Source organism: Salvelinus fontinalis, chromosome 1 (assembly GCF_029448725.1).
Source record: "Salvelinus fontinalis isolate EN_2023a chromosome 1, ASM2944872v1, whole genome shotgun sequence".
Taxonomy (NCBI): Eukaryota; Metazoa; Chordata; class Actinopteri; order Salmoniformes; family Salmonidae; genus Salvelinus; species Salvelinus fontinalis.
This window is the reverse complement of record NC_074665.1, coordinates 49235882-49358230: the sequence shown is the minus strand read 5'-3', so window position 1 is coordinate 49358230 and position 122349 is coordinate 49235882. Positions and strand designations below refer to the sequence as shown.

At 43.9% G+C, this 122349-nt stretch overlaps 3 protein-coding genes and 2 pseudogenes across 6 annotated transcripts; 4 read left to right on the top strand and 1 right to left on the bottom strand.

Annotated features, from left to right (window-relative positions):
* Positions 1-1735: 1735 nt before the first annotated feature.
* dydc2 (DPY30 domain containing 2) lies at positions 1736-14968 on the top strand. 3 transcript variants are annotated; one of them, XM_055924771.1, is made up of 9 exons: positions 1746-1808; positions 1973-2018; positions 2117-2267; positions 2628-2759; positions 7356-7460; positions 8296-8439; positions 8907-9050; positions 14356-14532; positions 14693-14968. In XM_055924771.1, the coding sequence occupies exons 3-9, from the start codon at positions 2121-2123 to the stop codon at positions 14720-14722; spliced, it is 879 nt and encodes a 292-aa protein (XP_055780746.1). In that variant the 5' UTR covers positions 1746-1808; positions 1973-2018; positions 2117-2120; the 3' UTR covers positions 14723-14968. The 3 variants fall into 3 exon arrangements, with proteins under 3 accessions (XP_055780738.1, XP_055780746.1, XP_055780728.1); XM_055924753.1 differs by lacking the exon at positions 14693-14968 and having other exon boundaries at positions 14356-14686; XM_055924763.1 differs by lacking the exons at positions 1973-2018; positions 14693-14968 and having other exon boundaries at positions 1736-1808; positions 14356-14686.
* Positions 14969-15409: 441 nt separating this feature from the next.
* On the top strand, positions 15410-18215 carry LOC129856946 (peroxiredoxin-like 2A; annotated as a pseudogene).
* Positions 18216-18555: 340 nt separating this feature from the next.
* LOC129856939 (peroxiredoxin-like 2A) lies at positions 18556-30659 on the top strand (annotated as a pseudogene).
* A 90-nt stretch (positions 30660-30749) lies between these two features.
* LOC129856919 (PDZ domain-containing protein 7-like) lies at positions 30750-49049 on the top strand. Its single transcript, XM_055924696.1, has 16 exons — positions 30750-32049; positions 32198-32435; positions 32780-32917; positions 41540-41714; positions 42478-42660; positions 42843-42990; positions 43755-43815; positions 44002-44415; positions 44558-44722; positions 44925-45046; positions 45147-45238; positions 45423-45514; positions 46116-46187; positions 46411-47037; positions 47273-47373; positions 47898-49049. Exons 2-16 carry the CDS (start codon positions 32276-32278, stop codon positions 48039-48041), a joined length of 2694 nt encoding a protein of 897 aa, XP_055780671.1. The 5' UTR covers positions 30750-32049; positions 32198-32275; the 3' UTR covers positions 48042-49049.
* A 229-nt stretch (positions 49050-49278) lies between these two features.
* LOC129856927 (leucine zipper putative tumor suppressor 2 homolog) lies at positions 49279-90171 on the bottom strand. 2 transcript variants are annotated; one of them, XM_055924708.1, is made up of 6 exons: positions 89549-90171; positions 69358-69478; positions 55809-56402; positions 55038-55643; positions 54484-54753; positions 49279-51800 (listed from the first exon to the last, which is right to left on the bottom strand). In XM_055924708.1, exons 3-6 carry the CDS (start codon positions 56367-56369, stop codon positions 51060-51062), a joined length of 2178 nt encoding a protein of 725 aa, XP_055780683.1. In that variant the 5' UTR covers positions 56370-56402; positions 69358-69478; positions 89549-90171; the 3' UTR covers positions 49279-51059. The 2 variants fall into 2 exon arrangements, with proteins under 2 accessions (XP_055780683.1, XP_055780692.1); XM_055924717.1 differs by lacking the exons at positions 69358-69478; positions 89549-90171 and adding an exon at positions 63240-63460.
* Positions 90172-122349: the final 32178 nt, after the last annotated feature.

Genomic DNA, 122349 nt, shown 5'->3' with positions numbered 1-122349 from the left:
CATAGAAAGTCACCACATGAAGTGGTGTATTATATTACTGTGAAAATTTTATACTAATTTTATGGAGTGGCTTCTCCTGTATTTCCCCCCTATTCTCTCTCTTTTTGTCACAAGGGGCCCCTCACTTTCCTGGCGGGATCACTGTGCCTGTGTACACAGAGTCAGACCCGGTAGAGTTATAAGCCCAACCCTGGCAGTAGCTGCTGGAATCCATGCTTCTAATTTTGACATGCCTGATTGAAACTAGGCACTATACAGCATGATGCAATCCATTCAGTTGAGCATTAAACAATGAACCTTCAAATTATTTACAAGTATTATTTTTAGAATGGACAAGAAGTGTTAAGGATAAAGCATTGTGTGTTTCTTAAAAAATGTAACATATGTCTGAGTTTCATGTTTGAGTTGATTTTCTTGTCAACCCATCTGCTACAAGACATCGCTGACCCTGGCCCCATACTGTAACGACAACATAGAGTGGGGTCAGAGTTCAGACAGAGGTCAAACCAAAGGACAATGACTCTTGCTCTAGGTGTATATAATTAGATTTTCTGACAAGTTATCCAACAGCCCAATTAAAGTGGCATTTGATTTTACACTACACCGTGGACCTAAATGGTATAGGCCTATATGAATATTTGCACCTCCAAGAGCTTCCAAAGTGTGAAAAGTAAGACATACTTGAACATGAGCTTCTCAAATATGAACTGTCCCATGGTATCCATCCTGTATGGAGTACACTAGAAATATAGCCATGGATGCAACAGTCTAATTGAAGTGGTGTTGTAATATTAATAAAGTGTTCAATAGCCTACAATTTCCCATTACTAATGCTAACCTTTCCAATTCAAATGTCCTCATCCAGACGTGCTCTTTGGTATGTGGTGGTGCTTGGGGATCTGGGTCAGGTGTTGGTGAGATGATTGGTGAGACGGCAGCGTGCATAGGGCTGAGATCCCCTTTCCTCTTCAGCAATTATGGGGAATGTGGCAGCTGCCTGCAGGGTGTGTTGGTGGATCCCGGTATATCTCACCGATGTGTGTGACCCTGACAATCTCTGGTTTCATGAACCCTAAACCCTAAAATATGTCACAACCAAAACAAAAGCATTGGATCATTGATAAACATCACAAACCGTATCTCTGCTGAGTGCAGTGAAAAAGTTGTGTGTGTGTATGTGTGTGTGTGTGTGTGTGTGTGTGTGTGTGTGTGTGTGTGTGTGTGTGTGTGTGTGTGTGTGTGTGCGTGTGCGCGTGCGCGTGCGCGTGCGTGTGTGTGTGTGTGTGTGATTCAAACTTAATGACCCCAGACGAGCAACTGAAACCTCATAGCAACCCGAATCACTGACTCCCAGATCTTATTAAATGACTAATTACTAATAATTATATGGATTCCCTGCCCTAATGTAATGTATGGTCATAGATGACTAGGTAAATACTGTAGCATGCACCCTGACTACACATAGAACAAAAGGTATAAGATACCTAGCAAACCTTTTTCTATTTCAATTAGTAATGGAATTATTTAGTTCACACAGGCCTATAAAACCATTACTGAAGTGTAAATGGGTTGAAATACAAACGTAATATGTGGTATACCTTGTAATTGGTGACATTATATGTAATTTCAATGAAATTATAGTCTATATTTAAAAAATATAAATAAAATGCACGTGGTACATCTTTGCAAGCTCTACTTCTTACGACAAAACGGAACCTTCTCAACAAAACTGGAGGAAAGATGTATGAAGTAGCACCGTTACCATGGAGATAAAATACATATCCGGACGCTCTGAACGAAAAGGACAGGTGGGTCTGGTTTCAAAACAATTCTATTTGGAGTCAGTTTATCCTATTATAAAATAGTAACATTAAAGTAACAATGCTCTTTTGCGTCGACACATTTTGTTTAGAAAGTATTTACAAACAAATAGGAACGTTTTACACTGAAAACCTTGTTTTATTGTTCATAGGTTTGATAGCTAGCGTAACGACGCAACAATAACGCCTGAGCTAAAGGTAAAAAAAATTAAGTAGAACATATTTTGTACCCCTGTTGTCTTAGCTGACATTTATAGCTACTGTCTTCATACATTATGGCATTTTCTTGCATACAGGAAAATGGACTCAGAATACTTGAAAAAGGGTATGGGAAAATGTCTCATAGAAGGATTAGCCGAAGTGGCTGAGCTTCGCCCCATGGACCCGATCGAATTTCTTGCACAGTGGATTTACAAGTATAAAGAAAACATTGAGAATGAGGAGAGAGTGAGTAATGATGTTCAGACTATTGCCATTGTGGGGCAGCCTATACCCAAATGTTGTCTAGGCAATCTCATCCAGACGTGCTCTTTGGTATGCATTAGTTTATTTAGTAAATAGTTTTCTTAAAACTGCATTGTTGGTTAAGGGCTTGTAAGTAAGCATTTCATGGTAAGGTCTACCTACACCTGTTGTATTCGGCGCATTTGACAAATAAAATTTGATTTGATTAACTACGTCAATGTATACCTTTCTGAGCCTATACTGTCATTCAATGTTGGTAGATAACAGGAATATAAAAACGCTTGATTATAGAATTATTAAGCCAGTATTGTTATATTATTGGAATATCTCTGATCATTGCAGAAAAAGGCCCTCCAGCAGCAACTGGAGCAGGAGCAGCAGAAAGCCATAGATGAGGCAGTGCACATGAGGCAGATGAAGGAGGAAGAATATAAAATCACAGGGGAAGTCCCAGAAGAACCCAAAGAAACAAAAGTATGTATTGTGTGTGTGTGTGTGTGTGTGTGTGTGTGTGTGTGTGTGTGTGTGTGTGTGTGTGTGTGTGTGTGTGTGTGTGTGTGTGTGTGTGTGTGTGTGCTAAACTGACCAAGACGCACCTTCACATAAAACCTCACATAATTCTGCCCAAAGACAATGACAATTTCTCGAAACCAGTGGCATATGGGCTTTTTAGGTGAGTGTGATGCCACCCTGATAAGCAGTGCCCACAGGCTGGAGATAAAATGTATGACAATGTAATGAGACGGACACTTTTTACATCATGCAGGTTTCTCCGATAAAATAGCCTAACCTAAATGACGATAAATCAAATAAAAAATGTGCTGCCATGTTAACAAACAACATATCCTAAAAACAGGACAGGTCAAAGTAAAATGGACAATATGTAATGGACAATCACAACTGTTGTTGTAACGGTCCTGACCTGTTTTATGTTGTTTTTGTATGTGTTTAGGTCAGGGCATGTGTTTTGGGTGGGCAGTCTATGTTATCTGTTTCTATGTTGGTTGTGGTTGCCTGGTATGGCTCTTAATTAGAGGCAGGTGTTTTGCGTTCTCCTCTAATTAAGAGTCATATTTAGGTAGGGTGTTCTCACTGTTTGTTTGTGGGTGATTGTCTCCTGTGTCGTCGAATGTATGTACCATACGGGACTGTTTGGCTGTTCGTTTATTTTGATGTCGTCTGTTTCCTGTCCGTGAGTTTACGTTTAGTTATGTAAGTTTATGTTCAGGTTTCGTCAACGTCGTTTTCTTGTTTTGTATTTTTGAAAGTGTTTTGTTTTTTCGTGTTGCCATCATAGTTTTTTCAAATAAAGAGATGGCCTATTTCCCTACTGCTGCATTTTGGTCTGATGATCCTTCTCTCCTCTCCTCGTCCGAGGATGAGGAGAGAGACAGCCCTTACAGAATCACCCACCAAACTAGGACCAAGCGGCAAGGGAGTGCTCAACAGAGCAATAAGGACTCCTGGACTTGGGAGGAGATCCTGGACGGTAGAGGACCTTGGGCTCAGCCAGGGGAATATCGCCGTCCCAAGGAGGAGTTGGAAGCAGCGAAGGCTGAGAGGCGCTGGTATGAGGAGGCAGCGCGGCGACGCGGTTGGGAGCCCGTGAGTCAGACCCAAACATTTCTTGGGGGGGGGCACACGAGGAGTGTGGCAAAGCCGGGTAGGATACCCGAGCCAACTCCCCGTGCTTACCTTGGAGGTAGAAGGCGTCGTACTGGTAAGACACCGTGTTATGCGGTAAAGCGCACGGTGTCCCCAGTACGCGTGCTTAGCCCAGTGCGGGCTATTCCACCTTGCCGCACTGGGAGGGCTAAGTTGGGCATCGAGCTGGATGTCATGAAGCCGGCCCAACGCATCTGGCCACCAGTGTGTCTCCTCGGGCCGGCATACATGGCACCAGCCTTACGAGTGGTGTCCCCGGTTTGCCAGTATAGCCCAGTGCGGGCTATTCCACCTCGCCGCACTGGTAGGACTACGGGCACCATTCAACCTGGTAAGGTTGGGCAGGCTCGGTGCTCAAGAGCACGTGTCCTCCTTCACGGTCCGGTAGACCCGGTGCCACCTCCATGTACCAGTCCTCCGGTGGCAGCCCCCCGTACCAGGCTGTCTCTCCGGGTTCTCTCTCCAGCTGTTTCCTCCTCTCCAGCGCAGCCAGTGCCTAGACCACGCACCAGGCTGTCTCTCCTTCTCCTCCCTACAGAGCCGTCCTGCCATGACCAGCCAGAGCTGTCCTGCCATGATCAGCCAGAGCTGTCCTGCCATGATCAGCCAGAGCCATCCTGCCATGACCAGCCAGAGCCATCCTGCCATGACCAGCCAGAGCCGTCCTGCCATGACCAGCCAGAGCCGTCCTGCTATACATTTACATTACATTTAAGTCATTTAGCAGACGCTCTTATGCAGAGCGACTTACATTGAACCTTTATTTAACTAGGCAAGTCAGTTAAGAACAAACTCTTATTTTCAATGACGGCCTAGGAACAGTGGGTTAACTGCCTTGTTCAGGGGCAGAACGACAGATTTGTACCTTGTCAGCTCGGGGATTTGAACTTGCAACCTTTCGGTTACTAGCCCAACGCTCTAACCACTAGGCTACCCTGCCGCCCCAGGGTAGCCTAGTGGTTAGACTATGACCTGCCAGAGCCGTCCTGCTATGACCTGCCAGAGCCGTCCTGCTATGACCTGCCAGAGCCGTCCAGCCAGGACCTGCCAGAGCCGTCCAGCCAGGGCCTGCCAGAGCCGTCCAGCCAGGACCTGCTAGAGCCGTCCAGCCAGGACCTGCCAGAGCCGTCCAGCCAGGACCTGCCAGAGCCGTCCAGCCAGGACCTGCCAGAGCCGTCCAGCCAGGACCTGCCAGAGTCCCTCAGCCAGGACCTGCCAGAGTCCGTCCAGCCAGGACCTGCCAGAGTCCGTCCAGCCAGGACCTGCCAGAGTCCCTCAGCCAGGACCTGCCAGAGTCCCTCAGCCTGGACCTGCCAGAGTCCCTCAGCCAGGACCTGCCAGAGTCCCTCAGCCAGGATCTGCCAGAGTCCCTCAGCCAGGATCTGCCAGAGTCCCTCAGCCAGGATCTGCCAGAGTCCCTCAGCCAGGATCTGCCAGAGTCCCTCAGCCAGGATCTGCCAGAGTCCCTCAGCCAGGATCTGCCAGAGTCCCTCAGCCGGGACCTGCCCCTTGTCCCGGTGCTGCCCCTTATCCCGGTGCTGCCCCTTGTCCCGGTGCTGCTCCTTATCCCGGTGCTGCTCCTTATCCCGGTGCTGCCCCTTGTCCCGGTGCTGCCCCTTATCCCGGTGCTGCCCCTTATCCCGGTGCTGGTCCTTATCCCGGTGCTGCCCCTTATCCGGGTGCTGCCCCTTGTCCCGGTGCTGCCCCTTGTCCCGGTGCTGCCCCTTGTCCCGGTGTTGCCCCTTGTCCCGGTGCTGCCCCTTGTCCCGGTGCTGCCCCTTCTCCCGGTGCTGGCCGTTCATTTAGGGGATGTTAGTTTTAGGGTGGTCATTGGGAGGGGAAGACAGAAGCGGGGAGTGACTATGGTGGTGTGGGGACAGCGTCCAGAGCCGGAGCCACCACCGTGGTCAACTGCCCACCCAGACCCTCCCCTGGACTTTGTGCTGGTGCGCCCGGCGTTCGCACCTTGAGGGGGGGGTTCTGTAACGGTCCTGACCTGTTTTTATGTTGTTTTTGTATGTGTTTAGGTCAGGGCATGTGTTTTGGGTGGGCAGTCTATGTTATCTGTTTCTATGTTGGTTGTGGTTGCCTGGTATGGCTCTTAATTAGAGGCAGGTGTTTTGCGTTCTCCTCTAATTAAGAGTCATATTTAGGTAGGGTGTTCTCACTGTTTGTTTGTGGGTGATTGTCTCCTGTGTCGTCGAATGTATGTACCATACGGGACTGTTTGGCTGTTCGTTTATTTTGATGTCGTCTGTTTCCTGTCCGTGAGTTTACGTTTAGTTATGTAAGTTTATGTTCAGGTTTCGTCAACGTCGTTTTCTTGTTTTGTATTTTTGAAAGTGTTTTGTTTTTTCGTGTTGCCATCATAGTTTTTTCAAATAAAGAGATGGCCTATTTCCCTACTGCTGCATTTTGGTCTGATGATCCTTCTCTCCTCTCCTCGTCCGAGGATGAGGAGAGAGACAGCCCTTACAGTTGTCCAGGAGTTTCACCCCATTGTCATGATCAGTGGTTTCAAATGTGTATCCATACATTTTTGAAAAGCTGATCATAGGGAAAAATAAAATACTTCTGCATTTCCCACTGTGTAAACGCATTGCAAATAGGCTCACGATAACTCCTGATAAAGTTGGGTAGCTGATATTCAGAGATTAAGTATCCAAATTCATTAGTCACAGGAATCAGGAATGTTTTACCTCAAAGATGGGCATTCCTAAAATTCTATTTCAGGCAACACTGTAGGCTACCTCAGTAAGCACGGACCAATGCCGACGTCTTTTCAACGTCTTTTTTTCCATACAGTCCGGACTGGCCTTGATTTCCACATCCATAGACATTGGTTTTTGGTCCGGTCCGGACCAAATCTGAACCAATCATAGACATCTATGTTTGGCTCAGATTTGGTGCGGTCTGGACCAGCCTTGATTTGGCCCAAACATAGTATATAAATTACTTCTTTTCAACTTTCATTCAGAACGAAAACTTTGCCTGATTTCAACATCCGGAAAATACATATTTTCAACATCTGTAAAATACGTATTTTCAACTGTCATTCAGAACCAAAAATGAACCAGATTTCAACATCTGGAAAATACGTATCTTTCAACATCCAGAAAATATGCCTTTTCAACGTCCTGGGAAATATGTATTTTAAACATACGGAAAATACATTTTCACCTGTTATTCAGAATCTAAATTGAACCTAACTTCAACGTCTGGAAAATCCGTATTTTAGACGTCTTTTCAATGTAATTTTGCTTACTGGGACTATTTTAGTTTTGTAGGTGCGCCATCTTTGGATCTCGCCTAGGGCGGCAGCCCGGCGGGGACCTGCCCTGTGTGTGTGTTTGTGTGTACGGTTTAAAACCCATGAGGGTTGAAATTGTGTTGTTATCTTTTCAGGAAGTTGAGGAAATACCTGCGACGCCTCCGCCGGCTCCAGTTTCAGAAAGGCCCAAGAAAGTAAACCCTCCAACGCTTGCTGCAGTGGAGGAGGGCGATGATGGGGTATGGTTTTTGTAGAATTTTAAGACTTCCTCAGTTCCTCAGATATAACGTTTTCATGTGTTGTTTTCATTTTTTTTTTTTTTTTTATAGATTGTATGTTTTTGTGTATGCTTAATATCAGGGAATCTGTGATGTCTTATAAATGTTGGTAGTCTTAAATTAGATTTAACGTAATAAACCCAGTGTAATCTCAAAATGGTAAGAAAACAAACCAAATTAGTAATATCTGCTTAGAATGTCCATGTTTTGACTAGATGTTCACAAGAGAGCTTCAACTGCATTTTGAAATATAGATTAGGAACAGCCGCTGGAGAGAGAGTTGAGAATTTTATCGTCCAGGGTTTAATCTCATCAACACATCATCAGATATTTCAAGAGCACCCTACAGGGTCTTGTCAGAGTCAGACCACCAGGGTCATATCACCAGGTGTCGTTTAGAATGAGCCAAGGAAATCAGAAGTCTCCACCACCTCCACCTCTGAAAATGAGGAGGTCACTGAAGAAGTTCAAGACAAAGATCATCAGTCCCAGAGCTCAAGAATACTCCGCTAAAATCTGTGTGCCTTTGGTGGTTGCTATACTATCCTCTCTAGGTCACCATGTCTTTCGCACCTCTGTATCATCCGATGGCTTTTCCGGTTCTGTCCATTGGCTGATGATGACTGCTTCTGCACATTCTTTGCATGGCTTGCCCTCTCCCTGAGGTCAAGACATTTGATTCAGAAAGGCTAGACGTGCAGGCTAGAGCTGAGAGCAGGAGGACTAGAAATCTACAAATGTGGATGAATGGCTGCAATGATTCTAATATTGTTTTGTCTCACAAACTGGTCACCAGGTGACTGATCAACCTGAAACCAGTGAACCTGATGAATCTACACAAATAGAGGTAGAGTCAACCTCAGCACCAGAGAATGATGAGGGGGGACAAACTGAGGATCCACAAGACAAACACAAACCTCGCCATCAAGACCAAAAAAAGGTGATGGCTTATACCGAACAAAGACTGAAACGAGGGACATGAGAAATAACAAACTAGAAAAGAGATAGGAAAGAACGTGGATCAATGTGTGCCAGACAAAGAGAGGGAGGAATGTCTAGACAAGACAGAGGGGATACTTTGGACAAGTGTACTGTAAAGATCATAGATCACTGAAAAGGAGACAAGTCATTGGGTCTTGGGAGACAGTCAATGTAGTTTTCAGGACTGAAAGAGACGGTCAATGTTGATTTCAGGACTGCATGAATGAAAAGATAGTAGGAGCAAGAATAAAAGAATCAGGAAAGCTGAATAATCAACCTGAAAAAATATTTTCCTTTTGAGATGCAGTGAGGACATTTTTAGCCAGACAGTCACACTATTATTGAACAACACCAGAAGACGAGAGAGAATAAGTACATTCAGTGAACTGAACCCAGTCATTTTTCTTCCAAAAACATTTTCAACAGGTGACTGATGAACCTGCTAAACCTGAAACTAGTGAACATGCTGATTCTACACAAGTAGAGCCAACCTCAGGACCAGAGAATGATGATGTCAAACCAGATGAGACTATGTCTGAGGAGGGACAGGAACATCAGGATCAAGAGAAGGTGATGGCTTCATCGGACACACCCAAGACAGATTAAAATGGTTGATTATGTATTTGTATTTTTAGAGATATGCTGAGGATGTCTACCATCTGTTTTTACTCAAAGACCTAGCAATTGACAAAATAATATTCATTCAGGGAAGGAAAGACAAAATAAAGGGATGACAAACCAGGAGAAGAGAGAGGAAAGATCATGGTGAAATGAGTGCCAGAGAAGAAAAGAGTACCAGTACCTACTCATTCAAGTTTTTTTTTTTTACTTTTACAAATTGTTTGTACATTGTAGAATAATAGTGAAGACATCACAACTATGAAATATCACATATGGAATCAGGTAGTAACCAAAACTAAAAAAGTGTTAAACAAATCAAAATATATGTTATATTTGAGATTCTTCAAAGTAGCCACCCTTTGCCTTGATGACAGCTTTGCACACTCTTGGCATTCTCCCAACCAGCTTCACCTGGAATACTTTTCCAACAGTCTTGAAGGAGTTCCGACATATGCTGAACACTTGTTGGCTGCTTTTCCTTCACTCTGCGGTCCTAACTTCTCCCAAACCATCTCAATTGGGTTGAGGTCGGTTGACTGTAGAGGCCAGGTCATCTGATGCAGGACTCCGTCACACTCCTTATTTGTCAAATAGCTCTTACACAGCCGGGAGGTGTGTTGGGTCATTATACTATTGAAAAATAGATTATAGTCCCACTAAGTGCAAACCAGATGGGATGGCGTATCGCTGCAGAAAGCTGTGATGGCATGCTGGTTAAGTGTGCCTTGAATTCTAAATAAATCACTGACAGTGTCACCAGCAAAGCACCCCCACACATCACACCTCCTCCTCCATGCCTCATGGTTGGAACCACACATGTGGAAAACATCCGTTCACCTATTCTACGTCTCACAAAGACACGGCGGTTGGAACCAAAAATCTCAAATTTGGACTCATCAGACCAAAGGACAGATTTCCACTGGTCTAATGTCCATTGCTTGTGTTTCTTGGCACAAGCAAGTCTCTTCTTATTGGTGTCCTTTAGTAGTGGTTTCTTTGCAGCAATTCGACCATGAAGGCCTGATTCACGCAGTCTCCTCTGAACAGTGGATGTTGAGATGTGCCTGTTACTTGAACTCTGTGAAGCATTTATTTGGGCTGCAATTTCTGAGGCTGGTAACTCTAATGAACTTATCCTCTGCAGCAGAGGTACCTCTGGGGCTGCATTTTAAACACTTAAAAGACACACCCTATCCCATCAGCCCTCAAATTAGTGGACACTTCTGATGACGTATCATGACGTCTGACGAGGGTACACTTGCAGGGCAAAGGGCAAGGGAGGAAGGAATGATTTTTAAATGGACCGCCCTTGCCCGGAAATATGTCACTCGTTCATCCCGCGATGATTGTGCTTTCAGCCAGCTTGTGGGTGCTTTATATGTGCTTCAGTCAATTATGATTGCATGTCTACTTATATTAACTGTATCATTATTAATATATGCCTACTGTATGATAGCTAGCAAATTAATTTCCAAAAGCTAACCAAACAAAAACATCATTACTTTTACGAGACGTGTTTGTGCATTAGTAGCACAATTTCTAACTTTTTTACATTAGTTTTTACTTACACTTGTATGTTGACTCCATATTAACGTTGAGGTTTTAAGTTTGGGCTGACCTTTCTTAGCGGATGTACAAACATCGCAAATTGAATTGTGGGGTGTTTCAGGCACCGAAGTGAACATAATTGTACACTCGCAAACTCCATTAAAAACAAGGGCTTACGCTGCAAATTTCCCTTGCTTGGCTAATCATTTGGACCGACGACAAATATGTCCGCGCACGATATCTAAGGAAGTCTCGAGCTATTGCTCACCTGAGGAAGAGTATCTCATGATAAGATGCAGACATTTTTTACATTTACATTTTAGTCATTTAGCAGACGCTCTTATCCAGAGCGACTTACAGTAGAGTGCATACATTTTATTACATTTTTACATACTGAGACAAGGATATCCCTACCGGCCAAACCCTCCCTAACCCGGACGACGCTATGCCAATTGTACCTCGCCCCACGGACCTCCCGGTTGCGGCCGGCTGCGACAGAGCCTGGGCGCGAACCCAGAGACTCTGGTGGCGCAGCTAGCACTGCGATGCAGTGCCCTAGACCACACTACCTACCGAGAGAGTTTGCATCTATATTCTTTGTAGCTGTTTACATACCACCACAGTCAGAGGCTGGCACTAAAATAGCATTGAATGAGCTGTATTCCGCCATAAGCAAACAAGAAAATGCTCACCCAGAGGCGGCGCTCCTATTAGCCGGGGACTTTAATGCAGGGAAACTTAAATCAGTTTTACCAAATTTCTATCAGCATGTTAAATGTGCAACCAGAGGGAAAAGAACTCTGGACCATCTATACTCCACACACAGATATGCATACAAAGCTCTCCCTTGCCCTCCATTTGGCAAATCTGACCATAATTCCATCCTCCTGATTCCTGCTTACAAGCAAAAATTAAAGCAGGAAGCACCAGTGACTAGATCAATAAAAAAGCGGTCAGATGAAGCAGATGCTAAGCTACAGGACTGTTTTGCTAGCACAGACTGGAATATGTTCCGGAATTCCTCCAATGGCATTGAGGAGTACACCACATCTGTCATTGGCTTTATTAATAAGTGCGTCGATGACATCGTCCCCACAGTGACCGTACGTACATACCCCAACCAGAAGCCATGGATAACAGGCAGCATCCGCACTGAGCTAAAGGCTCGAGCTACCGCTTTCAAGGAGCGGGACTCTAACCCGGAAGCTTATAAGAAATCTTGCTATGCCTTCTGACGAACCATCAAACAGGCAAAGCTTCAATACAGGACTAAGATTGAGTCGTACTACACCGGCTCTGACGCTCGTCGGATGTGGCAGGGCCCGCAAACCATTACAGACTACAAAGGGAAGCACAGCCGAGTGCTGCCCAGTGACACGAGCTTGCCGGACGAGCTAAACTACTTCTATGCTCGCGTCGAGACAAATCACACTGAAACATGCATGAGACCACCAGCTGTACCCGAAGATTGTGTGATCACGCTCTCCGCAGCCGATATGAGTAAGACCTTTAGACAGGTCAACATTTACAAGGCTGCAGGGCCAGACAGATTACTAGGACGTGTACTGCGAGCATACGCTGACCAACTAGCAAGTGTCTTCACTGACATTTTCAACCTCTCCCTGTCCGAGTCTGCAATACCAACATGTTTTAAGCAGACCACTATAGTGCCTGTGCCGAAGAACACTAAGGTAACCTGCCTAAATGATTACCGACCCGTAGCACTCACGTCTGTAGCCATGAAGTGCTTTGAAAGGCTGGTTATGGCTCACATCAACACCATCATCCCAGAACCCCTAGACCCACTCCAATTTACATACCACCCCAACAGATCTACAGATGATGCCGTCTCTATTGCACTCCACACTGCCCTTTCGCACCTGGACAAAAGGAACACCTATGCGAGAATGCTATTCATTGACTACAGCTCAGCGTTCAACACCATAGTGCCCTCAAAGCTCATCAATAAGCTAAGGACCCTGGGACTAAACACCTCCCTCTGCAACTGGATCCTGGACTTCCTGATAGGTCGCCCCAGGTGGTAAGGGTAGGTAACAACACATCCGCCACGCTGATCCTCAACACAGGGGGCCCCTCAGGGGTGCGTGCTCAGCCCCCTCCTGTACTCCCTGTTCACTCATGACTGCACGGCCAGGCACAACTCCAACACCATCATTAAATTTGACGATGACACAGCAGTAGGCCTGATCACCGACAACAACGAGACAGCCTATAGGGAGGAGGTCAGAGACCTGGCCGTGTGGTGCCAGGACAACAACCTCTCCCTCAACGTGATCAAGACAAAAGAGATGATTGTGGACTATAGGAAAAAGAGGACCGAGTACACCTCTATTCTCATCGACGGGGCTGCAGTGGAGCAGGTTGAGAGCTTCAAGTTCCTTGGTGTCCACATCACCAACAAACTAACATGGTCCAAGCACACCATGACAGTTGTGAAGCAGGCACAACAAAACCTGTTCGCCCTCAGGAGACTGAAAAGATTTGGCATTGGTCCTCAGATCATCAAAAGGTTCTACAGCTGCACCTTCGAGAGCATCCTGACTGGTTGCATCACTGCCTGGTATGGCAACTGCTCGGCCTCCGACCGCAAGGCACTACAGAGGGTAGTGCGAACGGCCCAGTACATCACTGGGGCCAAGCTTCCTGCCATCCAGGACCTCTATACCAGGCGGTGCCAGAGGAAGGCCCTGAAAATTGTCAAAGACTCCAGCAACCCTAGTCATAGACTGTTCTCTCTGCTACCGCATGGCAAGCGGTACCGGAGCGCCAAGTCTAGGTTCAAGAGGCTTCTAAGCAGCTTCTACCTCTAAGCTATACGACTCCTGAACATCTAGTCAAATGGCTAACCAGACTATATGCATTTCCCCCCCTCTCCACACCACTGCCACTCTCTGTTGTCATCTATGCATAGTCACTTTAATTAACTCCACCTACATGTACATACTACCTCAACTAACCGGTGCCCCCACTCATTGACTCTGTACCGGCACCCCCCCCCCCCCCTGTATATATATTGTTTTTACTGCTCCTCTTTAATTACTTGTTACTTTTCTCTTATTCTTATCCGTATTTTTTTTTTTTTTTTTAACTGCACTGTTAGTTAGGGGCTCGTAAGTAAGCATTTCACTTTAAGATCTACACCTGTTGTATTCGACGCATGTGAGTAATAACATTTGATTTGATTTGAAATAGTGCTGTCTTCTGTATACCACCCCTACCTTGTCACAACACAATTGATTGGCTCAAACACATTAAGAAGGAAAGAAATTCCACAAATTGACTTTTAACAAGGCACACCTGTTAATTGAAATGCATTCTAGGTGACTACCTCATGAAGCTGGTTGAGAGAATGCATATTGTGCAAAGCTGTCATCAAGGCAAAGGGTGGCTACTTTGAAGAATCTCATATAAAATATATTTTGATTTGTTAAACACTTTTCTGGTTACTACATGAATCCATATGTGTTATTTCATAGTTTTGATGTAGAAAATAGTACAAATAAAGAAAAACCCTGGGATGAATAGGTGTGTTTAAACTGAGTGTTGTGAGGTTTTCAGTCAACCAAGAGTTAACAGACAGGGATCAGAATATCAGAGGAGAAGGCGATATTGCATGTGACGTCAGAGGCAAGCTTAAAACATGTTTTATTACTCAACCAGTTTCCCTCTGACAAACTCAACATAGGAGACCGATAACCCTGTCCCAAGTGACACTATTGATCGCACACAAGAAGGGGCAGCCTCAGAGAGTGATGATGTCAGACCCGATGTGACGCAATCTGAGGAGGGAGTGGAGGAGGGAGCGGAGATGTCACAGGGGGCATTTGAACATACAACTCCTGATGACCAAGCCAAGGAGAAGGTTAACACGGAGAAGGCTTTTGTTTCGAGAGACATTTACACTGTTCAACTACAATGATAGCATGCATAACATATAAGAAGATATACTCAAGAGTGAATGACTAAGGAAAACAGGTTTAAACAGTGTATCAGTTCCATCTAAACCCGGTTCTTTTTTTCAGGAGGAAGAGGAGGAAGAGGAGGACAACTAAGATGTGGAATGATAATTTTCCTACATTATCTGGACAAAGGTGTTAGTTCAAATGCAATGATAGCCTAAAGATCTATATGTTATAACATTCTACATCTTATAAATCAGTAGAGAAGCTCTACTGACGCTTAATGAAATGCATGATGTCTCCAAGAGGGAGATATATCTCAACTTGTGTAATATGTCAATTTAACAATATGTCTATTCAGTTTGCTTTGAATAAATTTGTGTAAAGTTGTGCTTACAATTGTATTTATTATGAATGACATTTTTTAAGCAGTCAAATGTTTAATTGATGTGGTGATTCTTTTTCTGGTTCTAGTAGTTAGAAAAACTATGGCAGTAGGCAGGACACTGCAGATATGATCAGCTTCGCATGTGCTCTTTGAACGCTACAGATGGATGTGCCACATGGTTGATGGTGATAGCGACACTCTGAGGCTGCATTTAAACAGGCAGCCCAATTCTAAAATGTTCCACTAATTGGTATGACCATTCACATCAGATCTTTTCACGTCAGTTATTTTTCATAACTCATCTGATTGGCCAAAAGACCAATAAGTGACAAAAATATCAGAATTGGGCTGCCTGTCTAATCGCATCTTTAACGCAGTGTAATTGGCCATGCCTGTGCGGCATCAATCCAATCACTTTGCTGGCGAGACAGGGACTGAATTGCTCACATAACATGTATCTATGTACTTTCGAAATCACTTGTGAAATATCAAAAGAATGTTTGGTCAACGATTGGGTTGGATTTAATTATTCGGGGATTTAAACCCAGCCTGCAACGTGTGAGTCATAAGGGGCCAATCTATGCCAAGGGTTGACCGCGTGCCTTCATTGTTGAGAGTGTTCATGGTCCAAGAGTGGTTTCGTGTTGAATTTCCTTTCCTATTTCGATACAAAGACAACTTTTGCGATGGATGTTGTGGTCCAGTCATTGGGCGCAGTTGTTGCCTTAATCGCTACTGGTTTGCGCTCTTTCAGCGACTTGTTTTTGACGCAGCCATCGAGGGCCACCCTCAAACATTTAGAGGAGACTGACCTCAAACCATTGACAGGAGGTATGTTTATGAAGTACTTTCTACATGTATTATGTTATCTGACGTATTGCTGTACAATGGATGGCTACAGAATGTATTGGTGACAATTGCAATTATCCGCATAGGACTATCTGAGCTTAAGTAGCCTTGCCTGAACCCGATTTTGACTCAAATCGGGCAGAAAATAGCGTTTTGAATCATGCCAGTTTCCCCTCATGACCTCGACAAGCTACAATATTTAATAAGCCTATTTGAACATACTTTACGGTTGGTTTGTCAGTGCATTTGGTCCTGTTGGCGGTTGACTTATTATACTTTCCTATGGATACCTTGTCTCCCCCATTCCTACCGCCAAAAGGACTAACTGCACGGACAACCGGTAAAGTATGTACAAATATAATTTTATTCAACATTCTCTTGTAGCGTTCTTGAGGTAACTGTCCTGATCGAAATGTTAAGTTATGCCCAACAACGTCGGGTTCCCAGGCAACCCGTGACATGAATTTGCTTAATTTTAACCTTGCAACTTGTTTCCCACTTAGACCGTGAGCCTTTGAAGGCCAAACGTTTATGGGAGAAGTCTGGAGCAGTTGTCGTGGTAGTAAGGCGGCCTGGATGATTTTTGTGCAGAGAGGTATAGTTTGATTCACTGTTTACCTTTGTGCTTGTAAACACTTTATTACAGAATTTATTTGATGTAACACTGAGGTGTGAAGCCTTATTTGCGTATTTATTTCCCAGGGTCTGTTCTGAGTGAATTTGAGGTACAAGTACCATGTTTGCTACTAACATGATTGTTGCATTTGATGGCTTTCATCAAACAGATTTGATTAGTTTAGACTTGTTTTAGATCTTAAGTATAAGATCAATTAGTCAATGTCTGTGCAGACATGGCTATAAAAAACAAACTGTTCTAAAAATCTACCTGCAACAGAGCATGCTGGGAAATGAGACACATCTTTAACTCCTTTTAACGGAAATTAACTCAACAGTCGTAAGAACACAATGTGGTGTTGATTCCACTGACCCAAATAGTACTTCATTTTTGTCACATACACCAGATAGCTGCAGTGAAATGTGGTGTTTTACAGGTTTAGCCATAGTAGTATGGTGCCCTCTGGAGTAAATTAGGGTTAAGTGCTTTGTTCAAGGGCTCGTTGTCAGCTTGGGTATCCGACCCAGCGACCTTTCGGTTACTGGCCCAACGCTCTAACCACTGGCTACCTGCCACCCGCAGGTATTCACCGCAGGTGGTGTCAATTGAAATCCCACTGGTGATAACCCCACTAGAATCAACACTCGGCCATAACTCAAATCTTTTGACCTCAACACTGGGACTTCAACATCATATCAATATAGGCTACTTCATGATTATTTATTCTGCCGGGTTGTGGTCTGATCTAGGCCCTGTCTGTCATTTGGCAATTGGCTTATGTGGTGTAATCTTCCAGGAGGCCGCTGAGCTGTCCTCTCTGAAGCCCCAGCTGGAGGAGCTCGGGGTCCCTCTGTATGCCGTAGTGAAGGAGGACATCGGCACAGAGATCCAGAACTTCAGACCCTACTTCAATGGGGAGATCTTCATGGATGAAAAGGTGCATAGGCTGGAGTTCATGGTCTAATTTACAGGAAATGAATCCTCTTGTCCAATCAGCGCCATAGTGGATCATAGCTCAACTAGTTATGAATGCAACACATGATCTAATATGACATGATTACTGCAATATGAATAGAGCGATTTTGTTGCAACTCCAAAGCCTTCTGTTTTGTGTCACAGAGGTGTTTCTATGGGCCCCGTGAGCGTAAGATGGGTTTGTTGGCGTTCCTCCGTCTGGGCGTGTGGATGAATGGTCTGCGAGCCTTCAAGAAGGGCTTCTTAGGAAATGTGTTTGGAGAAGGCTTTGTGCTGGGTGGGGTGTTCGTCATTGGAGCAGGCCAGCAGGTAGGTTTTTCAGGAGATATTCATTTTGCCATCTCACTGATGCATGGGTCGTAAATTAAGTTGAGGGAAATGCTGGCTAAATGAATCAAATGGCGCTGCCAATATCTTTTCTTCTGCAGGGTGTACTGCTGGAGCACAGGGAGATGGAGTTCGGGGATAAGGTCAACATTCTGGAAGTCCTGAAAGCTGCCAGAAAAGTACAAACTGAACTTGTGTCTTTGGAGAAGAAGTAATGTGCCTTTTGATAGAAACTGAAACAAATTCCACCCAACTTAGGAGGTAGAAAGGGTGCCATGTTCTCTCTGGGATCTGCAGGGGCTTGTCCTGCTGATGTGTAGGTGCTGTGTTGGGCTGTCGGAGTGTGTTTATGATGGTCTGTGTCTAAACTCTGTGGAGGGACCAGACTTGATGCTTTACACTCAAGTCTCCCCATTTGATCGACACACAGCAGACGGGCTACCTGAGGGCCTGAAAGACCTGTTTGACAATAAAGATCTCGTTATGCATCAGTACGTCTGATCTCTTTTCTCTGGCTAGGTTAATGATTCACTTGACACAGGTTTTCACATGTTTCAGTATTTCTCTAATTCAACCGTATTGACTGCTCATGTAGTCAATCTTACTGTTAATCTGACACATGTTTTGGTTACATTGGCAACAACAATTAGTTAGGTTCCAGTGTTTAATGCTGTGCATTTTGTGTCTTGACTTTTTTTTAGGAAGACCTTGGCTAGATCTAGGCACCTTAAAGTCGGTCACTGTATTTATATAATGTAAGGGATGTGATTGGCTGAATCCTCAATCATTCAAATGACCCTCTGGCAGCCTCCTGTTTGTGGGGAGTATAGGGTGTGACATCTGGACTTCACACTGTTGGACAGATGACAAACTGAAGCAGAGGGAGCAACACTGCATGTTCTGTCTATTGTTCTATGTCCTGGGAAATCTACAGCAACAAGTTGGTATTTTGTCTCTTAGGCCTTAAATATGATACTTAATGCATGTGTACTTTCAGAACTAGAGGTAAACAAGTTGACTGACAGTCTATACTTCGACTTTATACAATGTATGACGAATGAAGGTGGACTCACTCCTTGCGCTTCAACTTTTAAGTCTGCCACTTGTACATCAGCTGCCAAACTAATTGTCTCTAAATGCTTAGTGACTGTAGGGTTAATTACTAGTGGTGAACACATGTTTTTGTCCAACTTTGACTCTCTTGGATACAGCAGTGCATTTACATTTTACGTCTTGGGTAATCGGATCATTTTAACATACTGTGAACGCCCAATGTGTGAGCTTGTGATTGACACTGATACTGTGGCTGTCACCCCCCCAAAAGGACCTTGCTCTATTTTGCAACTACCCAAATAACTAAGCAGAAGTGTTTCAGAATTGATTCATCAGGTTTTAATTTTGTTCAATAGCCCTGTCCTGAATCAGGTGGTGTTCTGTGTATGCATGACATTTGCAATGTCACACTAAGTCAAAAGATTATTTGATCTACAGCTTACAAAATGTAGCAGTGAGTGTCCAATTGAGGGGATTGTGATTACAGGCCTTGAGACATTTTCACTGCATCCGTGACCTTTTCTGAGACGATGTGCTTTCATGAGAATACAAATAACGCCTTGTCAGAATAACTGAGTCATTGTTGGGACACAATGTGCCCTTGACTCAACCAGGGCAAAGGCAACACCATGGCTCCTCATAGTTAGGAAATAAAATGTACTGTTGCATAAAAGGGGGAGGGGTCATATAATTCTACCGGAGCAAATCTGGCTCTCATTGGCTTTAAGTATAACACCTTCAACATGAAACAGCTGTTCACTTCCACACTTGATCTGTAAAAACTGTTCAGTCGATCTACAGAAGATACTCTTGGTGTTGGCGGTCTGTTTTGAGACATTCTGTTTCCCCACCCTGAAGTATGAACTTGTACACGCCCATTCATAGATTTCAAAGGAATGGGCTGACAACTATTTACCCCCCCCAACCCATTCCTTTTAAATCCATGAGGATTGAGAAAGTGTATACTAACCACGTTTATATGCACACTATGCTATTTGGGATATTCAAGTACTCATATTTATGCGTTAACTCAAAAACAATCTCGTTTACAATTACGCGAAAAAGTTCTCACGGTTGAGAAACCCCGAAAAGATGCCTGGGATATGCTGATTTTAGACTTAAAAAAGTGAGTCGGCTACTTTCACCCCTAAATTTCTGCTTATTGACGACTTTTGGTAAGCCATTTATCTATTATAGTTAGATGCATGCAGCTTTTCTGTCATAGCCCAACTTGTTGCCCCAGAAGAATAAATACAGTAGTGCTCACCAGAATGTCTTTACATTGGTAGAATGAATGCGTTAATCTACACTGAACAAAAATAGAAACGCAACATGTAACGTGGTGGTCCCATGTTACATGAGCTGAAACATTTTCCATACACACAAAAAGCTTATTTAAGAAAATGTTGCGCACATTTGTTTATATCCCTGTTAGTGAGCATTTTCTCCTTTGCCAACATATGCCACACCAGTCAGGTGGATAGATTATCAAGAAGCTGATTAAACCGCATGATCATTACACAGGTACCCCTTGTGCTGGGGACAATAAAAGACCACTCAAATGTGTGGTTTTGTCACAACACAATGCTTCAGATGTCTCAAGTTTTGAGGGAGTGTGCAAATGGCATGCAGGAATGTCCACCAGAGCTGTTGCCAAATAATTGAATGTTAATTTCTCTACCATAAGTCGCCTCAATGTCGTTTTAAAGAATTTGTCAGTACGTCCAACTGGCCTCACAATCGCAGACCACGCATATGGCGTCATGTGGGCGAGTGGTTTGCTGACGTGAACAGAGTGCCCCATGGTGGCGGTGGGGTTAAGGTATGGGCAGGCATAAAAACAGTGGAGATTGGTCCTGTGCCAAATGTCCAAATGTTATCAGTGCTTTTATTTTGAAGTGAACGTCTAGGGACAACAATGGCTCAGCCGTGAAGTGGTAGGCCACACAAGCTCACAGAACGGGACCTCTTGAGTGCTGAAGCTTGTAGCTTGTAAAAATCGTCAGTCCTCGGTTGGAACACTCACTACCGAGTTTCAAACTGCCTCTGGAAGCAACGTCAGCACAAAAACTGTTTGGTGGGAACGTCATGAAATGGCCGAGCAGCCGCACACAAGCCTAAGATCACCATGCGCAATGTCAGCTGGAGTGGTGTAAAGCTCTCCGCAGCCCGACGGAACGAATCTGGGTTTGGTGGATGCCAGGAGAACGCTATCTGCCCCAATGCACAGTGGCAACTACATTTTGGTGGAGGAGGAATAATGGTCTGGGGTTGTTTTTTATGGTTCGGGCCTTTTAGTTCCAGTGAAGGGAGATCATAACGCTACAGCATACAATGACATTCTAGAGAAGATTCTGTGCTTCCAACTTTGTGGCAACAGTTTGGGGTTTCAGCATGACAATTCCCCTGTGCACAAAGCGAGGTCCATACAGAAATGGTTTGTTGAGATCAGTGTGGAATAACTTGACTGGCCTGCACAGAGCCCTGACCTAAACTCCATCAAACACCTTTGGGATAAATTGGAACACCGACTGTGAGCCAGGCCTAAATGCCCAACATCAGTGCTCGACTTCACTAATGCTGTTGTTGCTGAACGGAAGAAAGTCCCCGCAGAAATGTTCCAACATCTAGTGAAAAGCCTTCCCAGAACAGTGGAGGCTGTTATAGCAGCAAAGGCGGGACCAACTCCATATTAATGCCCATGGCTTTGGAATGAGCTGTTTGACGAGCAGGTGTCTACATACTTTTGATAATTTAGTGTAAGACTTAAGTTTGCTTTGAGTGCATATTTTATGTGTATATAGTTGAAATCGTCTACTGCTTGCATAAGTGTCAAAGATAACACATTACACCCACATTTGCATTTTATCAAGAGATGCTGAAATAAATTAATCATATTGTTCCACTGCTGTTCCTTGAGACAAATTAACAGCAGTATCAATCAATCAAGTTTATTTTATATAGCCCTTCGTACATCAGCTAATGTCTCGAAGTGCTGTACAGAGACCCGGCCTAAAACCCCAAACAGCTAGAATGCAGGTGTAGAAGCACGGTGGCTAGGAAAAACTCCCTAGAAAGGCCAAAACCTAGGAAGAAACCTAGAGAGGAACCAGGCTATGAGGGGTGGCCAGTCCTCTTCTGGCTGTGCCGGGTGGAGATTATAACAGAACTATGCCAAGATGTTCAAAAATGTTCATAAGTGACAAGCATGGTCAAATAATAATCATGAATAATATTCAGTTGGCTTTTCATAGCCGATCATTAAGAGTTGAAAAACAACAGGTCTGGGACAGGTGGCGGTTCCATAACCGCAGGCAGAACAGCAGCAAGGCCAGGCGGACTGGGGACAGCAAGGAGCCACCACGCCCGGCAGTCCCGACGTATGGTCCCAGGGCTCAGGTCCTCCGAGAGAAAGAAAGAGAGAAGGAGAAAATTAGAGAGAGCCAAGATTTTCAAAATGTTCATAAATGACAAGCATGGTCAAATAATAATCAGGAATAAATCTGTTGGCTTTTCATAGCCGATCATTAAGAGTTGAAAACAGCAGGTCTGGGACAGGTAGGGGTTCCGTAACTGCAGGCAGAACCGTTGAAACTGGAATAGCAGCAAGGCCAGGCGGACTGGGGGCAGCAGGGAGTCGTCATGCCCGGTAGTCCTGATGTATGGTCCTAGGGCTCAGGTTCTGAGAGAGAAAGAAAGAGAGAACGAGAGAATTAGAGAAAGCATACTTAAATTCACACAGGACACTGGATAAGACAGGAGAAGTACTCCAGGTATAACCAACTGACCCTAGCCCCCCGACACAAACTACTGCAGCATAAATACTGGAGGCTGAGACAGGAGCGGTCAGGAGACACTGTGGCCCCATCCGAAGATACCCCCGGACAGGGCCAAATAGGAAGGATATAACCCCACCCACTTTGCCAAAGCACAGCCCCCGCACCACTGGAGGGATATCTTCAACCACCAACTTATAATCCTGAGACAAGGCCGAGTATAGCCAACAAAGATCTCCACCACAGCACAAACCAAGGGGGGGCGCCAACCCAGACAGGAAGATCACGTCAGTAACTCAACCCACTCAAGTGACGCACCCCTCCCAGGGACGGCATGAAAGAGCACCAGCAAGCCAGTGACTCAGCCCCTGTAACAGGGTTAGAGGCAGAGAATCCCAGTGGAGAGAGGGGAACCGGCCAGGCAGAGACAGCAAGGGCGGTTCGTTGCTCCAGAGCCTTTCCGTTCACCTTCACACTCCTGGGCCAGACTACACTCAATCATATGACTTACTGAAGAGATAAGTCTTCAGTAAAGACTTAAAGGTTGAGACCGAGTCTGCGTCTCTCACATGGGTAGGCAGACTGTTCCATAAAAATGGAGATCTATAGGAGAAAGCCCTGCCTCCCGCTGTTTGCTTAGAAATTCTAGGGACAATTAGGAGGCCTGCGTCTTGTAACCGTAGCGTACGTATTGGTATGTACGGCAGGACCAACTCGGAAAGATAGGTAGGAGCAAGCCCATGTAACACTTTATAGGTTAACAGTAAAACCTTGAAATCAGCCCTTGCCTTAACAGGAAGCCAGTGTAGGGAAGCTAGCACTGGAGTAATATGATCAAATTTCTTGGTTCTAGTCAGGATTCTAGCAGCCGTATTTAGCACTAACTGAAGTTTATTTAGTGCTTTATCCGGGTAGCCGGAAAGTAGAGCATTGCAGCAGTCTAACCTAGAAGTAACAAATGCATGGATTAATTTTTCTGCATCATTTTTGGACAGAAAATTTCTGATTTTTGCAATGTTACGTAGATGGAAAAAAGCTGTTCTTGAAACAGTCTTGATATGTTCGTCAAAAGAGAGATCAGGGTCAAGAGTAACGCCGAGGTCCTTCACAGTTTTATTTGAGACGACTTTACAACCATCAAGATGAATTGTCAGATTTAACAGAAGATCTCTTTGTTTCTTGGGACCTAGAACAAGCATCTCTGTTTTGTCCGAGTTTAAAAGTAGAAAGTTTTCAGCCATCCACTTCCTTATGTCTGAAACACAGGCTTCTAGCGAGGGCAATTTTGGGGCTTCACCATGTTTCATTGAAATGTACAGCTGTGTGTCATCCGCATAGCAGTGAAAGTTAACATTATGTTTTCGAATAACATCCCCAAGAGGTAAAATATATAGTGAAAACAATAGTGGTCCTAAAACGGAACCTTGAGGAACACCGAAATGCACAGTTGATTTGTCAGAGGACAAACCATTCACAGAGACAAACTGATATCTTTCCGACAGGTAAGATCTAAACCAGGCCAGAACTGGTCCGTGTAGACCAATTTGGGTTTCCAGTCTCTCCAAAAGAATGTGGTGATCGATGGTGTCAAAGGCAGCACTAAGGTCTAGTAGCACGAGGACAGATGCAGAGCCTCGGTCTGACGCCACCAAAAGGTCCTTTACCACCTTCACAAGTGCAGTCTCAGTGCTATGATGGGGTCTAAAACCAGACTGAAGCATTTCGTATACATTGTTTGTCTTCAGAAAGGCAGTGAGTTGCTGCGCAACAGCTTTTTCAAAAAAATTTGAGAGGAATGGAAGCTTCGATATAGGCCGATAGTTTTTTATATTTTCCGGGTCAAGGTTTGGCTTTTTCAAGAGAGGCTTTATCACTGCCACTTTTAGTGAGTTTGGTACACATCCGGTGGATAGAGAGCTGTTTATTATGTTCAACATAGGAGGGCCAAGCACAGGAAGCAGCTCTTTCAGCAGTTTAGTAGAAATAGGATCCAGTATGCAGCTTGAAGGTTTAGAGGCCATGATTATTTTCATCATTGTGTCAAGAGATATAGTACTAACCACCTCAAGCTGAACCTCGGCAAGACGGAGCTGCTCTTCCTCCCGGGGAAGGACTGCCCGTTCCATGATCTCGCCATCACGGTTGACAACTCCATTGTGTCCTCCTCCCAGAGTGCTAAGAACCTTGGCGTGATCCTGGACAACACCCTGTCGTTCTCAACTAACATCAAGGCGGTGACCCGTTCCTGTAGGTTCATGCTCTACAACATTCGCAGAGTACGACCCTGCCTCACGCAGGAAGCGGCGCAGGTCCTAATCCAGGCACTTGTCATCTCCCGTCTGGATTACTGCAACTCGCTGTTGGCTGGGCTCCCTGCCTGTGCCATTAAACCCCTACAACTCATTCAGAACGCCGCAGCCCGTCTGGTGTTCAACTTTCCCAAGTTCTCTCACGTCACCCCGCTCCTCCGCTCTCTCCACTGGCTTCCAGTTGAAGCTCGCATCCGCTACAAGACCATGGTGCTTGCCTACGGAGCTGTGAGGGGAACGGCACCTCCGTACCTTCAGGCTCTGATCAGGCCCTACACCCAAACAAGGGCACTGCGTTCATCCACCTCTGGCCTGCTCGCCTCCCTACCTCTGAGGAAGTACAGTTCCCGCTCAGCCCAGTCAAAACTGTTCGCTGCTCTGGCACCCCAATGGTGGAACAAACTCCCTCACGACGCCAGGTCAGCGGAGTCAATCACCACCTTCCGGAGACACCTGAAACCCCACCTCTTTAAGGAATACCTAGGATAGGATAAAGTAATCCTTCTAACCCCCCCCCCCCTTAAAAGAGTTAGATGCACTATTGTAAAGTGGTTGTTCCACTGGATATCATAAGGTGAATGCACCAATTTGTAAGTCGCTCTGGATAAGAGCGTCTGCTAAATGACTTAAATGTAAATGTAAATGTACTAAAACACTTAAGTGTCTCTCCCGATCCCAGGCCTTGGCAGAGCTGTGCAGATCCAGGACAGCTAAGCCCTGGAGGAATACGCAGATTCAAAGAGGAGTCCGTAATTTGCTTTCTAATGGTCATGATCTTTTCCTCAAAGAAGTTCATGAATTTATTACTGCTGAAGTGAAAGCCATCCTCTCTTGGGGAATGCTGCTTTTTAGTTAGCTTTGCAACAGTATCAAAAAGAAATTTTGGATTGTTCTTATTTTCCTCGATTAAGTTGGAAAAGTAGGATGATCGAGCAGCAGTGAGGGCTCTTCGGTACTGCACGGTCCTGTCTTTCCAAGCTAGTCGGAAGACTTCCAGTTTGGTGTGGCGCCATTTCCGTTCCAATTTCCTGGAAGCTTGCTTCAAAGCTCGGGTATTTTCTGTATACCAGGGAGCTAGTTTCTTATGACAAATGTTTTTCGTTTTTAGGGGTGCAACTGCATCTAGGGTATTGCGCAAGGTTAAATTGAGTTCCTCAGTTAAGTGGTTAACTGATTTTTGTCCTCCGACGTCCTATCATTTTACTGCAAGAAATGCATAAGTCTGCAGGAGTTTATATTATATCACACTACATGTGAGAGGTTATAGACCTACAGTCAGTGTCCAGATTTCAGTTACTATTATATTTAACCCTTATGAACTTAAATAAGGAATATTCTGTTTATTCATGGATACAGGGATACTTGTGAACGGGATATCAAAGGTGCATGTAAACAGCTTATCCCGAATAAGACCTTAAGCGGGATATGAGCTACTAGCCGGTATACTGTGTGCATGTAAATGTGGTCAATGACAAGGCAGAGAAAATGAATAGGGCTTTGGGCACAGTGCAGTCAAAAACAATATTTTTCTCTGTTTTGGCTTTCCATTGTGACATCACCATGAAGTCAATTAGTTAATAGATCAATAAGAAAGAGTTCCAAACCTCTCTGCCAACAACAGCAACTTTTCTGTTTTCCCCTCTCACTCAGACCACTTCCAGACAGTCCTAGCAAGATTCTTGCGTGAGAAATTTCCCTTTGCTAAGAAGCTTTTTCTGTTTTCAATTAAAATGGTAAAAAAAAAAAAAATCACAGTAAGCTACTTTAATTGTTACCCAGAAATGATTTGATGTTAAGATAATAACGTCTGCATTGGACCTTTTTAAAATCAGTTGTCTGTCCCTGCAGTGCTATCTTTCCTCCTGGAGGGGGAGCCCCTGTCCCTCAGTGTATGGTCTGTGGGCCTCGGGGTGCTGGTTGCCTGGCTGGCTGGCCTTATCTTGGCCAACACTGACCTGTTCCTGACCAAGTCAGCCCCGTCCACTCTGGATCACTTGGAGAACATGGAGCTCAAATCAACACCCGCAGCCGGTGAGACCAAAACAAAAGCTTTACTGATTAACTTTCATCAGCTGATTTAGCTTTCAATGGAAAAGCACTTCTAGAATAATCTCCCAGCAGTGGAGTGGTCTTTGATTCAGTGCCAGTGTTAATTTAAATATGTAACGTATACACCTGAAAGCTTCTTACTATTGTGTGCAATATTGTTGGTTGTGTCTCTGCAGATAAGACTGTTAAAGCCAGGAGTCTGTGGGAAAAGACTGGTGCGGTACTCATGGCTGTGAGGCGCCCCGGATGATCCTTATGCAGAGAGGTACAGTATATTTGTAGGGGTATGAGCGTGTATGCATGCTGTATATATGTGGCTGTGTATACTCATGGAATTGTGCACATATACTCATTCTCCAGGAGGCCTCTGAGCTGTCCTCTCTGAAGCCCCAGCTGGAGGAGCTTGGGGTCCCTCTGTATGCCGTAGTGAAGGAGGACATCGGCACAGAGATCCAGAACTTCAGACCCTACTTCAATGGGGAGATTTTTGTGGATGAGAAGGTCAGTTATATTCGCTGTACTTTTCTCCAATCAGGTAATGTGAGAAAGACTAATGATAGGAAGTTGTCTTTTACAGCAATGTTTCTATGGTCCCAAGCCGAGGAGGATGGGACTGGGTCTTGGTCTAGCTCGTCTGGGGGTGTGGCAGAACCTCCTTCGAGCCAGGAAGAAGGGTTACCAGGGTAACACGAAGGGGGAGGGCTTCATCCTCGGTGGTGTTTATGTGATTGGAGCAGGGAAACAGGTAAGTTACTCATTTCCTCTACTGGTTTCATCATATGAGTTTACATTTGTTTTTAGTGAATCATATATATTTTAAATGTTGTGTGTAATTCTGAAGGGTATTCTGCTGGAGCACCGGGAGAAGGAGTTTGGGGACAAAGCTGACCGTCCCTCTGTCCTGCAGGCGGCAAAGAAGATCAAGAAGGGGAAATAGATTGGATATTGAAAGATGGCTGTGAAGTCAAGGCCTCACAAGTAGTGTACATGTACTGTATGTCACAAACTAATTTGACATATTATTGTATACTGAACAAAAATATAAATGCAACATTCAACAATTTCAAAGATTTAACTGAGTTACAGTTCATATGAGGAAATCATTCAATTTAAATACATTCATTAGGCACTAATCTGTGGACTGGGAATATCACATGACTGGGAATACGATATGCATATGTTGGTCACAGATACAGTACCAGTCAAAAGTTTGGACACCTACTTATTCAAGGGTTTTTCTTTATTTTTACTATTTTATTTATTATGGAATAATAGTGAATACATCAAAACTAGGAAATAACACATATTGAATCATGTAGTAACCAAAAAAGTGTTAAAAAAATAAAAATAGATTTTAAATGTTTGATTCTTCAAAGTAGCCGCCCTTTGCCTTGATGACAGCTTTGCACACTCTTGGCATTCTCTCAACCAGCTTCATGAGGATGCATCTGGAATGCATTTCAATGAACAGGTGTGCCTTGTTAAAAGTTAATTTGTGGAATGTGTTTCCTTAATGTGTGTGAGCCAATCAGTTATGTTGTGACATGGTAGGGGTGGTATACAGACGATAGCCCTATTTGGTTAAAGACCAAGTCCATATTATGACAAGAACAGCTCAAATAAGTAAAGAGAAACAACAGCCCATCATTACTTTAAGACATGAAGGTCAGTCAATCAAGAACGTTTAAAATTTCTTCAGGTGCAGTCGCAAAACCCATCAAGCGCTATGATGAAACTGGCTCTAATGAGGAATGCCACAGGAAAGGAAGACCCAGCGTTACCTCTGCCGCAGAGGATAAGTTCATTAGAGTTACCAGCCTCAGAAATTACAGCCCAAGTAAATGCTTTACAGAGTTCAAGTAACAGACACATCTTAACATCAACTGTACAGAGAAGACTGCGTGAATCAGGCCTTCATGGTCAAATAGCTGCAAAGAAACCACTACTAAGGACACCAATAAGAAGAAGAGACTTGTTTGGGCTAAGAAACACGATCAATGGACGGTAGACCGGTGGAAATTTGTCCTTTGGTCTGATGAGTCCAAATGTTAGATTTTTGGTTCCAACCTCTGTGTCTTTGTGAGCGGATGACCTCCACAAGTGTGGTTCCCACCGTGAAGCATGGAGGAGGAGGTGTGATGGTGATTTGCTGGTGACACTGTGATTTATTTAGAATTCAAGACACACTTAACCAGCATGGCTACCACAGCATTCTGCAGCGATTCACCATCCCATCTGGTTTGCGCTCATTGGGACTATCATTTGTTTTTCAACAGGACAATGACACAACACCTCCAGGCTGTGTAAGGGCTATTTGACCAAGAAAGAAAGTGATGGAGTGCTGCATCAGATGACCTGGCCTCCACAACTACCCGATCTCAACCCAATTGAGATGGTTTGGGATGAGTTGGACTACAGAGTGAAGGAAAACCAGCCAACAAGTGCCTAGCATATGTGGGAACTCCTTCAAGACTGTTGGAAAAGCATTCCAGGTGAAGCTGGTTGAGAGAATGCCAAGCGTGTGCAAAGCTGTCATCAAGGCAAAGGGTGGCTACTTTGAAGAATCTAATATTTTATATTTTGATTTGTTTAACACTTTTTTGGTTACTACATGATTCAATATGTGTTATTTCATAGTTTTGATGTATTCACTATTATTCTACAATGTAGAAAATAGTAAAAGTAAAGAAAAACCTTTGAATGAGTAGGTGTGTCCAAACTTTTGACTGGTACTGTACCTTTAAAAAAATGGGCCTCATGATGGCAACAGGATCTTGTCAGGGTATTTTTGTGCGTTCAAATTGCCATCGATAAAATGCAATTGTGTTCGTTGTTCCTAGTTTATGCCTGCCCATACCATAACCCCACTGCCATCCTGGGGCAGTCTGTTCACAACGTTGACATCAGCAAATCGCTCACCCACACAATGCCATGCACATGGTCTGTGGTTGTGAGGCTGGTTGGACGTACTGCCAAATTCTCTAAAACGATGTTGGAGGCGACTTATGGTAGAGAAATTAACATTCAATTCTCTGGCAATCGCTCTGGTGGGCATTCCTGCAGTCAGCATGCTAATTGCATACTCCCTCAAAACTTGAGTCATCTGTGCCATTGTGTTGTGACAAAACTAAACATTTTAGTGGCCTGTTATTGTCCCCAGCACAAGGTGAACCTGTGTGATGATGATGCTATTTAATCAGCTTCTTGATATGCCACACCTGTCAGGTGACGGATTATCTTGGCAAATGATACATGCTCACTAACAGGGATGTAAACAACGTTGTGCACAAAATTTGAGAGCAATAAGCTTTTTGTGCATATGGAACATTTCTGGGATCTTTTATTTCAGCTCATGAAACATGGGACCAACACTTTACATGATGCGTAAAAAATGTTGTTCAGTGTATGTATGGTAGGCAAAGCAAAGACTTCAACAATATACAGAAGCTAAGATTCGTATACAAAGAAAACACAAATGAAGTATATAGATCTATTTTGACCTCAGTGTTCAGTAAGGGTGTGTTGCACAAGTCATTTCGCTATGTTGGATATGTCTTCTAACAATGCTGAAGGTGTTGTAGGTCTGTGAGTGTGTTAATGATGGTCTGGGTCTAAACTGTTGAGGGACCAGAGCTGATGCATGACACCCAGTTCCACCACTACAACCAGCTCATACCAGATAGGCTGATAAAATTGTGTTGAATTGTACTGTATACCCTTACGGACAATAAACTGAGCCTTTTGTTTCCACTGGAGTATCATTTAGGCAATGTAAAAAAAAAAAAAGAACAATGGGGAAAGGGGGATACCAGGGACAGAACGACAGATGTTTCCCTTGTCAGCTCGGGGATACGATTCGGCAACCTTTCGGTTACTGGCCCAACGCTCTAAATGAAGACTGATTTTATGCCAGGACACAGTGGATTCGATCAAATACCTTTATTTGATATAGAAATAGATTATTATGGCTTTTAGAAAAATATGGCTCATAAAATTTGGATATAGTATGCCCATTTGCCATGAGTTGCCTACCTGTATTTCCTACTCAGAGGAACGATGAGCTGGTTCTGCAGCCAATCTGAAAGCAGTTTTGTGTCCCAGTCAAAATGAAGACATCCAATAACATTGCTGTAGAGGGCGGGACCTCGATAGTTTGTGCTTTTCCCAGGTGAGCTAGGTCATTCAACACAACATGGACAAAGGTAATGTTAAAACTTAACAATCCGGTTAAAACAATAGCTTGAGTTCATCCTAGGATATCTGTATGCTGTCGAGTGAATTAATGTAACGTTAACACCTTCCAGCAACTTAGTCATTGCTGGTGAAATGGTGCTGGTGAATATCTGCACATTATCATCGCTTTAGTTTTTATAAATGTATTTATCAGCCGTACCATTCATTTTGTCGGAACGCTTTATTTAATTAATTTATTTTATTTAGACTATATAGAAATGGCAAGACATGCCATGGTAGGCTTTTGTACAGCTCCCAGGCTGTGGCTCTTGTTGACGAACTACGCAGATAACGTACGCATTACCTCTAATAAAACATATAATAGTAAGGGAAGTGTACTTTAAGGCCGGCCTACTTTACATGCCAGTAGTTTGGATGCTTGACTAACATAATGTTGCCAACAGCGCATTCTATTTACGCAGTTAGTTCAACGTCGCTGTCCAAGGTCCCGACAAGCCGTAGGCGCATGGGGGAAATCCTCCTTCATGACGACACCGGGTTTATCACGCATTGGGTTAAGTTTAGTCCAAGGTATCCATGGCATCGACAGCATGTGACATCGTGTCTGTAATTGGGTCAGGCAGGTTGATGAAAGTAAGCTTAAGAACCCGTTATCAAAAAGAGCTCAGCCGTTCATCATTGCTCAACCTACAGTCGATATGATCTAAGAAATTGCAGCATGTTTGGAAATAATTGAGCAACATGTATCCTTATCAGTTCGCACATAACATTTGGTTGGTCATTCAATTGGATGAGGTATCTGACCCTGCATACACTGGACAGGTCTGTGTTTCTCATGGTGTTAGGTGGGGGAGTGAGATTCACCATGGCCAGGAATGGACCAGAGTGTGAGTCCAGGGAGGCGGAGGGTCTGCCAACATGTCACAAACCACCCATCTCCACTGGTAAGTTACCATGCTACTCAATCGTGCCAATATATTCTGCTAGTTTATGTTCTGGCTTCGGTGCATGCATTTATGACAATTTCAAGCCATTGAATTGTACTATTATCTGGTTTCAGCAACCCTGAGCCTCCATCTCCTTCTGTTCTAGGCTCCTTCATCCAGCGCTGAGCCCCTGGAGGAGTGTGTACTGGGTAGGCGTGTGTGAAAGAGGACCCAGCTCCTGGCCATGGCTCACTCGTCAGACCCCTCCCGCAGGGACGCAACCCCCGGGACTCAGAGGTCAGGCACGGCTACGCACCACCTCCTCCGGAAGCAGCAGCGGCGCCGTGGAATCCAATCTTCCTCCCCCATGGGCCGGGTCATCCTCATCAACTCTCCTGTGGACGGTGAGGCTGCCGCTCTGATACACCACACCAGAGATTGGCTCAGATCAGATCAGCGTGCCCTTTAAGGCATGACCAGTGTCTGGCATATAGGCCTCCCCTCATCACAATCCATATAGTGCTACACAGACAAGTTAAGCACCCTTTGTTTTTTAAATGAATGTGTTCAGCTCTTTGAAGACAGATTATAAATTGTGGCATAAAATTAACTCCATATGACATACAGGCAAAAGGTGCCTTTTTGTGATCCCTTATATTATCAAAGTGTCACTCATCAAACTTACAACAGCATTTTCTCTTGGAGTTCACCTGGTAGTATCTGTATTGATCTGTGCCGTGTTGGTCAGGTGGAGATGACAGTGAGGACATCCATACGGTCACAGTGGATAAGAGTGTTGACGGCAGGCTGGGATTCAGCGTGCGTGGAGGCTCAGAGCACGGCCTCAGCATCTTTGTCAGCAAGGTAGAGGACAACAGCTCCGCAGGTAAACAATACATCCAGACAACTATATATCTGTGTTACACATTTAGTCTACACATGACAGGTGTGACATAACATGAGTGACACTGTTCTACCTTGACTGTTTTTAAATTGAGAGACCGACTGTGTGTGTGTGAGCGTCTGCATCTGTATGTCTGTGTCCATGCATGTACTGTACAGTGCATTCGGAAAGTATTCAGAACCCTTGACTTCTTCCACATTTTGTTACGTTACAGCCTTATTCTAAAATGGATTTTTTTTTTTAATCCCCTCGTCAATCTACACACAATACCCCATAATGACAAAGCAAAAACAGGTTTTTGGAAATGTTTGCAAATAAATAAATGCAAATATTTAAGTATTCAGACCCTTTGAAATGAGACTCGAAATTGAGCTCAGGTGCATCCTGTTTCCATTGATCGTCCTTGAGATGTTTCTACAACTTGATTGGAGTCCACCTGTGGTAAATTAAATTGATTGGACATGATTTGGAAAGGCACACACCTGTTTATATAAGATTCCACAATTGACAGTGCATGTCAGAGCAAAAACCAAACCATGAGGTCGAAGGAATTGTCTGTAGAGCTTCGAGACAGGATTGTGTCGAGGCACAGATCTGGGGAAGGGTCCCAAAACATTTCTGCAGCATTGAAGGTCCCCAAGAACACAGTGGCCTCCATCATTCTTAAATGGAACAAGTTTGGAACCACCAAGACTCTTCCTAGAGCTTCCCTCCCGGTCAAACTGAGCAATCGGGGGAGAAGGGCCTTTATCAGTGAGGTGACTACAAACCTGATGGTCACTCTGACAGTGCTCCAGAGTTCCTTTGTGTTGATGGGAGAACCTTCCAGAAGGACAACCATCTCTGCAGCACTCCACCAATCAGGCCTTTATGGTAGAGTGGCCAGAAGGAAGCCACTCCTCAGTAAAGGGCACACGACAGCCTGCTTGGAGTTTGCCAAAAGGCACCTAAAGGACTCTCAGACCATGAGAAACAAGATTCTCTGGTCTGATGAAACCAAGATTGAACTCTTTGGCCTGAATGCCAAGCTTCACGTCTGGAGGAAACCTGGCACCATCCTTACGGTGAAGCATGGTGGTGGAAGCATCATGCTGTGGGTATGTTATTCAGCGGCAGGGACTGGGAGACTAGTCAGGATCGAGGGACAGATGAACGGAGCAAAGTACAGAGAGATCCTTGATGAAAACTTGCTCCAGAGCGCTCAGGACCTCAGACTGGGGAGAAGGTTCACCTTCCAACAGGACAACAGCCCTAAGCACACAGCCAAGACAACGCAGGAGTGGCTTTGGGACAAATCAACAGGTGTAGACCTCACAGTGAAATTCTTACTTACGAGCCCCTAACCGACAGTGCAGTTTAAAAAAACATGGATAAGAATAAGAGATAAAAGTAACAAGTAATTAAAGAGGAGCAGTAAAAAATAACATAATATACAGGGATGTGCCAGTACAGAGTCAATGTGCAAGGGTACTGGTTAGTTGAGGTAGTATGCACATGTAGATAGAGTTAATTGAAGTGATGCATAGATGACAACAGAGAGTGGCAGTGGTGTGGAGAGGGGAGGGGGGCAATGTGAATAGTCTGGGTAGCCATTTGACGAGATGTTCAGGAGTCTTATGGCTTGGGATAGCAGCTGTTTAGAAGCCTCTTGGACCTAGACTTGGCGCTCCAGTACCGCTTGCCATGTGGTAGCAGAGAGAACAGTCTATGACTATGGCGGCTGGAGTCTTTGACAATTTTCAGGGTCTTCCTCTGACACCGCCTGGTATAGAGGTCCTGGATGGCAGGAAGCCTGGCCCCAGTGATGTACTGGGCCGTTCGCACTACCCTCTGTAGTGCCTTGCGGTCGGAGGAGTTGCCATACCAGGCAGTGATGCAACCAGTCAGGATGCTTTCAAAGGTGCAGCTGTAGAACCTTTTGATGATCTGAGGACCAATGCCAGTCTCCTGAGGGCGAACAGGTTTTGTCGTGCCCGATTCACAACTGTCATGGTGTGCTTGGACCATGTTAGTTTGTTGGTGATGTGGACACCAAGGAACTTGAAGCTCTCAACCTGCTCCACTGCAGCCCCGTCGATGAGAATGGGGGCGTGCTCGGTCCTCTTGTTTCTGTAGTCCACAATCATCTCTTTTGTCTTGATCACATTGAGGGAGAGGTTGTTGTCCTGGCACCACACGGCCAGATCTCTGACCTCCTCCCAATAGGCTGTCTCGTTGTTGTCGTTGATCAGGCCTACTGTTGTGTCATTGACAAATTTAATGATGGTGTTGGAGTCGTGCCTGGCCGTGTACATTTACATTTACATTTAAGTCATTTAGCAGACGCTCTTATCCAGAGCGACTTACAAATTGGTGCATTCACCTTATAATATCCAGTGGAACAACCACTTTACAATAGTACATCTAACTCTTTTAAGGGGGGGGGGGGGGGTTAGAAGGATTACTTTATCCTATCCTAGGTATTCCTTAAAGAGGTGGGGTTTCAGGTGTCTCCGGAAGGTGGTGATTGACTCCGCTGACCTGGCGTCGTGAGGGAGTTTGTTCCACCATTGGGGTGCCAGAGCAGCGAACAGTTTTGACTGGGCTGAGCGGGAACTGTACTTCCTCAGAGGTAGGGAGGCGAGCAGGCCAGAGGTGGATGAACGCAGTGCCCTTGTTTGGGTGTAGGGCCTGATCAGAGCCTGAAGGTACGGAGGTGCCGTTCCCCTCACAGCTCCGTAGGCAAGCACCATGGTCTTGTAGCGGATGCGAGCTTCAACTGGAAGCCAGTGGAGAGAGCGGAGGAGCGGGGTGACATGAGAGAACTTGGGAAAGTTGAACACCAGACGGGCTGCGGCGTTCTGGATGAGTTGTAGGGGTTTAATGGCACAGGCAGGGAGCCCAGCCAACAGCGAGTTGCAGTAATACAGACGGGAGATGACAAGTGCCTGGATTAGGACCTGCGCCGCTTCCTGCGTGAGGCAGGGTCGTACTCTGCGAATGTTGTAGAGCATGAACCTACAGGAACGGGTCACCGCCTTGATGTTAGTTGAGAACGACAGGGTGTTGTCCAGGATCACGCCAAGGTTCTTAGCACTCTGGGAGGAGGACACAATGGAGTTGTCAACCGTGATGGCGAGATCATGGAACGGGCAGTCCTTCCCCGGGAGGAAGAGCAGCTCCGTCTTTCCGAGGTTCAGCTTGAGGTGGTGATCCGTCATCCACACTGATATGTCTGCCAGACATGCAGAGATGCGATTCACCACCTGGTTATCAGAGGGGGGAAAGGAGAAGATTAATTGTGTGTCGTCTGCATAGCAATGATAGGAGAGACCATGTGAGGATATGACAGAGCCAAGTGACTTGGTGTATAGCGAGAATAGGAGAGGGCCTAGAACAGAGCCCTGGGGGACACCAGTGGTGAGAGCACGTGGTGCGGAGACAGATTCTCGCCACGCCACCTGGTAGGAGCGACCTGTCAGGTAGGACGCAATCCAAGCGTGGGCCGCGCCGGAGATGCCCAGCTCGGAGAGGGTGGAGAGGAGGATCTGATGGTTCACAGTATCAAAGGCAGCCGATAGGTCTAGAAGGATGAGAGCAGAGGAGAGAGAGTTAGCTTTAGCAGTGCGGAGCGCCTCCGTGACACAGAGAAGAGCAGTCTCAGTTGAATGACTAGTCTTGAAACCTGACTGATTTGGATCAAGAAGGTCATTCTGAGAGAGATAGCAGGAGAGCTGGCCAAGGACGGCACGTTCAAGAGTTTTGGAGAGAAAAGAAAGAAGGGATACTGGTCTGTAGTTGTTGACATCGGAGGGATCGAGTGTAGGTTTTTTCAGAAGGGGTGCAACTCTCGCTCTCTTGAAGACGGAAGGGACGTAGCCAGCGGTCAAGGATGAGTTGATGAGCGAGGTGAGGTAAGGGAGAAGGTCTCCGGAAATGGTCTGGAGAAGAGAGGAGGGGATAGGGTCAAGCGGGCAGGTTGTTGGGCTGCCGGCCGTCACAAGACGCGAGATTTCATCTGGAGAGAGAGGGGAGAAAGAGGTCAAAGCACAGGGTAGGGCAGTGTGAGCAGAACCAGCGGTGTCGTTTGACTTAGCAAACGAGGATCGGATGTCGTCGACCTTCTTCTCAAAATGGTTGACGAAGTCATCAGCAGAGAGGGAGGAGGGGGGAGGAGGGGGAGGAGGATTCAGGAGGGAGGAGAAGGTGGCAAAGAGCTTCCTAGGGTTAGAGGCAGATGCTTGGAATTTAGAGTGGTAGAAATTGGCTTTAGCAGCAGAGACAGAAGAGGAGAATGTAGAGAGGAGGGAGTGAAAGTGCCAGGTCCGCAGGGAGGCGAGTTTTCCTCCATTTCCGCTCGGCTGCCCGGAGCCCTGTTCTGTGAGCTCGCAATGAGTCGTCGAGCCACGGAGCAGGAGGGGAGGACCAAGCCGGCCTGGAGGATAGGGGACATAGAGAGTCAAAGGATGCAGAAAGGGAGGAGAGGAGGGTTGAGGAGGCAGAATCAGGAGATAGGTTGGAGAAGGTTTGAGCAGAGGGAAGAGATGATAGGAGGTGTAGGCTAGGTGTAGTCATGAGTAAACAGGGAGTACAGGAGGGGACTGAGCACGCACCCCTGAGGGACCCCTGTGTTGAGGATCAGCATGGCGGATGTGTTGTTACCTACCCTTACCACCTGGTGCAGCCTGTCAGGAAGTCCTGGATCCAGTTGCAGAGGGAAGTGTTTAGTCCCAGGGTCCTTAGCTTATTGATGAGCTTTGAAGGCACGACGCTGAGCTGTAGTCAATGAATAGCATTCTCACATATCATCTGTAGATCTGTTGGGGCGGTATGCAAATTGGAGTGGGTCTAGGGTTTCTGGGATGATGGTGTTGATGTGAGCCATGACCAGCCTTTCAAAGCAATTCATGGCTACAGACGTGAGTGCTACGGGTCGGTAGTCATTTAGGCTGGTTACCTTAGTGTTCTTGGGCACAGGCACTATGCTACTTAAAACATGTTGGTATTACAGACTCGGACAGGGAGAGGTTGAAAATGTCAGTGAAGACACTTTCTAGTTGGTCAGCGCATGCTCGCAGTACACGTCCTGGTAATCTGTCTGGCCCTGCAGCCTTGTGACTGTTGACCTGTCTAAAGGTCTTACTCACATCGGCTGCGGCGAGCGTGATCAAACAGTCTCCCAGTACACCTGGTGGTCTCATGCATGTTTCAGTGTTATTTGCCTCAAAGCTAGCATAGAAGTAGTTTAGCTCGTCCGGTAGGCTTGTGTCACTGGGCAGCTTTCGGCTGTGCTTCCCTTTCTAGTCTGTAATGGTTTGCAGGCACTGCCACATCCGACGAGCGTCAGAGCCGGTGTAGTATGACTCGATCTTAGTCCTGTATTGAAGCTTTGCCTGTTTGATGGTTCGTTGGAGGGCATAGCGGGATTTCTTATAAGCTTCCGGGTTAGAGTACCGCTCCTTGAAAGCAGCAGCTCTAGCCTTTAGCTCAGTGCGGATGCTGCCTGTAATCCATGGTTTCTGGTTGGGGTATGTACAGTTGAAGTCGGAAATTTACATACACTTAGGTTGGAGTCATTAAAACTCGTTTTTCAACCACTCCACACATTTCTTGTTAACAAACTATAGTTTTGGCAAGTCGGTTAGAACATCTACTTTGTGCATGACACAAGTAATTTTTCCAACAATTGTTTACAGACATATTATTTCACTTATAATTCACTGTATCACAATTCCAGTGGGTCAGAAGTTTACATACACTAAGTTGACTGTGCCTTTAAACAGCTTGGAAAATTCCAGAAAATGATGTCATGGCTTTAGAAGCTTCTGATGGGCTAATTGACATAATTTGAGTCAATTGGAGGTGTACCTGTGGATGTATTTCAAGGCCTACCTTCAAACTCTGTGCCTCTTTGCTTGACATCATGGGAAAATCAAAAGAAATCAGCCAAGACCTCAGAAAAATAATTGTAGACCTCCATAAGTCTGGTTCATCCATGGGAGCAATTTCCAAACACCTGAAGGTACCACGTTCATCTGTACAAACAATAGTACGCAAGTATAAACACCATGGGACCAAGCAGCCGTCATACCGCTCAGGAAGGAGACGTGTTCTGTCTCCTAGAGATGAACATACTTTGGTGCGAAAAGTGCAAATTAATCCCAGAACAACAGCAAAGGACCTTGTGAAGATGCTGGAGGAAACAGGTACAAAAGTATCTATAGTCACAGTAAAATTAGTCCTATATCGACATAAGCTGAAAGGCCGCTCAGCAAGGAAGAAGCCACTGCTCCAAAATCGCCATAAAAAAGCCAGACTACGGTTTGCAACTGCACATGGGGACAATGATCGTACTTTTTGGAGAAATGTCCTCTGGTCTGATGACACAAAAAATAGAACTGTTTGGCCATAATGACCATCGTTATGTTTGGAGGAAAAGCCGAAGAACACCATCCCAACAGTGAAGCACGGGAGTGGCAGCATCATGTTGTGGGGGTGCTTTGCTGCAGGAGGGACTGGTGCACTTCACAAAATAGATGGCATCATGAGGTAGGAAAATTATGTGGATATATTGAAGCAACATCTCAAGACATCAGTCAGGAACTTAAAGTTTGGTCGCAAATGGGTCTTCCAAATGGACAATGACCCGAAGCATACTTCCAAGGTTGTGGCAAAATGCCTTAAGGACAACAAAGTCAAGGTATTGGAATGGCCATCACAAAGCCCTGACCTCAATCCTATAGAACATTTTTGGGCAGAACTGAAAAAGTGTGTGCAAGCTAGGAGGCCTACAAACCTGACTCAGTTACACCAGCTATGTCAGGAGGCATGGGCCAAAATTCACCCAAGCTTTTGGGAAGGCTACCCGAAACGTTTGACCTAAGTTAAACAATTTAAAGGCAATGCTACCAAATACTAATTGAGTGTTTGTAAACTTCTGACCAACTGGGAATGTGATGAAATAAAGAAAAGCTGAAATAAATCATTCTCTGCTATTATTCTAACATTTCACATTCTTAAAATAAAGTGGTGAACCTAACTGACCTAAGACTGAGTTTATATGTATTTGGCTAAGGTGTATGTTAACTTCCGACTTCAATTGTACGTACAGTCACTGTGGGGACGACGTCATCGATGCACTTATTACTGAAGTCAATGACAGATGTGGTGTACTCCTCAATGCCATTGGAGGAATCCCGGAACATATTCCAGTCTGCTAGCAAAACAGTCCTGTAGCTTAGCATCTGCTTCATCTAGTCACTGGTGCTTCCTGCTTAATTTTAGCTTGTAAGCAGGAATCAGGAGGATGGAATTATGGTCATATTTGCCAAATGGAGGGGGAGTGAGAGTGTTGTATGCATCTCTGTGTGTGGAGTATAGGTGGTCCAGAGTTCTTTTCCCTCTGGTTGCACATTTAACATGTTGATAGAAATGAGGTAAAACTGATTTAAGTTTCCCTGCATTAAAGTCCCCGGCTACTAGGAGCGCCGCCTCCTCTAGGTGAGCGTTTTCTTGTTTGCTTATGGCGGAATACAGCTCATGCAATGCTATCTTAGTGCCAGCCTCTGACTGTGGTGGTATGTAAACAGCTACAAAGAATATAGATTAAACTCTCTCGGTAGGTAATGCTTATCATGTGAAACAAAAAATGGCTCGAGTCTTCCTTAGATATCATGCACCAGCTGTTGTTTACAAAAATACATACACCGCCGCCCCTTGTCTTACCAGACGCCGCTGTTCTATCCTGCCGGTACATCTTATAACCAGCCAGCTGTATGTTGATATTGTCGTCGTTCAGCCACGACTCCGTGAAGCATAAGATGTTACAGTTTTTAATGTCCCGTTGGTAGTTTAATCTTCCCAATAACTCGTCCATGTTATTGTTCAAAGATTGCATGTTTGCGAGCAGAATTGAGGGGAGTGGGGGTTTATTCAATCACCTCCTACTCCTCAGAAGGCAGCCCGCCCTCCGGCCTCTCTTTCTCCACCTCCTCTTCACGTAGATCACTTGGTTCGGGCCTGTTCCCGAGGGAGCCGTATATCCTCCGCCTCGGGCTCATTGGAGTTGTGAAAGAAGAAAAAGGATTATGCTAGCCCGTGGTGAGTAATCGCAGTCCTGATGTCTAGAAGTTATTTTTGGACGGTAGCGGCAACATTATGTACAAAATAAGTTTAAAAAATAAGTTACAAACAATGCAGATAAACGAACAAAAACACAATCGGTTGGGGGCACGTAAAACATCTGCTTTTTGCTCCGGAGCTATTTTTACAATGGCATTTTTATCTCTGAATGTCCTTGAGTGGCCCAGCCAGAGCCCGGACTTGAACCCGATCGAGCATAGCTGTGCAGCGACCCTCCCCATCCCACCTGACAGAGCTTGAGAGGATCTGCGGAAAAGAATGGGAGAAACTCCCCAAATACAGGTGTGCCAAGCTTGTAGCGTCATACCCAAGAAGACTTGAGGCTGTAATCGCTGCCATAGGGGCTTTAACAAAGTACTGAGTAAAGGGTCTGAATACTTATGGATTTGAAAAAAAACTATTTTAGAAGTATAAGGCTGCAACGTAACAAAATGTGGAAAAAGTAATGGGGTCTGAATACTTTACGAATTCATGTGTCCACAGAGCAGGCAGGCCTGTGTGTGGGGGACAAGCTGGTGGAGGTGAATGGGGTGAGCTTGGAGAGCATCACTATGAGCAGTGCAGTTAAAGTCCTGACAGGGAACAACAGACTGAGGATGGTGGTGAGACGCGTGGGCAAAGTACCTGGTATCCGCTACTCCAAAGAGAAGACAACCTGGTAAGCACAGACCTCCGATTATAAATTACACATTTTCTCTGTCAATTCAGAGCCACAGTTTGGAATTGTGAGTCCCTTTCACCCCTTGAATTGTCTTACTGGTTTGATTGTGTTTAGTTAAAATCCTGTCAATAAAGCTTTATCTAATTAGCAACTTAAATTACATAGTTTATCTCTAAGTACTTATATAGGTCTGATCATGTCTTTACATGTATATATACACATGTATACAGTGTATATCAATGGTTCGATTACTCCTAGCCTAAATGTTAGTGAGTATAACTCTATTGCAGTATATATCCTTATGCACCAGTATACACTTGAGTGTTGAGTGTAAAGAACCCAGCAGCGTTGCAGGTCTTGACAGACTCAAACCCGTGTGCCTGGCACTTACTACCATACCCCGCTCAAAGGCACTTCAATATTTTGACTCGCCCATTCACCCTCTGAATGACACATACACAATCCATGTCTCAGTTGTCTCAAGGCTTAAAAATCCTTCTTTAACCCGTCTCCTCCCCTTCATCTACACTGATTTTGAAGTGAATTTAACAAGTGACATCATTAAGGGATCATAGATTTCACCTGGATTCACCTGGTCAGTCTGTCATGGAAAGAGCAGGTGTTCATAATGTTTTGTACACTCAGTGTATGCCAATGGTTTGATTACTCATAATAAAGCAGAACTCTACTACAGTGTGTATCCATATGTGCCAGTGTGCGTCACGAAAACATTCGACCCCATAACATATCTCCATTGCAGGGTGGATCTGATCCACGGTAGGATGGTGGTGGAGGAGAGTGGGCGTACACCCTCCGCCTCAGTGGCCAGCTCAGATGGGGCCCTGCGGAGTATCATCCACCTCTACACCACCTCAGATGACTACTGCCTGGGCTTCAACATCCGAGGGGGCAAGGAGTTCGGCCTGGGCATCTACGTCTCCAAGTAGGCTCGTACTGTAACATCTCCGGCTTGAGAAACAAAGAAATCATTCAAAATAAAGTTGAACCGCTTTTTGAATTCATCATTTAAATCCTTGCTTAGTTTGCAGTGTCTGTGTTTCCTGTGCTGTGCCGGACTTATGCCCTTCGCTGTTTAGTGATATTATGATGTGTGTGCTGTGTCAGATTGGATCCTGGTGGTCTGGGTGAACGGAACGGCATCAATATGGGCGACCAGATCCTTGCGGCCAACGGTGTAAGCTTCGAGGACATCAGCCACAGCAGTGCCGTGGAGGTGCTGAAGAGCCACACACACATCATGCTGACCATCAAGGTGAGTGTGGTTGACCTTTGACCTTCTACCTTGAACGTCGAAGACTTTGAAAACAGTCAGTTGGAGCCTGTGATTCAATATAGATCCAAATGAGATTGTTATAGATTTTTTCCACCTCTGCGTTCATATTTACGCGTGGAGATCCATGCTTCTGACCTGGTAATGAAGGTGTATCACCTTCCAGAATGAACCATGACTACTCTCCATTGAGAAAGTGTGTAGCCCAATTGTACTGGTCAGTGAAAATGGCCCACACAGTCACTCACCCACTGTCTCTCTTTCACACACGGACACCGTTGCTACAGTACACACACCAAGAGAGCAGGTTGCGTGGCAGGGCAGACAGCTGGCGTACAGTCGTAATATTGCTCGCTCACTTTACCTGTGGCGGGTTGGGTTTCACCCTGTGAAAAATAGCCAGGCCGCATGCATTATTCACCTGGCAGCTCAGCCAGGATCAGGTGATGATCAAAAGCACACAGGCGCATTTTGTACCTTAATGTTCTCCAATTCTGTACCTCGCCTTGGACCCTCTAAGGGAAACACCATTACCAGTACTAGGGAAAATAACAGTACGAAGTATGTCAAAGGTGGAATATGTGTTGGGAAGAGAACCATTTCCATTGCTTGTTGACGACGTTGCTGCTCTTTCTCTACGTTATATATGACTCTGTCTTTGTGGTTCTAGAGTTACTCTTGATCCTGTGAACGGGTCAAGAACTCTACTGTAACCTATTTGCATATCTCTGGTCGCATCTTTGCAGGAAGCGGGACGATACCCTGCCTATAAGGAGATGGTGGCAGAATACAGGTGGCTTAACAAGTGTATGTAACCATCTCCTTACCTCATGTAGCCTATATTATGTTTCAGGTGTGTTTTTGAATTATTTAAGAAAGCAACGTGCCACTGGTGACTTTTGCTAACTTTTATTTTTGAATATAGATCTTCCACACATACAATTCAAAACAAACACTATATCTGTACTGATGTGTGTCTCTCCTCTCTCTCAGTGGCATCTGGCAATGGGACTCGGCCGTCTTCCTCCCAGGGCTCGGACTCCAACTCCTCTGCCTCATCCTTGTCCTCTGGGACTCCTATCTCCTCTCTGAGCGGACTGTCTCAGGTCATGTTCCCCCCCAGCCTGCCCTTCGGCATGGACATGGTGGACGTCTGTATCTCTACTGAGGACCAGAGGTTTGAGTCTGGCCAGTGCACTGACACCGCCATCCAGACCGACCCCTCGCCTCACAGGATGGGTGCGGACACTAGCCACAGCCTGGGGGCCACCACCCTCCTGCAGGACTCGGCCATCCGGGGGGAGGGAGGCAGGGGGAGAGGAGAGTCCCCCAAAACGGCCGTCCTAATGGCCCTCAGTAGACCGAGTCAGCCCATCCATCGCTCCCAGAGCCAGGTCACTGTAGCAGGTGAGGCCAGAGGGGTGGACTGGTTTAGATAGAAAGGGAGTTTACTGCAACGATTGGACAACTCAGAAGAACCTGTTTTTGTAAAATGACTGCGTATAGTCTTGTTTGGTTGAGGCCCTGTCTCCTTCCTGTCCTGCCATAGAGGTGAAGCAAACAAAGCAGAGGAAACAGCAGAAAGGAGGGAAGAATCTTGAGAGGAGCACTCTACAGCGCTCCAAGACCTTTGTCAACCTGCTGTTCAGGGGTCGCAGGAGAGACACCTCCAAGGGGCGCTCCAAGTCCCCCCCCAAATCCGGGGCAAGCGGAGGTTAGTAGTACCTTCAATCATCCTGTAGACTATAAGAGAATAACGTTAGTCAATGGTGCAACTAGCTGTTATTTCAACCAGAGTTTTACTCTGTCATTGTGAGTCAATGTGTCTGAGTATAAGTATGGCTAAAACCAGAGTTAGTTTGTTATAGAGTTGAGTTGGTATACTACAATCAGCTGGGTGTTGGTTATGTCCCTAGATGGGGAGCGCAGGCGCAGACCCAGCGGGCCGGACCCAGAGATGCTGGGGGTGGTGGAGGGCATGGCCCGCAGGCTGCTGAGTGAGGACGAGGTGGCCTCCGTCATGAAGACCTGCCGACGGGTATGGAGCCTGGGCAGGAGAGGCACCGCAAATATGAACTGTTATCATCCTTATTCCATGGATTTGTGCATGCTGTGTTATAGTCACTATTCTCTTGCAGTACATAACAGAGCGTGTGGTGGAGAACCTGGTGCGCCACCTGCTGGCCGTGCTGGACCGGCCTGAGAAGCTGTTGCTGCTGAGAGAGATCAGGTACACAGAGAGGCAACAACAATAGTAACAACATTCACTTTAAGGATTTAGATAGGAAGGGGAACGGCCAGGTGAAGGATTTAGCATTCGGCTTAACTCACAAATCCAATTATCTGATGACTGGACAATGAAAACAATCCTGTTCTTTTTATAAGCTAATAACTCTGTGTCTCTTCCGATTTAGAATGCTGCTGCCTCCAGCTGACCTAGGGCTTTTCAACAACATGGTGGTCCCATTCGAAGTGGAGGCCTATGATATCTTGAAGTACCGTTCTGGTGAGGAAAGACATGAATACCACCCTGCATACCACTGCTGGCTTGCTTCTGAAGCTAAGCAGGGTTGGTCCTGGTCAGACCCTGGATGGGAGACCAGATGCTGCTGGAAGTGGTGTTGGAGGGCCAGTAGGAGGCACTCTTTCCTCTGGTCTAAAAAAAAAAAATATCCCAATGCCCCAGGGCAGTGATTGGGGACACTGCCCTGTGTAGTAGGGTGCCGTCTTTCGGATGGGACGTTAAACGGGTGTCCTGACTCTGAGGTCATTAAAGATCCCATGGCACTTATCGTAAGAGTAGGGGTGTTAACCCCGGTGTCCTGGCTAAATTCCCAATCTGGCCCTCAAACCATCATGGTCACCTAATAATCCCCAGTTTACATTTGGCTCATTCATCCCCCTCCTCTCCCCTGTAACTATTCCCCAGGTCGTTGCTGCAAATGAGAACGTGTTCTCAGTCAACTTACCTGGTAAAATAACGGAAAAATAAAAATAAAAAATATTCAGAGTAATGTACACACTACCCCACACATTCAACAATATATTTAAAGGAAAGCGTTTCCATTCTTTAAATTACCTCTTTTCTCCCCTCCTTTATTATGTAGTCAGATCCCCACTTCTGCGCTCCCCTCAGTCTGGACGAGCCCCCAGACGACACCTCATCACCCCCATTCCAGGTCAGTACGGTCCCATCTACAGTATAGCAGTGTTTCTTTCATTCATTCTTGGGGGAGGAAGTGCAGGCTTTTGTTCCAGCCCGGCACTATCACACCTGATTCAACTAATTGTGGTTCAGGTTGAAGACCATGATTGTTGGAAACCGGTTTTACAGTCATGTTGGAACACAAGTCTGCTCTCCAGGATCTTGGTTGTTACACTGACTCCTGAATCCCCATGTAGACTTCCAGGGTGGCTTTGAGCTCCACAGTGCCCAGGAGGTGGAGAGGGAGAGCCAGCTGCTGGAGGAGCTAGAGCGGCTGCGTCTGTCTGCGTCCCAGAGCCCCCGGCAGCAGCACACCCATACCTCCAGAGCATTCCCCCCCCTGCTGGACGTCCCAGTGGATGGCTACGCCTCCTCAGACTCCCTCCGTCCTCCCTTTGTCAGCCCCCTGCTCCCCAACTGGCTGCTGGCCCACAGCAACACCACCGATCCCTGCTCCACTCTACGGGGACACAGTGATACGGTCCGCTCCGTCCACTTTGATGTGTCAATGAACCAGGGAGATGCCATCTCGGAGCGGGGGAGATCTCCCTTCAGGAATGGGACTTCCAAGGGTAAAAAGGAGAAAACTGATAAAAGGGAGAAAGAAACTGTGTTCACTCTGCAGAGCGCTCCTCGACGCAGCAGGCCCCTGTTGTCCCAGGTGTTTGGCTCTGGCCTGGACGCTGACTTCACAGCAGAGGGGTTGGGAAGGGAGCGGGTGAACGGGCTGCCCAGCTCCTCTGAGAATGGCCTCAATGGCAGCGCGCCGGTCATGGAGTACGAGTTCAAAACCGTCAGCATCTCCAAGACTAAGCAGTCACTCGGTGAGTTCATGTAAAATTCTTATGTCACGTTGTCAGTTTGCCATCCTCATGGTTTACCAAACAATTGCACCTCCAGGACTTCTCTGTAATATGTATTTATGAATTAATTATTATAGAAAGGGGTCAGCAAAGTTGCTTACAACAGAGCCAATACAAATGTGATGTTTCACTCATACACAAACAATCAAAAATGTGTTGAATTGTATGAAATAAGGCCTTTGTTTTCCTGGTCCAGGTATCAGTATCTCTGGTGGGATGGAGTCCAAGGTGCAGCCGGTGGTGAAGATAGAGAAGATCTTCCCAGGAGGAGCCGCCTCCACGTGTGAAGTCCTGAAGGTACAGCTGTTCTAACCTGTGTTATGACCTGTTATAAGCCTGTCTCATTACAACCTGACCCATAAACCACCATTCAGATGAGCATTTCACCTTATGAACATCACACATTCCATTCAGATCTTTTCCAACTAATTTGGTTTGACCTGATTAATGGAAATATGAATGTAGCTAGTGATGAAATCAAACATAGTGATGAGATAGAGGCCCAAGGTAATCTCAAGGGATCCTTGTTATAATAAGCCTTTTGAAGGAGCTCTTTTATTTGAGGGCAGAGTACTGATCTGAGGGGGGGGGGTTATTTGAGTAATGCATGTTTTCAACCGGGGCATTTAGACTCTTTGGCACCACATTATAGAAAGAACAGAGAGCAATGCAATCAGAATTATGTTTTTGAGCTCATAACAACGCAAAGTGATGTTGAATTGAAAGATGGCAGTGTGTGTGTGTGCACAAACTAGAGCAACAGAGCATGCACAAGACAAATATATTCACTCTAACCTTCCTTCCTCTGGTTGCATCCCCAGGCTGGATTTGAGCTGGTGTCAGTGGATGGAGTGTCCCTGCAGGGTGTGACTCACCCCCACGCTGTGGAGATCATCCGCAGGGCTTTCAGCAACAAGGCCAAAGACCCCATGGTGTTTATAGTCAAAGTCCCCAAAAGCCCTTGACCCAAGACTGACTCACTGCAGAGGAAAAATAGGTCTTTGGCCTGGAGGCACAAGACCTAAAGAGACTAGAAGCAACACAAACAGAACTACAGTGTGTTTGTTGGGAGAAGAGTGAGGAGTGAAAAGTGACAGTCTGATGGAATTCTGTGGGTTAATAGGAAACTCCTGTTTCCTCTATGGTGAACAAGAAGGATCCGGTCAATCAAATGAGGGGACTAAGAGACCTGCTGCCATGGGAACCAGCAGCCAGTGATGTGTGTGCTGTCCTAGAGCGCCAGTTCACACAATCCTTCACTTTTCATTATTTGTTATAATGTATTAATAATCGCATCAGACTTTCACAAATGATGTAAAATAAATACACATTTCTTAGGACAATACTTTACTTAAGTCATTTAAACAAACTGGCTAATTTATGCAAACTGTAATCCGAGTGCCTTCCAGGACCCCTGTGAACTGAACGAATGGTTGTCTGTCCGAGCCATAGAGATAGATAGACAAAGATGAGTCCTCTACGTGCCATTATAGCGTCTGTGACAGCATGGGCAGCGCCATTGAGGCAATCTCCATTTTGAAGTAGTCAATTTTCTTCTTCAAGATTGGCAGATCCCTCCTGATGACTTGGTTGAACATGACTCCAGTCACCAGGAGGGATCAGCCCATGCTAATTACAGCCTTTTGGCCACTAGAGGCCTCTATCATTGGCTATGGTCTGAGCCAGTGTGGAGCGGTGGCTAGCACACCTGCTTGTGATCAGAAGATGGCAGGCTTGGATCCACCTGTCAGTTGATGGTAATGTTAATAACATGTATAGACACACCGAGCCATAAACTGATAGTGATCATCTTGATTGGAAAGTCACATGTTAATATCAGGTGTAAACATGACCTGAGTTTCTCCAATTCTTGGTGAAACGTCTACAGGCCACACAATCTGGATACAGGAGAGTGACATGTTAGCACACTGTATAAACAGGACTTAATAAAGAGCCTCTGACTATTTATTTTACTACTGTGGCTTGATGTTCCTTTTCTGACCTACTCACAGAATAAACCACTTAATACATGCTTTTTGATAATTACATTGTATATCGCACTGCTTTGATTTATCTTGGCCAGGTCGCAGTTGTAAATGAGCACTTGTCCTCAACTGACCTACCAGGTTAAATAAAGGTGAAATAGATTTTTTTTTTTAAATAACAGAAATGTCAAATCAGTAAGCCATTTAAAAGCAGCTATGCGTTTTTATCAATGGTTTTTATTAAAAACAGTCGGTTGGTACAATAAATTTACAGCATGAAAATATACATTTAATGTCTTCATACAAATACTGTGGATTAAAAAAAATAATGGAATATAGAACCATGGAAGGGGTATTCACTCAAACGTCAATATGCCGACATGGTACTGTAAAGACCCAACAGGACGTGACATTGCTTTGGTCTATTCACAGTGACTATGTTTATTTTGAAGTAGATCATATCTATATTTCACCATATGTGATTTGTCAGTATTAGGGATATCTACAATGAAGGGTTAACAGCGATATGGGGACATGTAGAGTAAGTGTCTTTCTCTTGTGAATGGGTGTGCTTCGTTATACAGAATTTGATGAAAAGTTAACAGTCAAAGCTTGGCCAGTCTAATTTAACTTAATAAAAAGACGAAGCATCTCACTTAGTGCATGTCCTCTCACCTGTACAACAAGCATGTTCGCAACACGGCCAGAGCTGCATACAAATAGTTTCAGAGAAACAACGATCCATAGCGATGAATACATCCATGCTATTGTACTTCTGCGGGAGACAGATCACAAAAACGTCAAGCAGATTATCTTCACAACAACAGAAAGCATATCGGAGTGTGCTTTAATGACATGTCTCCTTTTGAATTTCCACGGTTTCCGTTTTGCTCGCTGAAGACACTGTGCAGATACCGAATGAAATGACATCCTGTGTGTAATAGGGAAATTCGAGATCACTAATGTCCATATTTAGATACTCAAATGTCATGGAATGAGGAGACATTTGGTAATCGTGACATTGAAGCGTTTCCCTTCTTTTTTGCCAAAGAACCTGTTGTATTTGAGAACATGCCGAAGAAAACAAGTTTGATAAGGCTCTACCTACCAAGAACACCCACAGTGAATAAGGAGGAAGTACACATTTCTAGGGAATAGGAGGAGTTACATGATGTTCAGTGAATACCACAGAAAGACAGGATGTATCCCCTCCACGCTGTACAAGACTCATCTGACTTCACCATCACTCTCCTTGTCAGCGTACTCTCCTATTGTCACATCAGATCACACTGTGTTTGTACAACTTCAAGCCAATAAGGGTCAAAATTGGGTTATCTTTTCAGAACGCTGAGGAACTACCTGCAACTCCTCCACCTGCTCCAGTTTCAGAAAGGCCCAATAAATTCAACCCTTCAAAGCTGCTTGCCGCAGTGGTACGTTAGTGTGCTTAATATCAAGGTCTTAGAAATGTTGGTAGTCTATTAGATTTAACACAATAAGCCCAGCTTAATCTTAAAAAGGTAAGGAAACAAACCAAATTAGCAATATCTGCTTAGAATGGCCATGTTTTGACTAGATGTTCACAAGCGGGAGGAGCCTACTGTAGCACACAGAGAGCTTCAACTGCATTTTGAAATATAGACTAGAAACAGCTGCTGTGTGTGTGCGCATTCTTTTGTGGAAATGTGTGTGTGTGTGCATTCTTTTGTGGAAGTGTGTGTGTGTGTGTGCGCGCGTGTCGACATTAGCCAGAGGGAGTCAACCATAATAAGACATTTGTGAGACGGAGTGGAAGCGCAGGAACATAGGCAGAGTAGACCAACTATAAAAAGACTACTACATACCGTACTGACCCTGATGGAGACCTACTGAAGGATTCTGAAGTGACCTACTAAGCAATTATAGAGACTCTCTTGGCTTCCTGTAGATGCTCCTAGTGGATCACATGCATATGGCGGATAGAGAGAGGGAGACACACAAAGAGAAAATGTGGTGGTGTCAGATCTCAGTTGCGGTGATCTCGTCAAAGTTGATCTCGTTGCCGCTGCCTTCGTCCTGCTCCTCCAGCTCGTCCCGGGTCTCCAGTTCTAGACTGAGCTCCCGCAGCATTCCCTCCAGCTCCCGGTTCTTCCGGTACATCCCCACGTAGTTCTGCTGCAGCTGCTTCTGGTACTGGATCACCTTGTCCTTTTCCTCCTGCCAGACCCTGTGCTCCTCCTCAAAGCTGCACGCCTGCTCCTCCCCCCGCTGGCGTTCTGTGGCTAACTCCGCCCTCAGACTCTCCATCTGCACCCGGAGGCTTTGGAGGGCCTCGCTCTCATAGGCCCGCTTGGCCTCGTCGCTCAACAAATGTGGCTCCTCCCCCTCTGGGAAGGCCTGGCACTGCCTGCCTCCACTACCATTGTGGGCGGGGGCCTGGAGGCTTGTCTGATCGGCCGCGGCGGCGTCAGCGCGGAGGCGGGCCGTCTCCTCCTCCAGGCGGCCCACCTTCTGGCGGAGGAGCTGGGTCTCACTCTTGCGGCGCTGCAGCTCGTTCTGGCACACCTCTAGCTCCAGGGTGCGCAGGCGGCCGGCGGAGGTGGCCTCCTGTAGCAGGTCCTGGCTTGTAGCAAGCTCGCCACGGGAGTCCCGAAGCTGGCCACGCAGAGAGACAATTTCCCCCACACGCTGAGCCAGCTCTCCCTGGACATCCTTCAGCTGCTGCTTCAGCAAGGAGATCTCCCCAGACTTCTGGCACACCTGAAGGAAACACAACTAGTGTCATATACACAGGGTACACAACATTAGGAACACCTTCCTAATATTGAGTTGCACCCCCTTTTGCCCTCAGAACAGCCTCCATTTTTTATTTACCCTTTATTTAACTAGGCAAGTCAGTTAAGAACAAATTATTTTTACAATAACGGCCTACCAAAAGGCAAAAGGCCTCCTGCGGGGACGGGGGCCTGGGATTAAAATAAATGAATACATTTATTTATTTATTTTAATCCCAGGCCCCCATATACACACACACACACACACACACACACACACACACATACACACATACACACACTATAAATATAGGACAAAACACATCACAATAAGAGAGACAACACTACATAAGAGAGACATAAGACAACATAGCAAGGCAGAAACACGTGAAAACACAGCATGGTAGCAACACAACAACAACATAGTAGCACCACAACATGGTAGCAGCACCAAACACGGTAAACATTATTGGGCACAGACAACATCACAAAGGGCAAGAAGGTAGAGACAACAATGCATCACACAAAGGAGCCACAACTGTCAGTAAGATTGTCCATGATTGAGTCTTTGAATGAAGAGATTGAGATAAAACTGTCCAGTTTGAGTGCTTGTTGCAGCTCGTTCCAGCCGCAGCGAACTGAAAAGACGAGCAACTCAGGGATGTTTGTGCTTTGGGGACCTTTAACAGAATGTGACTGGCAGAACGGGTGTTGTATGTGGAGGATGAGGGCTGCAGTAGATATCTCAGATAGGGGGGAGTGAGGCCTAAGAGGGTTTTATAAATAAGCATCAACCAGTGGGTCTTGCGACGGGTATACAGAGATGTTTGTCAGGGCATAGACAACAAGGTGTCGAAAGCGTTCCACAGGGATGCTGGCCCATGCTGACTCCAATGCGGTTGTCAATTTGTCTGGATGTCCTTTGGGTGACGGACCATTCTCGATACGCAGCGTGAAAATAACAGCAGCGTTGCAGTTCTTGACACACTCAAACCTGTGCGCCTGGCACCTACTACCATAACCCGTTCAAAGGCACTTAAACCTTTTGTTTTGCCCATTCCCCCTCTGAACAGCACATGTGCACAATCCATGTCTCAACTGTCGAGGCTTAAAAATCCTGGGGGGGGCTGATTGGTGTCACACTTTTGCCCCAGCTAACACACCCGTCTCCAATAATCAACTAATCATGTTCTTCAGTTTAGAATGCAATTAGTTTAAATCCGCTGTGTTTGCTAGGGATGGAGTAAAAGTGTGACACCACCCCGGCCCCCGAGGACTAGAGTTGCCCACCCCTGGTCTGAGTCATGGAAAGAGCACGTGTTCCTAATGTTTTCTACAATTAGTGTATAGTAGTGATGGGCATTCCAAGTCTTTTTGGTAAGCTGGATCATTTGGCTCCGTTCAGCTAAAAGACCTGTCCATTTGGCTCCCAAACGGCTCTTCGTTCATTAGTGCTTATAAATGTAACATGACATGACAAAACCAGCAAATATCTTATGTTAAACCTATAAAAGTTGCCTGCCATTATGTCAGATCGTGACATCCGAGTTCAAATACATTTTTACCTGACCAAATTATTAGATGGCCCGCAAAAAAATGAAGAAATTTGAACGCACTGAAAAAATGCATGTGGACCAGAATGAGTCTCTCTCCTCACTTTATATTGTTCCTGCAGTGAGGAATTACAGAATGTTTTTATAACTTATCTGCAGATAATCGTGAGCTTAAAAAGCAGTTGTAACAGTATGCAAATCAGGGAGACAGAGTGTCTAGTTCGAGAAACAGACGCCTCACAAGTCCTCAACTGGCAGCTTCTTTAAATAGTACCAGCAAAACACCAGTCTCAACGTCAACAGTGAAGAGCCGACACCGGGATGCTGGCCTAGGCAGAGTTGTAAAGAAAAAGCCATATCTCAGACTGGCCAATAAAAAGAAAATATTGAGGGGGTGGGGGGGGGGGGGGGGGGGGCAAAAGAACATAGACACTGGACAGAAGAACTCTGCCTAGAAGGCCAGCATCCTGGAGTCGCCTCTTCACTGTTGACGTAGAGACTGGTGTTTTGCAGGTAGTATTTAATGAACCTAACAGTTGAGGACTTGTTAGGCGTCTGTTTCTCAAACTAGACACTAATGTACTTGTCCTCTTGGTTAGTTGTAAACCGGGGTCTCCCACTCTTTCTATTCTGGTTAGAGCCAGTTTGCGCTGATAATGTACACCTATGTAGATATATATTTTTTTTACAAATCTGCCGTTTCCAGCTACAATAGTCATTTACAACATTAACAATGTCTACACCGTATTTCTGATCAATTTAAATGGACAGAAAAATGTGCTTTTCTTAAAAAACAAGGACATTTCTAAGTGACCCCAAACTTTTGAACAGTAGTGTATATATAAAAGAGAGTCTTTGTTATAATGTGATTGATGACGATGCGACACCGAGCCAGACTCTTGCCCGCCAGAATCTTAAAGAGCAGACCGTTTATACTAGACTACAACAATTACTCAAAAAGGGGTTACAGTGGTATTTATGGATTGTGTAAAATCCACTGTCTCTACCGCATCCGCTTTGTCTACAAGATATACAAAAGTGCCAAGGCCTTAGAGGTAGGGACTAGGAGTGAATTTGGAATGGGGCCGCCACAGACAGTATTCAGGCCCACCTCACCTCCCACTTGGTCTCCTCCAGCCGTGGCCCTAGGTCGATCTTCTCATGCTCGTAGGAGGAGCAGCGCTCCTCCAGCTGCTCCCTCTCCTGCAGCAGCTGGCTGAAGTCCTCCTGGAGCTTCTTCTTCTCCTGCTGCAGCTGGAAGACCTGCAGCTGGAGCACCTGCTGGGCACGCTGGGCCTTCTGGGAGTGTGTCTGCATCCGTGTGGCGCAGGTCTGACGCAGCTCCTCCAGCTCCAGCTCACAGCGCTTCTGCTTCTCCTCATACACCTGGGGGGAGAGAGGAGACAGGGGGAGAGGGAGACCGGGTAGACGGGGTGGGTAGGTGAGGGTGGCATTGTGTGAGGGTTACATCGTGTGTGTGTGTATAGTGACTGTAATGGTTTGAGTGTCACAGTATGTCATGACATTTGTCGTTTCGTGTGTGATGTACATGGTCTGTGTGCCAGGTGCGTGCATGTGTACGTGCGCTTGCATGCCTTCATGTGTTTTAGAATATGTGAAGGAAGGTGATTGTGTCTAATGCTCTCTGGTCCATTTACGCCACCATGTACCTGACAAATGGCCATCTCGTTCTCATCCAGGTTGTCTCGGAGCTGCTGCAGCTCCACGTCTCTCTCCCTCAGCTTATCCTCCAGGTCCCTCACCACCCCCTCGTACCCTCCCTCCACGGGGGCTGGCGACCGCCCGCTCGACCCGCTGTCCGACAGAGGCTGGACGCGCCCGCTCAGCGACCCCGACCCTGTGCTCTTACTGGACGAGGAGCGCCCGCTATCCGAGTTGGAGTGCCCGTGCACATTGCCGGGCGCCGTCTTCATGGGCTCTAGGTGGCCACTGACAAGCGGGGTGTCTGCGGGCGGCAGATTGTAGGGGATGCTGCCATAGGGTGGCAGGCTCGACAGGGAGTTCCGGCCCGAGTCAGACATGGAGCAGGTCTGGCTGCCCCCGCCCACGTGGCGCCCGCCGCTGTAGGAGGTGCGTTTCTCCGAGCAGGGCGACAAAGTGTCTGTCTGGCTACCAGGTGACAACAGGTTGAGATTGTTCTGGCTGTCTGATAGGCTGGACCGGTCGTGGCGAGGGGAGAGGTACTGCATGGAGTTGCGGCTCTTGGGGATGACGGGTTTGAAGGCGGTGGGCCGGATCACTGTTTTCTCCATGTTCTGAGGGGTGAGATAATTGTTGGGTAAGAGGTTGTAAATAATGTATATTCAGTGAAAGTTTCATTTGTTTTTTCCAATCGTGTTACTGTGAGAGTAGATTGATCTACTGTAAATTTCGAGGAAACTGAATGACTGTACATATAGCCTGGACAGGGTCATACTCACCTTCTCCAGCTTCCCCGATACGAGGACCAGTTTGGGCGGGGCTCCTCCTACGTTCCCGTTGAGGCTCCCCAGCTGCCCCTCCTTGGCCTCCTCGGTGTCAATCCCGGTCCTTGGGCTTCCGTTAGCCACATGGTTGTCATTCCAGTCCCCAACATAGTGCTGGTTCAGATACGAGTAATTCCCATTGGTCCCGCTGTCCTTACTGGAGCCAATCCCCATCAAGGGCTTCCTGTTGCCAGGCGGAGTGAGGCTACTGAGCAGCGGATCCTGGGATGTGTCAGAGGAGCCCAGGCAAGAAGTGGCACCCAATGTGGTTCTGTGGAGCTTGGAAGTGCCCGGCTCGGGACCAATATCAACGGGCCAGTATTGACGCTCCAGGTAGGCCGGGCCGGAGCGGTGGGCGATGAGGCTGCTGACGGAGCCCATGGCCTCCTGGGAGTTGGAGGTGGAGGGGAGGTTAGTGGGCGTGTGGGAGGCAGAAGGGTGGCGGCGGGGGGATCCGTTGAGGCCAGGGGTGTGGTGACGCTCAGCCGGCACGGGTAGAGCCTGAATCAGGGCCATGGTGGCTGCTGCTCAGTGGGACAGCCACACGATCTGGGGGGACAGAGGTAGAAACAGAGGGACACAGTCAGTCAGATGAATGGGAACTATCAATGTAGCAAAGCAACAACAAAGCGTTACAGTGGAAATATTAGGAATGTACAGCTTTGTTTGGACTATGGAACCATCCAGGGTCGTGCTCAGGAGGGCTCAGTTCTGAACGTTGCAGATAGAAATGTCTTAGAGATGACCTGAAGAATGTTCACAGAATGTTCTGAACTTTCTGTGACCCTGGTATAACCATAAAGACGGCACGGATACAAACAAAATATGTTCTCCTCCTACAGTTAAATATCCTGTAGCCACACAGACAGAGCCAACTCATTTACAGAGCCCTTTCAAGCAGCACAAACATGGGCTTCAGGCCTATGGCTTTCGATGCCTGAGACAGCAAAGGCACAGTCTCATCTCATGGCAAATAGCCCCTGACATGGTACTCATGATGGGAAGCAAGGCGACTGTCTGTCTCCCTACATCCCTTCAACCTCCTTTCAAAACAATGTTAGGGGGAGTGAACAACAAATCCTAGGGTATTCAATTAGTAATGACATCGTACACACACGCATGCGCACACCATGGCAACCATCTCCTCCCAACCGGTGATCTCATCCAAAACAGCAACACTACACAGATCGACTGTGACATCATCAGTCCCAAGGCACACCGTCTGGTGGTGATGGGATAACAATGGTAGACAGGAAATGGCGCATGATGGTGAGGTCACGCTTCGTGTTTTGCAGGAACCCAGCTGTGTCAGGGTTCTCCCCAAAGAACGTAAGAGGGGCGCTGTGCCACCTTGTGGACTGGCTGTGCCGCGTTTCAATCATTTAAGGCTCTAGATTGCAGGAAATGGCACCACCTTGTTAAAAAAAATCCGGTACGCATTTTAAATAAATCATCACTGCTGTAGGAGTCATCCAGAGCATAACGAGGTCCCAGGGACAGATGTGTCCTGTTGGAGACAGTTCAGTGTCAGAGCTCTGTGAAGTCAGGATCTAAATCCAGATACTGCACTAGCCCTAAACTATGTCAAGTCATTTTCCACACACACACACACACACACACCAGTGTGTTAAGACCAGGACAGTGATTAAAAATGGGACCGTGGCATGTCTATCAACCAGCCAGCTCCTCATTAATTACAGCCAGCTTGGCACCAGACGGGCACTGCCACCCTGCCAAGACAAACAGCCTACCACTAAGGTTTATCTGTGATTATGACATTCTAATTAGCACAGAGTGGAGGGGTAATAAGTGATCCCTATTTATTTTATCCGATCATAACTGGGGCAGTTGTATGTCAAACAGAAATACTACATACAGTAAAGAATGCAGTATACTGTAGTCTCACAGCAAAAGGGTCTGAATATTTTTGTAAATAATGTATTTCTGTTTTCGCTTTGTCATTATGGGATATTGTGTGTAGATTGATGAGGAAAAACATTTATTTAATCAATTTTAGAATAAGGTTGTAACGTAACAAAATGTGGAAAAAGTTAAGTACTTTTTTTTCTGAATACTTAACCGTGTTTGGTCTCTTCAACAGTGGTTAATGCGTCTGACCAAGGACCCGGGCATGTCCTTCATCGACAATTTTGACTCCTTGAATTGGCCTGGCTACTTTGTGGAAGACAGAATTCACCTGGTTGAAAATGGCTCCTGGATGTTGTCATCAAACATTGGGAAGGTTCTTGGTCAACTAAATTGATGTGAGGACAATATTAGCATTACATGTAAGTCTGTTTTTACCATCCCCTCCTCTTTGGTCTCTGTGAGAGTTCCACATGTTGTATCTGAAAGTGGTAACATGCCAAATGGTGCTAACCGGAGAAATGTAATTGCTATTCCTACTTTGTTTTATTTTCCTAATAGGCATAATCCAATCTTTGAGTCTCCTGAAATCTCAAAGTAATCTGACTTGTATTGAAACTCCGTATGATTTTAAATGCAGAAAAGGTTTGACATTTTTACATCTAAATATTCGTAGTTTATTACCTAAAATGGATCATGTCAAGGTCTGGTTCTCTCCCTGATATTTGTATTGTATCTGAGACCTGGTTAACTGATAAAACCCTGAACTCTTGAGGTTTCTATGGATGGTTACAACGTGTTTAGGACTGATAGGAAAAGGCAAAGGTGGTGGTGTGCTATTTAGACAAGGAATATTATTTCTGTGTCTCTGTTAAAGGCTACCTCCAGCCCTAAACAATTTGAATTGTTGGCTTTAAGTCTTCAGTTGGGTTCACACTCAAAAATAACAGTTATAGGAATCTAACTCTCCGCCAAGAAGTGTGTACTAAACGAACTCACTGATTTAATTGCAATTGTTATTACCCCAGAGGTGTTGATCACCTGAGATTTTAATCTTGCATGGGGAACGCGGGATGCTGACTGTTTAAAAAAAAAAAAATGTACTAATTTAAAATTTGACCCAGCTGATTACAAAGCCCACTGTCCAAACTTTAAAGGACCCCACGAAATCGACTGATTGACCTCATATTTACAAATACTCCAGAGAAATATGCTGGGAGTGGGCTATTTGCTTTAGATATTAGTGACCACTGTCCCATTGTATGTGTCAGGGATATACGGATGCCTCGATCCAAACCCTGTTATCAACAAGAGGAATTTTTTTAATTTCAATGAACAGGCCTTTTTTTGTGACCTTTACTTCGGTGACTTTGATTGTATTGCATCTATACCTGACCCAGAGTTGGCTTTGAACCACTTCACAAATGTTTTCAATGGTATTATAGATAAACATGCTCCCTTTAAAAAAAAAAACGGAGAATTAAAAATCGGTCTTGCCCTTGGTTCTGTCCAGAGCTATCTGAAGTCATACACAACAGAGATGCTGCCTGGGCCAGCTAGATTCACACTCGGGCCCAGACTGGCAGTCTTTTAGGCGATTGAGAAATCTGTGTGTTAAACTAGTGTAAAAAAGCAAAATCAGATTATTATGTTAATACACTATCTGAATGTACAGGGAACCCAGCTAAATTCTGGAAAGCTGTTAAAATCACTGAAGGGTTATGTCTCCTCGTCTCTCCCCCAAGAAATGATTTTAGATTCTGGCCCTATTACTGACAAATTGATATCATTAATGCATTTAATGACCATTTTATCTCCGCAGACTTTATATTTGAATGCATTTCAAAGCCAGCTCTTGAAAAGAGTAGTTTGGATGTAGATGGTGAAAATCTATTGAATGATACTGAAAACGATCAGGGGCTGATCATTTGGAGCCTGGTCTGCAGCACCCCTTATTGCTGGCTCAGTAGCCCACTGATGAAAATAGATTTTTCATCTCAATGTGACTCCCTGTTTAAATAAAATACATCTATACCTACATTGTCAAAAACACACACATTCCCTCTCTCACACAAATTTGTGTTTGCAGTAGTGCACTAAACCTTCAACACACAATTTGTTAGGATATATGTTTGCAGGTTGACTACTATGCCCTTTTCCATGCTCATTACACAGGTGCACCTTGTGCTGGAGACAAAAGGCCACTAAAATTTTACTTTTTCTCCAACAACCCAATGCCACAGATTTCTCAAGTTAAGGGAGCGTGCAATTCACTACCTCATCCCCATATTGTTATTTATTTTTGCTCTCTTGCACACCAGTATCTCTACTTGCACATCATCATCTGCACATCTATCACTCCAGTGTTATTGCTAAAATTGTAATTATTTCGCCACTATGGCCTATTTCTTGCCTTACCTCCCTAATCTTACTACATTTGGACAGTGTATATAGATTTTTCTATTGTGTTATTGACTGTACGTTTGTTTATCCCATGTGTAACTCTGTGTTGTTGTTTTTGTTGCAATATATAAAAAGAAATTGACAGGAATGTCCACCAGAGCTGTTGCCAGAGAACTTTGTTCATTTCTCTACCATGAGCCACCTCCTACGTTGTGTTAGAGAATTTGGCAGTACATCCAACCAGTCTCACAACCGCGGACCACGTGTATGGCGTCGTGTGGGTGAGCGGTTTGCTGATGTCACCATTGTGAACAGAGTGCCCCATGGTGGTGGTCGGGTTATAGCATGGGCAGTGCATAAGCTACGGACAACGACCACAATTGCATTTTATCGATGGCAATTTCAATGCACAGAGATACTGTGACGAGATCCTAAGGCAGATTATCACGCCATTCATCCGCCGCCATCACGTCATGTTTCAGCATGATAATGTACGGCCATATGTCGCAACGATCTGTACACAATTCCTGGAAGCTGAAAATGTCCCAGATCTTCCATGGCCTGCATACTCACCAGACATGTCACCCATTGAGCCTGTTTGGGTCGCTGTGTACGACAGCGTGTTCCTGTTCCCACCGATATCCAGCAATTTTGCACAGCCATTGAAGATGAGTGGGATATTCCACAGGCCACAATCAACAGCCTGATCAACTCTATGAGAAGGAGGTGGGTAGCACTGCATGAGGCAAATGGTCACACCAGATATTGACTGGTTTTCAGATCCACTCCACTTCCTTTTTTAAAGGTATCTGTGTGACCAACAGACGCATATCTGTATTCCCAGTCATGTGAAAGCCATAGATTAGGGCCTAATACATTTATTTCAATTGACTGATTTCTTTATATGAACTGTAACTAGGTAAAATCTTTGACATTGTTGCCTGTTGCATTTATATTTTTGTTCAGTATAATTTCATTCAACATTCTGGCATGCAAGGAAAATTACCATGCTTTTCAGTGCTTTGTTTCAGACTGTATTCCAAGAACTGGTATCAAATTTCGGATTTATTAGGCAAGGAAGTAACCCTACTCCTCGGCCAGAGGTCGTGTGGTGCTCTGAACACTCCGAGAGCTAAGCGCTCCGAATTTACGAATGGACAATCTGACAGCGCTCTGAATTTACGAATGGCCCAGAGAGCACTCTGACATTCTCATTCAACTCAGCTGACTGCAGCGTCGAAGACGTTCTCTGAGGAAATTGTTTTTGTCTCTCTGGGAAAGGCCTAGTATGTATTTAGACAGGTAGATAGACGCTCCCGTAGAAATAGCAATTTGCAGCCACATCGGCTATAACCACTTGTTTCCCTGAGAGAAACAAGTGGTCAGAGAAGGTAGTGGCCCGTGGGTTCAGTTCAGTATCACTGGTAGGTGGAAGAGCTCCAGTCTACCGTGGTTTAATAACCACTGCATGGCAACGCTCACAGTCACATGACATGGCTATAGGGGTGCTCCGTCACGGGCAATAAAGTAATGGCAGCTTACCCCTCAGGTATTTTTAAACAGCATACCAAGTAATTAAATGAACATGCCATTGGCAGATTTGGTAAAAAAGTGAAAGCGAACTTTACCTTCTCCAGATGCAGCGGGTTATAGACTGCTGGACTGATAGGTGCAGGCCACACCCCAGGACAGCAGCATTTAGCTCATTCGCTACTTTCTTAAGTCGTCTCTTTGAATGCCAAAACTGCCATGAAATAAACATGCATGGTCTACACTAAGCACAGGGATCAAGCACAGAGAAGACCAAACATGAACACATCTCATTTATTGGTGTAACACACAGACACGCATGGACACAAACATATACACTAGGCCCAGCAGACCCTGCTTGGCTTGTACGCAACATCACACCAACATGCTTTGATACAAACTAAGAGCTTGCAGTAAATCCCTCAGAGTCAGTTGTACACATACACACGCCAACACAGCCAGAGGGATCTGGGCCCAAACACACCGTGCATACGAGGGGATGTGTCAGGACCGTGAATAAGGACAGCTCTGTTTTACAGGCTGGTTTCGAGGCCGACGAAGAGGCACCACGAGCAGCACTTCTGATTTGGGGTATATGAGTGAGAGTGAGAGCGTGAGTGAGAAAGTGTGAGTGAGTGAACAATGGGAAAATCACAGAAAGTGAAAAAAATAGAGAGCGTGTGCATGAGCAGTTGGGAACAAACGGTCTGGAAATCCCATTCTCCACTCTACATCTCCCTTCCAATCTAATCCACTCTCTATCTCCCTCCCCCTTCCCATCTTGATTCAGAGAGTGTCCAACACTGAAAGTAGACCACAGAGGAAAAGTGTGACATTGCTATTTTGGTCCAACAGACAACCTACCTATCCAAGAAAATAGACCTGTTTTTCTCAGCCCCGGTCTGTATGCTAAATCCCACATTGTGAGGCCATCGTCGTGATACGAACTGTCATAGTGCTTCTATGGATAATGAGGTGAGTCTTACACGTATACTTAATGCCATTCTCTCCCTCTGAGGGCTAACAAATTGAGGCAGCACGGATAATAATGAGACCAGTGAGGGAAAAAAAGAGGCCTCTTCTCACATGCATGCGCACATACAACACACACATTCCTGGAGAACTTTTCTCTGCCTGTCACCACCTTTGTTTCAGTGAGCAGAAAGAGCTCTCCCACGCTAATAGCCATCTATAGTATAGATACAATGTTGCCTTATGGTAAACTTGCTACTATCCCATTTCAGATGACTCTGGTCATCAGAATGATCACTTATTTCACATTTTAGTCATTTAGCAGACTCTCTCATTCCAACTGACTAAAAACACATTCAACTTATGTAGGTGAGACTAAACAAATATCGAAGAAAGAGATTTTTTTAAACATTCACCTCTAGGAGAAGTTAATTACACCACCAGGCGTCAAGGCTAACAGCTAACCCTCATGGCTCACTTTGTCAACAAATGTTCTATGTCTACAGTTTTGGGAACCCCATCTCGCCCGTTTCTATTTTACATCAAACTACCTTTTTCCCAGTGCTCTATTCACAAAGCCCCCAACGTTCCCCGTCAGTTACTACACACACGTACCCCAAGATGACCCTTGCATAACTGCTTCTGCACTGGGCCTCCTCTCGTTCACTTCAAAGTCTTTCAGCTCCCAGATAACTTGCATCCACTTTCAATGTGTTCCAATCCTCCCGCTGCTCTGTGTCGGTCTCTTCTCCTGAGGGAAACTTCTCTGAGTCCAAACGCGGCTTATTGCTCAGGCCAAATGCCACCAATGTGGATGGACGCCCCGGTCCCTCCTCTTCCTTTTTCCCTCTACCCCTCCCTCTCTCACACACTCCCCCACACCACCTCCCCTCTCTCACTCGCCCTCTCTCCACTTCTCTCTCCTGTAAGGCTTTGACCAAACAGGCTCCACTAGGCATAGTGTGCCTTGCTGCCTTTCTCAAGTAATAAAAAGGAGGAAAAGAGAGAGCGAGAGACCAGTCAAAGGGGAATTCTCCCCTCCTCCAGTCTGTCTAAATAGGGATGGAAATAAAGAAAGAAACTGGGCCAGCATGCTGATATTGGATCATTTTCCAACTTTTATGGCTCCTGTGATGTTGCTGCAGACATGCTTTCCTAACTAATCAGATAACTGTCTGTACAGATGTGCCATCTTAATTTGATCACTCTGTTCTTGCTGACTTAATGTATTCATGTTTTAAAAAGACTTTTAAAGTCTGTAATTTCCACTTAAAAATGTCTGACTTGATTTCCCCTACCGATAAATGTAACAACCCCTATAAAAATGTCCATTCATTATAATCCGCATAATAATTCACATGTCCTGTTGCTGCAGGATTATTTTCCTGCTGTGAGAAACTGGTCAAATTAAAGGTCAACTGCTCTTGAAAACCAACTTCTCCTTTTGAAAACAGCCTGTATCTCATCGATATGAGTCAGAAACATTTATTCTACTGTCAAAATTTACGACAAAGTATAAATAGAATAATGTTGGTCATAAAGTCAGTCTCATCCAAAATGGAGTCATGACTAACTTCAGGGTTTGGATTCCAATTATGTCAACAATTCATGCCCCCTTTTGCCTATTAACACATGGTCGCATCGTGTTCATGGAAAAGACTGGGTGAGTTCGCTTTGCATGGCCGGGAGCCCCGGGCGGGCGTAGACCTCTCCTTAGGAGGACCAATGGAATTGTTGAAAATGAGCAAACCCCGCCTACCTGGCCATGCAAACCGAATTCCCCAGACAACACGGTGTATCTTTGGCAGTAGCTTGATATGCAATCACATATTGATCAGGAAATAACTAAGTCTAGTGAAAATGGGCTTCTGTAAAGTTGATCAAGAATCAGATGACCAGGATATGGATTAAATGCAATGCTAGCTACAAGTTATGCGGGCTACCAACCGTCAAACTGTGCCTGGTGTGGTTGCTGACAGTGAGTTGGTTACACTAGCCATCTACATTATTTGATAATGCTAGCGGATCGCAAGATGCTGTGTCTCATGAAACACATTCCAGACACTGATTCTCGCTACCTTTGGCATAACTGTGATTTGACCGAGAAATATCAGCTAGCTAACATTAGATGCCGCTAGCTATCCCCCAAGCTATGCCAACTAGCTGCTGGCAGCTTGGCTAAACTAAAGGTCAGCGCTGGCTTTACTTTATATTCGCCTCTTCCTCTCTACTCTAGCCCACACATAGAACTGTATTAGCCCTTGTTTGTTGTGGTTGAATGGCAAAGACAAAAAAACACCCATATGAAACCACGCCCGGAAGACAACTCTCGTTTGCCCTCAGTCATGGCCGCTAGCATTTCTTATTGAGCATTGATGAAAAATGAGGCCAAATCAGGAAGTGCAGCTCTCCTTTAAGATAGTACATCTGTATCTACAGTATGTGCGCCCATGAATGCATGTGTGAAAGACATAAGGTCTGTTCAACTCATAAGATAAATACATTTCCTTTTTATTAAAGATTATTCGGGATTTTGGCAAAGAGGCCCTTTATCTACTTCCCCAGAGTCAGATGAACTGGTTGATACCATTTTTATGACCCTACGTGCAGTTTGAACGAAGTTGCTAACTACTGCAATTGCTAACTAATGTTAGCATAATGACTGGAAGTCTATGGTATCTGCTAGCACTCTAGCAGATACCCATAGGCATCCAGTCATTGTGCTAACGCTAGTTAGCATTGGCTCATGAAACTACCTTCATACTGGACACAGAGACATAACAATTGTACCCACGAGTTCATCTGACTCTGGGGACGTAGATAAAGAGCCTCATTGCCAGGGGAGGGGAACGTGCTACAGACAAGCAACATAACCCTTTACAGTTCATAGCAGGGTCCCACTTCAGTCAGTCACTGAGTGTGTTACAGTTTCTTAATGAAGCCTCGACAGACAGTGAGATCCAAACACCTACTGACAGTCCCTGTTTTCAGCCTGTCTGTTTCCAGAGAAGTTATATTATACTCCTCCAGGCAGACACCATTCAGCCTCAACCCTGACCTGCAAATCCTCCATCTGGCCATAATCAATGAAAAACTGTTTCAATCAATGTTAAGCTGTCTGACAGAGTAGACTAAAGTAGGGTAGCTAGAGAAGTAGGCTACAGCACATACATCTCTCTCTCAAAAGTCCTACAAGTGGGTCACACACTGCTCAGTGTTCTGCTTGTGTCCTTCATACAGTGAGGTGTTGAATAGGTAGAGCTCTTCACTCACCTTGAGGGAAACCAAAGTGAGGCTGAGAGAGGGGTGTAAAGCAAGGTGACCCCTGGTATTGTTCCAATCCAGTACTATAAGAGCTCTAAAGTTGTCTGCAGGAGACTGGATAACAAGAATCCCCTCGTGAGTGTCCAGACCGGGTGACAATTAATCATGGGCCCAGTCGCTCACCAACCTCTCTGGCACCAATTGACATTGTGTCTCACAGCGTTATTGCATGAGAAGGTTTCTGCTGGAGCAAGACCCTATTGGAAAAATCAGACAACCCCATAGTAGAATAATTGTATCTATTTACCTAGTCCAAATCAAATCAAATTGTATTGGTCACATACACTCTCAATAACATCTGCTAACCATGTGTATCGAAATGCTTGTGCTTCTAGTTCCGACAGTGCAGTAATATCTAACAATTCCACAACAGATACCTAATACACACAAATCTAAGTAAAGGAATGGAATAAGAATATATAAATATATGGATGAGCAATGAGAGCGGCATAGGCAAGATGCAATAGATGGTATAAAATACAGTATATACATATGAGTTGAGTAATGCAAGGTATGTAAACATTATTAAAGTGTCATTATTAAAGTGACTAGTGATCCGTTTATTAAAGTGGCCAATGATTTTGTAGGCAGCAGCCTCTCGGTGTTAGTGATGGCTGTTAAACAGTCTGATGGCCTTGAGATAGAAGCTGTTTTCCATTCTCTCGGTCCCAGCTTTGATGCACCTGTACTGACCTCACTTGTTGTTGTGTGTTCTATGCAAGAAAAATGTTTCTTGAGGCGCATTCAAGTTATGAGTGCCATAGGGAGGGAATTCCCAGAATATAGTATAGTTAACTAGCCAGCTAGCTTTGTAGCCATAGATAGTTAAACAATGGAAGGTGCACTAAGTAGCTAGCTGGTTGAGGTTTTCCTTTGGTAACCAGGGCAGATGAAAGCAACATTCACCTCCACAAATGCTATTTACATTGATATCTATACTGAATGAAGCAGTTAAGGGACCTCATGGGCACCCTTAACTTTTACACTTAATTTAAGGGGGAAATTCACCTTAAAATGTTTTATGCAACGGACTTAAAGTTAAGGAAACTTTAAGGGAAAAGATGAGGGGGAAATTAACTTAAGGTGTTTTATGTAACCTAGGTCCAGTTCCCGTCTCCACACACTCTCAATGTGCGCGTGGCTGGTAGGCTTATGTCTGCCTGGCCGCAATGCAACACAACTAGCTCCTAGGTTTTTAAAAAGTGTATTATCTTGATTTAAAATGTTTCCCCATCCGCAATGTAATTACTCTGAACCGTGAACCGACCCACGGGTTGACAGAATGTTTTCAGTCTACCCGCCTCAACTGTGGGCATCCAAACCGATGCAGGACTGATTAGCTCAATAGGGTAAATGCAGATTGGCAACCCCATGCGTCAACCTATTTATGTATAGCCAGTATGCTGCGTCAGTTGGGCTAGAGGTGACTATGCTTATTGTTGCTAATAGCATACCTGATACTATGAACCATGCAAAAGCTATATGCATGGTCCAATATGTTACAATAATAACAAATCATTTTACCATTGTTATTTGGCTCATTTCTGGAGGTGGAAATGATACTTTAGATGGTGTCAGCGTAATTTCATCCAACAGGTTAAACAATCACCTCCATCATGACTTAGTTGGGAGGAGATTTTCGATGTACTGATTCCATGGCACATGGTTAAGGAACTCATACACAAAACGACACCTGACTCAAATCTTTAAATATTTATACAAAATTCTTGCAACCAATAGAATGTTATATATATGGGATACAACCCATCATAGTTCTGCAGATTTTGCTGCGAAGTGACAGAATCATTAGGTCACTTGTTGTGGTACTGCCCATATGTAGCTTGTTTAGGTCATAGGTTCAGCAATGGCTGAAAACTTTAAACATTTACTTGGAGCCAACTCTGCAGATGGCACTGCTGGGTGATTTGAAAAGTCGTAGTCAACCGAATATTATCATATTATTGCTCTTAGCAAAAAAAAAATCTTTAATTTACAATCTGTAGAAACTAAGAGAATAGAAATGTTCAGAACTTTTGTGAAACACAGCGGAATAATATATGGCAGCTAGAAATCAAAACTGGATGGTCTTCAGAGATAGATGGGAGCGGTTGATGGTAATGAAACGATGCAGACAATTACATTGATAGAAGTCACATTCTGCAATATTAAATCTGATCTACCCCTTAAAAAAAACTTACAAAAAAAATAAAATAAAAAAAACTGTTCAACCCCCCCCTCCACAGTCTGTACTTAGGACAGTACAGACTGTGGGTATTACCCAGGACAAATGCGACCTGCCAACTCGGTGTACCCATCTGGCTGTTCCTCTATTATATTTTCATAACAAGGGCTCCTGTCTGTGGCCAACAGAAAGCTAGGTAATCCATCAGTGTCTGGTCTGCTATCGCTGCATGGGGACATCACTCCCAGGGGGAGCCAGAGCTAAACTTGCCTCAAAACTGCCTCAAACAACCTCTCAACCAACCCCTCCCAAAAATCCCTCTGTCACCAATCACTTAGGCTCGAAATTCTAAACTAGTGAAAATAAACTTGATTCAGTTAGAATTCCAAGGCTAGTACCGTAGAAATAGAATTCTATGGCTGGTATTGTACCAATCAGTCCAAATGCTCCAACAAATAAACCAAGCCAGATGTTTACCGCTTTGCAATTCCTTTAAATCGCTTTACACTGAAGTTGACGAGAAAAAGCTATTGGCATTAACCGGAGTTGCCTTTGTGGATATAAAAAATTGTAAATCACTATTTGTAAGAGCTCTAATACATCTGTACAGTATTCACTTAGCAGACGCCTTAGTTACTCACACACACTCAGACTTACAGTATTGTGTGCCAAAGAGATTAGGGGTTACGCCTCGATCTTAAGAGTTACAGCAGTTACAGGGTAGTTAAGTGACTTAATGCTTACTTCAAACAGCTGGAATTAGGTCATGTACAAGGATACAATTGCTCGACTTCAAAATTGACTTGGTAACACTTTACTGAAAGCCCACAGGCATAATGCATTCTACAAAATATCATAAGAACATATAAACACCCTTAAATTGTCTTAGTATGATATACATAGGTCTGCAATAGCCCCAACGCTGCTGTGTCTTCTATAACACTTCTATCCGAGAGCACCCTTAGAAACAGAATGGTTCCAAACTGTTTCTGTTATGAAAGTATAAAGACAATTCAAAGCAGCTGCGAGCTCTAAAGTAACATTGCCACAGAGAGTCAATCTCAGTAGTAATTTGAGAATGTTTCCAGAGTCTAACTTCAAGGTAGAGGACAAAATGAAGATGCGTGAAAGCCAGAAAGCCATCGCTTTCTAGGAGAACCAGCTGAGTAATGGAATGGTAAATTGACAGTATAATCAGATGCACATTGGGTTCTTGAGCTCGCTCACCTCTCAATGGCAGCCGGTCTTCAGCTTCTGGGGGCCTGAGAGAATTAGGGGGAACGGGTCGGCTGTGCATCCCAGGGACTCACTGTCGCTGTTGGGGCTCTACCCCCTCGCTGCTCCTAGACTACAGAAGCAACCAGAAAGAAACATTTGAAGTTAGCAAAACACAGGACCTTAGCTACAACTGCTACAGTACCAACGCAGAGCTGGAAGATCTGAAGGGTCACAACTGAGTGTGTATACTACACTAGCATGTAAGGTGGAAGTAGCCTTTCCAAGGAAAATCCGAGTCATCATGTTAATACTTGAAGGGTAGGAAGCACGAGTTTTTCCTCACCAATGTAACACAGTGTGGTCAAAGACTTAGTAACGGAGTTGTAGTCACAATCTGGTTACCTAGAAGTACAAACACAGTTATGTTTTTGGGTTACTACATATTTATTATCGCATTTCCGGTTATCTTCTCAAAGTATTTGCTTGTAAGTTGGCTGAACATTTTATTGAAACCTGTTGTCATGAGTGCAAACAATGTTTATTTTGAAGTTATACATTTTGAAGTTAGAGTTTACATTATAGGGAATAGGCTGGCTTGCCGGGGCCCCAATATTACATCACCCCCCTGAAAAACCTTTTACGACACGACTACAGCATTCTGATCTGTCTTATGTAATGACCTGAAAGATGGCGAAGTGAGGTGTAACTTTGCATTGGGACTTTTGATGTGTATACTATTGCAAATCCATATGTAACATGTGGTTACGTTTTGCTGCCTACCCTGATTCAGGGAGAAGTGCAGAAGACACATTTCTGAATGCATTCAGTTGTGCAACTGACTAGGTATCCCCTTTCCCATAAAGGAGGAACGCAGAGGGGAATTCCATGCCAACTTAAGAGAACACTTCTTACGTTTGCCCTTATTTACGACTGAGTAATACTTCAACTTTGACCTCTCCACTATGTTCATTAGTCATCTCTAAAGCACCTCTGTCCCCAACTCTTTTGTCTTCCTCGGAGTGCCAGAGTATGGGTGAAACTCAAGACAGTCCGGCAAACAGAGCTTCCAATGGGAAATAAAGCCCTCTGGTTGCCATGGCAGCCTGCTCGTGAAGCGGATTCCTCCCAGCAGCCTCTTGGACTGTGGCCCGGTTCCAATACTTTGATAATGCATCCTTCATTCCTTAATTTCTTTATGCGGCAACGTGGGACAAACTGCTCTGGCTGACTATCTGGGCCAGGTTCATAATAGGGAGGGTATTTGAAATGATTTTACTTTTAGAATAATCATAACTTTTTACAGATATACCCCAAAGAATATTGTAAAAAACACTCTTGACTAATCAAAATGATGCAAATGGCAGAGGTAAACAGCGGACATGTTTTTTTTCAGGTAATTTTGGCTTACAGCTACAGTGAAAGAGAAGTCCTATTTTTCACCATTATAGAACAGATTCTGAATCAAAAAGGTTTTCTGGTGAGTGTTTTCCATTGAACTGTGTCAGGTATTGTGGAAACACCATTAGGTGCGCGCCTGTAATTGCTATTTTAAGAGGGGAAAATAGCATACCGATGTCAGAACAGACTGGAGGGCTAAATGCCCAGCAGTAGCTCAACACACCGTTATAAAAACTACATTCAAAGGTTTGCTGTTTTATTCAATTAAGAATTTCAAACGTCACGGTATATCCTTGTAGGTAACTGTTGGATTCTAGCTTGAAATATACTTATTCATGTTCAACTTTACATGTATAAGGAATGTATATGTTAGGGGTCAAGGAAGGGTAAAAGAGGAACTTGGTGTGTGGAAAGTTACTGTGAGAGAAAAGGGGAACAGAGTTTATGACCCAGGTCTGTTGAGTAAGGTGAACAGGAGGTCACTGATAAACATCATGGAGAAGTCACCAGATAACCAGGAACTGCCCGACTGAAGACAACAACGCAACATTTCAAATCAAATTTTATAAGTCACATGCGCCGAATTCAACAGGTATAGTAGACCTTACAGTGAAATGCTTACTTACGAGCCCCTAACCAACAATGTAGTTTTAAAATATACAAAAAATAAATAAAAGTAACAAGTAATTAAATAGCAGCAGTAAAATAACAATAGCGAGACTATATACAGGGGGGTGCCGGTACAGAGTCAATGTGCGGGGGCACTGGTTAGTTGCCCCCTCTTTTACACCGCTGCTACTCTCTTATCTATGCAGTCACTTTCATAACTCTACCTGCATGTACAGTGGGAAGAAAAAGTATGTGAAACCTTTAGAATTACCTGGATTTCTGCAACAAACAAAAAAATTGGATCTTCATCTAAGTCACAAAAATAGACAAACACAATCTGCTTAAACTAATAAACTATTATTATTTCTCATATTTGTATTGATTACACCGTGTAAACATTCACAGTGCAGGTTGGAAAAGTATGTGAACCCTTGAATTTATTAACAGGTTGACCCTGCTTTGGCAGCAATAACCTCAGTTAGGAGGAATTTTGGACCATTCTTCTTTACAAAACGGTTTCAGTTCCACAATATTCTTGGGATGTCTGGTATGAACCGCTCGAGGTAATGCCACAGCATCACAATCGGGTTGAGGTCAGGAATGACTGGGCCACTCCAGAAGGCCTATTTTCTTCTGTTCAAGCCATTCTGTTGTTGATTTACATCGGTCTAATGGGTTGTTGTCCTGTTGCATAACCTAACTTCTGTTGCGCTTTAATTTGCGGACAGTTAGACATTTTGCAGGAGAATGTAAGGCTAAACTTGGGAATTCATTTTTCTGTCGATGATAGCAAGCTGTACAGGCCCCGAGGCAGCAAAGCAGCCCCAAAGCATGATGCTCCATCCACCATAATTTACAGTTGGGATGAGGTTTTGATGTTAGTGTGCTGTGCCTTTTTTTCACCACACATCGTGTTGTGTGTTCTTTCCAAACACAACTTTAGTTTAATCTGTCCACAGAATATTTTGCCAGTAGCGCTGTGGAACATCCAGGTGCTCTTTTGCGAACTTCAGACGTGCAGAAATGTTTTTTGGGGACAGCAGCGGCTTCTTCCGTGGTGTCCTTGCATGAACACCATTCTTGTTTAGTGTTTTACGTATTGTAGACTTGTAAACAAAGATGTTAGCATCTTCCAGAGATTTCTGTACGTCTTTAGCTGACACTCTAGGATTCTTCTTAACCTCATTGAGCATTCTGCGCTGTGCGCTTGCAGTCATCTTTGCAGGACGGCCACTCCTAGGGAGAGTAGCAACAGTGCTGAACTTTCTACACTTATAGACCATTTGTCTTACCGTAGACTGATAAACATCATGGCTTTTAGAGATACTTTTGTAACTCTTTCCACCTTTATGCAAGTCAACAATTCTTAATCTTAGGTCTTCTGAGATCTCTTTTGTTCCAGGCATGCTTCACATTAGGCAATGCTTCTTGTGAATAGCAAAATAAAATGTGAGTTTTTTTACAGGGCAAGACAGCTCTAACCAACAGCTCCAATCTCATCTCATTGATTTGACTCCAGGTTCTGATTTCTGACTCCAATTAGCTTGGAGAAGTCATTAGCCTAGAGGTTCACATACCTTTTCTAACCTACACTGTGAATGTTAAATTGATGCTTCAATAAAGACAAGAAAAATACAATGTGTGTTATTAGTTTAAGCACACTGTGGTTGTCTATTGTTGGTGACTTAGAAGAAGATAAGGTCAAATTTATGCAGAAAGGGTTCATACTTTTTCTTGCCAGTGTGCATGCAGGTAGAGTTATTAAAGTGACTGCATAGATGATAACAACCGAGAGTAGCAGCGGTGTAGAAGAGGAGGTGGGGGGGGGGGGGGGGGGGGGCAATGCAAATAGTCTGGGTAGCCCTTTGATTAGGAGTGCAGGAGTCTAATGGCTTGGGGATAGAAGCTGTTTAGAAGCTTCTTGGACCTAGATATGGCGCTCCGGTACCGAGCGGTAGCAGAGAGTATAGTCTATGACTAGGGTGGCTGGTGATACCAGGCAGTGATGCAACAAGTCAGGATGCTCTCGATGGTGCAGCTGTAGAAGCTTTTGAGGATCTGAGAACCCATGCCAAATCTTTTCAGTCTCCTGAGGGGGAATAGGTTTTGTCGTGCCCTCTTCATGACTGTCTTGGTGTGCTTGGACCATGTTAGTTTGTTGTTTATGTGGACACCAAGGAACTTGAATCTCTCAACCTGCTCCAATGCAGCCCTGTTGATGAGAATGGGTGCCTGCTCGGTCCTCTTTTTCCTGTAGTCAACAATCATCTCCCTTGTCTTGATCACATTGAGGGAGAGGTTTTTGTCCTGGCATCACACGGACAGGTCTCTGACCTGCTACCTATAGGCTGTCTCGTCATTTTCGGTGATCACTGTTGTGTCATCGCCAAACTTAATGATGGGGTTGGAGTCGTGCAGTCATGAGTGAACAGGGAGTACAGGAGGGGACTGAGCACGCACCCCTGAGGGGCCCGTGTTGAGGATCAGCGTGGCAGATGTGTTGTTAGGCAGTATTGGGCAACAGATAGCAGTTCTGAGTTACACCTCTAATCTCATCTTGACATAAATGCCTGTTTGTTTGTGTGCAAAATGTGCTTGCAGCTGAGGCACCCAGTCAGGAAAATAAACTGGGTTTAAGCTTTTTCTAGTTGTCCATTTGAGATTTTACTCTGTTTGTTCAGAACCTAACGTAACAATGTCACAAGGATCATTTAAATGTAATTTAGACAAAGCTTTTTCATTGTTAAAATAGGTGTGAAAAATGAACACTCACTCAAGTAATCAAATACTAAAGTCCGTTCGGATATTCTATTAATCAATTTACAGTATCCATCCCTAGTTCATTATAGGGCATAACGTTGGAGGAATGTTAGGATATCAACATGCCCAGCCCCCCGTTCACAGGCACATAAATCTTTTGTCTTGCCCTCAATTGTCTCAAGGCTTAAAAATCTTTAAGCTGTCTCCTCTCCATCTAAAACAATTGAAGTGGATTTAACAAGTGAAATCAATAAGGGATCATAGCTGTCACTTGGATTCACCTGGTCAGTCTATGTCAGATGTTCGTAATGTTTTGTACACTCAGTGTACAGTGTATATCCTGGATATTTGCAAGATCAGAGATGTTCGCTAAGCCCTCGTGTCACGACTTCTGCCGAAGTCGACGCCTCCCCTTGTTCGGGCGGTGCTAGGCGATCGACGTCAGCGGTCTTCGAGCCATCATTGATCTATGTTTCATTTTCCATTGGTTTTGTCTGGTCTTCTTACGCACCTGGTTCCAATCCCATTCATTAATTGTTGTGTATTTAACCCTCTGTTTCCCCTCATGTCCTTGTCAGAGATTGTTTATTGTTATGTTCATGTTTTATGGATTGGTGTGCGACGGGTTCTCGTACCCACATTTATTTCATTATGGACTTTGGTTTTGGAGTTTGTTTTAAGTTATTAAAATACTCCATTTATACCAAGGTTAATTCTCCTGCGCTTGACTTCCCTGCCACCTACATACAAGACGTGACACCTCGATTCTTCTATTACAAGTGGAGGAATATTGCAATTTGTTCTTCGGCTTATTTATTGACTTTTTCCTTAAGCCAGGCAGAGTAAATATGTTGGTAACAGATGGAAGTGTTAAGAAAACTGTGGCTTCCCACATGTAATGCAGTTCAAGCCACATGACGATAAACTGGCTTCAGAAATATCACACTGTGGCAATATAATGCCAGTGTTGGATAACACCACATTGGATACACAGTGTGTGGGAGGGAGGTGCTACAAGACATATTGGATGATATGACAACATAATAGTAACTCCTGGAGGTTGATAGTTGGCCCACACGGACCATTAACAGGTGCTTAGCTGTGCTAGCCCTCTCTCAACTCCTACTCTGAATCGATTGGAAGCAGTAAGCCACGTTATTTCCCCACCAGCTGCCAGATAGAGGGGGATTAAACTCCATGCAGAGAGAGAGAGAGCGAAAAGAGACTGCGAACCCTCTGTTTACCATTTCATTACATTATTAATCTGCTGAACAGGCACCCTCACAGACAGCCATCGATAACACTAACCTCTCAATGACCTGTTCAGTGAGCCATTACCACCGACAGACCTTTATTGCAGGCTACCTTGGGGTGGCAGGTAGCGTTGAGGTTAAAGAGGTGGGCTAGTAAACAGAGGGTTACCAGTTCGAATCCCAGATCTGTCAGGAGTGTAGGATGGAGGATAGCTGGAGATCGCTCTCACTATCTCCAATCTGTTAAAATATCTTATTGAAGGGAGAGGTTCACAGGTTCATATTCAAGGATGCACTTGGATACGTAAACTGTATTGATTGATTTCGTGAAACACTAAGGGTGTTGCAAGGCCTTATAAACCTAAAAAGGGGAAGTATTTGGTTAATACTCTGTTTTGCAAAGTCATGAATAATATGGTACCCAATTGCACCTTTAGTGTGAATAAGTAGCTTTGTTTCAACAAAATAATCTCTTTGGGCCATTGTCCTGTTGAAAAACAAATGATAGTCCCACTAAGAACAAACCAGATGGGATGGCATATTGCAGCAGAATGCTGTGGTAGCCATGCTGGTTAAGTGTGCATTGAATTCTAAATAAATTACAGACAGTGTCACCAGCAAAGCACCATCACACCTCCTCCTCCATGCTTCACGGTGGGAACCACACATGCGGAGATCATCCGTTCACCTACTCTGCGTCACACAAAGACACAGCGGTTGGAACCAAAAATCTCAAATTTGGACTCATCAGACCAAAAGACCAGTGGAAATCTGTCCAATGTCCATTGCTCCTGTTTTTTGACCCAAGCAAGTCTCTTCTTATTATTGGTGTCCTTTACTAGTGGTTTCTTTGAAACAATTTGACCATGAAGGCCTGATTCACGCAGTCTCCTTTGAACAGTTGATGTTGATGTGTCTGTTATTTGAACTCTGTAAAGCATTTATTTGGGCTGCAATCTGAGGCTGGTAACTATAATGAACTTATCCTCTGCAACTTTGAAAGTTCTTGACATTTTCCGAATTGATGTCTTAAAATAATAGACTGACGTTTGTCTCTGCTTATTTGAGCTGTTATTGCCATAATATGGACTTGGTCTTTTACCAAATAGGGCTGTCTTCTGTATACCACCGCTACCTTGTTATAACACAACTGATTGGCTAAAACGCATTAAGAAGAAAATAAATTCCACAAATTAACAAGGCACACCTGTTAATTGAAATACATTCCAGGTGACTACCTCATGAAGCTAGTTGAGAGAATGCCAAGAGTGTGCAAAGCTGTCAAGGCAAAGTGCGGCTACTTTGAAGAATCTCAAATATAAAATATATTTTGATTGGTTTAACACTTTTTTACTAGTTTTGATCTCCTCACTATTATTCTACAATGTAGAAAATAGTACAAATAAAGAAAAACCCTGGAATGAGTAGGTGTATCCAAACTTTTGACTGGTACTGTAAGTATTCAGACTCTTTGATATGAGCCTAGAAATAGAGCTCAGGTGCATCCTGTTCCATTGATCATCTTTGAGATGTTTCTACAATTTGATTGGAGGCCACCTGTGGTAAATTCAATTGATTGAACATGATTTGGAAAGGCACACACCTGTCTAAATAAGGTCCCACAATTGACAATGCGTGTCAGAGCAAAAACCAAGCCATAAGGTCGAAGGAATTGTCTGTAGAGCTCCGAGACAGGATTGTGTCAAGGCACAGATCTGGGGAAGGGTACCAAAAAAATGTCTGCAGCATTGAAGGTCCCCAAGAACACAGTGGCCTCCGTCATTCTTAAATGGAAAATGTTTGTAACCACTAAGACTTCCTAGAGCTGGCCGCCCGGCCAAACTGAGCAATCGGGGGAGAAGGGCATCGGTCAGGGAGGTGACCAAAAACCTGATGGTCACTCTGGCAGAGCTCTAGAGTTCCTCTGTGGAGATGGGAGAACCTTCCAGAAGGACAACCAACTCTGTAGCACTCCACCAATCAGGCCTCTATGGTAGAGTGGCCAGAAGGAAGCCACTCCTCAGTAAAAGCCACATGACAGCCCGCTTGGAGTTTGCCAAAAGGCACCTAAGGACTTTCAGGTCATGAGAAACAAGATTATCTGGTCTGATAAAACCAAGATTGAACTCTTTGGCCTGTGCCAAGCGTCACATCTGGAGGAAACCTGGCACCATCCCTACAGTGAAGCATGTTGGTGGCAGCAACGTGCTGTGGGGATGTTTTTCAGTGGCAGGAACTTGGAGACTAGTCAGGATCGAAGCAAAGATGAACAGAGCAAAGTACAGAGAGATCCTTGATATAAACCTGCTCCAGAGCACTCAGGACCTCAGACTGGGGCAAAGGTTCTCCTTCCAACATGACCACAACCCTAAGCAGACAGCCAAGACCTGACCTCAACCCCATCAAACATCTTTGGGATAAATTGGAACGCCGACTGTGAGCCAGGCCTAATTGCCCAACATCAGTGCCCAACCTCAATAATGCTCATGGCTGAATGGAAGCAAGTCCTCGCAGCAATGTTCCAACATCTAGTGGAAAGCCTTCCCAGAAGAGTGAAGGCTGTTTTAGCAAAAAGGGGGGACCAACTCCATATTAATACCCATGATTTTGGAATGAGATGTTCGACGAGCAGGTGGCCACACACTTTTGGTCATGTAGTGCATGTAATCATTCCATTCTAGGTCAAAAGTCCAATAAAATATTGGATGAACATATTTTTGGCAAACCATCAATTACCAAGATTGTGTGTGTGTGTGTGGGTACGCGTGACAAGAAAGAGCCCTCCAAAAAGCAGATGTTAAGATCTTCTAAAAACAGACTGCGTTGATTGACCGCTTGGGGTTTAGAGGAACGGAGAGAAAAAGTGAGGACAGATTAAACCCTATAATCTGCAGGCAGGACAGCCAGCAATCTATCGTCCAAATTTGACCAAAACAAAAAGAGCCTTCAGAGTCAGATTATACCTTGTATCCCAGTTCCCCGTGTACTGCGTTCCACACTTTACATAGGCTACAAATCATTTTTAGATCATGGCCATCATTCTAAACACCCTTAAGTCTAGAGAGACAAAGTGGGCTAATAATGACCTGTTGAAAAAAAATATGTTTTTTTATATGTCTATTTGACTGTTATGCATCTTCAGATGTTTAAATGCTATTTTCTTTCAATTAAGTTTGATGTAGCACAGGAAGAGAAGTAATTATGGGGTGGGGGTTGTCTTGGCCAGGGTTCTCCACATAGTGGAGATCTACATTCTACAACAGGATAAGAGGCGGTGGCCACCACTTCCTCCGAGTCCAATCACTGCCGTCACACGCACCACAAGGGTTTGTTATTGTACAGCCGTATGCCAAGGAGTTTGTTGGCTATACAGCACAAACAGATCTGGGATCAGGCTAATGGCTTCAGACAAGCAGTGATGGGACCACACCCTTACCGCAGGCCACAGAGGGGGAATAAGGAAGTGATGAAACAACAGTTGGTACATGATTGTAATGTAAACACTCGTAGTAGAGGTTTTTGCTAACCACCAAGCTAGGATCAAGTTACTTCATCCAAAATTCTAACCTTAACCATTAGTAGGATTTTCCAAATCTGAGCCTGGACTAGCAGTTAGGGGTAATTTCTACCAGCTCCAATACAAACAGTTCAAACTAGGTGCCCCTGTCAAGGTTGTGTGAGCAAGTCTGAACTGTAAGAATGTGTACAGATGTAGAATCTTAATTTGATTCATCTTTTGTTGCTGAAAATGTTTATGCAGATGAACTTTGTGATTTACATAAATTCACTGAAAACCTACACTAACAGTTATATTGACAGTATTCCACATTTCATGTAGCCTCATTTTGACCAGATAATAGCCTAACCACAGATCAAGTAACATTATGGACTAAATGTTCAAATCCTGTTGCTGCAGGAATATTTTGCTCAAATTAAGATCCTACATCTGTACATTAGTCATTCTGTCCAATGGAGAGCATTTGTTTATGGAAGGAATGGCACACAGATTATTCGGGCACATGCCCAGGAGAACACTGGCATGCTTATCCTATACGACGGAAAAGAGGGATGTCTGCATGAGAAGAAAAGCATTCTGCACCAAGATGTCCCAATCTTAGTTTATTTTTCTATGAGATCCTTCCTCATTGAGGATCATTACAGCCAAAACCTCAGTAATTCCCCCTGTCCTGAGAACACAGAGGAAAGAGGAAAATCCATTCAATTCCAAAGTACATTAAAGTGGCTGGCGAGGAGGGAGGGAATATCATTAGACACAAGGACTGTGTTTCGAATTGCATAGATACTCCCATAGTCGTAGCACATGCTCATTTTAATGTACTTGAATAACTAGGATGTCTGTTTCATTGGCCATAAATGGGATATGAGAACACTACACATTATGCATCAAGGATCATGTGGAGTGTAGGACTTCCTTCCTTGGTGAAGTGAAAAGAACACAGAAATTAGAAGAATACAGGGTGGTAGTCAACAACTCAAGCAGACTGTTTCCACCCCACCCTGGCACAGTGGGCTACTGAAACTCTCTGTGTGTGTGTGTGTCAGCAGTGTAGGCAGACCGCCTCTCCAAACTAATTACTTCAGACCCAGTTCCCTTCGGTAGGACACGTCTGCGCCCCATGCAGCCCTCTGCTCCGACAGGCCCTGTGCATCACCCTCTGCCTACAACACAATTTGCTTCAATTCACCCATCAAACCTAATCTCTTAAACAGCTTCTTCCTATAGGACAACTGCTATTAAGTTCTGCTTATCAAAGGGTCACTTACAATGAAAAACAGACACTGGTCAGGTGTGTACGCGCGCATGTTTGTTTTGGTTTAACTATCCTTGTGGGCACCAGACCTCACAAGGGTAGTAAAACAATGGAGATTCAGACAAGTGGGGACATTTTGCTGGTCCATGAGGAAAAATGCTATTTTAGGTTTAGAGGTTAGATTTATATCTGTCTTTCTATTTCAGCAGGAGGCTAATCAGGCAAGATCAATGAGTAGTGCTGAGCGATTAGTGCTTTGAGGTCAGTTCGGTTTACGTTTGATAATTTTTTTAAATGTGTCATTTTTCCAGGTTTCTATTATTTTTTAAACATTAAATGCATTATGCGAGAATAATACAATTAATAAAATCCCAAGATGGTAGTGACTGCCCATCACTGCTTATCACTTATTATAAACTGGATGGTTCGAGCCCTGAATGCTGAAAACCGTGATATCAGACCGTATACCACAGGTATGACAAAACATTTATTTTGACTGCTCTAATTACGTTAGTAACCATTTTATACTGTATGGCCAATACACCGCACCTTCTCGGGCCTTTTTGCTTAATTAACCACCCTTCATTCACAAACCAAGCCATGAGGTCTAAGGAATCGTCCATAGAACTCTGAGACAGGATTGTGTCGAGGCACAGATCTGGGGAAGGGTACCAAAACATTTATGCAGCATTGAAGGTCCCCAAGAACACACGGCCTCCATCATTCCTAAATGGAAGAAGTTTGGAACCACCAAGACTCTTCCTAGAGCTGACCGCCTGGCCAAACTGAGCAATCGGGGGAGAAGTGCCCTGGTCAGGGGGGTGACCAAGAACCCGATGGTCACTGACAGAGCTCCAGAGTTCTGGTCTGATGAATCCAAGATTGAACTCTTTGGCCTGAATGCCAAGCATCACGTCTGAAGGAAACCTGGCACCATCCCTGCGGTAAAGCATGGTGGTGGCAGCATCATGCTGTGGGGATGTTTTTCAGTGGCAGGGACTGGGAGACTAGTCAGGATTGAGGGAAATATTAACTGAGCAAAGTACAGAGAGATCCTTGATGAAAATCTGCTCCAGAGCACTCAGGACCTGAGACTGGGTAAAAGGTTGACCTTCCAACAGGACAACAACCCTAAGCACACAGCCAAGACAACGCAGGAGGGACCTCGGGACAAGTCTCTGAATGTCCTTGAGTGGCCCAGCCAGAGCCTGGACTTGAACCCGATTGAACATCTCTGGAGAGACCTGAAAATAACTGTGCAGTGACGCTCCCCATCCAACCGGACAGAGCTTGAGAGGGTCTGCAGAGAAGAATGGGAGAAACTCCCTAAATACAGGTGTGCCAAGCTTATAGCGTCATACCCAAAAAAGACTTGAGGCTGTAATCACTGCCAAAGGTAGTTCAACAAAGTACTGAGTAAAGGGTCTGAATACTTATGTAAATGTAATACGTTTTTTATTTTAAATACATTTGCAAATAAATGTAAAACCTGTTTTTGCTTTGTCATTATGGGGTATTGTGTGTCGATTGATGAGGGGGAAAAAACAATTTAACCCTTTTTAGAATAAGGCTGTAACGTAACAAAATGTGGAAAAAGTCAAGGGGTTTGAATACTTTCCGAATACACTGTACAGCACACAGTTTGGGCTTGATCCGATTTCTCTATAGAGAAACTACACAATGTGTGCATTGAGCCCCCCCCCCCCCAAAAAAATAGAATTTAAATAATTGAACCAAAGTCAAGTCAGCCGATTGGTTGTTTGAAAACCAAAATGTTGGTTAATTGCTCAGCACTAGTAATGAGAAAGTAGATTTAAAAATAACCAAAACAAACAACCCCGGTTACGTAAGCCTAGGTAATACCTTCACAGCACTGCAGGAAACGTTAGCAAGGGGAAAAGGAGTGAGAGTAGTACAGTACAGTACATAAGGGCCATTCCACACCAGCTGTGAATGTCATCAAACTACCACCGCCCAATCACAAAGCACTCAGGAAGAACATGACATTTATACCATGTCACACTTTAAACCATTGGCTTTTTGCCGCTGAAACAATTTGTGATGTGTTGCTTTGTTGTTTATTTTATACATGTATGTTTATTTAATTCGATCCCTTAGGTCTCGAGTGGGCTGGGATTAGGATGTGGGGAGTGCAACACCCTTTTGTATTCATGTTTGCTGACAATTATTATTACTAAATAAAATAACATTTGATCACAAAAAAAATACTAATTTTGTTTTTCAACCTCAACAGTTTGTATTCATCTGAATTTACAGTAACCAGAACATAGGTCAAAAATTCCCCAGACAGGATATTAAAGTAGTGTAAAAACTCATTGACTGAAATCTGCAGACCTCATTCCTTTGATTTTGGAAATATAAGAAGGCAGGCTCCGGCACAAGGAAGAAAAAAAAACTGTCCACTACAAACAGCCCCTGGGTCCTAGCTTTCTAGTCCTTTCTGTAATAATATTCTGCAATATCAGCAAAACTGTACTGCACTGACCATCACTAAAATTGTATTTTACTGTCCATTGAAATCAACAAATTCAATCACTACAGATTATAAGACTGGTGACAAATTGACAGTCAGTGCAAAAATGCAATAAGGCAGCAAATTCCACTAGTTGCCTAGTCTGACGTCTTATCGGGAATGTTTACCAAACTGTAAATCTAATTTCCAGCCCAGCAGTTACTGGGCCACTTGTCAAAGTGCTTACATGAATGCAGGGTTAAAGTCGAGCCTGAGAAGTGAAGCGGGAGAGAAAGCATTGGAGGAAGATAAAGAGGGTAATGCAGTTCCAGTGGTGGTGGAGCACAGATTGTGTACGGTCAGGACATATTGGGGTTCGTATGCTGGCTCTCTGTCTGTCTGTCTGATACCCAGGGAGATGACTTGGAGCCGAAGGTTGAGGGTGCGAGAGCTCCTTACAACAGGAGGCAGAGAGGCACTGTTTATGATCCGGCTCAAAGGACCACTGCGTCGGGATACACTATTACAACCCAGACATTTCAGATTGACTTTTTCAAGCCCCTTAGTTAATCCTAACCACATCGTGACCTGACCAGGAAAAACTCCTGCCTCCTGAAGATGATGCATGACGAACAGTATTGAGCCTTTAATGAAAATAATCTCAATTTTATCTGGATCTTATACCAACATTTTGTCTCAAAATACCATCATTAACCTTTCCCAGGGAGTGAGAACCCTCATTAACCGCCCCCCTTGACTGTCCCCTTTCCCAGTGCCCTTCAGAAAGCTGTGTGGCCCAGCTGTTCACTTAGCTTAATACTGAGAACATCACTAAAGCCTGAGGGTAAGACAGTGGCCCAGCTCGGTCTGTGTCATCAGGCATTGAAAGGGATCCATTGTAAAGGAGGAAGTAGTACTGTTGACAGATCTTTTACAGACACATCCAGATAAAAGTAGGTAGGCACACACAGAACCTTCTATTAGCCTTTAGGTTAAGGGCCGATCCTCCCTGAAGTGCTCGTCTTTTCAGTCTGATAAAGTCCTCAGAGCTCAGCTCAGACCTCCCTTTACTCGTAAACAATTGAGGAATTTCATAGACTTCTCCCAACCCAAATATACAAAGAACAAGAAGTTTCCTCCATGGCATTGTTGTTGTTTCAAACTGTTTAACATATTGTGGTGAAGTGAGTGGGAAGAAAACTATGCAACATCACTAATTACAATGAGAAACAGGAGGTTGATGTGGCAGTGGGACAGAAACATAAACTAGCCAACTCACAGATCCTGAAGACAGGGAAAATTACTTGTGTAAGCACTTTACAAGATGCTCCCTTTGAAATTAACTACAGTAAACCTTGAAATAGAATGGCACTATATTCACCTTCCCTGTTATACAAACAGAAAATACTGGCAAGTCTAGAGGGACTTGACCTTCAGTTTCAATGTCTTTCAAGGGAAAAACCAAAGTATCCCTTACACAAGCAGGTCATCCACTGAACAGGAAACTGGACCGGGCCCAGGTTAAAATAACCAACACAAACCCTCTTCCCATATTTCCCAAGCATCTTCCAGGCCCACGAGGGGAATTCCTCCATGACACAGCAAAATGCTCACAGACAAACACTGCTTTCAATTATTGACAATGCCCTCTACCTCACCCTTTGTTCTGGTCCCTATTCCAAGCAAGTGAAATGGTCAAGGAAATTCTACATACAGTACAGTATTACAGGTTACCTAAATTAACTTGATCATTGAACAAAAAACTACAGTAGTTCCTCAGATCCAGTCTCAAATTCCCTTGGGTCCTTGAGCCCAGATGAGTTATTATATTTTTAGCATCATTAGTTACAAGACATGCAGCCTCTTTGCGTGATGATTGCCTCAGTGAAGCACATCTAAAGCCTGCTCCCTGGTGTTTCATACGTACAAAGCAGAACAGATACTGCTAAACCATTTTTTTTTTTAAACCCGCACCAACAGAAGTCAATGATTCTGCTGAGAAATAAACACAGGAGGGAGGTAATGGAAGGACACATTTTCAAAGTATTAAAACACTGTCTCGCTCACACACTCACTCAGGCTAGGACAATCAAGGACATTCAGAGACTTGTCCCGAAGCCACTCCTGCTTTGTCTTGGCTGTGTGCTTAGGGTCGTTGTCCTGTTGAAAGGTGAACCTTCACCCCAGGCTGAGATCCTGAGCGGGTTTTCATCAAGGATGTCTCTGTACTTTGCTCCATTCATCTTTCCCTCGATCCTGACTAGTCTCCAAGTCCCTGCAGCTAAAGAAACCTCCCCACAGCATGATGCTGCCACCACCATGCTTCACCGTAAGGATGATGCCAGGTTTCCTCCAGACGTGACGCTTGGCATTCAGGCCAAAGAGTTCAAACTTGGTTTCATCAGGCCAGAGAATCTTGTTTCTCATGGTCTGAGAGTCCATTACGTGCCTTGGTGGTTCCAAACTTCTTCCATTTAAGAATGATGGAGGCAACTGCGTTCTTGGGGGACCTTCAATACTGCAGAAATTGTTTGGTACCCTTCCCCAGATCTTTGCCTCTACACAATCCTGTCTCAGAGCTCTACGGACAATTCCTTCAAACTCATGGCTTGGTTTCTGCTCTGACATGCACTGTCCACTGTGGGACCTTATATAGACAGTTATGTGCCTTTCCAAATCATGTCCAATCAAATGAATTCACCACAGGTGGACTCCAATCAAGTTGTAGAAATATCTGAAGAATGATCAATGGAAACAGGATGCACCTGAGCTCAATTTCGAGTCTCATAGCAAAGGGTCTGAATACTTATGTAAATGGGGTGGGGTTTTTTAATCATTTTTTAAATCTAAAAACCTGTTTTTGCTTTGTGTGTAGATTGATGAGGGGAAAAACATGTTTTTGTAATAGGGGTTGTGGTATCCATATACACTAGTGGCGGTCGGTGCCGTTTAAGATGAGGCAGGACACTTTTTTTATGAGCATAGCCTTATTTCTATTACAGCATATTGGATGACTCTCATTCATATTCCATTCACCCAGCTCAATGTAATAACATTGATAGGTTTAGGCTACTACACGATACTGAAATCTTCCCTATACCCATAATGATAATGATACAACAGGTAGAGAGAAACATTTGCGTAATCCAGACAGTGACAAATTCAATACCACCTTGCACACTCTTGCCTGCATCTAGCTGATCTGGGGCGTTATCATTAATAAAAACAGTTGCAAATTAGAGTTTCTATTGGACAAATTCAGGTATGTTTATTCAAGTTTCGTTCGATTTGCTTTCGTTCAAGGAACATTGTTCAACAGAATCGGCGGAATGAATACACCCTTGATCAGAACAAACACAGTTCACTTTCATACCAGCCACATACAAACACCATGATGATTTGCTCATTGTATAATTCCTTCATGCATCTACACGCTCTCCTCCTCTCACCTTTTACTTTCGCTTGTGGACTTTAGTGCGCAGTACAACAGCTGTCTGTGACTAGGCAAAAAAAAACTTTCCAAGCCAAACCTTCACACCATAACCACTAACTGTTACACACAGCCTACATCGTTGTCACCTTTTTTTTTTTTTTTTTTTTTTTTCACCTTTATTTAACCAGGTAGGCTAGTTGAGAACAAGTTCTCATTTGCAACTGCGACCTGGCCAAGATAAAGCATTGTCAACATTCGTTATTACGTAACGTCATAGTCAACATTGCTAGCTACTAGAACTAACACATGAATAAACCTGCTACAATGATGCAGTACAGTGTACATCAGCGGGCCCCAGTGGCAATAAATTAATAAAACCCCAAAACGTACCTTGACTTGGAAGACTTCCAGTGTTGGATAGCCATAGCCAGCTAGCTAACATAGCATCCCTCGGTCTTTGAGCCGGGTGTTTGAGTAGGTTAAACTACTCGCTAGCTAGGTAAGTGAGAAAATAAAAAATCTACAAAATCTCTCTACTCATCACATTTTATTCACTGCAGTGCTAGCTAGCTGTAGCTTATGCTTTTAGTACTAGATTCATTCTCTGATCCTTTTATTGGGTCCACAACATGTCACTTCACACTGCAAGAGCACTGATAGGTTGGAGGATGTCCTCCAAAAGTTGTCATAATTACTGTGTAATTCTATGGAAGGTGGTGAGAACCATGAGCCTCCTAAGTTTTGTTTTTATGTCAATGTACCCAGAGGAGGATAGAAACTAGCTGTTCTTCAGCTACACAAGGGGTGGGCAACTTCAGCCCTGTGGGGCCTGATTGGTGTCACACTTTTACTCCATCCCTAGCAAACACAGCTGTTTAATCAAATTGCATTCTAAACTGAAGATCACGATTAGGTGATTATTGGAGTCAGTTGTTACCTGGGGCTGGGGAAAAACTGACACCAATCCGGCGCCCGAGGACTGGAATTGCCCACCCCTGGCTACACCATGGTTCTACCCCAGAGTGCTGTTGAGGCTACTGTAGAACAGTAATGTGTTTTAATCAATTATTTGATGACATTAATATATTTAGTGTAGTTTTATCTAAAAATGAGAACTTTTGTTTCACCATTTTAATTTCTGAAATTCACTGAGGACGGTCCTCCCCTTCCTCCTCTGAAGAGCCTCCACTGACACACACACAGAGCAGAGTCTTATCCACATACACACAGACTGATGATTGGTTTTAAGACATTGATAATAAGATTGTGGGAGCTGTACTATTAGATTTCAGTGCAGCTTTTGATATTATTGAGCATAATATGTTGTTTAGAAAACTTGTGTTATGGCTTTTCAACCTCTGATTACTTTGAATCCACGATATGGCAGTGTAATAGAACTCAGGGTTTTCATTAATGGAATCTTCTCTAATGTTAAACATGGTGTACTGCAGGGCAGCTCTCTACTCTTTTCAAATTTTACCAATGACCTGCCACAGGCATTAAACAAAGCATGTGTCCATGTACGCTGATGATTTAACCATATACTCATCAGCAACCACAGCTAATGAAGTCACTGAAACACTTAACAAAGAGTTGCAGTCTGTTTTGGAATGGGTAGCCAGTAATGAACTGGTCCTGAACACCTCTGAAACTAAGAGCATTGTATTTGGTACAAATCATTCCCTAAGTTCTAGACCTCAGCTGCATCTGGTAATGAATGGTGTGGCTGTTGAACAAGTTGAGGATACTTTTTTGACACCACACTCCACAAAGCAAGTGCTGCAGGCTCAAATTTTTATAGTATCTTGATTATTGTCCAGTCATATGGTCAAGTTCTGCAAAGAAAGACCTAGTTACGCTGCAGCTGGCCCAGAACAGAGCGACACGTCTTGCTCTTCGTTGTAATCATAGGGCTAATATTAACACTATGCATGCCATTCTCTCTTGGCTAAGAGCTGCGTCACTTCTTGTTTTTATAAGAAACATTAAATGTGTTGGAAATTCCAAATTGTTTGCATAATCAACATTCACATAGCAATGACACACACACACACTTACTCCACCAGACAAGCCAACAGGGTCTTTTCAGAGTCCCCAGGTCCAGAAAAAAATCAAGGAAATGTACAGTATTATACAGAGCCATGAGTGGATGGAACTCCCTTCCACTTTATATAGGGCAAGTGAACAGCAAACCTAGTTTCAAAAAACAAATAAAGCAACACGGCTCTCCCCCATGTGACCTACTTGTTGTGTGTATGTACTGACATGTATGTATAACTGATAGATAGATATACACACAATGTTAATGTTTTTAAATGTATGTAAATGGTAGTCTTTTGTCTGTAATGTCTTTTCGTTGTGTGTCAGACCCCAGTAAGACTAGCTGTTGCCATTGGCGTCATCTAATGGGGATCCTAATAAATCAAATAGAACAGTTTTGTTTAACGGAGAGCAAGGTCTGACACACTACAACAGAAGAGTACCAAAACCCCTGTATGGATGAATTACAAAGGAACTGTATTCAGTTCAGATCCAAGATAAGATAAAGATAGTTAATTTTTTTCACAAGAAGTGCCTACACAGGCAACATGGGATCAGGGTGTTGCATTGTCTAAAACTCACCCAACCAGTAAAGTCTGATAAACACTAATATAACTCTTAAATAGTGAAAAACAAAAGGACCAAAATAAATAGGCTATTAATCTACCTTTAAGGTAGGTCTACCACAGGTTCTATCCTACCTGTCAACACCACTCCTGTGCCACACAGGCATCCCAAACCACATTATGCATCCCTGTCCCGAGCCAGTTATTGACTGAACTTTAACAACTTTGCATTATTGACCTATCTGCATAAGGATTTTATGTGACCCTGCTGGTTATCTATGAACATGGAATAACAATCTGGCCTTAATGAGTATGTACTCTTATAATCTCCACCTGGCACAGCCAGATTAGGACTGGCCACCACATGCAGGGGTTGGGAGACTCCAGTCCTCAAGGGACTGATTGGTGTCACACTTTCACTCCATCCCTAGTAAACACAGCTGATTAATCAAATTGCATTCAAAACTGAAGATCATGATTAGGTGATTATTGGAGTCAGGTGTGTTAGCTGGGGCAAAACATTTGATTGAAAAAGGCAAAAGGTCAGTCAAAAATGCCATGATGAAAATGACATGCATGAAAGTATAAAAATATGTTTATCAGAGAAGCCAAACTTTAAAATAATAAATAAAGCAATGTATAAATTGACAGCCTACACCTGCGTCAAATGAAATAGAAAGGAGTTGGACTGAGCCTACACTGCTGCCTTTCAACGTTTCGACTAATCCCATATGGGACTGTCTTTTGTGAACAAAAACTACGATAAACGAACATTATTACACAACATATTTGGTGCGTTATAACAAAGTCACTATAGATCGTTATTTTCACAAGCTCGAGAAAGAAGAGCAGCACTGGCTGCAGCATTGTACCAGTTATTTTAAAAAAAAACTTACCATGAAAAGCCTCGGTGCACAGCTCAGGAGGAGGTTGACAGGACAGTTAAGTAAATTCTTTATAAACTGTTTGGCGTAGGTGTTCTTTTTAATCTATAATTTGTAGCCGAAAACGATTTTTCGAGTGTACAATTTCCGTCTCTTCCTCCTTGTGTATAGCGATGGCGCGTGTTTTTGATGTGAGCGCTCCAGCACACTGTTCAGGTCAGATGCTTGTAGAAAAATTCCCGTTCCGTCTCCGTTTGACTCTGAGCCCAGCCCCCAATTGGCTGCCAACCATAGCTTCTCCACCACTGGCTGAAGTAATGTGATGACCAGTGAACTGAAGAATGGGTCTCTTGTCTACGACTGCTGTTTTTTAGATGCTGAATGTGCAGTGAAACACAGACAAGTGGAAATTATATGATTTCCTGACAATAACAACAGTCTCTCAGAACCATCGACAGTGACCTTCAAAATAAGATATTACACATCTAGCACGTCACTCTAACTTCCATTGGCTACTATAAAACACAAGTAAATTAACAGATGACGTCATTATAAAATCCAAATGGTTTGTCCTGAAGATAAGTGACCCATTTTCCCTACCTGTTCTAGCACAACCGGTTCCCGTCTATTCTAAATATGTAATACCAAAGGGTAAACTAAGCCGACACTGCAAAGCGGGTTCAACGAGTTAGCCAGCTAACTTTGATAAGCGACCAGAAATATATATTTTTTTAAAGCGAAACTCTGACACCGGTATATGTTTTCATTTGCTAAATCAATGAAACCATGCCCATTTCAAGCTTATCCTTTATTTATATATATATATATATATATATATATATATATATATATATATATATATATATATATATATATATATATATTTATTTATTTATTTATTTATTTATTTTATATATACATATATAAAAATGTATATACATATATAAAAATGTATACACATACATATATATATGTATGTATGTATATATATATATGTATGTGTGTATATATATATATATATATGTATGTGTATATATATATATATGTATGTGTATATATATATATATATATATGTACGTATATATATATGTATGTGTGTATATATATATATGCATGTGTATATATATGGATGTATGTGTATATATATGTATGTGTGTGTATATATATATATATGTGTGTGTGTGTGTGTGTGTGTGTGTGTGTGTGTAAATCAGGCTAACTCCTTAATCCTGCTTTGTAGTATACCCCCCTGGTCGTACCTGACAACTCCATCCTCACATTGACAATCCTTTATTCACCAAAATTAAACAAGGCCACAATATACTGTAGTAGTTGAATTCAATTTAAGCAGTGTTATTTTTTATTTATTATTATTTTTATTCTTGAACTTGGCATGACCCCTTACCGGGTCCAAATTACAGTATCCTACCACGCTCCATGTATACACATACATTAATAATTCTGTGTATGGCTCGGTAAAGAAACTACATGGAAAAAAGTGGTAAGCAAGTTCTGTCCAAAAAAACGAATTTTCACCAAGTCAAATTAATTTATTGTGTTAGAGGTTTCATGATGCGTGTATTTAAACCAAAGTAAATCTTTTAAAGATTGTTCTATACATCAGTTGGGGTCTCTATACGCTTCAATATGAGGTCCTATACCTAGCATGAAAGTGCATCCTTGTAGCTGTGTGGGCTAATATAGTTAACATTTTTGCCTTGGGGTAAGTTGAGCAAATTGAAGCGTTTTCTTCCCAGGCGTAATGCAAGGCACTCTCACCGGAATGTGAGATAATAACAGAGCCTGGCCTATGTTAAAAGTGTTAAAAAAGTACTAAGTGTTTGTTATGTGTTAAGCCTGTGTTAAAATATGCTTACAATTATTTTGAAAAAGCAATTGTGATCGTGTTGAATTGTGTTTGGGAAATAAAGATAGACATGGTTTTTAAAAAGTAGTGGTAATGTTTCATTCAGTACTAAAATGTATAGGCGGCTAAACTCACACTGTGCCGTGGCTCAATTTACCCCAAACCCGGGGTAAACTGACAAGCTATTTTTCAAAACTGTAGTCTTTACATGAATTCAGATTATTTCCAGGGATACACAACATCTTGAAATATATGTAGATGTATTTGTTAGAAAGAATGCTATATTCCAATTGATGGAGTGATGCTGAATGCAAAAAAATGTCTCAGTTTACCCCACTCTCCTCTACAAATCATTGTAAAAAAAATAAAAAAATAATCAGCCATACAAAGAATGAGGCTCATTCAACCGTAGGGCCTACTTATTTGACCACAGGAGAATTTGAGGAGCCGTTTTGTTACAGTAATTGATAATTGTGTAGATTGTATGCAAGTGTATCTGTTAACAATGAGGCCCTACAAACCACTGGATCTTCCCTATCTCAGTTGCAGTATGAGCAATGAGACTTTTTGTGTTTTTGCCTTTCCACTGCTCTCACTTTAGACAGGGCTGCATGCTCAAGATGTTTATCATTGCATAGCAGCCTGCTTAGCTGTAATTTGAGTGATAATGGTTTCCACTGTATCCAGTGGGTTTTTTCCTCTCAAAATTTGGTGAATGGAAATAATCATCCTAAAGTAATTGGCCAATAACTAATTTAACTCAAAATGGTCGCTCTGTGGCTTCTGCGATATTAACTCACACAGATTCACACAGCCAATTTTTACACATGGATATGATCAGTTGAATAGGGTAAACGCACCATACCAGATATGTTCTATAATGTTGATACAGGTTTTGACCGTACACCCTCTTGCTGCTCTTGTTTATCACATAACATGACATGTGTAGAACACTTAGAATGGCCACTTGCTTCACCCAATCTGGTCCCAGATCTGTGTGTGCTGTCTTGACAAATCCTATAGTTATTTTCATACCAAACATGCCATGACAACGACCATAGGAGCCAGCTATACAGCACAAACAGATCTGGGACCAGGTTACATCATTGACCTTTCCCCTCAATGCATTCAAAACTGTTTCTCTGCAGACGCCTTGAAACCTGAACCCAACGCCTGCCTACCTTTTTTACCTTGCTCGGCCACTCTGACACAATGCTAGGAACTCAGGACAGCATAAAATCACCTATCATGTGATCTACTCTCCTACCAGCTTAGCAGCCTGTTTTGTCTGGCCCTGCAAGTCACAGCCCTAGTGATACATGCTAGTGTGTAATGCTCATGTAGAGCAATCCCGTGTTAATTGGAGCATGTTATGTGGGTTCCATTCCCACATGGACCACATACAATTATGAATGTGGTAACTGTAAGTGGTTTTGGATGTAAGCTTATTATTATTATCATGCATTATATGATTAGGGAGACTATTTCCAACAGAATGCAAATTCTTTTTTACGTGGCTTTTCTTACCAGCCTGCTTTCTGAAATGGATAGGGAACATCTTAGTACATTGGAGATTATATTTTTTGTATTTTCAGCTCAGGTGGGGGCAGGTTAAATATGTAGTAGCCTAAATGTATTTACAAGCAGGCATGGTGAAAGACACAACTTTATAACCAAACCAGGAATGAAGCTCAAGCTATTGCTCTGTTTACTCGAAATAAACAGAGCAAACAACATTACATAAACCCATGTCAAACCGTTAAAATGTTATGACAGTGGGTTTCTTCAGCCCTCCTTAATTCATCCCTTACATACTTCCCTATTCAAAGTAAATAGAGCAAACAAGATTACATAAACCCATCTCAAACCATTAGAATGTTATGACAGGGGGGTTTCTTCAGCACTCCATAATTCGTCCCTTACATAGACTGAGTATACAAAACATGAATCACAAGACTTGTCTGAAGGGCACCCTGTACCAGTTCAAAACAGTGTTGGAAGTCTACAGTACCAGTCAAAACTTTGGACACATCTACTCATTCAAGGGTTTTTCTTCATTTCTACTATTTTATATATTGTAGAATGGTAGTGAAGACATCAAAACTATGAAAAAACACATATGGAATCATGTAGTAAGCAAAAAAGTGTTAAACAAATCAAAATATATTTTATATTTGAGATTCTTCATAGTAGCCGCACTTTGCCTTGATGACATCTTTGCACGCTCTTGGCATTCTATCAACCAGCTTCAGGAGATAATCACCTGGAATGCATTTCCATTAACAGGTGTGCCTTGTTAAAAGTAAATTTTATGCATTTGAGCCAATCAGTTGTGTTGCGACAAGGTAGGGGTGGTATACAGAAGATAGCCCTATTTGGTAAAAGACCAAGTCCATATTACAGCAAGAACAGCTCAAATAAGCAAAGAGAAACGACAGTTCATCATTACTTTAAGACATGAAGGTCAGTCAATACGGAAAATGTCAAAAACGTAGAAATTTTCTTCAAGTGCAGTCGCAAAAACCATCAAGCGCTATGATGAAACTGGCTCTCACGAGGACCGCCACATGAAAGGAAGACGCAGAGTTACCTCTGCGGCAGATAATAAGTTCAGTTAACTGCACCTCAGATTGCAGCCCAAACAAATGCTTCACAGAGTTCAAGTAACAGACACATCTCAACATCAACTGTTCAGAGGAGACTGCATGAATCAGGCCTTCATGGTCGAATTGCTGCAAAAAAACACTACTAAAGGACACCACTAAGAAGAAGAGACTTGCTTGGGCCAAGAAACACAAGCAATGGACATTAAACCGGTAGAAATCTGTCCTTTGGTCTGATGAGTTCAAATTTGCGAATTTTGGTTCCAACCACCGTGTCTTTGTGAGATGAGTAGGTGAACGAATGAGCTCCGCATGTGTGGTTCCCACCGTGAAGCATGGAGGAGGAGGTGTGATGGTGATAGGTGCTTTGCTGGTGACACTGTCTGTCATAAATTTAGAATTGAAGACACACTTAACCAGCACGGTTACCACAGCATTCTACAACGATACCCCATCCCATCTGGTTTGCGCTTAGTAGAACTATCATTTGTTTTTCAACAGGACAATGACCCAACACACCTCCAGGCTGTGTAAAGGCTGTTTGACCAAGAAGGACAGTGATGGAGGGCTGCATCAGATGACTTGGACTCCACAATCACCCAACCTTTTGGGTTGAGTTGGACCGCAGAGTGAAGAAAAAGCAGCCAACAAATGCTCAGCTTAAGTGGGAACTCCTTCAAGACTGTTGTAAAAGTATTCCTCATGAAGATGGTTGAGAGAATGCCAAGAGTGTGCAAAGCTGTCATCAAGGCAAAGGGCTACTTTGAAAAATCAAAAATATTTTTAGATTTTCTGACACTTTTTGGGTTACTAAATTATTCCATATGTGTTATTTCATAATTTTTATTGCTTCACTATTATTCTACAATGTAGAAAATAGTAAAAATAAAGAAAAACCCTTGAATGAGTAGGTGTGCGCAAACTTTTGACTGGTAGTGTATATGGAGACTGTTAAATAACCCAAATAAGGGGTTAAAATAAACTGTTTCCTGATCTTTCTTACATCTCTCAGATACAGGACAGACACTTCAGAACAAACTTCCTTTTTATTTTTTGTGATTTTCTGTTGTTCCATGTAGAGAATCTCTTATTCAATGCTTTTGTATGGGCTAATACCAGTCTTATATTTTTTAAATATATTTTTGGGATTCCTACAGTTGAAGTCGGAGGTTTACATACACTTAGGTTGCAATCATTAAAACTCGTTTTTCAACCACTCCACAAATTTCTTGTTAACAAACTATAGTTTTGGCCAGTTGGTTAGGAAAGTTATCTACTTTGTGCATAACACAAGTAATTTTTCCAACAATTGTTTACAGACAGATTATTTCACTTATAATTCACAATATCACCATTCCAGTGGGTCAAAAGTTTACATACACTAAGTTGACTGTGCCTTTAAACAGCTTGGAAAATTCCAGAAAATGGCTTTAGAAGATTCTGATAGGCTAATTGACATAATTTGAGTCAATTGAAGGTGTACCCGGGGATGTATTTCAAGGCCTACCTTCAAACTCAGTGCCTCTTTGCTTGACATCATGGGAAAATCAAAAGAAATCAGCCAAGACCTCAGAAATACAATTGTAGACCTCCACAAGTCTGGTTCATCCTTGGGAGCAATTTCCAAACACTCGAAGGTACCACGTTCATCTGTACAAACAATAGTATACAAGTTTAAACACCACGGGACCACGCAGCCGTCATACCACTCAGGAAGGAGACACGTGCTGTCTCCTAGATATGAGCGTACTTTGGTGCGAAAAGTGCAAATCAATCCCAGAACAACAGCAAAGGATCTTGTGAAGATGCTGGAGGAAACAGGTACAAAAGCATCTATATTCACAGTAAAACGAGTCCTATATCGACATAACCTGAAAGGCCTCTCAGCGAGGAAGAAGCCACTGCTCCAAAACTGCCATAAAAATCCAGACTACGGTTTGCAACTGCACATGGGGACAAAGATCGTACTTTTTGGAGAAATGTCCTCTGGTCTGATGAAACAAAAATAGAACTGTTTGGCCATGATGACCATCGTTATGTTTGGAGGAAAAAGGCGGAAGCTTGCAAAATTATGTGGATATATTAAATCAACATCTCAAGACATCAGTCAGGAAGTTACAGCTTGGTCGCAAATGGGTCTTCCAAATGGACAATGACCTGAAGCATACTTCCAAAGTTGTGTCAAAATGGCTTAATGATAACAAAGTCAAGGTCTTGGAGTGGCCATCACAAAGCCCTGACCTTAATCCCATAGAACATTTGTGGGCAGAACTGAAAACGTGTGCGAGCAAGGAGGCCTACAAACCTGACTCGGTTACAATAGTTCTGTCAGGAGGAATGGGCCAAAATTCCCCCAACTTATTGTGGGAAGCTTTTGGAAGGCTACCCGAAACGTTTGACCCAAGTTAAAACATTTAAAGGCAATGCTACCAAATACTAATTGAGTGTTTGTAAACTTCTGACCCACTGGGAATGTGATGAAATAAATAAAAGCTGAAATAAATCATTCTCTCTACTATTATTCTGACATTTTACTTTCTTAAAATAAAGTAGTGATCCTAACTGACCTAAGACAGTGAATATTTACTTGGATTTAATGTTAGGAATTGTGAAACTGAGTTTAAACGTATTTGGCTAAGGTGTATGTAAACTTCCGACTTCAACTGTATGTAAAAATGCTGTTCATTGACTACACCGTAGCTCAGCATTCAACACCATAGTACCCTCCAAGCTCATCATTAAGCTTGAGGCCCTTGGTCTCAACCTCGCCCTGTGCAATTGGGTCCTGGACTTCCTGTCGTTCCGCCACCAGGCCGCCCACTCTCCATTTCACTGATCCTCAACACTGGGGCCCCACAAGTATGCATGCTCAGCCCTGTCCTGTACTCCCTGTTCACCCATGACTGCGTGACCATGCATGCCTCATCTCAATCATCAAGTTTGCAGACGGCACAATAATAGTAGGCTTGATTACCAACAACGACGAGACAGCCTAGAGGGAGGAGGTGAGGGATCTCGGAGTGTGGTGTCAGGGAAAATAACCTCTCATGTCAACAAAACAAAGGAGATGATCGTGGACTTCAGGAAACAGCAGAGGGAGCATCCTCCTATTCACATCGATGGGACGGTAGTGGAGAATGTGGACACATCACTGACAAACTGAAATGGTCCACGCACACAGACAGCAACAGCGCCTCTTCAACCTCAGGAGGCTGAAGAAATTTGGCTTGGCACCTAAAACCCTCACAAACTTTTGCAGATGCACAATTGAGTCGGGCTGTATCACCGCCTGGTACGGCAACTGTACCCACAACCGCAGGGCTCTCCAGAGGGTGGTTCAGTCTGCACAACGCATCAACGGGAGTAAACTACATGCCTTCCAGGACACCTACAGCGCCCGATGTCACAGGAAGGCCAAAAAGATCATCAAGGACAACAACCACCCGAGCCACTACCTGTTCACCCCGCTACCAGAAGGCGAGGTCAGTACAAATGCATCAAAGCAGGGACCGAGAGACTGAAAAACAGCTTCTATCTCAAGGCCATCAGACAGTTAAACAGCCATCACTAGGACAGAGAGGCTGCTGCCTGCATACAGACTTGAAATCATTGGCCATTTTAATAAATGGAACACTAGTCACTTTAATAATGCCGCTTTAATACTATTCACATACCTTGCATTACTCATCTCATATGTATATACTGTTTTCTATACTATCTTTTGCATCTTAGCCTATGCCGCTCTGTCATTGTTCATCCATATATTTATATATTCTTATTCCATTCCATTCCTTATTCCATTAGGTATTTGTTGTGGAATTGTTAGATATTACTTGTTAGATATTGCTGCACTGTCGGTACTAGAACCACAAGCACTTCGCAACACTCGCAATAACATCTGCTAACCATGTGTATGTGACCAATACATATGATTTGATTTTTATGTGGCAGGGACTCCAGACAATCACGGATTACAAAGGGAAAACCAGCCACATCACGGACACCATCTTGCTCCCGGACAAGCTTAACACCTACTTCACTCGCTTTGAGGATAACACAGTGCCACCAACGCGGGCTGTTCCCGAGGACTGTGGGGTCTCATTCTCCATGGCCGACGTGAGTAAGACATTTAAGCATGTTAACCCTCGCAAGGCGCAGATCAGATGGCTGGAGTGTCTGCTGTCCCCACATGCTTCAAGATGTCCACCATTGTTCCTGTACCCAAGAAAGCAAAGGTAACTGAAATAAATGACTATCGCTCCATAGCACTTACTTGTGTTGTCATGAAGTACTTTGAAAGACTAGTTAAGGATCATATCACCTCCACCTTACCTGACACCGTAGACCCAATTCAATTTGCACACCGCCCCAATAGATCCACAGACAATGCAATCACCATCGCACTGCACACTGCCCTATCCCATCTGGACAAGAGGAATACCTATGTAAGAATGCTTGACTACAGCTCAGCCTTCAACACCATAGTTCTCTCCAAACTCATCATTAAGCTCGGGCCCTGGGTTGGAACCCTGATGGGCCAACCCCAGGTGGTGAAGGTAGGAAACAACAGCTCCACTACGCTGATCCTCAACACAGGGGCACCACAAGGGTGCGTGCTCAGCCCCCTCCTGTACTCCTTGTTCACCCATTACTGCGTGACCATGCACGCCTCCAACTCAATCATCAAGTTTGCAGACAACACAACAGTAGTAGGCCTGATTACTAGCAATGACTAGACAGCCTACAGGAAGGAGGTGAGGGCCCTGGCGGAGTGGTGCCAAGAAAATAACCTCTCCTTCAACGTCAACAAAACGAAGGAGTTGATCGTGGACTTCAGGACACAGCAGAGGGAGCACAACCCCAACCACCACAACATTGACGGGGCCACAGTAGATAAGGTGAAAAGCTCAAAGTTCCTCAGCATACACATCCCTGACAATCTGTAATTGTCCACCCACACAGAAATTTGGCTTGGCCCCTAAGACCCTTACAAACTTTTATAGATGCGCTATTGAGCTCATCCTGTCGGGCTGCATCACCGCCTAGTACGGCAACTGCACCGCCCACAACCGCAGGGCTCTCCAGAGGGTGGTGCAGTCTGCCCAACGCATCATGGGGGCAAACTGCCTGCCCTCCAGGACACCTAGAGCACCCAATGTCACAGGAAGGCCAAAAATATCATCAAGGACATAAACCACCCGAGCCACTGCCTGTTCACCCTGTTATCTTCCAGATGGTGAGGTCAGTACAGGTGCATCTTAGCTGGGACTGAGAGACTGAAAAACAGCTTCTATCTCATGGCTATCAGACTGTTAAATAGCCATTACTAGCCGGCCTCCACCTAGTACCCTGCCCTGAACTTAGTCACTGTCAGTAGCCGGCTACTCCCCGGTTACTCAACCCTGCACCTTAGAGGTTGCTACCCAATATACATAGACATTGGATCACTGGTCACTTTAATAATGTTTACATACTGTTTTACTCATTTCGTATGAATATACTGGATTCTAGTCAATGCCATCCTATTCAAGTATTGCTGTGTATATACTATTCTATCCTACGTATTCTACAGATATACTAAATCATCTATCCACATACTGTCCATAATGTCTATACATCCGATCATATATACATATATATATATATACTCCGGACTCCGACATTGCTTGTCCTAATATTTATATGTTTCTTAATTCTATTCCTTTACTTATAGATTTGTGTATATAGTTGTAAATTATATATTACTGCAGTGTTGGAGCTAGGAACACAAGCATTTCGCTACAACCGCAATAACATCTGCTGAATATGTGTATGTGACCAATAGAATTTGATTTCACCCTTTGAATGGCACACATACACAATCTCTAGGGTTTAAAAATACTTCTTTAACCTGTCCCTTCCCCTTCAACTACACCGATTTAAGAGGATTTAACAATTGACCTCAATAAGGTATCATAGCTTTCAGCTGGATTCACCTGGTCAGTCTGTCATGGAAATGCCAGGTGTCCTTAATGTTTTGAACACTCTGTGTACTTCCCTATTCATTCATTTAAAAGACATCAATGAACTCCTATGAAAAGAACCACTCTAAAGGTGGATTTAACTGATGTTCTCATTATTCTGGTCCAATGTAATGTCTCACATGAGAGACTAGTCTATATAACACTGAGCCATAAGGGAAATAACTACTCCAAGTTGCTTCGTCAACACTTCCAGGGAGCTTTAATGAAATGTTATTCTAATGTATTCATAGTGTGTCCTACATTTGAATTTGTAAATGCCCTGTGCCAAAATAAGACAAATGTTAATCAGCATGTGACTGGGACGTTACAGAAATTGGCCTGCCTGTTTATTTTTGCCATCACGTTATGAAAAGAGAAATAAGAAGGAAAGTTGTTTCGTATACTGTGAATAACCACGGCAAAACTTCTGCTAAATTGCTGTTGTTTTGGTGGTTATATTCTAGAATTCATTTTCGTGGTAAGTAGGGAAAATGGCATGGATCATGTCCCTAATCAGAATAAGTTGATTATAAATGAAATTTCCATCTGTTTTCCATGGAGTAAAAATAAGCTCAGTTGTGTCATTATCCATAATCCTGCATTTTAATCAATAAAGCATTGAATAACTGTGTTTTATTTGGTATTCACTAATGTGCATGTAAATGAACAATTGGGACAACAATTGGGAAATGGGGATAGTAAAGGGGTTATTTTCAGTCATTGCACGGTCAGAATGTGCCATTCGATATGATAATTAACATTTTTGTTCTGGTTCCATTCTGTCTCCCTGGTTGCTATCTGTGGTAATTCTACAGGCATCGGTCTTGGGATTACTGCCTGGAGCTGGAGACTTGACCGGCTTGGAGACAAAGGTGTTCCAACCGAGCCAACTATCCCGGCGTAGCCAATCAGAGGGCCAGAGGAATTGCTTTGTCATCCAGTGAATGGCGCACTTACTTTGATGCCAGGTTTATTAGTCTTTAGGTAACTGAACTACAACATCATGTGGATTTTTCTGTAACGTTTCATTTTGTACTGTATTTCAGATCAAATGAGCTGAGGATGTTGGTCATTTTATCCAATACAGAATGACACATTATTTCAAACTAGAAAGAAAAAACACCACCTTTGATGCATAGTAAAACTCCATGCATATCACAGTCTACAGTACTGCTCTCTACCTTACCAAGTCATTCTCCACAGTCAGCACTTTAGGAGACATAATGGACTGAAAGATTGCAAAATTACCCTCACTCATACATAATAGACAGGTTTGCATATTTTGTGGGTATATTTATGGGGGCCATTGGGGTTAGACACTGCACTGTTAGGTAATCGGCTTCTGGGACATGGCGTATGCCGATAATGCTGCAATTAACTGCTGTGCCGAGAGATCATTGGCTCTGTACATATGCTGCACACTGGCTTTCATGGTGGTGAGCAGCATATGTACAGAGCCAATGATCTCTCAGCATATGCAGCGCATGTGTTTAATAATAGTGGATTAGGCTTACTAGGGCCCACTTTGAAGGCCTGTACAGATGCCTAATTTGAGAGTGAATTCAATTCGCTTTTTTGGGGGGGAGGCTCTTGTTTAGCTGAGTACAGCTCTCTTTCTCTCTCTCTCCCCCCTCAGTCTGTGAAGCCTTCTGGTGTGAGGTATAAGAGGCCTGGCGAGGGCCTCACTCATTCAGCGTGCAGTAGTCATTTTCAATGCTCCCTTATTAGTAGTATGAGGCCCCCACTCCAGCCAAGAGTTTTTTTTAATGTGTCCTCACAGAGTTAGGTGGCCCCTTCTACTCCTTGTTAAAGCCCCACCACAGCTTCCAGACTCATTATCCCCTTTACCCTCCCTCCCTCTCGCCATACCTCAACTCCTAAGCCTCCAATGGTCTTACCGCAGCATTTAATTAACCACCTATTATTAGCCCACTGCCAGCCCCTCTACCCTGAAATCTCCTAAACACCCCCTTTTCCACCTCTGTTGAAAAGTGGTCGTGATAGGTTGCGGGGGCCACTCACACTCCCTCTCCCACAGGGCTCGGGATTATATTGCGTCCATATCCACCCTGAAGGTGTACACATGAAGCCTCCCAGTCTCTCTGGGTCTCGAAACACATTATGTAAGGCTGGTCCCAACACCGCTTGGCTTTCTCTCTCCAGAAGGCCTCCTGTTGTGTTCAAAGGCAAAATGCAGGCGGTTGAGTACAGTTTGAATGTGAGAAAGCAGGAGTGTACAGCACAGCGCTGTCAGTGGGAGTCCATGGCCAGGCGAACATGAAGCACTGACAACCTATGACAGCAAACCATGTGAGGCTTCAGTAAACTGTGTGTACACTTCACAGAGATGAAGTAACTGTAGGTCAAGGTTTGCGATCTACACGGGCAATTGGTGTTAGGAAGGGAGGCTTTGTGACCAGGATGTGTAGGGCAGGTAGAACGTGACCAAAGGAAATGTGTAGGGCAGGCAGAAGTAAGCATCATGTGTCAGATTACCTTTTTGTCACCAGTAACAGCTAGAGACAGACAGACAGACAGACAGACAGACAGACACAAACAAACAAACAACAACACACCAGGACAGGCATCCACAGAGGGATCCAGCTCATATGTCACTCAGGTCCATGTGTCACTCAGGTCCAGTCCTGTGTGACACATCAAGGTCTTTACAGCTCAGACCTCAAAGCTTACTTTATTTAACCCTAAAAGTGTCAACTAGGGTCATTTTTACCCGAAATTGGTAATGATTGCAAAGCGACACTGTCTGTCAAGCCGTAACATTTTTTTTTTACAGTATGCAAAATAAGCATACTATAGACACAGTTCCTTCGGAAAGTATTCAGACCCCTTGAATTTTTCTATCATTTGTTATGTTTCAGGCTTATTCTAAACACTATTCCCCCCCTCAGCAATCTACACACAATACCCAATAATGCCAAAGCAAAAACAGGTTATTAGTCATTTTTGACAATTTCTTTGAAATAAAAAACTGAAATACCTTATTTACATTACTTTTCAGACCCTTTGCTATGAGACTCGAAATTGAGCTCAGGTGCATCCTGTTCCCATTGATCATCCTTGAGATGTTTCTGCAACTCAATTGGAGTCCACCTGTGGTGAATTCATTTGATTGGACATGCTTTGGAAAGGCACACACCTGTCTATATAAGGTCCCACAGTGGACAGTGCATGTCAGAGCAGAAACCAAGCCATGAGGTCGAAGGAATTGTCCGTAGAGCTCCGAGACAGGATTGTGTAGAGGCACAGATCTGGAGAAGAGTACTAAAACAGTTCTGCAGCATTGAAGGTCCCCAAGAACACAGTGGCCTCCATCATTCTTAAATGGAAATCTTTGGAACCACCAAGACTCTTCCTAGAGTTGGAGGCCCGGCCAAACTGCGCAATCGGGGGAGCAGGGCCTTTGTCAGGAAGGTGACCAAGAACCTGATGGTCACTCTGACAGAGCTCTAGAGTTCCTCTGAGGAGATGGGATAACCTTCCAGAAGGACAATCATCTCTGTAGAACTCCATCAATCAGGCCTTTATGGTAGTGTGGCCAGACGGAAGCCACTCCTCAGTAAAAGGCACATGACAGCTCGCTTGGAGTTTGAGAAACAAGATTCTCTGGTCTGATAAAACCAAGAATGAACTCTTTGGCCTGAATGCGTAGCGTCGCGTCTGGAGGAAACCTGGCACCACCCCTACGGTGATGCATGGTGGTGGCAGCATCAAGCTGTGGGTAGGTTTTTCAGAGAAAGGGACTTGGAGACAAGTCAGGATCGAGGCAAAGATGAACGGTGCAAAGTACAGAGAGATCCTTGATGAAAGCCTGCTCCAGAGTGCTCAGGACCTCTGACTGGAGCGAAGGTTCAACTTCCACAGGACAACGAACCTAAGCACACAGCTAAGACAACGCAGGAGTGGCTTTGGGACAAGTCTCTGAATGTCTTTGAGTTGCCCAGCCAGAGCTTGGACTTAAACCTGATCGAACATCTCTGGAAAGACCTGAAAATAGCTGTGCAGCGATGCTCCCCATCCAGCATGACAGAGCTTGAGAGGATCTGCAGAGATGAATTGGAGAAACTCCCCAAATATAGATGTGCCAAGCTTGTAGCGTCATATCCAAGAAGTCTCAATGCTGTAATCGCTGCCCTCAAAACTTTAAACATCTATGGCATTGTGTTGTGTGACAAAACTGCACATTTAAGAGTGGTCTTTTATTGTCACCAGTACAAGGTGCAGCTGTGTAATGACCATGCTGTTTAATCAGCTTTTTCATATGGCACATCTGTCAGGTGGATGGATTATCTTGGCAAAGGAGAAATGCTCAGTACATGGATGTAAACTAATCTCTGCACAAAATGTGAGAAAAAAATGCATTTTTTGTGAATATGGAACATTTCTGGGATATTTTACTTCAGTTCATGAAACATGGGACCAACACTTTACATGTTGAGTTTATAATTTTGTTCAGTATGTAGTATGTATTAAGTATTTTTTTTACTGCAACCGCCAACCACAGGAGGACTCAGGAGCCCGCTCTCAATGAGAGTAGACAGCCTGCTGCTGCCTACCACTGCTCTGCTAATCATCAGATGGGGGAGGAGAGGAGGTAGGGTGCCCACATGGGTGACTGGGGGGCCCTGCCTTGATTGGGTAACGGATACATAAAAAAATTAACTGCATAATAAATACATGTGTCTGGTCAGTGATGGAAAAAGTAATCAATTCTCATACTTGAGTAAAAGTAAAGATACCTTAATAGAAAAGGACTCAAGTAAAAGTGAAAGTCACCCATTAAATACTACTTGAGTAAAAGCCTAAAAGTATTTGGTTTTAAATATACTTAAGTATCAAAAGTAAATGTAGTTGCTAAAATATACTTAAGTATCAAAAGTAAAAAAAATCCTTATATTAAGCAAACCAGACAGCACAGTTTGTTGTTTTTATTTATTTATGGATAGCCAGGGTCACACTCCAACACTCAGACATCATTTAAAAACAAAGATTTTGTGTTTCGTGAGTCTGCCAGATTAGTAGGGATGACCAGGGATGTTCTTTTGATAAGAGTGCGAATTTGACCATTTTCTGTCCCGCTAAGCATTCAGAATGTAACGAGTACTTTTGGGTTTCAGGGAAAATGTATGGAGTAAAAAGTATATGATATTCTTTAGGAATGTATTGAAGTAAAAGTAGTCAAAAATATAAATAGTCAAGTACAGATACCCCCAAAAAATACTTTAGTAAAAATACTTTAAAGTACTACTTAAGTACTTTACACCACTGTGTCTGGTCAATTGTGAGTCAGGGGCTGGGCCCAAGCATGTAGTAGGCAACAACAAAAAATATGACATACTTTTATTTGTATTATATTGTAACGGGTGACGCTCTCCTCATCCTCGGATGAGGTGAGGAGAGAGGGATCTGAAGACCAAAACGCAGGCTTTGGGAAATAAGCCATCTTTATTATACAATATGATGGCAACACGAAACGAAACAAAACACTTTCAAACTACAAAACAAGAAAACGACGTTGAACGAAACCTGAACATAAACTTACATAACTAAACATAAACTTACGTACAGGAAACGGACGACATTGAAACGAAACAAACAAACAAACAAACAAACAAACGCTACAGTCCCATGTGGTACGAACGTACATACAGACATAGGAGACAATCACCCACAAACAAACAGTGAGAATGCCCTACCTAAATATGACTCTTAATTAGAGGCGAACGCAAACCACCTGCCTCTAATCAAGAGCCATACCAGGCAAACCAAAACCAACATAGAAACAGATAACATAGAATGCCCACCCAACCTCACGTCCTGACCAACTAACACACAAAAACTAACATAACTAGGTCAGGAACGTGACAGTACCCCCCCCCACAAGGTGCGAACTCCGGACGCACCAGCACAAAGTCTAGGGGAGGGTCTGGGTGGGCATCTAACCACGGTGGTGGTTCAGGCTCGGGGCGCGGTTCCCACCCCACCATAATCCATCCTAACTTCCTCCCTCCAAGAATGTCCACCCTCTTTTGACCCCCACAAAATTCCCTTAACAACATATCTAATAGGGACAACACCGGGACAGAGAGATAAATCAAGAAAGAGGGATAGATAAGAATATAGAGATAGATGAAGATAGAGAGGGAGATTAGGATAGAGGGGCAACTCCGGACTGAAAGGCAGCTCCGGACAGAGAGACAGCTCTGGACTGATGGGCAGTTCTGGGTATCCAGCCTTTTCAGGCTGAAGGACAGCTCATGGCTGACTGACGAATCTCGATGCTCATGGCTGGCTGACGGCTCTCGACGCTCATGGCAGGCTGACGGCTCTCGACGCTCATGGCAGGCTGACGGCTCTCGACGCTCATGGCAGGCTGACGGCTCTCGACGCTCATGGCAGGCTGACGGCTCTCGACGCTCATGGCAGGCTGACGGCTCTCGACGCTCATGGCAGGCTGACGGCTCTGGCTGCTCATGGCTCTCTGACGGCTCTGGCTGCTCATGGCGCTCTGACGGCTCTGGCTGCTCATGGCGCTCTGACGGCTCTGGCTGCTCATGGCTCGCTGGCGGCTCTGGCTGCTCATGGCGCTCTGACGGCTCTGGCTGCTCATGGCGCTCTGACGGCTCTGGCTGCTCATGGCTCGCTGGCGGCTCTGGCAGATCCTGTCTGGTTGGCGGCTCTGGCAGATCCTGTCTGGTTGGCGGCTCTGGCAGATCCTGTCTGGTTGGCGGCTCTGGCAGATCCTGTCTGGTTGGCGGCTCTGGCAGATCCTGTCTGGTTGGCGGCTCTGGCAGATCCTGTCTGGCTGACGGCTCTGGCAGATCCTGTCTGGCTGACGGCTCTAGCGGCTCCTGTCTGGCTGATGGCTCTAGCGGCTCCTGTCTGGCTGACGGCTCTGTAGGCACATGGCAGACGGGCGGCTTTGCAGGCTCATGGCAGACGGGCGGCTTTGCAGGCTCCTGGCAGACGGGCGGCTTTGCAGGCTCCTGGGAGACGGATGGCTCAGACGGCGCTGGGGAGACGGATGGCTCAGATGGCGCTGGGGAGACGGATGGCTCAGATGGCGCTGGGGAGACGGATGGCTCAGATGGCGCTGGGGAGACGGATGGCTCAGATGGCGCTGGGGAGACGGATGGCTCAGATGGCGCTGGGGAGACGGATGGCTCTGGCCGGATATGGCGCACTGTAGACCTGGTGCGTGGTGCCGGAACTGGAGGCACCGTGCTAATGACAAGCACCTTCCTACTAGTGCGGGGAGCAGGGACAGGGCACACTGTATTCTCAAAGCCTACTCTATCCCTGATGCGTGGTACCGGCACTGGTGACGCCGGGCTGAGGACAAGCACATCAGGATTAGTAGGGGGAGAATATACAGTGTGTACAGGGCTCTGGAGACGCAATGGTAGCTTAGTGCGTGGGGCCGGAACTGGAGGCACCGGGCTAGATACACGCACTACAGGGAGAGTGCGTGGAGGAGGAACAGGGCTCAGGATACGCACTGGTAGCCTAGTGCGTAGTGTATACACTGTAGGTACTAGGCTGGGGCGGGGAGGTGGTGCCGGAAATACCGGACCGTGGAGGCGTACTGGCACTCTTGAGCATTGAGCTTGCCCAACCTTACCTGGTTGAATACTCCCGGTTGCCCGACCAGTACGGGAGGTGGAATAACCCGCACCGGGCTATGTAGGCGAACCGGGGAAACCATGCGTAAGGCAGGTGCCATGTATGCCGGCCCGAGGAGACGCACTGGAGACCAGACGCGTTGAGCCGGCCTCATGACACCTGGCTCAATACTCAATCTAGCCCTACCAGTGCGGGGAGGTGGAATAACCCGCACTGGGCTATGCACTCGTACAGGAGACACCGTGCGCTCTACTGCGTAACACGGCGCCTGCCCGTACTCCCGCTCTCCACGGTAAGCCTGGGAAGTGGGCGCAGGTCTCCTACCTGCCCTTGGCCCACCACCTCCTAGCCCCCCCCCAAGAAATTTTTGGGAATTACTTACGGGCTTTTTCGGCTTCCGTGCCAGACGCGTTCCCTCATAGCTCCGGTTCCTCTCTCCGGTAGCCTCCGCTCTCCTCAGTGCCTCCAGCTGTTCCCATGGGAGGCGATCTCTACCAGCTAGGATCTCCTCCCAAGTGTAGCAACCCTTTCCATCCAAAACCTCGTCCCATGTCCATTGCTCCTTTCTCTCCTGTCCCTTACTCCGTTTCGTTTTCCCTTGCCGCTTGGTCTTAGCGTGTTGGTGGGTGATTCTGTAACGGGTGACGCTCTCCTCATCCTCGGATGAGGTGAGGAGAGAGGGATCTGAAGACCAAAACGCAGGCTTTGGGAAATAAGCCATCTTTATTATACAATATGATGGCAACACGAAACGAAACAAAACACTTTCAAACTACAAAACAAGAAAACGACGTTGAACGAAACCTGAACATAAACTTACATAACTAAACATAAACTTACGTACAGGAAACGGACGACATCGAAACGAAACAAACAAACAAACAAACAAACAAACGCTACAGTCCCATGTGGTACGAACGTACATACAGACATAGGAGACAATCACCCACAAACAAACAGTGAGAATGCCCTACCTAAATATGACTCTTAATTAGAGGCGAACGCAAACCACCTGCCTCTAATCAAGAGCCATACCAGGCAAACCAAAACCAACATAGAAACAGATAACATAGAATGCCCACCCAACCTCACGTCCTGACCAACTAACACACAAAAACTAACATAACTAGGTCAGGAACGTGACATATATATATTTTTTTATCCAACCACATTCTTCAAAATACACCAGAGAGTATAATTTAGCAACAGAGGTTTAATAGTTTAAAAAATAATAATACAGGTACCTGTCAAAATAAAGGAAACACCAACATAAAGCGTCTTAAAGGGTTGTTAAGTCCACCACGAGCTGCCAGAACAGCTTCAATGCACCCTGGCATAGATTCTACAAGTGGCCCTAAACCATGCCATGAAAATGCACCCCACACCATAACATATACTTTGCCTACAGTTGGGAAAGCAACATTTTGGGCAGCATGCAGGGCCAAATATACAGGTTGTTGTGTTGTGGTCATATAATCAATAGAAGGGTTTTGTAACCTCTTACCCTGGCAATTTGACTGTTAATAAGCTCATGGGTACACGAGCAATGTAGCAATGGCTGCAAGTCCTGACATGAATGGGAACTGCAATCTATGGATTATATTACTATGGTTGGTTGCAGCTGTAGGTTTGCCATTTGCAGATTTCAAAATACAATCGGAAAAACATACAGTTTGGAGAGCAAATGCGTACTGCTGAAAAGAAAAGACTAATCTGTCGACCCAATATAATTTGTTTTACCTCAACTCGCAGTTTATTGGGAACTGCAGCACTGTTTTTCAAAGTTGCTCATCTTGAGATAGGCTATTGCCATGGCGTGAGTAGTACCCGTGAGTAGTACCCCTGAAGTGGCTTCATCTTCATCATTAGGTGAGTCAGTGTGCCACTGGAAATGTTATTTAGTAGCTTACTGTAGCCTACAGTGGATCTTCCTTTAAAAGTTGCGTCGTGAGATCACGTGACCCCTGAACGAGATGGCCGCATGAACTAGGAGCTCTGCACAAGTAGTTTCCAATTCCTAATCTTACCTCCACTTCAAGTTTAAACTCATTTAGCTTTAGTCAAAAAGTCATGGCGACTACAAAAGGCGACACTACAGGTGACATTTTTACCCGGACTCGAGCACTAGCGACGGAAAAAGCCTCCAAGAAGCAGCTAGCTTCAGAAAAAGCTAGCGCCATTAGCCAGGAGCAAGAGGACCCGTTCCCCCCCGAGGCCCAACGAATGCCAACCTCGCACTCTGTCGAAGACATCTTTTCTGAGCTGAGATCCCAACGTACAGAACTCAACACTAAACTAGATGCCGTTAACGCTCAGCTCAGTGCGATAGGGGGCAAGGTGACAATCCTGGAAAATGCTTTGCCTGACATAAACAACAAGATAACCATAAATGCGGGGCGCCTGGACGAGGCAGAGGGGCGAATTCTATCCACGGAAAACTTATTGACAGACGCCATGGAAACAATAGTATATGCTAAAAAAAAATAGAGCAGCTGGAAGAGAAAACAGAGGACATGGAAAACAGGGGGCGAAGGAACAATTGTGTTCTATTAAATCTGGGCGAAAAAGAAGAGGGAAACATGCCACTGATCCGCTACCTGCAAGACAAACTTCCCGAGTGGCTCCACCTGTCCACTGACAGGCCCATAGAACTCGAGAGAGCTCACCGAGCACTGAGGCCCCCACCAGCAGCCAGACAACCACCGCGCCCAATCACCATACGTTTCCTGAGATTCACCGACAAGGAACGAGTCCTACAGGCGGCGAAAACCAACACCATTACAGTGGGAAACGCCAAACTCGCCTTACTCCAGGACCTGTCAGCTGGAATACGCCGAAAGCGCCGAGAGTTTGACGAGGTGAAGAAATGCTCCATTGACCGAGGCATCTTTAGGGGATTCAAATACCCAAACGAGCTCAGGATTCTTCACCAAGGAGCCCTGCGACACTTCAAAACTCCCGAAGAGGCAAAACGTTTTTTGAAAGACAACCCAGGTCAATGAGAAATGGACCAATGACTAAATGCGATTACAGTTATTACTAAAGGAGGTAAGACAACATATGGCCGATATCCAAAGACCCACCCGCCCCGCTAAATGTCATTATAGCCGTCTAATCTATATTTATGTTCCTTTAGCTGAGAGGGATAGGCCCCATATTATAACCTAGGCCTACTATATGTAGGCTGGGCCATTGATTTTATTTTCTGCCATTTTTAATGGGGTCTGGACGTGGGCTACGTTGTCATTTACTCAATGCGGGGCAGAGAGGATGAGGCATTTCTTTGGTGGGGAGGGGGAGACGTTGTGCGTTGCTAACTGTTCCCGTTTTTTTGTTGTTGTTGTTGTTGAAACACAGAATTGTGACTGAGCGAGGAGGTAATAGATCCAACGGGATATGTCGAGTTGTTTGGGAACTCGGCTGGGGTGTTCAGATATTGTTATTTTATGTAAACCATTTATTTTCCTTTTATGTGAACGCAGCTGTAACTACTATCCACCTTTACCCAGAGATGACTTGCACTAAAGTTCGATTACTGTTCGATGACGATGACTAGTACCTTAAATCTATTGACATGGAACTGCCATGGTCTAGGTCATGCAATAAAACAGAAAAAGATACTATGTGCTCTAAAAAAGGAAAAAGCAGACATCGCGCTATTGCAAGAGACACACCTCTGTGATGCTGAACATGCCAAACTCCGCAGAGCTTGGGTGGGACAGGTGTATTTCTCATCTTTCAAATCCAACAGCAGAGGTACAGCCATACTTATCCATAAGAATGTTCCATTCATAATTGACAAAAACATATCTGATCCGGAGGGGAGATTTATTTTGATAACTGGGTCACTGTATGGGCAACCAATTACTATTTTAAACATATACGCCCCTAACACAGATACTCCTGCTTTTATTATAACCCTGTTCAATGAGCATTGTGTTTCCTTTGGAGTGTTGGCCGGAGATTTTAATTGTACCCTGAACCCAACCCTAGACAAATCATCTCAAGTCCCCACCACAAATCCTAGAACTGCAAAGATGCTGAACTCTCTTACTAAAGAGATGGGACTGATAGATATCTGGAGAGAGACTAATAGCTCATCTATGACTATACATACTACTCTAATGTCCATAACACCTACTCCCGTATAGATTACATTTTTATCCCAAAGAGTTTCATAAATTCAGCCACGTGTACAATCGGACCCATAGCGCTTTCGGATCACGCCTTTGTCCACCTCCTCTTTGACCTCTGCAAAAACATCCCAAGGTCAAAGAGCTGGAAATTCAACACCTCCATGCTATCAAACGAAGCATTCCATACATTGGTAACTACATGGATAGACAACTACACACAAGACAACAAAGATTCTCCTGTTTCTCCAGCCACAATGTGGGACGCTGCTAAAGCCACACTAAGAGGTCATCTAATTGCATATGCTTCCTCTAAGAAAAAAGCAATGGAAGCACACAGGCTAGATCTGGAGAGGGAGCTGGAACACTGTGAAAAAGTACATAAACAATCCCCAGACAGCACCTCCTGGAGTCAACTTAAAGCAGCCAAAGCCAAACTGAATTTGGACTATACTCGGGAGATTAAAAAAAAGGTTCTCTTTACTAAACAGAAATACCATGAGTACAGCAATAGGCCTAGTAGATTGCTTGCTTATCAATTAAAAAAAGAGCAGTCAGAGCGTACAATTATGGCTATCCGAACAGCAGAGGACGAGGTCACATATGACCCAAAAAAGATAAATTTAACTTTTCATGATTTTTACTGCAAACTATATACCTCTGAGAGAAAACACACGGAGGCAGAACTCCACTCCTTCCTAGAGGGAATCTCGCTACCTAAACTATCAGAGACCGACCAAGAAGATCTCAACTCCCCCTTCACTCCTGAGGAGATCCTGGAGGCAATTACCTCCATGCCACCTAACAAGTCCCCAGGGCCAGATGGATTCCCCAGAGATTTCTACAAAGCTTTTTGGCCCCAGCTTAGCCCTATTTTCATGCCAATGCTGGAGGATTTTTGCAAAAACGGAGTTCTCCCAGACTCAATGCACACAGCCCGCATTACAGTGTTGCTCAAAAAAGACAAGGACCCCCTATCCTGCTCCTCTTTCCGTCCCATAAGCTTGTTGGATTTCGACTACAAAATAATTACCAAATTGCTCGCCAAAAGACTAAACACTCTTCTTCCCAAAATAATAAAAGCGGACCAAACTGGATTTATTAGAGACAGATACTCTTCTGATAACATTCGCCGTCTTTTTGACATTATTGATCAAGTAAACGCACAGAAGACCCCTGTCCTGCTGGCTTCACTGGATGCTGAGAAGGCGTTCGACAGGATGGAGTGGAGCTTTCTGTTCTAAGTCTTAGAAAAGTTCAATATGGGCCCAAACTTTATTAAATGGATCAAATCACTATACTCTCATCCAAATGCCATGGTGACTACTAACGGACTGAACTCTGACAGATTCCCTTTGGGACGGGGCACAAGACAAGGGTGCTCGCTGTCCCCCCTGCTCTACTTGTTGGGGGCGGAGCCTCTGGCAGAGTTGTTAAGGAGCAATCCAAGTATTATAGGTGTTCCTGCAGGCGGCCTGCAGCACAAGATTTCGCTTTACGGGATGATGTCTTGCTCTACATATCCAACCCTGAGAAATCCCTTCCTCCCATTTCAGACACAATTGCTCAGTATGGCACGTTTTCAGGTTATAAGATTAATTTTAACAAATCCACTGTCTGCCCTCTCAATATCACACTCACCAGTTCTATGAAGACACTATGTCCATTCCAATGGAAGACACATGGGTTTCAATACCTTGGGATATTCATAACACCAGATCTGAATAGGCTTTTCAAGGAGAATTATCTTCCACTCCTGGATCGAATCAAGAACAACCTCCAAACCTGGATCTCCCTCCCAATTAGCTTAGTAGGAAGAATTAATGTAATCCGTATGAACATCCTCCCTAGACTGAACTATTTATTTTAGATGCTCCCATGCTATCTCCCAGCTTCCTTTTTCAAAACAATTAATCAAAGCATCACCAAATTTATATGGGGCAATAAAAAACCTAGGATCAAGCTCTCCACTCTATCGAAACCTGAATCTAAGGGTGGTCTTGCCCTTCCCTCCCTTCAATTGTACTACTGGTCTGCCCAAATCCGCAACATGCTAACATGGATCACAAACAGACAAGAGTCAACGTGGATCCAGATAGAAGCCCAATCCTGTGGTTCATTGCCACTAAGCTCAACTATATTCATTAATAACTTTAGTGAAGTGGGCAACATAGCCAAAACCTTTGTGATTTACAGCACCTTACTAGCGTGGAGGGACTGTAAGAAATACCTGGGCATCTCCTCCCAAATATGTTCTCACTCGCCTATAGTAGGCAACCCAGACTTGCCAAAAGCCCTGAGGGATGCCAACTTTAATCTTTGGCATACTCTAGGAATCAGGACCCTTTCAGACCTATTTAATCAGAAGACCACTACACTGAAATCCTTTCAAGAGCTCTGCCGTGAATTCAATGTGCCAAGATCCCATTTTTTTAATATCTTCAAATTAGACATGTCATCTCCTCATTTACTTCCAAGAGGAGGTTTAGAACTCAGTTGAATGAAGTTGAAACCCTTCTTGTCACAGCACAATCCATTAAAGGCAAAATATCCTATATCTATAGACTCCTTTCTGAGAAAGGAGGCTCCTCCTTTACTCCTTTGAAAATAATCTGGGAAAAGGACCTTGGTCTGACTATCAGTGATGAGTTATGGGCGGAGGTTTGCGACAGGGTATACTGCTCCTCTACTAATGTAAAAATGAAAGAATCTAATTACAAATTTTTGTACAAATTTTATTACACTCCCTTGAGACTCCATAAAATTAAAACAGACATTTCTCCTAACTGTAAAAGATGTACCTCTGAAAGTGGAACCTATATGCATGTATTTTGGAGCTGTAGAGAGATTGCCAGATTTTGGCAATCTATACATACTGCTGCACAGAAAATACTAGATGTACAGTTTGATATGACCCCGTGTCTCTATCTTCTTAATGCCCAGCAGGACTTTGTTCTTGATCCTGACAGAGAAAATTTGCTCATGACCATTACATACTTTGCTAAGAAATGTATTCTCTATTGTGGGCCTCCAGTACCTCTCCTACATTTAAAATGTGGATTGACCAGATTGTTGACTTTCTCCCTCTTGAAAAGCTCACTTTTGACCTCCACAAGAGACAGCCCAAGTTTGATAGACTCTGATCTCAACTATATCTCATATTGGACAGAGTGAATGGGGGGGATCGGGGAGGTGAGCAGATGCGTGTTGTGTAAGGTGCTGTAAAATTTAAAAACTAATCATTGGCTCGCCATCTCAGCTAAGGCTGGAATTAGCTAATAAGAACCTTGATAGTGCTGCTGCAAGTTCTATATTTTAAATTTTGTTATAATTATTATTTGTGTGTATGTGTGTATGTATGTATGTATGTATGTGTGTATATACATATATATATATATATATATATATATGTATATATAATATATAAAACATTTTTTTATTATTATTATTATTATTTATTTTTTAAGTCTGTCACATCTGTGAATGTGGAATGTGTTTGGTTGGTTGATTGAAAACTTAATAAAACTTTAAATTGAAAAAAATAAATAAAAAGTTGCGTCATACTGCAGCACAGCTTGCGGGCATGTTATTTAACTGTCAGCCATTGTTGCCATTAGTGCTAGTTTGCCCACCAGAAGGCATCTTTGAGAAGCTAAGTTATTGAAATGACATGGAGCTGTAGTCCTAAGAGTCTTATTTACTGTAGCTGTTTTAGCGTAACATACTTATTGGCAAAGCATACAAGTCATCCATGTCTTTAAATACAGTCAAGCATTTTAGTTATAACATGAAATAACAAAGGCAGCCTTGAATAATGAAACAATGAATAAACCGCAACATGTCGGCAAAAGCGATTTGAATTCAGGAATGCATTTCACTGTTTTTAATTTTGTCTGTACTAGAGACTTTAAAACCCTTTTTTGTTAGAACAGACTATATGGGATGGATTTTTAGAAATGTAGTTTAATGAATTAGATTCATATTTTGGTGTTTCTATTCCAATAAAAACTAAAATGCATTTTACAGTAGCCTATGTAGCCCTCAGGGTTTCCGTTAGGAAAATATGGCGCTGTACACCGTGACCGGTCAGGAGTAGGCCTACTGTAGTCTACTAAGTGACTGCGAGTGAAGAGCAAAATAATCCTAACATTCCACACCCTAATTGTAGGCCAACCAATACCCAAACAGAGATTCAGTGGAAATAAAAATCTGAGTGATTTATCAAGACCAATCCCCATGCTTGTCTCAAAGCAGCGCGAAACGGTGCTGAAAACGTTGACCACACCCGGGTAGGCTATTGAGAAAGGAACCTTGAATAATTAAACACTGAATAAACCGCAACATGTCGGCTAAAGCAATTGAATTCAGGAATTCATTCAAAATGAATTCTGTGCTTAGTAGCAGAGGCGTTATGGCTTTGACATCACCCAAAAACATAGCATCTACCGTGGTAGAAATATATTATTGAATTCGATAAAAAGACAAACTATTTTAAAATGCAAATGTTTATTAGGCTACTGTGCAGTGTCTTTAAATACAATGCGCCACCTGTCCTCCTTTCCTACCCTCCTCCTTGATGGCCTTCTTGGCAGGAGTCTATTGTCCTGCTAATAACCCGTCATGGGTTGATGGCTTCTTTTGTACTCCAATGTATTGAATGAATGTATTAATTACAGTCATTTAACATTCATTCTCGGAGTGGAAATGTTGTTTGCAGAGTTCACAACCTGCTACACTTGTGAAAAACAAGTGTTTAAAGACATGTTTCAAAATGCCTCCAGCTGTCCATCACTACTGTAAACGGAGAACTATATTCTAGAAATAACTACACAGCATCTACAGTGGTACAAATATGATTGAATTTGATTTAAAAAATACTGTTTTAAAATGTATATGTTTAATAGGCTACTGTGCAGTCTGACAAAAACCAACAGGACAATGAGATGTTTACTGTAGCCTACATAGCAAAGTGCCTAATTCCTTACATAAGGGAGAGCAGGCCATGTCTAGACTTTCTCTGTGACCTCAAGTACTCATTAACTCTGTCTTCAATGCTTTTTCAGGTTGCATCAGTCATGGACACAAACTTCTGAGACACAGTATTAATGAACACTCGGAGGTTCACTGGTAAGCCACATTTTCCTCCAGATCCTACCCAGTTGGTATTTTGTGTCCACTCGTGGTATCTCTCTTCAGTTACACGTTGTCGTGACTTGACTTTAACATCAATCTGATGACTGTTATTTATCTAATCAACTAACTATGTTTAATTGTTACCCAATTTAAATTAATCATGTAACAATTAACTAATTGGGATCTGGCATACCACGGTACCATCTCCCGGACTAAGCTCTAAAAGGTCTTTACCTATCACATCAATAAAAAGTCAACTTATTAATCATAACCTTGTATCATATCATCATTCTGAACAGTTGTAAACTTCTTGCATCTGCAAAAACCCGAGCCTTACTTATGATTCAGTAGTACACAAATTGGTTTAATTATTTATTTATTTCAAACTTTGAAGACCGAGATCGAGTCATTCTCAGGTCCCTAGCGGACTGACAACAATATGGCTGCTTGTTACAAAAGAGATGGAGAGGGCGAGAGAGAGGGACAGAGACCCTTAACGTTGGTACATTTTGAAACTACTCTCACCTACAGTAACCATATACTTTGTACAGGAACCGCCGCCCCCTTTGAGTAAGAAATCGTGAATGTATTTACATGAAAGGCCTTGGTTTGCCGGATCTCTCTCGTGGACAGGGCCACCTTGTAAAGGGAGTTGGGCCTTTTCGCGGCAGGCTTGTAAGGCTCTGATTGTCCAAAAGGGTTCCAACAAATCTTCTACTGTTGTTCTTCTCTGTAGTTGTCCTGTATCCGGTGACTTGTCGTGTAGTCCTGAACAGAACTATATAGTTTATTTTCCTTCCATTAGCTCTTGACGATGCTTCTTTGAAGATAGGCTAGCCAGCAGTGTCGATGGTTCCCAGTGGGGTGATGAGAGTAGCGTAATACGATGGTTTGAACAGAGTAGTAGAATTCTCCCACTTAAATTCGCTTTCGAAGATACTTTACTTAGGATAGCTAATCAGCCGTACCAGTGATTGTCCAGGAGGTGAGTTTATCGTCTCTACCTCGTGTTGAGATTCAAAGTTCAAACCACTTTAAACATGCAGCTTCACACTTTTCTGGTCTAGCATGTTAATTTCTTAACCCATCATTTTAGACAGTTTGTTCGAAAGGGGTGGATCCGTCAGGCTGATACGCTCTCTGACCTCACTCAGGGGCGTGACTTGTCACTTGTACAAAGTTTTGTAAAACAGTTATCTCTTATAGTTTCTCAAATAACATCCCTCTCTTATCAAAAACTCTCATAATTGTTCATATTACATGCACACCACATAGTACTGTACACGTAGTTGGTATACTTTCCAAGTTACAGTATTTCCTTCATAACATTTTTAATGACATCAAAAAATAACAAACAAAATGCCATTAGTGTTCTATAGATCGCTTCTGACCATTCCCCACGTTCTATGTTAGAAATATTGTTCCAGTAGGTGCTTTTGAACGTGAAAGAGTTTTGTCAGGAAAAGTATCTTGAAACAAGGACATTTCTTTGGGAGTATACGTGACAATACCCCCTCCCCGACACGCGGCTCCGGCCGCAGGACGCCGTCAAAGGGGACGATCCCGGGGATCAGGAGCGGATTGGTCACCCCTGCTGAGGCGCGGGACCTGACAGATCGGTTGAGGCAGTGGAGCCAGGCGACCCGGCTGAGACATGAGATCCCGACGAGCCGGCGGAGGCATGGGAGTCCGGCGAGCCGGCGGAGGCATGGGAGCCCGGCGAGCCGGCGGAGGCATGGGAGCCCGGCGAGCCGGCGGAGGCATGGGAGCCCGGTGAGCCGGCTGAGGCATGGGAGCCCGGCGAACCGGCTGAGGCATGGGAGCCTGTAGCAGTTCCTGAAAAAAAACACCCTGATGCTTCCCTTAGGAGAGGTGTTATTCTGTAACGAGTGCGCTGAGTGTCGGGAAGCAAGTTCAGGGAGTGAGTGTTTTTAATAAATAAAATAAACAATGAACACAAAACACAAACAACGCACCAACATGAAAACAGAGTCAATAGCACCTGAGGAAAGAACCAGGGGGAGTGACAAATGTATGTATACGTGACATGAGTGAGTCACTCGGCTTTATGCTGACAAACATAGCTTTATGCTGCGAAATAGCCTACTACATAGGCCAAGCCTAAACAAATATATTAAATTACCTACATTCTAATGCATGGTTAAATACACATTATTTCTGATTGTCAATAGCAATTATTATGTGAATTAGAATAAATTATTATATTTGTATGGTTGATGCATTTTTCGTTTGGGTAAATCTGGTCTGTGATATTGAGTTGAAATGGAAAAACTTTAGAATACTTAAGCGTTGAATACATTGCAAGTTTGCCCTTTTTTGGCCATTAGGCTACACTTTACAAAAGGACTCAACTCTGACTGACCGCAGCATTTATCGGTAGTCTAAACTTTTGGACTAATTGGGGGATTCTTCACAACTAGCCAAGCTTTTAGACTATCCTTTTGTAAATTAATGGAGGTGTGAATGTTTGTCTAACTTCAATATAATCATTTATTCAGAAGGTTAAACCCATAGGTCTTAGGCCTGCAGTAAATTAAATTAGATAACCAGGTTCATTTTGCATTAGGTTATAATATTCCATGCTTTCTGGGAATGTTAAAAAGTCCAAAAGTTATGAGTGGAGTTAAAAATGGGGATATCAGAAGTATTAAAATCAATCAACGTCAGCCTTTAAATGCTTTATTATCCAAATATTGAAAGTGCATGTGGGCGACGGAGAGAAACCAAATGGTATAGTTTGAGGACTTGTGGCGGAGAGTGATGCAGGCGCTGGATATGGGGGTGTGAGCAGGTTGGTCTGGGCAGGTGTGATGTAGTTCGTATGTGTATGTTTTGTATTGTCTAAAAAGATTCAATAAAATCTTACAAAAAATAAGGAAAAATTACAAGCTTGCAACACACATTATTATTCATTATGAATAGGGTTTATTTGATTTATTTCATTTACATTCTTCATTGTAACCACAATGTCACAAACAATTGAACACACACATGGCGGATTAACTTGGTCAAAACATGTATTTATTAAAGACTATCAGCAAGAATGTTGGTACTTATTTATTTTGATCCAAAGCCATGAATGAGTCACTCAGCTTTATGCTGACAAATACTCACTGGACTCTCTTTCATTCAACTTCTTCTTCACATCAGCAAAGAAGGACTCCATGTTTCAGAAACTCACTTTATATAGAGGGGCTACTGTATCCCTCTTTCACACTGTGGTAAATAAAGCTAGTTTGTTATTTAGAATGATTTCTTTCTGTTTTTAAAGGGAGAGAAACCAAAAGCCCACTGTACGTATTTTTCAAAAATCATCAGTCCACATGTCAAGTGTAATTGCGTCATTGTATTTACCCAAGTTCTCTCTCAACTCCAGGACCGCCACCAGCAAACATTTTTTTTTACTGATGCAGGACTCTAGTGCCAGAGAAGAGAGACTCTCGGACTCTCGGACTCACACCTCCATTAATTTACGAAAAGATAGTCAATTTGTGCCACAGCCTAGACTACCGATAGATCAGCATTCTAACTCCCCTTGTGATATTGTGGTGCAATGACAGAATGACGCAATTTACGACAATTGCCACCATCTATCACAAATGGTCGCGGCATAAACTCAAAACTTTTAAAGGAAGAACCACTGTATAATATGTATGTAATTCCTCCTAATATTGTACCATCTGTGTGTCGCTTCATTGGCTTGGGCTATTGATTGCTGGAATTCAAGACCAGATTGATCTCAGTTTGTCAATGTCATAGTAGCGACTCATTTTGGCCATTCGTGTGGTATTAAAAAAGATTCAGCTAATGTCTTCTGTCATTTAAATGGGGTAGAATTGCATGAAATGTGTTTTTAAAAAGCAGATTCTTTCCAAACCCTGCCAAAAAAAAGGCCCCTTGTGTGGAAATCCTAAAAATGCCTCTGCTCAACTGACTGTAGCCTATACCACATCACAAATGTTATTATGGCTTATTATAAATGGGCCTTTTCTTCAACAGTAAATTTACCATGCAATGAATTGCATCTTGGTGCATGGATTTGTTTACAGAACATTACTGTCTATGATTTGTTAATCCGGCCCTGTAGAGGCGATATGGGCACCGGTGCCATCAGACTTTTAGCCCATATTGTTCCTAAGTTAGAACTATCAACTCTGTTCCAATTGCATCTGAAAGATGCAACTTAGCATAGAGACATTAACTGGAAGCTAAATATGTATTTAAATGTTTGAGTAATGTTTTAATATCTTATATATACATATATATACCAGGGTACATTTCACGGTACATGCATCTACATCTACACCACATTTGGTGCTTTTATCACAATGTGCACTAATGTGTGCATTTTCAGTTTAGCTGTGCACTACTAGTATACAAAATTCCTCCATATTAACACAGAAATCATGGTATCGTTGTGTTTTTTTGTCAGTAACTAGTTGCCTGACAAAATCAAAACAATTCTGATGAATCAAAATAAATATTTTGAAATTACATTTGAAAAGATCAGTTACCCCGCTGCCATAAATCTTTAAGTTTTGTCAACTCATTAGATCAAGTTGAGTTGACTAAACTTAAGTTTCAATAGATACAAGTTAGCACAACTTAAAAAAACAGTACTAGTATCAATAGAACTGTAATACAATCTCTGTGACAATAAATAAGACATCAGTATAATTTTTCTGCAACATTCAATTAACAGTTTAATCTACATATGTAGGATCTTCATTTGAATACCCTGTTGCAGGAGAACTTTCTTGCAATGCAGGAAATGTAAAATTGGTAGTTTGAAAAGGCTTTTGAAGTCTGTAATTTCCACTTTGAAATGTCAGAATTGATTTTCCCTAAAGAAAAATGTGTCAACCCCTACAAAAAAGTCAATGAATTATAATCCACATAATAATTCACATTTCCTGTTTGCTGCGGGATAATTGTCTTGCTGTAGCAAACTGCCTCAAATTAAGATCCTACATCTGTACATCTCACAGTCACACACACAGCCAGCAAACAGGAATGTCAAATTGACATAATGAGCAGAAACATGAGCCTTCCTGTGGTTGGGGACTGACCGGGAGTAGAGAGGGGAGGATCTCCATATGGTTATTATATACATAGAGAACACATACACTGCCGTTCAAAAGTTTGGAGTCACTCAGAAATGTCCTTGTTTTTTTGTTTTTCTCAACGTCAACAGTGAAGCGGCGACTCCGGGATGCTGGCCAGTGTCTGTGTTCTTTTGCCCATCTTAATCTTTTCTTTTTATTGGCCAGTCTGAGATATGGCTTTTTCTTTGCAACTCTACCTAGAAGGCCAGCATCTCAGATTCGCCTCTTCACTGTTGACGTTGAGACTGGTGTTTTGCGGGTACTATTTAATGAAGCGGCCAGTTGAGGACTTGTGAGGCGTCTGTTTC

Excerpts from the sequence above, each read along its gene's own strand:
- dydc2 (XM_055924763.1), top strand. The coding sequence starts at position 2,121 with ATGGACTCAGAATACTTGAAAAAGGGTATGGGAAAATGTCTCATAGAA. Across the intron at positions 7,461-8,295 it reads TGGAGGAGGGCGATGATGGG|GTGACTGATCAACCTGAAAC; the intron begins GTATGGTTTTTG and ends ACTGGTCACCAG. Across the intron at positions 9,051-14,355 it reads AACATCAGGATCAAGAGAAG|GAGACCGATAACCCTGTCCC; the intron begins GTGATGGCTTCA and ends AACTCAACATAG.
- LOC129856919 (XM_055924696.1), top strand. The coding sequence starts at position 32,276 with ATGGCTCACTCGTCAGACCCCTCCCGCAGGGACGCAACCCCCGGGACT. Across the intron at positions 44,416-44,557 it reads GAGCCAGGTCACTGTAGCAG|AGGTGAAGCAAACAAAGCAG; the intron begins GTGAGGCCAGAG and ends GTCCTGCCATAG. Across the intron at positions 45,515-46,115 it reads TATCTTGAAGTACCGTTCTG|TCAGATCCCCACTTCTGCGC; the intron begins GTGAGGAAAGAC and ends TTTATTATGTAG.
- LOC129856927 (XM_055924708.1), bottom strand. The coding sequence starts at position 56,369 with ATGGCCCTGATTCAGGCTCTACCCGTGCCGGCTGAGCGTCACCACACC. Across the intron at positions 55,644-55,808 it reads TATCGGGGAAGCTGGAGAAG|AACATGGAGAAAACAGTGAT; the intron begins GTGAGTATGACC and ends CTCACCCCTCAG. Across the intron at positions 54,754-55,037 it reads ACGAGATGGCCATTTGTCAG|GTGTATGAGGAGAAGCAGAA; the intron begins GTACATGGTGGC and ends CTCTCCCCCCAG.